Source organism: Lampetra planeri, chromosome 35, assembly GCF_965212315.1.
Source record: "Lampetra planeri chromosome 35, kcLamPlan1.2.h2, whole genome shotgun sequence".
Classification (NCBI taxonomy): domain Eukaryota; kingdom Metazoa; phylum Chordata; class Hyperoartia; order Petromyzontiformes; family Petromyzontidae; genus Lampetra; species Lampetra planeri.
In genome coordinates, this window is record NC_136141.1 from 11,515,585 (window position 1) to 11,658,618 (window position 143,034).

The following is a 143,034-nucleotide window of genomic DNA, read 5'->3' on the forward strand; positions in this document are numbered from 1 at the left end:
TGTGTAACACTGAGTAGTAGTAGTGGGTCTGTGTGTGTAACACTGAGCAGTAGAAGTGGGTCTGTGTGTGTAACACTGAGTAGTAGTAGTGGGTCTGTGTGTGTAACACTGAGTAGTAGTAGTGGGTCTGTGTGTGTAACACTGAGTAGTAGTAGTGGGTATGTGTGTGTAACACTGAGTAGTAGTAGTGGGTCTGTGTGTGTAACACTGAGTAGTAGTAGTGGGTCTGTGTGTGTAACACTGAGTAGTAGTAGTGGGTCTGTGTGTGTAACACTGAGTAGTAGTAGTGGGTCTGTGTGTGTAACACTGAGTAGTAATAGTGGGTCTGTGTGTGTAACACTGAGTAGTAGTAGTAGTAGTGGGTCTGTGTGTGTAACACTGCGTAGTAGTAGTAGTGGGTCTGTGTGTGTAACACTGAGTAGTAGTAGTGGGTCTGTGTGTGTAACACTGAGTAGTAGTAATGGGTCTGTGTGTGTAACACTGAGTAGTAGTAGTGGGTCTGTGTGTGTAACACTGAGTAGTAGTATTGGGTCTGTGTGTGTAACGCTGAGTCGTAGTAGTGGGTCTGTGTGTGAAATACTGAGCAGTAGTAGTGGGTCTGTGTGTATAACATTGCGTAGTAGTGGGTCTGTGTGTGTAACACTGAGTAGTAGTAGTGGGTATGTGTGTGTAACACTGAGTAGTAGAAGTGGGTCTGTGTGTGTAACACTGAGTAGTAGTAGTGGGACTGTGTGTGTAACACTGAGTAGTAGTAGTGGGTCTGTATGTGTAACACTGAGTAGTAGTAGTGGGTATGTGTGTGTAACACTGAGTAGTAGTAGTGGGTCTGTGTGTGTAACACTGAGTAGTAGTAGTGGGTCTGTGTGTGTAACACTGAGTAGTAATAGTGGGTCTGTGTGTGTAACACTGAGTAGAAGTAGTAGTAGTGGGTCTGTGTGTGTAACACTGAGTAGTAGTAATGGGTCTGTGTGTGTAACACTGAGTAGTAGTAGTGGGTCTGTGTGTGTAACACTGAGCAGTAGAAGTGGGTCTGTGTGTGTAACACTGAGTAGTAGTAGTGGGTCTGTGTGTGTAACACTGAGTAGTAGTAGTGGGTCTGTGTGTGTAACACTGAGCAGTAGAAGTGGGTCTGTGTGTGTAACACTGAGTAGTAGTAGTGGGTCTGTGTGTGTAACACTGAGTAGTAGTAGTAGTAGTGGGTCTGTGTGTGTAACACTGAGTAGTAGTAGTGGGCCTCGGTTGGCGAGACTTTGAACGGCACCAAGAGGCCTACGCTAGTGAACAGCAGCGCTGTTCAGAAAGCCCCTAATTGTGGGAGGACCAGGTCTACAGGCTCGTGCATTACAATCAGTGAATTGCAATATTGGTAATAGAAATTAAAAAGGCTTTAAAAATTAACAAAAGTCATAACAATTCACTGCTGCATCTATAAACTCAAACCCAGTTTAGCCCCAAAACTTCAAGCGTATGCACCGAGGCGAGTGGGGGTGAAATGGACGTTATATGGTGATAGGTTGTTGTGGTTGACGGTTTTAGAGCATTACTGGGCACGTCTAATGCATCAGACCCGATATGCACCGTCCGCCAAATACACTCAACGACGACTGGTTGGCTATCTGTGGTCACCTCGTAACCGGTGGGCAGAGGCTTGATGGGGGAAGGAGGCAATCTTCTAAGCGTCGAGCTGTGGTCGGGCGAGTCTTCCACTCCGTGCGCTGTTCAAACACAGAAGCGCTGGATAATTAGAACCGAACGCTTGTGACTGCTTTCCGAGAGAAATGTTGGCTCTGGCAAAACCACGTTTTTTCCCAGCTGGTTTTCTGTTGGGCACGCCTGGCAGGTCGCTTACTTTGGCAGATGCCGCTGCATCTGCCAGTCAGTTAGCACAATTGTTTGGCGGGTTTGGCTGCAGTGTAGATACAAATATAACATACTGTCACATATGAAGCAAATTATAGTATTGACTGGTAGAGCCCAGTGGATATACACCAAAGCAATCTACAATATTCCCAAGCCAATAAATAAGATCGTAACGAGGAATTGATTAATTTATCAACGTGATTTGCAACATGCACATGCATTAGCAAGTACTGTAATGATTAATATACCTCTTCAAAGGATTATTTTTCAACCTTTTCCCAAGTAGCGTAATCAAGTTTTTGACATTCAAAAGAATTAAGCTACAGTTAGCAAACGTGCTTTTGCCAGAAAAAACAGTCACATTCCAGTTCCCAAACACAACAGCTATCATTCCTTATATTATTTAAATCTGCCAAATTATTTTGATATAATTGAAATACTCAAAATGCATATCGCATAAAATATATTATTATTTACTCATATCTTTTAATGCAGTAATGCACTATATATTAAGGCATAGCCACTGCACCAAGGTGCCTTTTCAAGAGGTCTTTTCACAAATCAACTAACTGGTCACCGAAGGTCACTGGAATGATACAAAAATAAGAAACCAATAACACGGCTACCACACACACAAGCAGCGGCTCTGTCACTAGCTACACTGAGCTGGGCTTCAACACAAGGCGTACGGGCGGGATAGACTTATAAACGGGTACCTCTGGAATACCTGCACAGAGAGTATCTTGTTAACATTGCGGGCTGCTCACATCGACGCGAGCGATGCACAAGGCTTGCTGCTCGTGGTGGGGGGGCCAAGCAAATTATTCATTTACCGGGGTGACTACAGTTGCCAGGCCGAGTCGTAAAGAAAATCAAAACGCATTTGAGCAGGACACACAGCTGCATCAGGATCATCATTAGCATCATCATCAACAACAATGTCTCAGTGGTGACACACAGTGTTGGTGAGCAACTGCTCCCCTAGCAGTGGAAAATTGTTCACAAACGGGTCATTCAGGGCAAGACAAATGGCGCCGGGTCAGGAGTTGAAAATCATAACTGACAAAAGACTGCCACTGGGGAGTAATGCAGAAGTGTTCACAGCTAGGTGAATAAAATTGAACCTTGGATTGGTCACTGCTATAGGAATAAGGCACTTCCACCACTGATTGAATACTTGACCATTATCCAACTGAGTGGTGCTGTTGGTAAAGTGATCAAAAATTTGAAGGTCGTGATTTCTGTCATGTCGATTTAGCTCATTATTTTTCCAGAATCAGTCAAATAAGTACTACTTTGTGGGAAGTCAACAGGAGGTGCCCTATAATGAGAATGGCCACTGCCATGATGTGGAAATTCTAATGCTGGCCAAGGGCTGCCAAGAGAGAACAGTGCCCCGCAATACTCACTTGAGCATGTAGACACATTGACTCTATACTATAACCAAGCAGGGAGTGTGAGCCAAGCACACCACAAATGTATGCAAAATCTATGCCAGGAAATGAGCAGCACGCCATGAAAACATGTCAGGCCTGAATGATGCTACGTTTGTTCACAATAACATCAACTGCTGTAAGGATTAAAACAAACGCACACAACGTAACAGTTAGCAATGTTGTGTAAAACACAACTTCTTCATCGTGCAATCACTTGAGATGCCTCATCACTACAATGCTGACTTTTTGTGAAGTTAAATTAAAATACATGGGTCGACACTGAGGATGGCCAGATATGCAAGTATGTTCACTTGCATGGAATTTCTAAAGAGTATTTTCAAGATTTAAATGGAAATTGCAACAGATGTGAACATCACTGTCTTGACGGCTTGGGTGATGGGATTTCTTATTTGCACGAATTACATATTAACCTAAGAGTTAAAAGTGGCGTTTTGACTTTTATACTTAAGAGTAAAATGTGTCAACCTCAACATTTTGAGAACTTGGGTTAAAATACAGCCAAGATGGCCACATTTAAATTACGTGAATCACAATCACAAGATCCTGAATTCAAATGCCGGTCAAGGGTTGACTCGAGCCATCTTCCCCCCTACGGTTGATCAAATTCGTACTTTGCATAAAGTCAATACTAGTCATGCCATGGTGACATATGGCAATGTGGCGTTCCCACTGCTGGCGAAGTGCCACCAATACAATTAAGCATCACCACATACTCGCTTTCCTTTTGAGTTGTGATTAAGTGTCCTGCTGCTCATAATTACCCGGGGTCTTCATGTCTGATTTCCAGCAGATGGTAACATTTAAAAAGAGATCTCATGGGTGTCCTAAAATATCTGACCCACCAAAAACCCTTGCTGTGAGATACCTCAGTGGTCAATCCATTAACTGCCAGAAACAATCAGAATCAGGTGTATAAAAACTAAATTATATATGTTGAATTAATTTCAGCATTGCAGGACTCAACTGTAGACCCCCCAAGACTCACTCTCAAGTGGAAGACAGTGTTCTCTGGTGGCTCGAGCCTTTAGCTCTTCAGCATCCATGCTGAACGTGGCATGTAATGTAACAGTAAAACGGGTTGTGATGCAACCGGACAAGAGTCAGTGTTGGGTGACTTAATTATTTTCCAGTTTCTGATAACCAATTATTCGGAGTTTCAGACAGAATGTAATGATATACAACAAAAGCTATGTTATTCAGCACTTTGCCAATCGGAATGCTCTATTAAACGGCGTCTGTCATAGAAGGCAATACAAATCTTCCTTCACGTATCTGGAAAAATCCTGACAGCCAACTGGCATCTTGCCGTGCACTTATCGTAGATCTGTCGTTTACAGAAGCTTCATGTGGCTGCCAAGTGGTGGCGCTAGTGGAGCGGCAGTCTGTACAGACAGTACTGTACCATGGTATACTGTACTCTAAACGGCCCCACTGCTTCTCTACAATCAACGTAGAATAAATTCTAGATTTGAAGCTTTCGTGACTGCAAGGATTCATACTCTTAGTTTTTTCGGTAAAGTCACGTAGGTAAAAAATGAAATAAAAATTTAACAAAACGTAGAATGCTCTACAACTGACTGGCGTGTACATCTGTAAAATAGTATTTTCTTATATCATGGTTAAAATGTAGGCTTAGTTTTTTTATTTAAAAGTTGCATGTGCTTGGAAAATGTGAACCATAAATATAACTCTTCTTGGTTTTTTCGGTAAAGTCACGTAGAAGGGAAAAAAATAAATTAAAAAAATACAACATTATTAAATCATTCTCACGCAGCCGTCCCCCTCAGGTGAAGAACAGGTCTGTCGGAAAGACAGCGTCTGAATGAACCTCGTCATGAGAATTATTTTATGTTTTATTTTTATTATTTTATTATTTCCCTTCTACGTGACTTTACCGAAATAACCAAGATGAATCCCTGCAGTCATGATAGCTTTAAATCGAAACATAAATATAACTGTCAGATAACTGGCAAAAATGTTATTAACTGGCACCCTCCATTCCCCCATGGATGTCAGATAACAGAGCTTTTGCTGTACTTTGCAATAAAACATAATAATGTAGTTTATTTTATGATAAAACCATGCAAATAGAATTATGAATGTGGCTATATTGTGTAATCTTGATGTTGTCTGATCTTGTCCTCGCATCAACTCAAGCTGCTGATAAGATAATTTCACCTAATATAATTTTTGGAATTATTTCCTAGTATTCAATAAATGAAATCATAGAAAATAATCAAGAGGTACATGCAAAATTATTGAAAACCGAATACACACCGAAAACAAAGCAATGTGGGATTACTCGTACCTTTGGTGATCTGATTACAGTAAAGGTTCTAGCCGTGATGCTGGTAAGTTCACCTAACTAGGCAGAGTTACCTGGGTTCATTGCCATCGTTAAAGTCAGGGGGGACTGATAAGAGAAAATAGACAAAGCCATTGTCGGCAAATTTTTACATGTGTGCTATTACAAATCGTTATTTCAAACATTTTAAGATTTCAATGATAATTTTAAATTATGTTGGGCCAACAAAGCAACAAGATAGTGTAATGCTCTGTAGCTGGCAGTGTGCAAACAAAACTGCACTGTAAACATTTTGGTGGTTACAGAAATGTGCAACATACTGCAACGTTACTGGACAGAAACAAATAAGAGCAAGAAGAAAATATAAAAAACAAACACTGATGCAAACACACACAACACTCAACACTGATTGGGGAGTGCAGAAGGGAGGCAATGCTTTGAGTGATGTGTTTTTTTAGAAATGGATGACACAGGAGGGGCATGACAGGTACCTAGAATCTTCAAACCCTCTAGACAAGTCTAGCTTGTGCCACGGCAGGCCTGATACGCTCCCTTCTGTGCTTCACCTTCAGGAGAGACCACAGGCAGAAAGTTGGCTTCCCACACAGGTAGTCATCACTGGCATGTAAGCAGCAGCTGGACCATCAATTGCTCGCTGTCAAATCTTCCGGCGCACAAAAAAAATCAGAGGCAGGGTGCATTGAAGCCAGGACCTTTGTAAATATGAATGGCTCAGTGGAATAAATCGCACCCAAGTTTAAATGTTTACTTGGTCAAAACGCTGATTAACGCTTCGGTTACACTTTGCAAAGCCAGTCGTTTCTTTATTAAAAAAAAAAGTGTCACCAATTTTTATTTTCCTTTTTCCCCATTCTTAAGAAACTGCGTGGAAAAAATACAAATTAAGCAAAAATAAACACGAGTGATAACGGTAAAGCAAAAAGATGAAAAGCACTCACCCTGCCGGCGGTCTGGGAGAGCTACTCAGACCACTGTCTAATTGGGGTGAGTGTCACCTTCAGGGGCGGCCTCCGTCTCCTCCTCACTCCCGTTAACACACACTCTCTTGGCGTCGGACGGAACGTCGCTGTTGCTTGGCACACCGGCACTCTCGCTGTGGGGCCTCTTCTTGCCCACGTCCCTGAGCTCCCCCCCAGAGTTCTCCGTCTCTGCGAGATGCAAACAAAACACAAACCTCCATCAGTCGACGTCATGCATCCACACGCTTCTGCTAAGGGGAGCGTGTAATGGTCGCTCAACGGGGAGCGTTGTCCTGCTCAAAATAAGGCATTTGGGGTTTCGTGGATCATGCAGAAACCGAAAACTGTGTGGCTTGTGAAGTGGGCGGTAAACAGGGGTAAGGCAAGTAGGCTAATGACCCATCTGTATAAAAGGGACTCTGATGTACTTGGTTTCCTCCCACGTATAACAATATTAATTAATTCTTATGCTGATGATCCATGCATCATCTTTGTGCATGGAAGAACTAAAGTTCAAATTTACTTATTTAACCAGGTGAAAGGGATCTGGATATTCTATTTACAGCGTTGTATACACTATACATGCAACAAGCAAGAACAAACATTGATTCGTGAAATGTAATTTAAACTTGTAACTGAACCGTGGAAGGGGTGTATAATGACACCTCCACAAATTACTTTTGAAATTTGCCAAACATCCAATTGAAGGTACCTTCTGCAACAGATGTAATACTTCGTGAGCCTTTCCTGAATAATAAAATGTAATAGCATGTGGTCCACTAACCATGTAGAGGTGACAAACCCAAGTGGAGTAGGCATACATGCTGTAAGATACAAGTATCACCATGATAACATAGTCCACGAGTGTATACAATAACTATTTGGCGATGCAGAAGTGGAAACTTGTGAGCTCAAATAAACGAATGGGGGTTGTTCAATTGAGCCCATCACCCATATGAGGTGATTCAAATTAATATCACTTTGTTGGAAGTCAACAGTAAACTTTCCATGGGGGTTACGGCCACCAATAAGGGAATTAGGAATTTCCTGATAATTGGTTCCATATGCTTATTAAGAGCAAGGAGTGTAATTTACAACAAATGAGTGCTTCTGTCTCCATCATATAATTCTGAAGGTGTAGTCCAGTCTCATTGCCTCCCTCATTCAGCAATATGGGAGTGCTCATCTCCACTGACAAGGGGTAGACCAAGTTCCAGGCACTATTCACCTGTCACCAAGTTTGGCACCCGGCATTCATGACACTTATGATAAGCGAATGTAAAAGCACCTTTATCCTTGGAGCTCTCCTCCTTTTCTTTCTCCGTGGGTTCTTCTGTCAGCAGGTTCTCACTCCCCTTCTGTTGCTCCGGCTCGCTCTCTTTGCTCTCCTCTTTGATGCTGCTGCCGCCACCGCCTTCCTTCATGCTGGCACTCTCCTCCTTGACACTGCCCTCCTTACTACTGTGCTCCTTACTGCTGCCATCCTTGCCCCTCTCGCTGCCACTGCCTCGCTCCCTACTGTGCTCGTGTTCCTCCTCCCTGCTGCTGCGATCACGATCCTTGTCCTTGCTCCCGTGATCTTCTTCCCTGCTGCTGCGCTCTTTGTCCCTGCTGCTGCGCTCCTTGTCCTTGCTGCTGCGCTCCTTGTCCCTGCTGCTGCGCTCCTTGTCCCTGCTGCGCTCGTGATCTTTTTCCCTGCTGCTGTGCTCGCGATCCTTGTCCTTGCTGCGCAAGTCGATGTCGCGCGACGACCGTTCCCGGCTACGCGAGCGCCGCTTGCGGTCACGGCTACGCGAGCGCTTCTTGTCATCATTGCGGCTGCTCCGCCGGTCCTTGCTCCTGCAGGACGTGCACGCACACAATCACACACACGTTCCCCTGTTTAGTCTACAGGCTGCGTGTTGTTCGTTAGCACCTATTAAGATGAGTACTGCACGAGGGGATGTTCTAGCTAGAAACACATTACCCAAATCAGACTTTTGGCGAGCCATCGAACAGAGACGGTCACTGTATCGCGTGTTTTCAGATGCGCTTCTGTGGCCGTCTGGAACGCTCTTCCTTCCGATATTAGAAAGCCACTGGAGCCATGCACTTTTAAATCTAAAACTGCTTTTTGTGTTCCGTTTGTTGTCCTTCCCCCCCATACCTCCAATTAGCATGGTTGGCTATGTACGGTGCAAAATAATTTAAACATACACACTTATATTAGACTTAAAACACGCCCGTATGTACGAGTCACCGATAGTGCACTTGAAAATTATCTTGAATTTAGCAGACTTTTTTTATAAACTAACCAAACAAATTCAGATTTTATAATTGGGATCAGCACCTCCTGAAACAAACTTTTAGTCAATAAAACCAAAAAACGTATTTATTTTCAGAAACGTTACAGGTCACACAACCTAAGATTATGATTTTCAGATTTTTTTTTATTTTATCCATTTCGAGTTAGCCATTAAAAAGTTCTAAATGAACACCTGCACCAACATTTTGGGGGGGGGGGCAAACAAAAACCGAGAAACTTATGATTGTTCTCAATCTTCTCCAGATAAATGCAAGATTTGGTTTCATCTAGTCTCAATCGGTCTTGTTCATCTGAATGATCTTTCTATTTCGAGTCGGTCTATGTGAATGAAGAGCAGCGGCCGTCACCTGCTGCGCCGGCGGTCGCGGTCGCGGCTACGTGAACGCCGATTTTCCCCGGAGCGTGCAGATCGCTTGTCACGCGAGCGGCTGCGGCGGCCCCGCGACCGACTCCGCCGCCGCCGGTCCTTGTCCCTCTGCAATGGAGGCGGTGTTGTGGCGGACAACACGAGCGAAAGATGAGGAACGTGACGAGATCAGCACGTGAGCCGTGAAGAACGCTCTTCAAACATGCTGCATGGAAGCCTAGGTTCCACTCGGCAGCTTTGTTAACGCCGCTTTGCAACACAGATACACATTATTGAACCATTACGGTCAAAGCACATGAATACGACACTGGCAAACAAATCTCCAGCCTCCCTTCATGTCTGGGCAGCCCGGTCCATGACGCTCCCCTAAATGCAACAGATTATTTGGCGATACTGCATTGGCAGTGTTGTAAAAAACACAAATAACAAAAAAAAACTCAATGCATATGTCAATTAAGCAGGCGAACTAGGTAAGAATTTGCAACCAGCTTAGGGGACATGGAACACAAAATCAAGCACCTTACAAAAATAAAGGTTTACAAAAAAACGTTAAAATCTAAGGTGTTCTTTATCTTCATAACAACGTATTTTATTTATATTAAAAAGTAGGAACTGTAACTTCGTTTGGATGCGACTCTCCGTCTCTCGCATCCAGAAAAACTTTTATATGACCATCTCTCTCTACCTTTCTCTTACCTTCTCTACAATGTATATCCAAATTTATCTCGATTTCTCGCTTTGTCCGTTTCTCTATTCCCATGTTCCCACTTCTAGCTCTCCCTCCCTCTTTATTCTTATCGTCCCTCGACTCTATCTCATCCAATTGAACCCCCCCACCCCATCTCTCTCCCCGTTTCTCTCACCTCTCACTCTCCTCATTCCCACCTCTCCCTTTCCCGTTTCAATCTCACTTGCCTCTTCCCAATCCTCCCACTGTCACATTTCCTCGCTCTCATCTTTCCTCTGTTTCCCACCCTTTCACTCTCTGCCTGTACCTCCTTTCCATCTCTCCCTCTGACTACCTCTCTCACCTCCCTCGTTCACCTCCCTCTCTCCTCTCTGGTATGTGCACGGGATACACATCTGAGGTGGAAGGTGGGTGAGGTTAGCGTGATGTCAGCATGCAGGAACCCGGCTCAACCGTGTGGGATGTGCGCGACATCACCATGCAGATGAGCACGGTGACATCACCATCGTGCACAAATACTTGGGCACGTGATGAATCCAACCATGGATTCAGACATAAAACTTTTTCTAACATGGTTCATTATTTCCAACTTTTAATACTATATTAGAAAAAGTTTTGCTGGCTAGGTTCCTGCCTGGATTTCTGGCTCGCACATGACCAAATGCGCATGCGGTGGTGACATCACCGCGCACATCCGCATGATGATGTCACCCACATCCCACAGTGATGGGTCCAGTCATATGCACTGACATCAGGCCTCCTCCCCAACCCACCTTCCACCAAGGCCATGTATACCATGCAAATGCGAAAAAGGACAGAGCGAGAGAGAAGTGAGGGATGGAGATAAGAGGGATGTGAGGGAGGGAGATAGAGAAGGGAGGGATATATAAGGAAGAATCAGAATATGTATTTATACTGGAGAAATCCAATGGGTTATAAAGCTCTTTTTCACAGATATCCAGTATTTTCAAAGATGTCCAGAAGATACCGAGAGGAACGGAGAGAGGGGCAGGGAGAGAGTCAAAGGGTGTGAAACAAAAATGGAAGAGCAATATGTAAAAAAGTAGAGCGAGGGAAAGCGACAGTGGGATTATTAGGGAGAAGATATATTTAGATGGGAATGGGAGTGGTAGGAATAATGAGAGCAAGGGTGAGAGAAACAGGGAGAGAGATAGGGGGAGGGAAGTAGGTGAGATACAGTGAAGGGAGAAGAATACAGAGGGAGAGTAATAGGGGACAGAGGAATAGAGAAACAAGTGACAAAGTGAGACATTGGGATATATTTGGATATACAGCACCGATAATGCAAGAAAAAGGTGGATAGGGTTAATTTTATTCAGCTGGGAGAGACAGATGGTCATGTCCCTTAAATAGCCTCTTATTAACCACTATGTAGTGTCCACACATGACCTGAGGAAAGTGTTTGTCACGTGGAAATAAACTAAATACTTAGTCCACAGGACCTGAAACAAGGTAACTTCAGCAGAAAATCAAGTTTAACAGGATGGTCAATTGTGCAGTCATTGATGACCAGATGAGACCAATCAGATCATTACCATTGCAAACCCTCAGGATATCTGTGGTGCTGGTTCAGTGCTCAGACAAGGCCATTTCGAGACTCCAAAACGACCTGACCACCATGTCCCAAGCCACCATGTCTCACCTCACGCTCCTTCTCACGCTCCTTCTCCTTCTTCTCCTCCTCCTCGCGCCTTCGCTTCTCCCTCTCCTCACGTTCCTTCTCCCGCTTCTCCTTCTCCTCGCGCTCCTTCTCGCGCTCCTTCTCGCGTTCCTTCTCACGCTCTTTCTCGCGCTCCTCACGCTCCTTTTTCAGCTTCTCCTCGCGCTCCTTTTCTGGCTCTTCATACTTCTTGCGGAGCTTCTCCTGCATTTAGGAGAGAAGCGTGCGAGTGTGTCCATACAGGTGTGATACCTTGGCTCATGCTAACGCACAACTGATTTATGCTTGTTTATCCAGGAAAGCTTCACCGATTCTCAACATCCTTCAAGTTTTCACAGTAGGGAGTGTTGCTATACGTACTCCCAATTGAGTACTTTGCAGGTAATCCTTTAGCATTGGGATGTTTGGCCAACACCAGTTACATTGTGTGTTTTAGAGGAGGGGAAACTCAAGACCCTGAAGCAAACCCAAAGAACAGTGGGAACATAAACTGACAAGCACACAACGGAACCTGAATTCGGAATTAAACCCAGGTTCTTCTTGCAATGCACACATGTTACCACTGTGCCAACCTGCTGCTCAAAATGTGGGGGTGGATGTCATTCATAAAGGGGCCCCAATAATAGACCATAAAAAAGGAGTCGATATATATTTCAGTCAATGAACAGACTTAATTGATGAATCATCAACTAAAAACAAATCTCCCCCCCAATGTTAGAACAAATTTAACAACATATGGTGCATTTGTTTCCAAAACATATGGCATACAAACTACGGAGAGATGTTTTTATCGCCCTTTGTGTGTTGTGTACAACCATTTGAGTTATGTCTGCATTGGCATATTTGTTTTGTAGGGTGCAAACAAGAAAGGGCTGCATACCCGCATCTCCTCGATAGTGCTTTTGATCTTGGCATAGCCCATGTGTTGCTTGCCCATGAGGTGGTCGTCGATACGCGACTGTGGGTCGCCTACGATGAGGAATGCGCCGCACACCTCGCACACCTCCATCTGCTTCTCCTGCGCCGCAAATGTCTCGATCGTCTGTGTGGAAACCAAACCCAGGTGTGCCCATCAGCTCCGAACGCTTCTGCGAGCCTCAACGACTCGTGTAGGCAGGGTCCTAATGTGGACATTTGTTGCGGATTGGCAGGCCAAAACTCATGAATATGTGTGAAGAACACTTAAACTCAACAGGTAACCTGTAGCATTAGCTCTATATTTGAGATGGGCCAACCCTATGAAGGATCATGGCTCACAACCGTCGGGGACACATACCGTGGCACTGATTGTACAATGAAACTGGGCCATTCCTAGGCCTAGTCTGAATGCCAGAGGGTTTTCCACCTCCCTCCAGGCTGGCAAAGGGCCTCGCCAGGAAGGGAGTCTGGGTCTGAAGGCAAGAGGGTCACTCACAGAGGCGGTGGCACGTAGTTGGTCACGCTCATCCTTGATTTGCTCCACAAGTTTCATCATGCCCTGGGCCTCCTCCACGCGTCCCTCACAGCCCATCTGCTCTATCTATAAACAACACAGACACAAGTTGGAGGAAGAGGCATTTGTCAGTCGTTGAGTTCCTAGAATTAAGTATTTGTCATTGCGTTAAAGGTCCTTAATCGGTGTGTTTCAAAACTGTCGGCCAAACTGTTTTCCCGGTCATGTTACATGGCCCCATTTTTCCTTCTTCATGCTATTTATTGCCATAGAGCAATTAAATGTACATATTGTGTAATCTAAAAGATTTGTCTCAGCCTTATCTAGATAAAGACAATGTTCAATGTATGTAGTCTGTTCTGCTATAACACAATAGTTGTGTTCCTGAAAAACACTGTTATTGAATGATTGTGTTGTAATAAATAATATAGGGTAAAGGACAATCCGCGATAACATGCGAGGTGTGCATTCAGGCTGAACAAACGTTGAGACGCGTGGCTACCATCTAGAAGCATCCAGCAGCATCCGAATGCCTTGAGTGATGCTACACCGAGGCAGCCGTACAACTGCTGGTTCCTATTTTCGAGGCGTAGTTCTGTTCACTCAATCGCGTTTTATTCAATTTTTATTATGAAAACACGTGGTATTATAGAACAGACTGTAAATATGTATCAGTTTAACACGTAGGCTTTGGTGACCAATATTATTCATAATAAAGGTTTTTGGGTTAGATCGCGTTAGTTCTAAATGTCGCAACCCTCCGCCTAACGTGCACATAACACAGTACTTTATAAATGTATGCAGCAGCTGAATTAAGCATGCCAAGGTCAAATATGTATCACACTTAAAATAACCATGCCAAGTACAGCTGTCTATCTCACAGTTTTACTGTTACATGAACCACATAGCTCACACAGGTCAATTAGCCGTCACAGTCAACTGTTTATCACATTGTCACCCTTCAACTTTACTCGGCAGAGACAAATGAATTGTCACTTTCAAATGTGCATCTCTAGACAGTTAAATCAATTGCCACATGCAACTGTCCCATTTGACGTTAAACTGTAAACACAAAGCAAAATGTAGAACGACAATACTGCTACGTTGCAGCTTACGTCGTCCAGCAGCTCCTCAATGCGCTCCGTCAGGACTTTGATCTTCTCGTCATTCTTGGTCATGGAGGCTCCTCCGGGCTGAGATAAGAAACATGTAAGGTTGTTAAAATCGGTTTTGTCCGTGACCGGTAACCCGCAAGAGAAAATCCACAATAAAGATATTTAGGGTGAGATCACGTAAATATAAATGCGTCGTTAAACCTGCCACCACAAACAGATACCAGTTTACAATCTAGCAACCCAAAAACAAAAGTCATCATGAGAAGTCAACCTGAGTCTGTAAGATCCCACTAACAAAACCTTTTTCGCACACAGGTTATAAATTAACATAACGCTGAACGTTCATCAATAATACTGCCTTAAAAAGAACCATGAATATTTGTTGTGCTTGTGCACCACTGCCAACAAACACTGCAACCCCATATATTACCAAAGAGCTATCAATTGAAATTGATAGCTCTTTGGTAATTCAATGCTTGGTAAGTTAAGGTAATAAAACCCATAAACACTCTGTGGATATAACGAGTTTTCACATTTGTAAGAAGAAAATAGTAGTTTACTTGGAATGAGGAGTTTCCCCAATGGCTAAGGGACTACCAGAACAAAAGCATTTGAACTCTCAACCTCCGGATTGAAATCTGCTGGATCTATCGCCGAGCCACATGGCAGGGGTGTTCAGTGCTTATTTGTAATGTGTGTATGTGTACATCTGGCTGTGTTTGCTGTCTGTAGTATGTGTGTGTGTGAGGGAGCAGCCCCTTACATTGCTAACCATCGGCCCCCCGGTCTGCGCAAGTGCCAGCCGCGCGTGACCCCTTCGTATGCGGCGCTCCACGTCGGCCATGATGCTTTGCAGGTAGCGCAGGAAGTCCTGCTCATAGCCCATGCGCATGAAGCGAGAGCTCTTCTCGTACCTGCATGCACACACAACACATGCATTCCCCTCTTAACCTCGTAGACCACAAGAATAAAGTGATGTTCATATGAACATTGCGCACAAGGTGAATTTTGTGGCTAGCACTGTGTCTAACCACATGTCTCCCATTTGCTATTTGCATGTCTATTTAAAGCTGAAAACCTATGGTTAAGCCAAGGAAAGGTTCAGATACTATGTGGCTAGAAAAAAACCAAGTCTTCATGAATGTAACAGTGCATAAGCAATGACTGCTCAGTGTATGTGCAAAATCACGCACACACACAACTGCACATGTCAATGCATGCAGACTACATTTGTTCTGGCATATTCTTTTATTTTGCTTTTGAATCCCAAAATCTGGTCAAAGGCTTTTGCTCCTTTTCCACTCTTTTAGAATTAATTATCATTATCAGGCATGTCATCATTTTCACTCAAATGACATCCCACTAAATGGTCATTGCTCTATAGACTCCAGGCTAAAGATAATGAACTCACTCATGACCAGGATTGAGTTGGATGTACTGCCTGGCCATATACATCTGTCACACTCTTATGAAGTCAGGGACGTATAGATCAGTTGAACTAGCAGTAAAGATCCAAGAATGACATATTAAAAACTCAGCTGGAGTAAACAAACATTCTGCTGAAGCAGGTAAGATGACGGAGGGAAGTTACATTGTGGGAAGTCAACAATGGATGTAACTTAAGGATAGAGATGAGTGCCACAACAACATGGAATTTCAATCAGTGACTGGAAGGATAATGGAGATGTGCAATGCCAAATATTCCTGATAAATTAAAACTTGGTACATATTTCTTCACGTTTTTATGATTATGCATGTCATCACACAAAAGTGGGAACATTTTAAAATTATACTTATTAATATATACTGTGCAACTTTGGCTGCAAACATTAATATTTAAAGCACAAAACTATAAATTGACACTTTCTAAGCCTAAAATTTGATACACAGAAGAACTGCGATATATAAATCCGTGCATTCTATATTTTGCCAGTTTATGTTGCCCAATGTGATGCTCGCTGACCCACTTTCCAAGCGAAGGCTGCCAATACTGTGAGAATTACAACAGCAGGCCATTGGCGGTTGCCTAGTGCTGGCCATGGAACCATCAACACACCGCAAAAACAGCGATATGTTGTTGGTAGAATAGCATGTGTGCATGCGAAACTCACAATTTTTTTAGATTCTCATCATGGATTTTGTCACATGGACCTGCAACACAAGCATAACAACTATTACAAACACCGGTATTGCACCATGTGACATTTCACAGCATCAGACTTATAACTTTTTAAACAGTGCAATATTCGTACTTTTTAAACATTGCAATATTCGTTTTTAACAGCCTTAAAATGAAGATGAAGTATATCCATGCTCAGATGAGCATTTGGGTAGCACTTATCAGGTAAATTTACATTCACAGCAAGGATTTGGAAAGCTTCAATGTGGTGACTTTCATATGTAAAAAATATCTAAATATCTCTCGACTCTAAACAATTGTGATGTCCTTAATTCAAATGGAAACCCTGTAGCAGCAATTGAACATAGTCAAACAGTGGAGGCAACTACCTCCACAGGATGAGCAAATCTTGACTTCCCACAAAGCAGTACTCAGCCAGATATGATCGTGATCCAAAGGATTATTCAAGTGTTATTTTACAAAACAAAGAGAGCACCAAATGGGTTCAGGTTTTACCTTGTTTAAACAAACAATGGGTTACATTGATCAAGAAGGTTCACCGATGAGACAGTTTAAATATTCTTTCCACGTAATTTTGCAATTTATTTTTTAAATAAAACATCAACATCTCATTTTAGCTGGAAACCACCGGGTTGTGTGCATTTCATCTCCCTGCAAGGTAGGTTTTAACTCTTGAACTTACCTAAATCAGCTCGAGTGTTCACGAAGAGCTCTGCTGGGCAGTACTCAACCAGATAGTGCTTGCAAACCTGAAAACAATCCAAGTGTAACAATTACAATAAACATGGGTGTCTATACGCAACCATATCTCAAGACTGTAAAAAACAATGGTACCATAAGGCAGTCATTGGCAAATGAGAAAAGATCATTATGAGCTTGGATTTCCATCAGGAACAGGGTATCGATAGCTATTAAGAGTGTCTATATTAAACTGTACTAGGCCTAGTAACGCATGTGTGCAACATATGAACCTTATGGCGTGACCCCGGGCTCCCGAATAAATGGTAGTCAAAATCGTAATTATTTAATGGCGACTCCGTCCCCCCGCAAACATAAACGCCGCAACCCACCTGGTGCGGATCATTCTGTTGTCATGTCGTCCAAGCGCAGCGAGGACGAATGCGCAGAAAGAAACACAACTTTGAAACTTGAGATTAGCGCATCGTGTTGAGCTCATCGAGAGGAATAGATTGCCGTATCGTTTGCCTTCAAGACATAAAATGACGTCGCAACGCAGTTTATGCGAGAGCCGGGGGCTTATGGGACCCCGGGGTCCCGCCATAAGGTTCATATACAGCCAGGGTGGAGGTAGGCCTCGGCAAGGTAAGGTAATTTACCCTTTTTACCGGCTAAAAGGTAAAGATGTCGACATGCCAAGGGGTAAGGTAAAGGGTAGGATAAAGGTAGCTTGGAAGAATTACCCGGTAGGGTAAAGGAAGCGCGAAGTATTACCCGGTAAATACGGTGCCTTGTTTACCGCTAAAAGCTCCGTGGCGCAGTCCGTGGCCTCCATTTAATAAGTAAAATTAACCAAAAACTTTTTTTTAAACACGCTTTTATGAAATGTACGAGTAATGCAAAACTCCACGACTCCAGGAAGTGGCTTGCCATGAAGGGGCCGTGGCCAATTACAGCCAACGTCAGTTGAGCGTGGACAATTAGACCCAAGCCGAAACATAACATATAAAAAAGATTGTTTAAAAATATATATTTTTAATGATAGAATATAGTGTTGTCATCAGTATGACATAAGTATACCAAGTTTGCAGTCGATACCACATTGGGAAGTGGGTTAAAATTTAGTTACAAGATTTGAGGATACGACAATGACAACAAGCGTGTATAATTGGAATCATGGAGAGTATTCTATATGAATAAAGCGCTCTACCTAGCATTTACCGTTTTAAACCTTTGTCATGTGTAGTACCCCAGGAAGTACCCTGTAATCGGGTAATTTGTATGGGGTAAGGGTAAAAGGTAGGGTAAAGGTAGGCTCATTGCTTTTTACCTGTTATCTTACCTGCTAAAGGGTAAAAGGTAAGGGTAGAGTGATTGTATTGTGGTAAGGTAAAAGGTAGGGTAAAGGTAGGCTCGTTGTTTTTACCTTTTAACTTTTACCTTACTAGGTAAAAGTTAGGTAAGTGGGGGATATGCGTAACGTCGCCATGCACAAACCCTGACCAACAGCGGGATGTAGGTGACATCACGCAAATGTGCGCTATACCCTGATCTGCGCACATGTGTTCTAATCCTGTATACGGTGGTATGGAACATTTGTAATTGCCCCCCACTATTGGTGTGGGAGAGCTGGTGGAGAGTTTAAGCTGCTTTAATAACACACGGCAACTATGCACTTCGGGTATCCGAGTTCGATTCCCGGCTATGGCTAAGAGCAGTGGCGAATGAGATTTGGACCGGGTTAGGGCTGCCACCTTTTTACCACTGCAGTGACCAACACAATTAATCATGATCGAATAACCTACATGACGTACACGGGGAAGGAGACTTTCAATACAGTTAGGGATCGACAGAGATAATGTTAAATTACAAGTTCGAACTTGTTGTTAGACTTTTATTTAACTTGACATGTTTCACGCTTAATATCTTCGGACCGACGAAGCCTAACGATCTGAAATGTTCTACTCATCTCACGTGACAATTCAAGATTTCATTCAAAAACCGGTCCAGATTCCAATCGTGGCATCATTCGTGTTTTTTACTTAATTTTAATAATACTCGTATCCCCCTTTTTTAAATCATGAACGGTCGCGCCTCGCTACGAGGGCAAACGTCCTTTTCATATATTGAATTTGTTCATTGAAGCAACCCACTTTTATTCACACATCACATTTTATTAGCTGCATCTGATTCTGCAATATAAAAAACATCCAATGCTCATTTTGAAGCCAGGCCGCTAGTCCAGTTGTTGTCTGACGATTTTGATGGTGCAGACTTGGAAGTAACGCCAAATCATGAACATCGGGAAAAAAAATATTTTAGATGTTGTGTCTGCAAAAATAGAGGGGTTACAGTTTATTTGGTTATCTGCAAAAATGACCATTTAGGATTGTGAATGTCGCGAGTCACGTAAACCCATCCCAATAGATGAGGACACACAACGAAAAACGTTGACATATTGAACGCACTATGAAGCTAGATAATCGACATCAGTGAATCGTTACACTGACAACACGTATAAGCTTACATACATAAATACTTTCACAGTATACGCATGCCCTGCAAGTTTACAGGCACGCGCAGTCATACAAATTCCATGTTATATACATATTTACTTTTAATACGTGCGCACACGTTCACAGACGACCATAGTATATTAACATATTTCCCAGTGTACCTCATCTCTTCTATCGCTACTACCATGGTAACTGTTCTCGCAAACGTCAACGATTCCACTCCAAATGTTGAGGACTACTCGGTCTACCCGTTTCGTCATCCAGTGGTTGAACCACTAAACTGCCGCAACGCACCTTTCTTCTGTCTCTTCCCTCGCACCGCTACACTCTTTGGATTCCATCCTAATCGCCTGTTCCCCGAGCTATTAAAACTTTGCTCAATTAAAAAAACCGCATCGACCCTGAGTATACCCGCTAATGGTGCCGTTTGGCGTCACATTCCCCACTGATGGAAGCGTCACAGCCGCCGACGCGCAGCTCGGGAGCTCCTCGGCACTTCGCCACGCGAAGCCGCGTGGCGACTCGAGGCGCCCCCCAGCCGCTCGACACCAACAACCACCCCGCCGCCACGGCTCTACCACGCGCAGGAGACACGGCGCGTCCGCCAGGAGCGACTCCGCAGCGGGGCGCGAGGACCACGCCGACCTCTCTCCGCGAGCTCCCTCGGCGGCGGGGCGAGGCCTGGCCCAGGCCTGGCCACCGCCGCACGCATGCAGCAGCGAACAAACACGCTGGAATCTCAAGCGCCGCATTGCTCCTCACCCTCTCGTCGTCCCAGTGGACATCGCAGCGCTTCTCGTTGGGGGCGAGGTTTCTGTCTCGCCCCATCAGCTCATCCAAGAGCTGCGCGTTGGACAGCATCGCGAAGACGGCAGCGGCGGCGAGGCCCAGGCGATAGCGAAATGGCGGCTGCGAGGATCCGGTTCCCCTAGCGGGTGAGAAGGATCCGGTTCCCCATGCGGCTCCGTAAATCTGCAGGATCCGGTCCCCCCCACCGTGGGCGTAACTGGCGACGTTTTGGGCCATTGCCCTTTCACAGCACACAGAGTCCCAGAGAGCTCAATTGACGGGTTCCAGAGCTAAACCCGCACACACAAACTGCCTCCGGGGTCTGACTTCAGAATGAAATCCGGAAACTATTTTTGCGCGCTTTTTAAGGAGCCCAAAACGCAATAATGTGACGTTTTCTGATTTTAAACAACGACCCAGGACGTGAATCACGCCCCTGCCGATGCTCCCTACGAGTCGTCAGTACGCGGCAGGGGGAGGCGTCAGCCACTGTGACTATTTCAGCAGCGAAAAATCCACGCAAAACCACAGCGGGGCGTCGTTACAACGACCACCGGCGCCACCCACGGGCTTGCTGGAGGCTGGAGCGGTGGTCACTGAGCGCCTCCTGCATGACCCGACTGGGATTCCTCCTGGGGGGAGGGGGATGCCGACGAGGTGGAGCGCTCCCCGTATCGATGCGATCTTCCGTTAGAGCAGTGGTTCTTAACCTTGTTGGAGGTACTGAACCCCACCAGTTTCATATGCGCATTCACCGAACCCTTCTTAATTGGAAAAATAAAATATGATTTTTTCAAATTCAAAACATAGGTATATGTTTTACTGGTGCACAAAATGAACCGTGCATCAACATCACTGTGTTTAAAGAACAAAACCAGCAAAACATGATTTTCACATTCTTAGGTTTTTTCGGTAAAGTCACGTCGGTAAAAAACATTAAGAAGTAAAATAAAATAAAAATCACGACGTTTCGGAGGCAACACAAGCTTCCGTCTTCAGGTGGTACCGTCACAGCCACGACAGCTGTATCACACAAAAACATAATAATGAATACTTACTGCAAATCAGTGTGACTTCTGCTGTTGCCTTTCAGAGACCAGTTCAGAAATGCGCGGCTTCACCTTGGCAAGTGCCACTCTCATGTCATTTTCGCAACAAAGTCTGTTCCATTTCTTCGTTTTTATGTCCAGCATCCTCGAAAAGGATTGCTCGCAAAGATATGTTGTAACAAACGGTATGAAAATCTCCAGGGCTTTCTTAGCAATAACAGGGTATGTTACCTTTCGATTTAAAGCTTTCGTGACTGCAGGGATTCATCTTCTTGGTTCTTTCGGTAAAGTCACGTAGAAGGGAAGTAAGAAAATAATAAAAATAAAACAAAATATTATTTTATTATGTTTTATATTATTTTATTATGTTTTCTTTTTATTATTTTATTACTTCCCTTCTACGTGACTTTACCGAAAGAACCAAGAAGAGGGTACGTTACCATTTGTTGACACCAAAACGTTGAGAGCGTTGTTGTTCTGAAGAGTTGCTGTTGAACCTGGCTCTGCTAAATTTTAATGATTTCGTCGAGGTATTCATCATTGACATCTGCTGTCTCAACACTAAACGTGAACGGCTGTCTCACCCATGCTGGATATGACTCTCTTGTAGGGAAGTATCCGTCGAAAGACTTTGCAAGCTCATCTAAGTGCGTGGCAATTGCTTGCTTCAGTTCCGCGAGTACAGAAATGTCTCCGATTCCAGATACATCTTCGATCTTACTTACATAGTCGTCCAGCAGGGGAAAGTTTGCGAAGTTATCGTTCTCTGTTCGTCGTTTCCATAACGGTAGCTTTTTTTGAAAAGCCTTCAGGTTTTCTTCCGCTTCAATGATGTTAACTCCAACGCCCTGCATCTGCTGATTGAGATGATTGAGAGCTGCGAAGATATCAACCATGTACGCTAAAATGAGAATGAACTCAGAATTTTTGAAGCAATCTGCATGACAATGTTGGTGCTCTTGCAAAAACAGGGCTAATTCCACACGCATGGCAAAAACACGATTCAGCACCTGCCCCCGGGATAACCACCGAACGTTAGAATGGTACAGAAGTACCTCGAATTCAGAGCCCATTTCTTTACACAGCTCACTGAAGATGTGGTGCCTCAGAGCACTATTTCGCACATAGTTCACGCATTCCACTACAATTTTTAATAGTTGGAGGCAAGGTTTTTGTTGCCAACGCATGCCTGTGCAGAATACAATGCGTAACAATGATGTGTGGTGCATCGGCTTTCACTAGCGCACCAAAACCAGACTTTATTCCCAGCATGACTGGAGCTCCGTCCGAACAAACTGCAGAAACCATATCCCACGAAAGATTGTTGTCTTTGAAGAAGTCATCCACAAGTTTCTTCACATCAGCTGCCTTAGTTGTTGTTGTAAGAGGCTTACAAAATAAAAAAATCTTCCTTTATCACGTCGTCTTTCACATAGCGCACGAATACAGCAAGCTGGCTTAGATTGGAAACGTCTGTGGTCTCGTCGAGTTGCAGGCTGAATTTTGCCGGGCTTGAAATCAGATCTGCAATTACTTGAGCCAAGATGTCTTTGCTCATGTCCTCTATTCTGTCGCTGATGGTGTCATTTGAAAGAGGAATTTGGGATAACTTAACTTCAGCCGCTTTTCCCAGCATGATATTCGCCATCTTCAACACAGCTGGTTTTATGAGTGTTTCACCAATGGTGTGTGGTTTGCCCTGCTTTGCGATCAGGTAAGCAACTTCGTACGATGCTGTGAGGATCGGTTTGTTGATTGGTACAAAGCCGAGAACAGGCAGGGTAGCCTTCATCGAATCTGGCTCTCTTCACCTTGAATTCAGCGAGCGTTGTGTTCTTGTATTCCCCATCTCCATGCAGCTTAAGGAAGTGCTCCCTTAGTTTTGCCGGTGCTAGACTAGAATTGCTCAACTTGGCATTGCAAATCATGCAGTTAGGACGGTGACTCCCATCACGTTCCGTTATACATGTGAATCCTTATTGTACATATTCGTCCGACCACTTTCTTTTTTTGCTCGACATAGTATGAAGGGATTAAAATATTAAGAAAGAAATCACACGACGTACCATCACGACAGTCACAAGTCGACTACCGAGCGCACCAAATTCCCTGCAGCACAGATAGGCCAAGCGATGTAGCGTGATCACTTGCAGCTAATGATGGCCAAGCCGGACGTGTCATCACGAATCATATGAGTCGGGTGTGTGTCTTAACCTCCGCCGAACCCCTGAGACTGACTCACCGAACCCCTGGGGTTCGATCGAATCCAGGTTAAGAACTACTGATCTAGCGTATATACGGGAAAGGCGCCCAACCACCATCTTAGGTAGGGAAGGCGGCCACCCGCTATTATTGCGTGTGGAAGGCGCCCAACTGCCATCTTATGTAGGAAAGGCGCACAAACGCCCTCTTAGGTAGGGAAAACAGCAAACCGCCATTTTGCGTGGGGAAGGCGCCCAACCACCATCTTACGTAGGGAAGGCGCCCAACTGCCATTTTTACATAGGAACGGTGCCCAACCGCCATCTTATGTAGGGAAGGTGCCCAACTGCCATATTATGTGGGGATGGCGCCCAACCGCCATTTTACGTAGGGAAGGCGCCCAACCACCATTTTACGATGGGAAGGTGGCCAACCGCCATCTTAGGTAGGGACTTTGCCCCACCACCATCTTGTGTGGGGAAGCCGCACAACTGCCATTTTAGGTAGGGACGTTGCCCTACCACCATCTTACGTGGGGAAGGTGCCCAACCACCATGATGCCCACCCTACCTGGGCATTATGAACCCACCCTTCCTAGCCATTATAACCCCACCTACCTGACCATTATGAACACACCCTACCTGGCCATTATAACCCCACCCTACCTGGCCATTATAACCCCACCCTACCTGGCCATTATAACCCCACCCTACCTGGCCATTATAACCCCACCCTACCTGGCCATTATAACCCCACCCTACCTGGCCATTATAACCCCACCCTACCTGGCCATTATGAACACACCCTACCTGGCCATTACAACCCCACCCTACCTGGCCATTATAACCCACCCTACCTGGACATTATGAACCCAGACCCACACGGCACTGACAATCGAAGGCACCAAACCCCACAAAAAAATCGTCTGCAACGTTTTTTCACATCCTGGTGACTTCATATATAATGATAACAATCATATTTACAATAATAACATACAAAACAACTACACACATACAATTCTATTTTAACACACACCACGTGGAAGGGTTGTAGCATGAGATAAGGGGGGTCCTGGGTAAGCTACTGGGCTTAGTCCCGTGTGGTGAGTGTGTGGTGGGGTTAGCGTGTGGTGAGTGCAGTGAGTGGCTGTGTCCAGTCCATGTCTGGCGGCCGCTCTTCAGTCGTCTTCCACAGCTGGTCCCCACGATAGTGAGTGTGGTAAGTGGGTGTGTGTGTGGGGTGAGTGAGTGTGTGTGTGGGGTGAGTGTGGGGTGAGAGTGTGGGGTGAGTGTGTGTGTGTGGCTGGGTGGGTGGTGCGGTGCTGCTGCTCGTGATCGTGGTGGTTGGCACCGACTCCACCACCACACCGCTACTCTGCCGTGGGCCGCCCACCACACAGCAGCAGGTGGAAGATCGAGGAGAGTGAGCGGAGCGCCCTGCCCATTTGGGCCAGGCCACCTCGCTTCTTTTTCCTCTTCTCCTGCTGCTGTTGAACTTCCTCCTCTTCCATCTGCTCCTCCTCTTCTGTCTTCTCCTCCACTTGCATCTTCTCCTCTTCCTCCGTCTCATCCTCCTCCTCTTCCTCCTCCTCAGTCTGATCCTCTTCCTCCTCCTCCTCAGTCTGATCCTCCTCCACCTCCTCCTCCACCTCCTCTTCCACCTCCTCCTCCACCTCCACCTCCTCCACCACCTTTTCCTTATCCTCCACCTCCTCTGTCTCATCCTCCTCCAGTGATGATGATGATGGGGGCTTCTTCTCCGACTCAGCTCTGTGGAGAGAGAGGCAGCAGCACCACAGCGGCGCATCATCATCGTCACACTGCTACTACAACCAGAGGTCGCAGTCGGTCGCAGTCGGTCCCCACGGCCAGAAGTGGACCTGGCCATCACAAATGAAAGCAGCTCAACCAAGTGGCCGATATCATCATCATCGTCACGTGGGGATTCATAGCGGCAGCCAAAATACTCTAAATGCATATAGATGCATAGAAACCCATACTCATAGAGACCCATACAGACCCACAGAGACCCATACTCAGAGACCCTGCACTGAGCATACAGAGGGCGTCTCACCGTGGATCCATAGCTCCAAAGGCCTCGCTGGTGGTGGGGGTGGCCTCGATGGTGGTGGGGGTGGCCTCGTTGGTGGTGGTTGTGGCCTCGCTGGTGATGGGGGTGGCCTCGCTGGGGGTGGGGGTGGCCTCGCTGGTGGTGGGGGTGGCCTCGCTGGTGGTGGCCTCGATGGTGGTGGGGGTGGCCTCGCTGGTGATGGAGGTGGCCTCGCTGGTGGTGGGGGTGGCCTCGATGCTGATGGGGGTGACCTCGCTGATGGTGGGGGTGGCCTCGCTGGTGGTGGCCTCGATGGTGATGGTGAAGGGGGCGACCTCGCTGGTGGTGGGGGTGACCTCGCTGGTGGTGGGGGTGGCCTCGCTGGTGGTGGGGGTGGCCTCGATGGTGATGGGGGTGGCCTCGCTGGTGGTGGGGGTGGCCTCGCTGGTGGTGGGGGTGGCCTCGCTGGTGGTGGGGGTGGCCTCGATGCTGACAGGGGTGGCCTCACTGATGGTGGGGGTGGCCTCGCTGGTGGTGGCCTCGATGATGATGGGAGTGGCCTCGATGGTCGTGAGGATAGATTCGATGGTGGTGGGGGTGGCCTCGATGGTGGTGGCATCGATGTCGGTTGGGGTGGCCTCGATAGTGGTGGGGGTGGCCTGGATGGTGGTGGGGGTGGCCTGGATGGTGGTGGGGGTGGCCTCGCTGGTGGTGGCCGTGGCCTCGCTGGTGGTGGCCTCGATGGTGATGGGGGTGGCCTCGATGGTGGTTGGGGTGGCCTCGATGGTGGTGGGGGTGGCCTCGATGGTGGTGGGGGTGGCCTCGATGGTGGTGGGGGTGGCCTGGATGGTGGTGGGGGTGGCCTCGATGGTGGTGGGGGTGGCCTCGCTGGTGGTGGCCTCGATGGTGGTTGGGGTGGCCTCGATGGTGGTGGGGGTGGCCTCGCTGGTGGTGGGGGTGGCCTCGCTGGTGGTGGGGGTGGCCTCGCTGGTGGTGGGGGTGGCCTCGCTGGTGGTGGGGGTGGCCTCGCTGGTGGTGGGGGTGGCCTCGCTGGTGGTGGGGGTGGCCTCGCTGGTGGTGGGGGTGGCCTCGATGCTGATGGGGGTGGCCTCGCTGATGGTGGGGGTGGCCTCGCTGGTGGTGGCCTCGATGGTGATGGGGGTGGCCTCGATGGTGGTGGGGATAGACTCGATGGTGGTGAGGGTGGCCTCGATGGTGGTTGGGGTGGCCTCGATGGTGGTGGGGGTGGCCTGGATGGTGGTGGGAGTGGCCTGGATGGTGGTGGGGGTGACCTCGCTGGTGGTGGGGGTGGCCTCGCTGGTGGTGGCCTCGATGGTGATGGGAGTGGCCTCGATGGTGGTGGGGGTGGCCTCGATGGTGGTGGGGGTGGCCTCGATGGTGGTGGGGGTGGCCTCGCTGGTGATGGGGGTGGCCTCGCTGGTGGTGGGGGTGGCCTCGCTGGTGGTGGGGGTGGCCTCGCTGGTGGTGGGGGTGGCCTCGATGCTGATGGGGGTGGCCTCGCTGATGGTGGGGGTGGCCTCGCTGGTGGTGGGGGTGGCCTCGATGCTGATGGGGGTGGCCTCGCTGATGGTGGGGGTGGCCTCGCTGGTGGTGGCCTCGATGGTGATGGGGGTGGCCTCGATGGTGGTGGGGGTGGCCTCGATGGTGGTTGGGGTGGCCTCGATGGTGGTGGGGGTGGCCTGGATGGTGGTGGGAGTGGCCTGGATGGTGGTGGGGGTGGCCTCGATGGTGGTGGGGGTGGCCTCGATGGTGGTGGGGGTAGCCTCAATAGTGGTGGGGGTGGCCTCGATGGTGGTGGGGGTGGCCTCGATGGTGTTGGGGGTGGCCTGGATGGTGGTGGGGGTGGCCTCGATGGTGGTGGCCTGGATGGTGGTGGGGGTGGCCTGGATGGTGGTGGGGGTGGCCTGGATGGTGGTGGGGGTGGCCTGGATGGTGGTGGTGGTGGCATGGATGGTGGTGGGGGTGGCCTCGATGGTGGTGGGGGTGGCTTCGATGGTGGTTGGGGTGGCCTCGATGGTAGTGGGGGTGGCCTCGCTGGTGGTGGGGGTGGCCTCGATGGTGGTGGGGGTGGCCTCGCTGGTGGTGGGGGTGGCCTCGATGCTGATGGGGGTGGCCTCGCTGATGGTGGGGGTGGCCTCGCTGGTGGTGGCCTCGATGGTGATGGGGGTGGCCTCGATGGTGGTGGCCTCGATGGTGGTTGGGGTGGCCTCGATGGTGGTGGGGGTGGCCTCGATGGTGGTGGGAGTGGCCTCGATGGTGGTGGGGGTGGCCTCGATGGTGGTGGGGGTGGCCTCGATGGTGGTGGGGGTGGCCTCGATGGTGGTGGGGGTGGCCTCGATGGTGGTGGGGGTGGCCTCGATGGTGGTGGCCTCGATGGTGGTGGGGGTGGCCTGGATGGTGGTGGGGGTGGCCTCGATGGTCATGGGGGTGGCCTGTATGGTGGTGGGGGTGGCCTGGATGGTGGTGGGGGTAGCATGGATGGTGGTGGGGGTGGCCTCGATGGTGGTGGGGGTGGCCTCGATGGTGGTGGGGGTGGCATGGATGGTGGTGGGGGTGGCCTCGATGGTGGTGGGGGTGGCATGGATGGTGGTGGCCTCGATGGTGGTGGGGGTGGCCTGGATGGTGGTGGGGGTGGCCTGGATGGTGGTGGGGGTGGCATGGATGGTGGTGGGGGTGGCCTCGATGGTGGTGGGGGTGGCCTCGATGGTGGTGGGGGTGGCATGGATGGTGGTGGGGGTGGCCTCGATGGTGGTGGGGGTGGCCTCGATGGTGGTGGGGGTGGCCTCGATGGTGGTGGGGGTGGCCTGGATGGTGGTGGGGGTGGCCTCGATGGTGGTGGGGGTGGCCTCGATGGTGGTGGGCGTGGCCTCGATGGTGGTGGGGGTGGCCTCGATGGTGGTGGGGGTGGCCTCGATGGTGGTGGGGGTGGCCTCGATGGTGGTGGGGGTGGCATGGATGGTGGTGGGGGTGACCTCGATGGTGGTGGGGCTGGCTTCCATGGTGGTTGGGGTGGCCTCGATGGTGGTTGGGGTGGCCTCGATGGTGGTGCGGGTGGCCTGGATGGTGGTCTGGGTGGCCTGGATGGTGGTGGGGGTGGCCTGGATGGTGGTGGGTATGGCCTCGATGGTGGTGGGGGTGGCCTCGATTGTGGTGGGGGTGGTCTGGATGGTGGTGGGGGTGGTCTGGATGGTGGTGGGGGTGGCCTCGATGGTGGTGGGGGTGGCCTCGTTCTGGAGCCAGCTGTGACTCAGTGCCTGCTCCGGTGTCATGCGGAGTTCTGGATCCCACCTGGGGGGGCGGGGGGATGGTGAGAGGGGAGGTGAGGATTTGATGTTCCCATCTGTGCGTGCGTGTGCGTGCGTGTGCGTGCGTGTGCGTGCGTGTGCGTGCGTGTGCGTGCGTGTGCGTGCGTGTGCGTGCGTGTGCGTGCGTGTACGTGCGTGTGTGTAATGGAGAGCGGTGGTGCTATGAACCTGGCAGAAACCCGAGTTAGATTCCTGCTCACGGCCAACACCATTGACAGCGATTCTATTATTTGAAACGGTCCTGGGCCTCCCCTAGGTCGACACAGCCTCAAATGAGTACCTGGTTTAGCGGTCTGTAAACATCGCTACTGGCGAGACAAAGGTGGCCGGGCGTGGTGGTGCTGGCCACCCACCTCCTCTGTGTGTGCCACAGTGCCAGTAGCCTTCATAGGCGGTGCTGCTACTCGCTACTGATAACATCACTTGCCCCTACAGCCTGTTAGAGGCAACACGGGGATCTTTGTGTATAGATGCTGCTACTCGCTACTACTAACAGCACTTGCCCCTACAGTCTGCTTGAGGCTACATCGGGGGTCTTTGTCTAGGTTCTTACTGCAGGCAGCTGCTAATGAAGGCCACCAGCTGAGCTCCACATCCCCGCAGCACCAAATGCAGGGGGACACTTGCCGGGAGTCGTTTCCTGGCCGGGCAGTGAGGCTGGCCGGCCTCGTCTGTAGGACAAAGACAGAGATAGATATACATACACACAGAGAGAGAAAGAGACAGAGAGATAAACAAAGATACAGAGAAAGAGCAAGAGAGACAGAGACACATACACACAGAGACAGAGAGATGGAAATAGAGACAGAGAGACGGAAAGAGAGACACACAGAGAGAGCCACGCAGTGTCACCAACCACCACATCACCCACCCACTCACCCACCCACATACCCACCCACATACCCACCAACTCACTCACCCACCTACCCACTCACCCACCCACATACCCACCCACATACCCACCAACTTACTCACCCACCTACCCACTCACCCACCTACCCACCCACTCACCCCCCTACCCACCTACCCACCTACCCATCCACTCACCCACCCACCTACCCACCCACCTACCCACCCACTCACCCACCTACCCACCTACTCACCCACCTACCCACCCACTCACCCACCTACCCACCCACTCACCCACCTACCCACCCACTCACCCACCTACCCACCCACTCACCAACCTACCCACCCACACACTCACCCACCTACCCACCTACCCATCCACTCACCCACCTATCCACCGACCCTCTGACCCACCTACCCACCCACCCACTCACCCACCTACCCACCCACTCACCAACCTACCAACAACCTACCCACCCACGCACACACTTACCCACCTACCCATCTACCCATCTACCCACCCACACGACGGTTCTTAATCGACCCACCCAGGTCGTTACTGAGTGGGCCCAAACCCCCAGCTCTTCCCTCTCTCTCCCCCCAGGCCCCCCCACCCCATTACCAGCACCATCGCCACCACCAACACCTCACCACCATTACCTCACCACCACCCCACCACCTCACCACCAGTACCACCACCTCACCACCACACCGCTACCCCTACAACACCACCACCTCACCACTACCACCTCTACGCCACCACCAAACCACGACCACCACCTCACCACCACCACACCACCACCACCTCACCACCACACCGCTAGCCCTACACCACCACCACCTCACCGCTAGCCCTACACCACCACCTCACCACCACTTCGCCACCACCATTGTCACCTCTACACCACCACTACCACCATACCACCACACTGCTACCCCTGCAACACCACCACATCACCACCACCACTACACCACCACCTCACCACCACCACTGCCACCTCTACACCACCACCAGGACCATCACAACACCACCATCGCCACCTCACCCCCACTACCTCTCCACCACCTCACCACCACACCGCTACCCCTACAACACCACCTCACCACCACCACACTACCACCACACCATCACCACCTCACCACCACACCGCTACCCCTACAACACCACCACCTCACCACCACCACACCACCACCTCACCACCACCACACCACCACCACCATCGCCACCACCAACACCTCTCCACCACGACCTCACCACTACCTCACCACCACCACACCACCACCTCACCACTGCCACCTCTACACCACCACAACTACCACACCACCTCTACACCATCACCACACCACCATCACACCACCCTTCAACTCACCAAAGTAGGCCGCTCTTTTGCGAGCTTTCTCCACCATTTCTTTTGGAGGCATGCCCAGGATCTGTGCAACCGTTTCAAGACAGAGACACAGAGAGACACACGCATGTTACACGGATGTTACACGCGTGTTACACACGGGGACCTATAGAGAGATCCATAGAGATCCAGAGACGTATATAGAACCATTGGGACTCATAGAGACCCATACAGATTCACAGAGACCCATACAGAGACCCATACGGACACACAGAGACCCATACATAGACCCATAGAGGTCCAGAGACTCATATATAATCATTGGAATCCACAGAGACCCACACTAAAACTGAATTGTTTTTATTTCACCAGGAAAGGCCCCACTGAGCTACGTTTTTCATCGGCCGTACGACGGAAGACCTGAACGTGACATTATCGTTGTTGCTCAGCACATCTAGCATCATGGGTGAGTAGGTGGGTGGGGGGATGAGTGGGTGGGTGGGTGGGTATGGGGGGGTGGGTGAATGGGTGCGTAGGTGGGTGGGTAAGTGGGTAGGTGAGTGGGTGGGTGAGTGGGTGGGTGAGTGGATGGGTGAGTGGGTGGGTAGGTGGGTGAGTGAGTGGGTGGGTAGGTCGGTGGGTGTGTAGGTGGGTGGGTGACTGGGTGGGTAGGTGGGTGGGTCAATGAGTAGGTGGGTGGGTGGGTGAGGGGGTGGGCGAGTGGGTGGATAGGTGGATGAATGAGTGGGTGGGTAGGTAGGTGGGTGAGTGGGTGGTTACGTGGGTGTGTAGGTGGGTGGGTGGCTGGGTAAGTAGGTGGGTGAGTGGGAGGGTAAGTAGGTAGATGGGTGGGTGGGTAGGTGTGTGGGTGAGTGAGTGGATGGGTAGGTAGGTGGGTGGGTAGGTGAGTGGGAGGGTGGGTGGTTGGGTGGCTGGTTGGGTGACTGGCTGACAGGGTTGGGTGACTGAGTGACTAGCTGGGTGACTGGCTGGCTGTGGGCCAGGTCGTCGCTCGAGGCCCCCCAGGGAGGCTCTCCAGTCACCTCGATACAGCATGCCAGGTGGTCGTCGCGGCTGAACGAGAGGAAGAGGTCCCTGTCGGTGGCCAACTTGGCTACGGTGCATCCCAGCGACCATGTGTCCACAGCACAGGTCGCCGGGTAGCCGAGAAGCACCTCAGGGGCCACGTATGCGAGGGTTGCTCCCACGTGCGAGGCTGTGCAGACGACAACAACAGCAGTGGTGATGATGATGATGAATGTAGACTGGGTACGTGTGTGTAGGTGGGTAAGTGTGTGTAGGTGGGTGTAGTCCGGCAAAACAACCTCCTACCTCCTCGCGGTGCCGGACGGGCAACACTGTCGTGGGCAGTGCTGTGGGGGGAGGGCCAATGCCCATTGGCCTCTCCCCTCATGGCGTCTGTGACCACCACAGTGGCTAAACGGGGGCACTGGACGGGTGCGAGGGGCTGGTAACCCCTCCACCTTCAATTAACCACCACTAAACTACGAATTAAACATAAACCTGTAACTAATAAGCTTGTGCCGGAGGCCCCGGGGGGTCAGGCTTTTATGACGTCTCCTGGCCAAACCCCATTTGGCGGAGCCAGGAGATTGAATTTTCACCCTCGGGGCTCCTCCAGAAACAACGAAAAACCATTGCGGATGGCCACGTGCAATGTTCGAACGCTCACTGCGGAGGAGAGGCTGCCACTCCTCTGTCGGGAGCTGGACCGGTACCGCCTGGATCTCTGTGGCATTCAGGAGGTCCGGTGGACCGGTTCTGGATCCTGCCACCATGAGGGGTGGACAGTCCTCTACTCGGGGCAGGAGACTGCCAAACAACAGGGTGTGGCTCTTCTTCTGAACAAAAGAATGAAGGGGCGTGGGAGCGTGGCGGTGAGGTGTGGGAAGCTGTAAGCCCCAGGATACTTTGGGCTCGCCTTCCCATCAATCAGAGGCGAGGAGTGGTGGTCGTGGTTACTTATGCCCCCACCAAAGACGAACATCCGTGGAGGGATGCAGGCAAAGCCGATGAGTCAGACGCTTTCTATGACCTCCTGTCACAGGTGCTGGCTAAAGTGGCCACTCGGGACAGAGTCATCTTGTTGGGTGACTTCAATTCCCGAGTTGGTCATGATGGTGGCACCTGGTCTGGAGTGATTGGAAGGCATGGGCCAGATCAGCTCAATAATAACGGTAGGAGGCTGCTAGATTTTTGTGCAGCCCATGGGCTTGTAATTACCAACACGCTCTTCCGGCATCGGCGCATCCACACAACATCATGGATACATGCCGGGTCCAAGCAAGAACATCTGCTGGACTACATAGTGACGGACCAGCGGATGCGAGCCCATGTCCTTGACACCAGGACCTACCGTGGAGCTGATCTGCCCTCTGACCATCGACTAGTCATCTGTAAGATGCGCCTGCCATTCTTCCACTCCGGTGGTGGGTGTTCACCCAGGATCCCATTCCAACCAAAAGTGGCCTGGTCTCAGTTAGCTGATGAAAGTTGCAAGTGAGAATTTCATCATCGCTTGCAGCTGGGGTTGGCATCGTCCCCCACTCCACCTGATGTCGAGGGTAAATGGGCGAGGTTTAAGACTGTGACTCATGCAGCTGCAATGGCTGCTTTGGGTACGCGGTCCAGACCTCCCCAGAAACCCTGGCTGACAGAGGAGGTGTTCAGGTTAATTGAGAAAAAGCGACAGGCCCACTCTCATCGCCTACAGCATCCCACGTCAGAGAATGAGGAGGTTTACCGCAGCCTTCGCTCGGAGGTTCGGAGAGCCGTAAGGCGCTGTAAGGATGGGTGGTGGTCGCGGGTTGCTGAGGAGATGGAGTCTGCCTCAGTGGCCCGCGATCACAAATCACTATTTAACTCCATCAAAAAAGTAACCTGCAGCGCCACACCTATTACCATCATTAGAGGAAAAAACGGTGATCCAATCTCCGACCCCCAGGAACAGGTTTGCAGATTTGCTGAACATTTCTGTGAGGTCCTGGGGGAGGGAAAATCTCTCAGCCAGGAAAACATCATGGCACAAAGTGGGGATAACCCTGCTGAGGCTGCGGTGCCTCAAACATTGGAAGAGGTCACCCCCTGTGAGTGGCTGGCTGAGGTGCCAGCTGTTGAGGAAGTACTGAGGGCGATCCGGAGTCTGAGACCAGGGAAGGCACCGGGCAGAGATGATCTCCCAAGCGAAATGCTGAGGGAGGGTGGCGTTTGTGCACAGACTGCCCTATATGACATCATAACAACAGTCTGGACCACTGGACGGGTTCCGCAGGACTGGAAGGATGCCCTGGTGGTCCCCCTCTTTAAGAAGGGGGACCGTGCCGATTGTAACAACTACAGGGGCATCTCACTCCTCAGTGTGCCGGGTAAGGTCCTGGCAAGGATTATTCAACATCGCCTTGCTAGGCACGCTGAGGAGAGGCTTGCGGAGCCCCAATGCGGTTTCAGGAAAGGGCGGTCCTGCACAGATGCCATATTTTCTGTCCGTCTGCTACAGCAGAGGTGTAGGGAATTCCAAAAAGACCTACATCTCTGCTTTATTGACCTGGTCAAGGCCTATGATACCATCAGTAGGACTGGGCTCTGGGTTGTTCTTCGTGCTTTCGGAGTCCCTGACCCTCTGCTCACAATCATTAAGGACCTTCATGATGGTGAGCGGGCCCGGGTAAAACTACGTGGCCGGGAGTCGGAGCCTTTCCCTGTACACCTTGGGGTGCGACAGGGATGTCCTCTGGCTCCCACATTATTTAACATCTATTTCGACTGCGTAGTTCGTGAAGCCTTCAATAGCTGTACCGGGGGAATTTCCATTTGGTACAGATATAATGGGAGGCTGATCGACGCCCGGGTGCGATCAAGGGATGGCTCCCTATTGGTCAACCACGTTATGTATGCCGATGATTTGGTAATAGCTGCTCATTCAGAAGAGGAGTTGGAGACGCTGCTGCTGAGACTGGAGCGTGCCACTAAGAGGTGGGGCCTTACCATCAGCCCCACCAAAACTAAGCACCTGCCTGGGTATTTTGTACCATCGGACACTCCACCCCCACAACTCCCAATTGGTGATGGGGCAGTTGTGGAGAGAGTGGAGAGTTTCCCATACCTGGGCAGTGTGCTTATGACCGGCTCCAGTTTATCAGCAGAGGTCTCACTCCGAATCAGTCGAGCGGCAATATCTTTTCATCGGTTGCGTAACGCTGTGTGGAAGCTACCTGGTCTGTCGCTCCGCACGAAGCTTCAGGTCTTCTCGGCCATGGTCATTCCCTCCCTTCTCTACGCTTGCGAAACGTGGACCCCCCTAGTGGAGCATCTTCGCCGGTTGGAAACATTTAGGCTGGCCTGCCTACGATCCATCCTGGGTTTAACCAGGCTGGATTGTGTGAGGAGCTCACAAGTCCTTGAAAGATCTGGGCAAAGTCCCATCAGTGAGCTCCTCCGGCAGGCAAGGCTGCGTTGGCTGGGTCATGTAGCCCGCATGCCCAGCCACCGCATGCCTAAACAGCTTTTGTTCGGCCGGATTGATGTGGTACACATCAATCTAGCACGGGCTAGAGAAGAGATGGATTGATGTGGTACAGGAGGACGTGGAGCTGAGTGGACTTGCCGATGACTGGTACCAGCGGTGTCAAGATCGGCCTCAGTGGAGGAGGCTCGTGAAGGACGCTACTGGGCAGTTGGAGGCAGTCGCCCTCCAACAACAACGGAGGGCGGAGGAGCGACGCTCACAACAACGAGTGGAGCGCCGGGTGGCTAAAGCACAGCAAGTTGGTACAGTAGGGGGCACAGGTGGTGCATCAGCCAGTCATCTCGGTCATCTCGGTCAGTCGACCCGTGGCACCTGGGTCTGCCCCGTGACCTCCTGCCAGCGGGCGTTCGACACTCCACGTGGCCTCAAGGTGCACATGGCCTGGCACAAGCGTCATGGTGACGTCACCGCCACTTAGTGGCGAATGGCGGTTGTTGTTGTAGGTGGGTGGGTGGGTTGGGTGGCTGGGGCGGTGGCTGGGTGGGTGGGTGGATGGTTGGGTGGGTGAGTGGGTGGGTGAGTGAGTGAGTGGGTAGATGGCTGGCTGGGTGGATGGGTGGGTGGATGGCTGGGTGGGTGGATGGATAAATAGGTGGGTGGGTGAGTGGGTGAGTGGGTGGGTGGGTGAGTGGGTGGGTGGGGGGATGGGTGTGTGGGTGGCTGGATGGGCAGGTCAGTGGGTGAGTGGGTGGGTGGCTGGATGGGTCGGTGGGTGGATGGGTGGGTGGGTGCATAAATGGATGGGTGGGTGGGTGTATGGCTGGGTGGAAGTGTGGGTGGATGCCTGGATGGGTGGGTGGATGGCTGGGTGAGTGGGTGGCTGGATGGCTGGGTGGGTGGATGGATGGCTGGGTAGGTGGATGGATAGATGGATGAGTGAGTGGGTGGATGGGTGTGTGGGTGGGTGGCTGGATGGGGGGGTCGGTGGGTGGATGGGTGGGTGGGTGGGTGGATGGATGGATGGCTGGCTGGGTGGGTGGGTGAGTGAGTGGGTGGCTGGGTGGGTGGATGGCTGGGTGGGTGGGTAGATGGCTGGGTGGGTGGATAGGTGGGTGGATGAGTGGGTGGATGAGTGGGTGGGTGGATGGATGGATGGATAGATGGATGGGTGGGTGGGTGGGTGAGTGGGTTGCTGGGTCAGTGGCTGGGTGGCTGGGTCAGTGGCTGCGTGGGTGGGTGGATGGCTGGCTGGGTGGGTGAGTGGGTCGGTGAGTGGGTGGGTGAGTGGGTGGATGGCTGGGTGTGTGTGTGTGTGGGTGGATGGCCGGGTGGGTGGGTAGGTGAGTGGGTGGCTGGATGGCTGGGTGGGTGGGTGGGTGGATGGCTGGGTGGGTGGGTGGGTGGATGGCTGGGTGGGTGGGTGGATGGGTGGGTGGATGGGTTGATGGGTGAATGGATGTGTGGGTGGGTGGGTGAGCGGGTGGATGGGCGGGTTTGAGCGGGTGGATGGGTGGGTGGATGGGTGGATGGGTGGGTGGGTGGGTGGATGGGTTGATGGGTGAATGGATGTGTGGGTGGGTGGGTGAGCGGGTGGATGGGCGGGTTTGAGCGGGTGGATGGGTGGGTGGGTGGGTGGATGGGTGGATGGGTGGGTGGGTGGGTGGGTGGATGGGTGGGTGGATGGGTGGGTGGGTGGATGAGTGGGTGGATGGGTGGGTGGATAGGTGGGTGGGTGGATAGGTGGGTGGATGGATGGGTGGGTGGATGGATGGGTGGGTGGATAGATGGGTGAGTGGGTGGGTGAGTGGGTGTGTGGGTGGATGGGTGTGTGGGTGGGTGACTGGATGGGTGGGTGGATGGGTGGGTGGGTGGGTGGATGGATGGGTGGATGGATGGGTGGGTGGGTGGGTGGATGGGTGGGTGGGTGGGTGGGTGGATGGGTGGGTGGGTGGGTGGGTGGATGGGTGGGTGGGTGGGTGGATGCATGGATGGATAGATGGATGGGTGGGTGAGTGGGTGGGTGGGTAAGTGGGTGGGTGGATGGGTCAGTGGCTGGGTGGGTGGATGGCTGGGTGGGTGGGTGCATGGATGGATAGATGGATGGGTGGATGAGTGGGTGAATGGGTGGGTGGATGGGTGGGTGGGTGGCTTGATGGTGGGTCGGTGGGTGAGTTGATGGGTGGGTGGATAGATGGGTTGATGGGCAAATGGATGTGTAGGTGGGTGGATGGGTGGGTGGGTAAGCAGGTGGGTGGATGGGCCAGTAGGTGGGTGGATGGGTGGGTGGATTAGTGGGTGGATGTGCTGGGTGGATGGGTGGGTGGGTGGATGGGTGGGTGGATGGGTGGGTGGATGGGTGTGTGGGGGTGTCAGTGGGTGGATGAGTAGGTGGGTGAGTGGGTGAGTGAGTGGGTGGATGGATGGGTGGGTGTGTGTGGGTGTCTCCACCAAACCACACCCACTCACACATGTTTGTGCGTGTGGAGGGTGTCCACTCACTTTTGCCGTCCACAAAGAAGCTTGAGGCGAAGTTCCTGACCCTGACGATGCCGTCCGCGATGTTCGTCAATAGAACGTTGCTCTGGACAGGGAGCGAGCGGCAGGGAGGGGATTCACACCCAGAATGGTCATGGCGGTGAGTGTCGTCTACGACCGAGCATCTGTGCAGAGGGACTGCCTCCGCTCACAGACGTTGGACTTACGAACGTTTCAGAGATATGCGCAAAAAAAACAGTGACATCTACATCTGCAGAACGTGAAGAACCTGTGGCATCTACATCAACAGAAAACGGACAACCTGTGGCACCTCTAGAACGGGAAGAACCAGTGGCATCTACATCTACAGAACGTGAAGAACCAGTGGCATCTACATCTGCTGAACGTGAAGAACCAGTGGCATCTACATCTATAGGACGTGAAGACATAGTGGCATCTACAACTACAGAACGTGAAGAACCAGTGGCATCTACATCTACAGAACGTGACAGACCAGTGGCATCTACATCAACAGAACAGGAAAAACCTGTGGCACCTACAGAACGGGAAGAACCAGTGGCATCTACATCTACAAAACATGAAAAACCAGTGGCATCTACATCTACGGAACGTGAAAAACCAGTGGAATCTACATCTACAGAACATGGTGGACCAGTGGCATCTACATCTACAGAACATGAAGAACCAGTGGCATCTACATCAACAGAACATGAAGAACCTATGGCACCTCCAGAACGTGAAGAACCAGTGGTATCTACATCAACAAAACAGGAAAAACCTGTGGCACCTACACAACGGGAAGAACCAGTGGCATCTACATCTACAGAACATGAAAAACCAGTGGAATCGACATCAACAGAACGTGAAGAACCAGTGGCATCTACATCTACAGAACGTGACGGACAGTGGCATCTACATCAACAGAACAGGAAAACCCAGTGGCACCTACAGAACGGGAAGAACCAGTGGCATCTACATCTACAGAACGTGAAAAACCAGTAGCATCTACATCTGCAGAACGCGAACAACCAGTGGCATCGACATCTACAGAACGTGACGGACCAGTGGCATCGACAGCTACAGAACGTGAAGAACCAGTGGCATCTACATCAACAGAACATGAAGAAACTATGGCACCTCCAGAACGTGAAGAACCAGTGGTATCTACATCAACAAAACAGGAAAAACCTGTGGCACCTACAGAACGGGAAGAACCAGTGGCATCTACATCTACAGAACATGAAAAACCAGTGGAATCGACATCTACAGAACGTGAAGAACCAGTGGCATCTACAGAATGTGAAGAACCAGTGGTATCTACGTCTGCAGAACGTGAAGAACCAATGGCATCTACATCTGCAGAAAATGTAGAACCATTTGCATCTATATCTGCAGAAAATGTAGAACCATTTGCATCTACATCTACAGAACGTCAAGAACCAGTGGCATATATATCTACAGAACGTGAAGAACCAGTGGCATCTACATCTACAGAACGTGACGGACCAGTGGCATCTACATCTGCGGAACGTGAAAAACTAGTGGCATCTACATCTACAGAACGTGAAGAACCAGTGGAATCTACATCTGCAGAACGTGAAGAACCAGTGGCATCTACATCTGCAGAAAATGTAGAACCATTTGCATCCACATCTGCAAAACACGAAAAACGAGTGGCATCTACATCTGCATAACGTGAAGAACCAGTAACATATACATCTGCAGATCGTGAAGAACCAGTGGGATCTAGATCTACAGAACGTGAAGAACCAGTGGTATCTACATCGGCAGAACATGAAGAACCAGTGGCATCTACATCTGCAGAACGTGAAGAACCAGTGACATCTGCAGAATGTGAAGAACCAGTGGAATCTACATCTGCAGAACGTGAAGAACCAGTGACATCTACATCCGCAGAATATGAAGAAGCAGTGGCATCTACATCTGCAGAACAGGAAGAACCAGTGGCATCTACATCTGCAGAACATGAAGAACCAGTGACATCTACATCTGCAAAACGTGAAGAACCTGTGGTATCTACATCAACAGAACAGGAAAAACCAGTGGCACCTACAGAACGGGAAGAACCAGTGGCATCTACATCTACAAAACGTGAAGAACCAGTGGCATCTACATCTACAAAACGTGAAAAACCAGTGGTATTTACATCTACAGAACGTGAAGGACCAGTGGCATCTACATCTGCGGAACGTGAAAAACTAGTGGCATCTACATCTGCAGAAAATGTAGAACCATTTGCATCTACATCTGCAGAACGTGAAAAACCAGTGACATATACATCTGCAGATCGTGAAGAACCAGTGGGATCTAGATCTACAGAACGTGAAGAACCAGTGGTATCTACATCGGCAGAACATGAAGAACCAGTGGCATCTACATCTGCAGAACGTGAAGAACCAGTGACATCTACATCTGCAGAATGTGAAGAACCAGTGGAATCTACATCTGCAGAACGTGAAGAACCATTGACATCTACATCTGCAGAACACGAAGAACCAGTGGCATCTACATCTGCAGAACGTGAAGAACCTGTGGCATCTACATCAACAGAACAGGAAAAACCAGTGGAATCGACATCTACAGAACGTGAAGAACCAATGGCATCTACATCTACAGTACGTGAAGAACCAGTGGTATCTACATCTGCAGAACGTGAAGAACCAGTGGCATCTACATCTGCAGAAACTGTAGAACAATTTGCATCTACATCTGCAGAACATGAAGAACGAATGGCATCTACATCTACAGAACATGAAGAACCAGTGGCATCTACATCTACAGAACGTGACAGACCAGTGGCATCTACATCTACGGAACGTGAAGAACCAGTGGAATCTACATCTACAGAACGTCAAGAATCAGTGGCATCTACATATACAGGACGTGAAGACATAGTGGCATCTACATCAACAGAACGTGAAGAACCAGTGGCATCTACATGTACAAAACGTGAAGAACCAGTGGCATCTATATCTACAGAACGTGAAAAACCAGTGACATCTACATCTGCAGAACGTGAAGAACCTGTCGCATCTACATCAACAGAACAGGAAAAACCGGTGGCACCTACAGAACGGGAAGAACCAGTGGCATCTACATCTACAAAACATGAAAAACCAGTGGCATCTACATCTACAGAACGTGAAGAACCAGTGGTATCTACATCTGCAGAACATGAAGAACGAGTGGCATCTGCATCTGCAGAACATGAAGAACAATTTGCATCTACATCTGCAGAACATGAAGAATGAGTGGCATCTATATCTACAGAACATGAAGAACCAGTGGCATCTACATCTGCAGAATGTGAAGAACCAGTGGCATCTACATCTACAGAACGTGAAGAACCAGTGGCATCTACAAAACGTGAAAAATCACTGGCATCTACATCTGCAGAACGTGAAGAACCAGTGGCATCTACAGAAGGTGAAGAACCAGTGGCCTCTACAGAACGTGAAGAACCATTGGCATCTACATCCAAAGAACATGAAAAACCAGTGGCATCTACATCTGTAGAATGTGAAGAACCAGTGGTATCTACATAGCATGAAGAACCAGTGGCATCTACATATACAGAACGTGAAGAAAGAGTGGCATCTACAGAACGTGAAGAACCAGTGGCATTTACATCTAAAGAAAGTGACGGACCAGTGGCATGTACATCTACAGAACGCGAAGAACCAGTGGCATCTACATGTACAGAACGTGAAGAATGAGTGGCATCTACAGAACGTGAAGGACCAGTGGCATCTACATCTAAAGAAAGTGACGGACCAGTGGCATCTACATCTACAGAACGTGAAGAACCAGTTGCATCTACATCTACAGAACGTGAAGAACCAATGGCATCTACATCTACAAAACGTGAAGAACCAGTGGCATCTACATCTACAAAACGTGAAGAACCAGTGGTATCTACATCTACAGAACATGAATAACCAGTGACAGCTACATCCGCAGAACATGAAGAACCAGTGGCATCTACATCTGCAGAACGTAACGAACCAGTGGTATCTATACTCTTTGTTTTTTTCGGTAAAGTCACGTAGGTATAAAATAAAATAAATGAAATCACGACGTTTCCATTGCAACACAAGCAATCATCAGCTGGGAAAACCACTGCAAGAAAATGTTTTGCTGAAGTGGGAGAGAGAGTTGCTGTCGTAAGAGGTTTTCCAGGCAAGAAAGGGGGAGGAGCAAGGGAGGAGAGGGAGGTGTGGGCATGTGGGGTAGGGGAAGGGGAAGCGCTGCGTGGACGCCAGGAAAGGGACGCGAGGCAGGGGGGGGGGGAAGTGGGCGGGGCTGGGAGTGGGAGGCCGAGAGAGCTGGGGATGCGGAGGGGAACAAAACAGAGTAGAAGTATTAATCTTAATTTTGGAGCTTTCGTGACTGCAGGAATTATTCTTTGGTTCTTTCGGTAAAGTCACGTATAAAGATAAAATAATAAATTAAATAATAGCATAATACGACGTTTCGATTGCAACACAAGCAATCATCATCAGGTATAAAAGAAATAGAAACAAAAATCTAACCAGAAAACTATAGACAGACATATAAGCAGACAGATATCACAAAGATACACAGAGAGAGAACACGTATCGGCACAAAGAGAGAGGTCGTCTCTATGACGAGGCCTTAAATATAGAGAGGGGGTGGGGGCGGAGAGAGGGAGGGGGCAGAGAAAAAATTAGCATGTCAATGAGTGGACAACGACGTGGTAGCAATCTTTGAAATACGTAATCTACCAGGCTATGTGTTAATTGTGTGTTGACCGACTCTCTGTGTTGCATTACATTACATTTCGATATTTTGCTAGGTTATTTAATTTTAGTGTGTCTTTCTCCTAATTTTAAGCTTATCTTTTTTCTCTCTCTCCGGTTGTTTGTTTTCTCTCTCTGCCTTTGTCCTCTCTTTGGAATTTTCACACTTAAATCTAACTTAGCAAACTTTGAAATACGTAATCAACCAGGCTATGCGTTAATTGTGTGTTGATCGACTCTCTGTGTTGCATTACATTACATTTCGATATTTTGCTGGGTTATTTAATTTTAGTGTGTCTTTCTCCTAATTTTCAAGCTTGTGTACCGTACCACGTCGTTGTCCACTCATTGACATGCTAATTTTTTCTCTGCCCCCTCCCTCTCTCCGCCCCCGCCCCCTCTCTATATTTAAGGCCTCGTCATAGAGACGACCTCTCTCTTTGTGCCGATACGTGTTCTCTCTCTGTGTATCTTTGTGATATCTGTCTGCTTATATGTCTGTCTATAGTTTTCTGGTTAGATTTTTGTTTCTATTTCTTTTATACCTGATGATGATTGCTTGTGTTGCAATCGAAACGTCGTATTATGCTATTATTTAATTTATTATTTTATCTTTATACGTGACTTTACCGAAAGAACCAAAGAAGAGTAGTAGTACCCGGCAGATATGATAGACGACAACCACTACAGAGCAGTTAGGGTTTTACGTAGTTAATAATATCCTTCCAATGATTGCTCAATTTGTATCCATCTTCTCGGTTGAAGTTATGTCTATGTTTATATATCTGGATGGCTTCATGAACAAACCTTTGATAGTAGCCCGAAGGTTTGTACAGTACCTTGGTCTCGGAAAAAAACAATATCACAAGAGCCCACAGCGTTATAACAATGGTCAGCTACGGCAGAGATATTGGTTCTGCCGTGTTTCAGATCTGCCTTGTGTTCGCGAACACGGTCCGAGATGTGTCGTTTCGTTTCCCCAATGTAACAGCCATACACCCATCCATATAATTCACCATGGAAGTGGAGAAGGATGTTAAGCTACCATTTCTGGATGTTTTGTTTGAGAAGAGGCCTGACGGCTCGTTGGGACACTGTCTACAGGAAAGCCACCCACACAGATTCCTATCTGAAACCTGATTCCCACCCCCACCTGGCACAGACTAATTCCCTCGTCAAAACACTACACTATAGGGCCCACTGCATTTCTGACCAACACCACCTAGCCAGTGAACTGGAACACGGACACCAGGCCCTCAAGATGAATGGGTACTCGGACCACATTATTCGCAAAGCTGTTTCTCCAACCATGGAGAAACAACCCCCTGAGATGCCAATCAAAACCATCAAGTTACCATACATAGCAGGTGTTACCAAAAAGATTTCCAAAATCTTAAACAAACACAAGATCCAGGTCCGATTCAATACAGTACACAAAATCTGTTATCTAATCCCATCTGTGAAGGATGTCATTGCTGACATGCAATATCATGGAGTCTACAAACTAAGTTGCACCTGTGGTGGCTGTTACATTGGGGAAACGAAACGACATATCTCGGACCGTGTTCGCGAACACAATGCAGATCTGAAACCCGGCAGAACCAATACCTCTGCCATAGCTGACCATTGTTATAACGCTGTGGGCTCACATAATATTGTTTTTTTCCGAGACCAAGGTACTCTGCAAACCTTCGGGCTACTATCAAAGGTTTGTTCATGAAGCCATCCAGATATATAAACATAGACATAACTTCAACCGAGAAGTTGGATACAAATTGAGCAATTATTGGAAGGATGTTATTAACCAGGTAAAACCCTAACTGCTTTGTAGTGGTTATCGTCTATCATATCTGTCGGGTACTACTACTCTATTTTGTTCCCCTCCGCGTCCCCAGCTCTCACGGCCTCCCACTCCTAGCCCCGCCCACTTCCCTCCCCCCCAGCCTCGCATCCCTCTCCTGGTGTCCACGCAGAGCTTCCCCTCCCCCTACCACAAACCCCCACCCCTACCTCTCCCCCCTTGCTCCTCCCCCAATCTTGCCTGTGTAGTAGGTTCAAAGAGACTTGGATGACGTAGTCGGAGGCACACTTATTTATTAACCATTCCACTCTATACAGGCCAAGGTATACAACACTCAAAGGGGTATCGGCTCCTTCACCTGTCTAACAGGGAGATCCCACAATCTATCCCGGCTAGCCTACTCCCAGGTCCTCCACTACAGAGCTAGGGGAGGCTAGCTGACCCAGCTCTGGCCAAGCTGGGATTACGGCACCCTGAGTCCCCAGACCGGCTCTTACAAGAACATCGGCTCTGGGCTCTCGGGGCCACGCCACTGGCTTGCTCTGGTTGGTCCTTAGAAGGACGGCGATCCAGGGGAGTCCCACGGCCTATCTAGCCGGTCTTCCTTCTTCACTGGTTTAAGCTAAACACTGAACCCCGAGCCCACCGGCTCACCGCCTTATATAGCAACTCCCCCACCGAGAGGTGGGGCCGTGGGGGATCACAGCGCCGTTTCAGCCCCACAGGCTAAACGATGCGGACGTGGATGTAAGCATCCTTCCGCGTGCGGGCATAACCACCCCTGGTGTGTTTGTTCGCCCTCCCGTAACACCTCTACACCTGTATAACCTCTTACCACGGCAACTCTCTCTCCCACTTTAGCAAAAAAAATTATTGCTGTGGTTTTCCCACCTGATGATTGCTTGTGTTGCAATCGAAACGTCATGAATTAATTTATTTTATTTTATATCTACGTGACTTTACCAAAAGAACCAAAGAGTATCGAACCCTGCAGTCACAAAAACTTCAAATCTAGATCAGTGGTATCTACATCTACAGAACGTGAAAAACCAGTGACATCTACATCTGCAGAACGTGAAGAACCGTCTCACATTGACATGCTAATCTCTAATCTCGAGCAAAACAATGGCTTCTTCAGCACCGTAACCGTGGGGTTACATTAACAGATTGACATGCTAATCTCTAGCAATGCAATGGCCGAGGTTTACCTAGCTCTGCGATCTTACATTTATTTGCAAATTCCATCTCTAGCCCCGCCCACTTACCCTTGGGTAGTACCGATCTCAAACCTTTATAACCTATGGCTGCAATAGCTCTCTCGCTATATTTCTTCCTGCTTCAGCAGTCCGCCGGCTGTATTTTTTCACCTGAAGACGATTGCTTGTGTTGCGATCGAAGCGTCGTGATTTTTTAATATTTGATTTTTTCTATCTACGTGACTTTACCGAAAGACCCAAATAGTATGAAAAACCAGTGGCATTTACATCTGCAGAACATGAAGAACCAGTGACATCTACATCTGCAGAACTTGAATAATCAGTGGCATTTACATTGGCAGAACATTAAGAACCAGTGGAATCTACATCTGCAGAACGTGAAGAACCAGTGGCATTTAAATCTGCAGAGCAAGCATCAGCGCCCCAGCGTGTACTCACCCACACACACAGACACCCACATACACACACTCACACACAGACACCCACACACAGACACCCACACACAGACACCCACACACATAGACACCCATACACACAGACACCCATACACAGCGAGCACTCCACTCACGGGCTTGATGTCCCCGTGTACGATGCCCCGGGACTTGGTGTGGGCCAAGAAGTGGAGGATTGACCTAGTGTACGACCTCACCGCGTCCTCGTAACTTTGCCACAGCGTCATCTCTCTGAGCACGCAATGGAGTTTCGCCCTGCCATGTGGAGAGACAGCGACAACGTCAGTGACGTCAGCGACGACGTCAGCGACGACATCAGTGACAGCATCGGTTAGCGTCCTGCGCTGCAAACCTGGCGAACCGGGCTCGATTCCTGCTCATGGCCAACACCCAGTGATGATTATCTGAACAGGTCCTGGGCCTACCCTAGGTCGACTCAGCCTCAAATGAGTACCTGGTGCGATGTGTAAACATCGCCACTGGGGAGACAAAGGCGGCCACGCGTGGTGTTGACCACCCACCTCCTCGTGTGCCGTTCCAGCCTTTATAGGTGCTCACTAACAGCACTTGCCGCTACAGTCTGTTAAGGCTATATGGGGGATCTTTGATCTTTGTGTGCGTATGTTGAAATTCATTCACACCGTACGTAGCCAAGCGTGCTAATGTGTGGGTCTCTATGGGTGTCTGTGTGGGTGTCTCTGTGGGTCTCTATGGGTCTCTGTGGGTCTGGGTGTCTGTGTGTCTCTGTGTGTGTGCATATGTTGAACTTCTGTCGCACCATATGTAGCCAACCGTGCTAATGTGTGGGTCTCTATTGATGTCTGGGTGGGTGTCTATGTGGGTCTCAATGGGTCTCTGTGTCTAGTTGTCTGTGGATCTCTGTGTGTAAACGTATGCAGAACTTATTTTGCACCATACGTAGCCAACCGTACTAATGTATGGGTCTCTATGGGTGTCTCTGTGGTTTTATGGGTCTCTGTTAGTGTCTGTGGGTCTCTGGGTCTGGGTGTCTGTGGGTCTCTATGTTCGAATTTTGAACTTATTTTGCACCATTTGTAGCCAACTGTGCTAATGTATGGGCATGGGTGTCTATGGGTCTGTATGGGTGGTGGTGGTGTTGTGGTGGTGGTGGTGTTGTGGTGGTGGTGTTTGGTGGTGTTTGGTGGTGGGTGGTGGTGGATGGGTGGTGGGGGGTGGGTGTGGATGTGGTGATGGTGGGTGGTTGGGTGGGTAGTGTGGTGGGTGGGTGGTGGAGGGTGAGTGGGTGACTGAGTGGGTGGGTTGATGGGTGAGTGGTGGTGGTGAGTGAGTCAGTGAGTGGTGGTGAGTGGCGGTGAGTGAGTGGGTGAGTGGTGGTGAGTGGTGGTGAGTGAGTGAGTGGGTGGAGGTGGGGATGGTGAGTAAGTCGGTGGTGGTGGTGAATGAGTGGGTGATGATGAGTGAGTGAATTAGTGAGTGGGAGAGTGAGTGAGTGTTGGTGGCGAGTGAATGAGTGAGTGAGTGGTAGTAGCGGTACTGGTGGTGTGCGTACTTCAATAGCTCCATGACAAGGCATTTGTGTCCTCGAAAGTAGAAAGTCTCCAGGACCCTGGCTACGTTATAGTCCACGTTGCTACGGTCGCTCTGGAGCTCCATGGACATCTGCAGCTCCGTTCTCTGGTGCTTTTCTTCCCTGGAGCTGCGAGCGAGTGAGCGAGTGCACAGAACGAGAGAGAGACAGAGAAACAAAGAGAGAAAGAGCGACAGAGAAAGAGACAGAGACATGAAGAAACAGAGATCAAGACGGAGAGACAGAGAAAGACACAGAGAGAGAGAGAGAGACAGACAGACAGACACAGAGAGTTTAGACTTTAATATACAAATGGCCACAATTATGCGGGCACTGGGTCTGTGTGTCAAACACTGAGCAGTAGTAGTGGGTCTGTGTGTGTAACACTGAGTAGTAGTAGTGGGACTGTGTGTGAAACACTGCGTAGTAGTAGTAGTAATAGGTCTGTGTGTGTAACACTGAGTAGTTAGTAGTGGGTCTGTGTGTGTAACACTGAGTAGTAGTAGTGGGTATGTGTGTGTAACACTGAGTAGTAGTAGTGGGTCTGTGTGTGTAACACCGAGTAGTAGTAGTGGGTCTGTGTGTGTAACACTGAGTAGTAGTAGTGGGTCTGTGTGTGTAACACTGAGTAGTAGTAGTGGGTCTGTGTGTGTAACACTGAGTAGTAGTAGTAGTGGTAGATTTGAAGCTTTCGTGACTGCAAGGATTCATATTCTTAGGTTTTTTCGGTAAAGTCACGTAGGTAAAAAAAATTAAATGATACAGCTGTCGGGCTGTGACAGTTCCACCTGAAGACGTCATTGATTTTTATTTTTATTTCACTTTGATTAATTTTAATTTTTTACCTACGTGACTTTACCGAAAAAACCTAAGAATAGTAGTAGTGGGTCTGTGTGTGTAACACTGAGTAGTAGTAGTGGGTATGTGTGTGTAACACTGAGTAGTAGTAGTGGGTCTGTGTGTGTAACGCTGAGTAGTAGTAGTGGGTCTGTGTGTGTGAAATACTGAGTAGTAGTAGTGGGTCTGTGTGTGTAACACTGAGTAGTCATAGTGGGTCTGTGTGTGTGACACTGAGTAGTAGTAGTGGGTCTGTGTGTGTAACACTGAGCAGTAGTAGTGGGTCTATGCGTGTGAAGTATTGGAAAATGACGGCAGGAAACTCCTTGACGGGAACACACTTCTTTTATTAAATCTTGACTTGTAACAATACAACGCGTGGCCTCTCTTCTTCACAATGCGGTCACCATACAACGGTACAACTCGTGACCTCTTCTCTCCGCCTTACGCTTCTCTTGACTCTCTTAGATTCTGTGCTGCTGGCTCTCTGTGCCTCGTGTAGACTCCGCGCCTCGGCTACACTCTTCTCTCGTCTCGTGTAGACTCTGCGCCTCTGCTACACTCTCCACTCGCCTCGTGTAGACTTTGCATCTCTCTCTGGCTACACCGTATGCATACTCGGCTCGTGTAGACCTTTCTCTCTCTCTGGCTACACCGTATGCATACTCGGCTCGTGTAGACCTTCCTCTCTCTCTGGCTACACACTATACATCACTCAGCTCGTGTAGACCGTTCTCTCTCTCTGGCTACACACTATACATTACTCAGCTCGTGTAGACCGTTCTCTCTCTCTGGCTACACACTATACATTACTCAGCTCGTGTAGACCGTTCTCTCTCTCTGGCTACACACTATACATTACTCAGCTCGTGTAGACCGTTCTCTCTCTCTGGCTACACACTTATACCTTACTCTCCTCTACTCTCCATTACTCTCCTCTCCGGGCTCTATCTCTACACCTTCGTCTTCATTCTTAGATGGTTCCACTTCTGCCCCCTGCTCCTCTGTGCATCACCTTATATACCTCTTCTTCCCGGGAGACGGAGCGGATGCGGACCTCAACGTCGGCACCGCTCCTCAGTTACCCAATCCCCACGCGCTATCCCTACGATCCGGTTCCGCTCAGCGCGTGTTTCCACTCCCCGACCAATCACACCGCGCTGCTACCCGATCACTCCCTCTGGGCGCGTCACCGGCACACAGCCAATCAGCAGCACTACCCCCACCCGCGCACTGACGCCTGCTCCTCCCCGTCAGCGCGCGTCACCACACACACACCCGTACATACGCGCTGGCACACGACATATACACCCAGCGCGTATCACCACTACACGTGTAACACTGAGTAGTAGTAGTGTGTCTGTGTGTGTAACACTGAGTAGTAGTAGTGGGTCTGTGTGTGTAACACTGAGTAGTAGTAGTGGGTCTGTGTGTGTAACACTGAGGAGTAGTAGTGGGTCTGTGTGTGTAACACTGAGTAGTAATAGTGGGTCTGTGTGTGTAACACTGAGTAGTAGTAGTGGGTCTGTGTGTGTAACACTGAGGAGTAGTAGTGGGTCTGTGTGTGTAACACTGAGTAGTAGTAGTGGGTCTGTGTGTGAAACACTGAGGAGTAGTAGTGGGTCTGTGTGTGTAACACTGAGTAGTAGTAGTAGTAGTAGTGGGTCTGTGTGTGTAACACTGAGTAGTAGTAGTGGGTCTGTGTGTGTAAAACTGAGCAGTAGTAGTGGGTCTGTGTGTGTAACACTGAGTAGTAGTAGTGGGTCTGTGTGTGTAACACTGAGTAGTAGTCATGGGTCTGTGTGTGCAACACTGAGTAGTAGTAGTGGGTCTGAGTGTGTAACACTGAGCAGTAGTAGTGGGTCTGAGTGTGTAACACTGTGTAGTAGTGGGTCTGTGTGTGTAACACTGAGTAGTAGTAGTGGGAATGTGTGTGTAACACTGAGGAGTAGTAGTGGGTCTGTGTGTGTAACACTGAGTAGTAATAGTGGGTATGTGTGTGTAACACTGAGTAGTAGTAGTGTGTCTGTGTGTGTAACACTGAGTAGTAGTAGTGGGTCTGTGTGTGTAACACTGAGTAGTAGTAGTGGGTCTGTGTGTGTAACACTGAGGAGTAGTAGTGGGTCTGTGTGTGTAACACTGAGTAGTAATAGTGGGTCTGTGTGTGTAACACTGAGTAGTAGTAGTGGGTCTGTGTGTGTAACACTGAGGAGTAGTAGTGGGTCTGTGTGTGTAACACTGAGTAGTAGTAGTGGGTCTGTGTGTGAAACACTGAGGAGTAGTAGTGGGTCTGTGTGTGTAACACTGAGTAGTAGTAGTAGTAGTGGGTCTGTGTGTGTAACACTGAGTAGTAGTAGTGGGTCTGTGTGTGTAAAACTGAGCAGTAGTAGTGGGTCTGTGTGTGTAACACTGAGTAGTAGTAGTGGGTCTGTGTGTGTAACACTGAGTAGTAGTCATGGGTCTGTGTGTGCAACACTGAGTAGTAGTAGTGGGTCTGAGTGTGTAACACTGAGCAGTAGTAGTGGGTCTGAGTGTGTAACACTGTGTAGTAGTGGGTCTGTGTCTGTAACACTGAGTAGTAGTAGTGGGAATGTGTGTGTAACACTGAGTAGTAGTAGTGGGTCTGTGTGTGTAACACTGAGTAGTAGTAGTGGGTCTGTGTGTGTAACACTGAGTAGTAGTCATAGGTCTGTGTGTGTAACACTGAGTAGTAGTAGTGGGTCTGAGTGTGTAACACTGAGCAGTAGTAGTGGGTCTGAGTGTGTAACACTGTGTAGTAGTGGGTCTGTGTGTGTAACACTGAGTAGTAGTAGTGGGAATGTGTGTGTAACACTGAGGAGTAGTAGTGGGTCTGTGTGTGTAACACTGAGTAGTAATAGTGGGTATGTGTGTGTAACACTGAGTAGTAGTAGTGGGTCTGTGTGTGTAACACTGAGGAGTAGTAGTGGGTCTGTGTGTGTAACACTGAGTAGTAGTAGTAGTGGGTCTGTGTGTGAAACACTGAGGAGTAGTAGTGGGTCTGTGTGTGTAACACTGAGTAGTAGTAGTGGGTCTGTGTGTGTAACACTGAGTAGTAGTAGTGGGTCTGTGTGTGTAACACTGAGCAGTAGTAGTGGGTCTGTGTGTGTAACACTGAGTAGTAGTAGTGGGTCTGTGTGTGTAACACTGAGTAGAAGTCATGGGTCTGTGTGTGCAACACTGAGTAGTAGTAGTGGGTCTGAGTGTGTAACACTGAGCAGTAGTAGTGGGTCTGAGTGTGTAACACTGTGTAGTAGTGGGTCTGTGTGTGTAACACTGAGTAGTAGTAGTGGGAATGTGTGTGTAACACTGAGTAGTAGTAGTAGTAGGTCTGTGTGTGTAACACTGAGTAGTAGTAGTGGGTCTGTGTGTGTAACACTGAGTAGTAGTCATGGGTCTGTGTGTGTAACACTGAGTAGTAGTAGTGGGTCTGAGTGTGTAACACTGAGCAGTAGTAGTGGGTCTGAGTGTGTAACACTGTGTAGTAGTGGGTCTGTGTGTGTAACACTGAGTAGTAGTAGTGGGAATGTGTGTGTAACACTGAGTAGTAGTAGTGGGTCTGTGTGTGTAACACTGAGTAGTAGTAGTGGGTCTGTGTGTGTAACACTGAGTAGTAGGAGTGGGTCTGTGTGTGTAACACTGTGTAGTAGTGGGTCTGTGTGTGTAACACTGAGTAGTAGTAGTGGGAATGTGTGTGTAACACTGAGTAGTAGTAGTGGGTCTGTGTGTGTAACACTGAGTAGTAGTGGGTCTGTGTGTGTAACACTGAGCAGTAGTAGTGGGTCTGTGTGTGTAACACTGAGTAGTAGTAGTGGGTCTGTGTGTGTAACACTGAGCAGTAGTAGTAGTGGGTCTGTGTGTGTAACACTGAGCAGTAGTAGTAGTGGGTCTGTGTGTGTAACACTGAGTAGTAGTAGTGGGTCTGTGTGTGTAACACTGAGTAGTAGTAGTGGGTCTGTGTGTGTAACACTGAGTAGTAGAAGTGGGTCTGTGTGTGTAACACTGAGCAGTAGTAGTGGGTCTGTGTGTGTAACACTGAGTAGTAGTAGTGGGTCTGTGTGTGTAACACTGTGTAGTAGTGGGTCTGTGTGTGTAACACTGAGTAGTAGTAGTGGGTCTGTGTGTGTAACACTGAGTAGTAGTAGTGGGTCTGTGTGTGTAACACTGAGCAGTAGTAGTAGTGGGTCTGTGTGTGTAACACTGAGCAGTAGTAGTAGTGGGTCTGTGTGTGTAACACTGAGTAGTAGTAGTGGGTCTGTGTGTGTAACACTGAGCAGTAAAAGTGGGTCTGTGTGTGTAACACTGAGCAGTAGTAGTGGGTCTGTGTGTGTAACACTGAGCAGTAGTAGTGGGTCTGTGTGTGTAACACTGAGTAGTAGTAGTGGGTCTGTGTGTGTAACACTGAGTAGCAGTAGTGGGTCTGTGTGTGTAACACTGAGTAGTAGTCATGGGTCTGTGTGTGCAACACTGAGTAGTAGTGGGTCTAAGTGTGTAACACTGAGCAGTAGTAGTGGGTCTGTGTGTGTAACACTGAGCAGTAGTAGTAGTGGGTCTGTGTGTGTAACACTGAGCAGTAGTAGTAGTGGGTCTGTGTGTGTAACACTGAGCAGTAGTAGTGGGTCTGTGTGTGTAACACTGAATAGTAGTAGTGGGTCTGTGTGTGTAACACTGAGTAGTAGAAGTGGGTCTGTGTGTGTAACATTGAGTAGTAGTAGTGGGTCTGTGTGTGTAACACTGAGTAGTAGTAGTGGGTCTGTGTGTGTAACACTGTGTAGTAGTGGGTCTGTGTGTGTAACATTGAGTAGTAGTAGTGGGTCTGTGTATGTAACACTGAGTAGTAGTAGTGGGTCTGTGTGTGTAACACTGTGTAGTAGTGGGTCTGTGTGTGTAACACTGAGTAGTAGTAGTGGGTCTGTGTGTGTAACACTGAGTAGTAGCAGTGGGTCTGTGTGTGTAACACTGAGCAGTAGTAGTAGTGGGTCTGTGTGTGTAACACTGAGCAGTAGTAGTAGTGGGTCTGTGTGTGTAACACTGAGTAGTAGTAGTGGGTCTGTGTGTGTAACACTGAGTAGTAGTAGTCGGTCTGTGTGTGTAACACTGAGTAGTAGTAGTGGGTCTGTGTGTGTAACACTGAGCAGTAGAAGTGGGTCTGTGTGTGTAACACTGAGCAGTAGTAGTGGGTCTGTGTGTGTAACACTGAGCAGTAGTAGTGGGTCTGTGTGTGTAACACTGAATAGTAGTAGTGGGTCTGTGTGTGTAACACTGAGCAGTAGTAGTGGGTCTGTGTGTGTAACACTGAATAGTAGTAGTGGGTCTGTGTGTGTAACACTGAGTAGTAGTAGTGGGTCTGTGTGTGTAACACTGAGCAGTAGTAGTGGGTCTGTGTGTGTAACACTGAGTAGTAGAAGTGGGTCTGTGTGTGTAACACTGAGCAGTAGTAGTGGGTCTGTGTGTGTAACACTGAGTAGTAGTGGGTCTGTGTGTGTAACATTGAGTAGTAGTAGTGGGTCTGTGTGTGTAACACTGAGTAGTAGTAGTGGGTCTGTGTGTGTAACACTGTGTAGTAGTGGGTCTGTGTGTGTAACACTGAGTAGTAGTAGTGGGTCTGTGTGTGTAACACTGAGTAGTAGTAGTGGGTCTGTGTGTGTAACACTGAGCAGTAGTAGTAGTGGGTCTGTGTGTGTAACACTGAGTAGTATTAGAGTGTCTGTGTGTGTAACACTGAGTAGTAGTAGTCGGTCTGTGTGTGTAACACTGAGTAGTAGTAGTGGGTCTGTGTGTGTAACACTGAGCAGTAGAAGTGGGTCTGTGTGTGTAACACTGAGCAGTAGTAGTGGGTCTGTGTGTGTAACACTGAGCAGTAGTAGTGGGTCTGTGTGTGTAACACTGAGCAGTAGTAGTGGGTCTGTGTGTGTAACACTGAGTAGTAGTAGTGGGTCTGTGTGTGTAACACTGAGTAGCAGTAGTGGGTCTGTGTGTGTAACACTGAGTAGTAGTCATGGGTCTGTGTGTGCAACACTGAGTAGTAGTGGGTCTGAGTGTGTAACACTGAGCAGTAGTAGTGGGTCTGTGTGTGTAACACTGAGTAGTAGTAGTGGGTCTGTGTGTGTAACACTGAATAGTAGTAGTGGGTCTGTGTGTGTAACACTGAGCAGTAGTAGTGGGTCTGTGTGTGTAACACTGAATAGTAGTAGTGGGTCTGTGTGTGTAACACTGAGTAGTAGAAGTGGGTCTGTGTGTGTAACATTGAGTAGTAGTAGTGGGTCTGTGTGTGTAACACTGAGTAGTAGTAGTGGGTCTGTGTGTGTAACACTGTGTAGTAGTGGGTCTGTGTGTGTAACATTGAGTAGTAGTAGTGGGTCTGTGTATGTAACACTGAGTAGTAGTAGTGGGTCTGTGTGTGTAACACTGTGTAGTAGTGGGTCTGTGTGTGTAACACTGAGTAGTAGTAGTGGGTCTGTGTGTGTAACACTGAGTAGTAATAGTGGGACTGTGTGTGTAACACTGAGTAGTAGTAGTAGAAGTGGGTCTGTGTGTGTAACACTGAGCAGTAGTAGTGGGTCTGTGTGTGTAACACTGAGCAGTAGTAGTGGGTCTGTGTGTGTAACACTGAGTAGTAGTAGTGGGTCTGTGTGTGTAACACTGAGTAGCAGTAGTGGGTCTGTGTGTGTAACACTGAGTAGTAGTCATGGGTCTGTGTGTGCAACACTGAGTAGTAGTGGGTCTGAGTGTGTAACACTGAGCAGTAGTAGTGGGTCTGTGTGTGTAACACTGAGTAGTAGTAGTGGGTCTGTGTGTGTAACACTGAATAGTAGTAGTGGGTCTGTGTGTGTAACACTGAGCAGTAGTAGTGGGTCTGTGTGTGTAACACTGAATAGTAGTAGTGGGTCTGTGTGTGTAACACTGAGTAGTAGAAGTGGGTCTGTGTGTGTAACATTGAGTAGTAGTAGTGGGTCTGTGTGTGTAACACTGAGTAGTAGTAGTGGGTCTGTGTGTGTAACACTGTGTAGTAGTGGGTCTGTGTGTGTAACATTGAGTAGTAGTAGTGGGTCTGTGTATGTAACACTGAGTAGTAGTAGTGGGTCTGTGTGTGTAACACTGTGTAGTAGTGGGTCTGTGTGTGTAACACTGAGTAGTAGTAGTGGGTCTGTGTGTGTAACACTGAGTAGTAGCAGTGGGTCTGTGTGTGTAACACTGAGCAGTAGTAGTAGTGGGTCTGTGTGTGTAACACTGAGCAGTAGTAGTAGTTGGTCTGTGTGTGTAACACTGAGTAGTAGTAGTGGGTCTGTGTGTGTAACACTGAGTAGTAGTAGTCGGTCTGTGTGTGTAACACTGAGTAGTAGTAGTGGGTCTGTGTGTGTAACACTGAGCAGTAGAAGTGGGTCTGTGTGTGTAACACTGAGCAGTAGTAGTGGGTCTGTGTGTGTAACACTGAGTAGTAGTAGTGGGTCTGTGTGTGTAACACTGAGTAGCAGTAGTGGGTCTGTGTGTGTAACACTGAGTAGTAGTCATGGGTCTGTGTGTGCAACACTGAGTAGTAGTGGGTCTGAGTGTGTAACACTGAGCAGTAGTAGTGGGTCTGTGTGTGTAACACTGAGTAGTAGTAGTGGGTCTGTGTGTGTAACACTGAATAGTAGTAGTGGGTCTGTGTGTGTAACACTGAGCAGTAGTAGTGGGTCTGTGTGTGTAACACTGAATAGTAGTAGTGGGTCTGTGTGTGTAACACTGAGTAGTAGAAGTGGGTCTGTGTGTGTAACATTGAGTAGTAGTAGTGGGTCTGTGTGTGTAACACTGAGTAGTAGTAGTGGGTCTGTGTGTGTAACACTGTGTAGTAGTGGGTCTGTGTGTGTAACATTGAGTAGTAGTAGTGGGTCTGTGTATGTAACACTGAGTAGTAGTAGTGGGTCTGTGTGTGTAACACTGTGTAGTAGTGGGTCTGTGTGTGTAACACTGAGTAGTAGTAGTGGGTCTGTGTGTGTAACACTGAGTAGTAGCAGTGGGTCTGTGTGTGTAACACTGAGCAGTAGTAGTAGTGGGTCTGTGTGTGTAACACTGAGTAGTAGTAGTAGTAGTGGGTCTGTGTGTGTAACACTGAGTAGTAGTAGTGGGTCTGTGTGTGTAAAACTGAGCAGTAGTAGTGGGTCTGTGTGTGTAACACTGAGTAGTAGTAGTGGGTCTGTGTGTGTAACACTGAGTAGTAGTCATGGGTCTGTGTGTGCAACACTGAGTAGTAGTAGTGGGTCTGAGTGTGTAACACTGAGCAGTAGTAGTGGGTCTGAGTGTGTAACACTGTGTAGTAGTGGGTCTGTGTCTGTAACACTGAGTAGTAGTAGTGGGAATGTGTGTGTAACACTGAGTAGTAGTAGTGGGTCTGTGTGTGTAACACTGAGTAGTAGTAGTGGGTCTGTGTGTGTAACACTGAGTAGTAGTCATAGGTCTGTGTGTGTAACACTGAGTAGTAGTAGTGGGTCTGAGTGTGTAACACTGAGCAGTAGTAGTGGGTCTGAGTGTGTAACACTGTGTAGTAGTGGGTCTGTGTGTGTAACACTGAGTAGTAGTAGTGGGAATGTGTGTGTAACACTGAGGAGTAGTAGTGGGTCTGTGTGTGTAACACTGAGTAGTAATAGTGGGTATGTGTGTGTAACACTGAGTAGTAGTAGTGGGTCTGTGTGTGTAACACTGAGGAGTAGTAGTGGGTCTGTGTGTGTAACACTGAGTAGTAGTAGTAGTGGGTCTGTGTGTGAAACACTGAGGAGTAGTAGTGGGTCTGTGTGTGTAACACTGAGTAGTAGTAGTGGGTCTGTGTGTGTAACACTGAGTAGTAGTAGTGGGTCTGTGTGTGTAACACTGAGCAGTAGTAGTGGGTCTGTGTGTGTAACACTGAGTAGTAGTAGTGGGTCTGTGTGTGTAACACTGAGTAGAAGTCATGGGTCTGTGTGTGCAACACTGAGTAGTAGTAGTGGGTCTGAGTGTGTAACACTGAGCAGTAGTAGTGGGTCTGAGTGTGTAACACTGTGTAGTAGTGGGTCTGTGTGTGTAACACTGAGTAGTAGTAGTGGGAATGTGTGTGTAACACTGAGTAGTAGTAGTAGTAGGTCTGTGTGTGTAACACTGAGTAGTAGTAGTGGGTCTGTGTGTGTAACACTGAGTAGTAGTCATGGGTCTGTGTGTGTAACACTGAGTAGTAGTAGTGGGTCTGAGTGTGTAACACTGAGCAGTAGTAGTGGGTCTGAGTGTGTAACACTGTGTAGTAGTGGGTCTGTGTGTGTAACACTGAGTAGTAGTAGTGGGAATGTGTGTGTAACACTGAGTAGTAGTAGTGGGTCTGTGTGTGTAACACTGAGTAGTAGTAGTGGGTCTGTGTGTGTAACACTGAGTAGTAGGAGTGGGTCTGTGTGTGTAACACTGTGTAGTAGTGGGTCTGTGTGTGTAACACTGAGTAGTAGTAGTGGGAATGTGTGTGTAACACTGAGTAGTAGTAGTGGGTCTGTGTGTGTAACACTGAGTAGTAGTGGGTCTGTGTGTGTAACACTGAGCAGTAGTAGTGGGTCTGTGTGTGTAACACTGAGTAGTAGTAGTGGGTCTGTGTGTGTAACACTGAGCAGTAGTAGTAGTGGGTCTGTGTGTGTAACACTGAGCAGTAGTAGTAGTGGGTCTGTGTGTGTAACACTGAGTAGTAGTAGTGGGTCTGTGTGTGTAACACTGAGTAGTAGTAGTGGGTCTGTGTGTGTAACACTGAGTAGTAGAAGTGGGTCTGTGTGTGTAACACTGAGCAGTAGTAGTGGGTCTGTGTGTGTAACACTGAGTAGTAGTAGTGGGTCTGTGTGTGTAACACTGTGTAGTAGTGGGTCTGTGTGTGTAACACTGAGTAGTAGTAGTGGGTCTGTGTGTGTAACACTGAGTAGTAGTAGTGGGTCTGTGTGTGTAACACTGAGCAGTAGTAGTAGTGGGTCTGTGTGTGTAACACTGAGCAGTAGTAGTAGTGGGTCTGTGTGTGTAACACTGAGTAGTAGTAGTGGGTCTGTGTGTGTAACACTGAGCAGTAAAAGTGGGTCTGTGTGTGTAACACTGAGCAGTAGTAGTGGGTCTGTGTGTGTAACACTGAGCAGTAGTAGTGGGTCTGTGTGTGTAACACTGAGTAGTAGTAGTGGGTCTGTGTGTGTAACACTGAGTAGCAGTAGTGGGTCTGTGTGTGTAACACTGAGTAGTAGTCATGGGTCTGTGTGTGCAACACTGAGTAGTAGTGGGTCTAAGTGTGTAACACTGAGCAGTAGTAGTGGGTCTGTGTGTGTAACACTGAGTAGTAGTAGTGGGTCTGTGTGTGTAACACTGAATAGTAGTAGTGGGTCTGTGTGTGTAACACTGAGCAGTAGTAGTGGGTCTGTGTGTGTAACACTGAATAGTAGTAGTGGGTCTGTGTGTGTAACACTGAGTAGTAGAAGTGGGTCTGTGTGTGTAACATTGAGTAGTAGTAGTGGGTCTGTGTGTGTAACACTGAGTAGTAGTAGTGGGTCTGTGTGTGTAACACTGTGTAGTAGTGGGTCTGTGTGTGTAACATTGAGTAGTAGTAGTGGGTCTGTGTATGTAACACTGAGTAGTAGTAGTGGGTCTGTGTGTGTAACACTGTGTAGTAGTGGGTCTGTGTGTGTAACACTGAGTAGTAGTAGTGGGTCTGTGTGTGTAACACTGAGTAGTAGCAGTGGGTCTGTGTGTGTAACACTGAGCAGTAGTAGTAGTGGGTCTGTGTGTGTAACACTGAGCAGTAGTAGTAGTGGGTCTGTGTGTGTAACACTGAGTAGTAGTAGTGGGTCTGTGTGTGTAACACTGAGTAGTAGTAGTCGGTCTGTGTGTGTAACACTGAGTAGTAGTAGTGGGTCTGTGTGTGTAACACTGAGCAGTAGAAGTGGGTCTGTGTGTGTAACACTGAGCAGTAGTAGTGGGTCTGTGTGTGTAACACTGAGCAGTAGTAGTGGGTCTGTGTGTGTAACACTGAATAGTAGTAGTGGGTCTGTGTGTGTAACACTGAGCAGTAGTAGTGGGTCTGTGTGTGTAACACTGAATAGTAGTAGTGGGTCTGTGTGTGTAACACTGAGTAGTAGTAGTGGGTCTGTGTGTGTAACACTGAGCAGTAGTAGTGGGTCTGTGTGTGTAACACTGAGTAGTAGAAGTGGGTCTGTGTGTGTAACACTGAGCAGTAGTAGTGGGTCTGTGTGTGTAACACTGAGTAGTAGTGGGTCTGTGTGTGTAACATTGAGTAGTAGTAGTGGGTCTGTGTGTGTAACACTGAGTAGTAGTAGTGGGTCTGTGTGTGTAACACTGTGTAGTAGTGGGTCTGTGTGTGTAACACTGAGTAGTAGTAGTGGGTCTGTGTGTGTAACACTGAGTAGTAGTAGTGGGTCTGTGTGTGTAACACTGAGCAGTAGTAGTAGTGGGTCTGTGTGTGTAACACTGAGTAGTAGTAGAGTGTCTGTGTGTGTAACACTGAGTAGTAGTAGTCGGTCTGTGTGTGTAACACTGAGTAGTAGTAGTGGGTCTGTGTGTGTAACACTGAGCAGTAGAAGTGGGTCTGTGTGTGTAACACTGAGCAGTAGTAGTGGGTCTGTGTGTGTAACACTGAGCAGTAGTAGTGGGTCTGTGTGTGTAACACTGAGTAGTAGTAGTGGGTCTGTGTGTGTAACACTGAGTAGCAGTAGTGGGTCTGTGTGTGTAACACTGAGTAGTAGTCATGGGTCTGTGTGTGCAACACTGAGTAGTAGTGGGTCTGAGTGTGTAACACTGAGCAGTAGTAGTGGGTCTGTGTGTGTAACACTGAGTAGTAGTAGTGGGTCTGTGTGTGTAACACTGAATAGTAGTAGTGGGTCTGTGTGTGTAACACTGAGCAGTAGTAGTGGGTCTGTGTGTGTAACACTGAATAGTAGTAGTGGGTCTGTGTGTGTAACACTGAGTAGTAGAAGTGGGTCTGTGTGTGTAACATTGAGTAGTAGTAGTGGGTCTGTGTGTGTAACACTGAGTAGTAGTAGTGGGTCTGTGTGTGTAACACTGTGTAGTAGTGGGTCTGTGTGTGTAACATTGAGTAGTAGTAGTGGGTCTGTGTATGTAACACTGAGTAGTAGTAGTGGGTCTGTGTGTGTAACACTGTGTAGTAGTGGGTCTGTGTGTGTAACACTGAGTAGTAGTAGTGGGTCTGTGTGTGTAACACTGAGTAGTAATAGTGGGACTGTGTGTGTAACACTGAGTAGTAGTAGTAGAAGTGGGTCTGTGTGTGTAACACTGAGCAGTAGTAGTGGGTCTGTGTGTGTAACACTGAGCAGTAGTAGTGGGTCTGTGTGTGTAACACTGAGTAGTAGTAGTGGGTCTGTGTGTGTAACACTGAGTAGCAGTAGTGGGTCTGTGTGTGTAACACTGAGTAGTAGTCATGGGTCTGTGTGTGCAACACTGAGTAGTAGTGGGTCTGAGTGTGTAACACTGAGCAGTAGTAGTGGGTCTGTGTGTGTAACACTGAGTAGTAGTAGTGGGTCTGTGTGTGTAACACTGAATAGTAGTAGTGGGTCTGTGTGTGTAACACTGAGCAGTAGTAGTGGGTCTGTGTGTGTAACACTGAATAGTAGTAGTGGGTCTGTGTGTGTAACACTGAGTAGTAGAAGTGGGTCTGTGTGTGTAACATTGAGTAGTAGTAGTGGGTCTGTGTGTGTAACACTGAGTAGTAGTAGTGGGTCTGTGTGTGTAACACTGTGTAGTAGTGGGTCTGTGTGTGTAACATTGAGTAGTAGTAGTGGGTCTGTGTATGTAACACTGAGTAGTAGTAGTGGGTCTGTGTGTGTAACACTGTGTAGTAGTGGGTCTGTGTGTGTAACACTGAGTAGTAGTAGTGGGTCTGTGTGTGTAACACTGAGTAGTAGCAGTGGGTCTGTGTGTGTAACACTGAGCAGTAGTAGTAGTGGGTCTGTGTGTGTAACACTGAGCAGTAGTAGTAGTTGGTCTGTGTGTGTAACACTGAGTAGTAGTAGTGGGTCTGTGTGTGTAACACTGAGTAGTAGTAGTCGGTCTGTGTGTGTAACACTGAGTAGTAGTAGTGGGTCTGTGTGTGTAACACTGAGCAGTAGAAGTGGGTCTGTGTGTGTAACACTGAGCAGTAGTAGTGGGTCTGTGTGTGTAACACTGAGTAGTAGTAGTGGGTCTGTGTGTGTAACACTGAGTAGCAGTAGTGGGTCTGTGTGTGTAACACTGAGTAGTAGTCATGGGTCTGTGTGTGCAACACTGAGTAGTAGTGGGTCTGAGTGTGTAACACTGAGCAGTAGTAGTGGGTCTGTGTGTGTAACACTGAGTAGTAGTAGTGGGTCTGTGTGTGTAACACTGAATAGTAGTAGTGGGTCTGTGTGTGTAACACTGAGCAGTAGTAGTGGGTCTGTGTGTGTAACACTGAATAGTAGTAGTGGGTCTGTGTGTGTAACACTGAGTAGTAGAAGTGGGTCTGTGTGTGTAACATTGAGTAGTAGTAGTGGGTCTGTGTGTGTAACACTGAGTAGTAGTAGTGGGTCTGTGTGTGTAACACTGTGTAGTAGTGGGTCTGTGTGTGTAACATTGAGTAGTAGTAGTGGGTCTGTGTATGTAACACTGAGTAGTAGTAGTGGGTCTGTGTGTGTAACACTGTGTAGTAGTGGGTCTGTGTGTGTAACACTGAGTAGTAGTAGTGGGTCTGTGTGTGTAACACTGAGTAGTAGCAGTGGGTCTGTGTGTGTAACACTGAGCAGTAGTAGTAGTGGGTCTGTGTGTGTAACACTGAGCAGTAGTAGTAGTTGGTCTGTGTGTGTAACACTGAGTAGTAGTAGTGGGTCTGTGTGTGTAACACTGAGTAGTAGTAGTCGGTCTGTGTGTGTAACACTGAGTAGTAGTAGTGGGTCTGTGTGTGTAACACTGAGCAGTAGAAGTGGGTCTGTGTGTGTAACACTGAGCAGTAGTAGTGGGTCTGTGTGTGTAACACTGAGCAGTAGTAGTGGGTCTGTGTGTGTAACACTGAGTAGTAGTGGGTCTGTGTGTGTAACACTGAGCAGTAGTAGTGGGTCTGTGTGTGTAACACTGAGTAGTAGTGGGTCTGTGTGTGTAACACTGAGTAGTAGTAGTGGGTCTGTGTGTGTAACACTGAGTAGTAGTAGTGGGTCTGTGTGTGTAACACTGAGCAGTAGTAGTAGTGGGTCTGTGTGTGTAACACTGAGTAGTAGTAGAGTGTCTGTGTGTGTAACACTGAGTAGTAGTAGTCGGTCTGTGTGTGTAACACTGAGTAGTAGTCATGGGTCTGTGTGTGCAACACTGAGTAGTAGTGGGTCTGTGTGTGTAACACTGAGTAGTAGTAGTGGGTCTGTGTGTGTAACACTGAGTAGTAATAGTGGGTCTGTGTGTGTAACACTGAGTAGTAGTAGTGGGTCTGTGTGTGTAACACTGAGTAGTAGTCATGGGTCTGTGTGTGTAACACTGAGTAGTAGTAGTGGGTCTGTGTGTGTAACACTGTGTAGTAGTGGGTCTGTTGGTGTAACACTGAGTAGTAGTAGTGGGTCTGTGTGTGTAACACTAAGTAGTAGTAGTGGGTCTGTGTGTGTAACACTGAGTAGTAGTAGTGGGTCTGTGTGTGTAACACTGAGTAGTAGTAGTAGTGGTAGATTTGAAGCTTTCGTGACTGCAATGATTCATATTCTTAGGTTTTTTCGGTAAAGTCACGTAGGTAAAAAAAATTTAATGAAACAGCTGTCGGGCTGTGACAGTTCCACCTGAAGACGTCATGATTTTTATTTTTATTTCACTTTGATTAATTTTAATTTTTTACCTACGTGACTTTACCGAAAAAACCTAAGAATAGTAGTAGTGGATCTGTGTGTGTAACACTGAGTAGTAGTAGTGGGTCTGTGTGTGTAACACTGAGTAGTAGTAGTGGGTCTGTGTGTGTAACGCTGAGTAGTAGTAGTGGGTCTGTGTGTGTGAAATACTGAGTAGTAGTAGTGGGTCTGTGTGTGAAACACTGAGTAGTAGTAGTGGGTGTGTGTGTGTAACACTGAGTAGTAGTAGTGTGTCTGTGTGTGTAACACTGAGTAGTAGTAGTGGGTCTGTGTGTGTAACACTGAGTAGTAGTAGTGGGTCTGTGTGTGTAACACTGAGGAGTAGTAGTGGGTCTGTGTGTGTAACACTGAGTAGTAATAGTGGGTCTGTGTGTGTAACACGGAGTAGTATTAGTAGGTCTGTGTGTGTAACACTGAGGAGTAGTAGTGGGTCTGTGTGTGTAACACTGAGTAGTAGTAGTCGGTCTGTGTGTGTAACACTGAGTAGTAGTAGTGGGTCTGTGTGTGTAACACTGAGCAGTAGAAGTGGGTCTGTGTGTGTAACACTGAGCAGTAGTAGTGGGTCTGTGTGTGTAACACTGAGTAGTAGTAGTGGGTCTGTGTGTGTAACACTGAGTAGCAGTAGTGGGTCTGTGTGTGTAACACTGAGTAGTAGTCATGGGTCTGTGTGTGCAACACTGAGTAGTAGTGGGTCTGAGTGTGTAACACTGAGCAGTAGTAGTGGGTCTGTGTGTGTAACACTGAGTAGTAGTAGTGGGTCTGTGTGTGTAACACTGAATAGTAGTAGTGGGTCTGTGTGTGTAACACTGAGCAGTAGTAGTGGGTCTGTGTGTGTAACACTGAATAGTAGTAGTGGGTCTGTGTGTGTAACACTGAGTAGTAGAAGTGGGTCTGTGTGTGTAACATTGAGTAGTAGTAGTGGGTCTGTGTGTGTAACACTGAGTAGTAGTAGTGGGTCTGTGTGTGTAACACTGTGTAGTAGTGGGTCTGTGTGTGTAACATTGAGTAGTAGTAGTGGGTCTGTGTATGTAACACTGAGTAGTAGTAGTGGGTCTGTGTGTGTAACACTGTGTAGTAGTGGGTCTGTGTGTGTAACACTGAGTAGTAGTAGTGGGTCTGTGTGTGTAACACTGAGTAGTAGCAGTGGGTCTGTGTGTGTAACACTGAGCAGTAGTAGTAGTGGGTCTGTGTGTGTAACACTGAGCAGTAGTAGTAGTTGGTCTGTGTGTGTAACACTGAGTAGTAGTAGTGGGTCTGTGTGTGTAACACTGAGTAGTAGTAGTCGGTCTGTGTGTGTAACACTGAGTAGTAGTAGTGGGTCTGTGTGTGTAACACTGAGCAGTAGAAGTGGGTCTGTGTGTGTAACACTGAGCAGTAGTAGTGGGTCTGTGTGTGTAACACTGAGCAGTAGTAGTGGGTCTGTGTGTGTAACACTGAGTAGTAGTGGGTCTGTGTGTGTAACACTGAGCAGTAGTAGTGGGTCTGTGTGTGTAACACTGAGTAGTAGTGGGTCTGTGTGTGTAACACTGAGTAGTAGTAGTGGGTCTGTGTGTGTAACACTGAGTAGTAGTAGTGGGTCTGTGTGTGTAACACTGAGCAGTAGTAGTAGTGGGTCTGTGTGTGTAACACTGAGTAGTAGTAGAGTGTCTGTGTGTGTAACACTGAGTAGTAGTAGTCGGTCTGTGTGTGTAACACTGAGTAGTAGTCATGGGTCTGTGTGTGCAACACTGAGTAGTAGTGGGTCTGTGTGTGTAACACTGAGTAGTAGTAGTGGGTCTGTGTGTGTAACACTGAGTAGTAATAGTGGGTCTGTGTGTGTAACACTGAGTAGTAGTAGTGGGTCTGTGTGTGTAACACTGAGTAGTAGTCATGGGTCTGTGTGTGTAACACTGAGTAGTAGTAGTGGGTCTGTGTGTGTAACACTGTGTAGTAGTGGGTCTGTTGGTGTAACACTGAGTAGTAGTAGTGGGTCTGTGTGTGTAACACTAAGTAGTAGTAGTGGGTCTGTGTGTGTAACACTGAGTAGTAGTAGTGGGTCTGTGTGTGTAACACTGAGTAGTAGTAGTAGTGGTAGATTTGAAGCTTTCGTGACTGCAATGATTCATATTCTTAGGTTTTTTCGGTAAAGTCACGTAGGTAAAAAAAATTTAATGAAACAGCTGTCGGGCTGTGACAGTTCCACCTGAAGACGTCATGATTTTTATTTTTATTTCACTTTGATTAATTTTAATTTTTTACCTACGTGACTTTACCGAAAAAACCTAAGAATAGTAGTAGTGGATCTGTGTGTGTAACACTGAGTAGTAGTAGTGGGTCTGTGTGTGTAACACTGAGTAGTAGTAGTGGGTCTGTGTGTGTAACGCTGAGTAGTAGTAGTGGGTCTGTGTGTGTGAAATACTGAGTAGTAGTAGTGGGTCTGTGTGTGAAACACTGAGTAGTAGTAGTGGGTGTGTGTGTGTAACACTGAGTAGTAGTAGTGTGTCTGTGTGTGTAACACTGAGTAGTAGTAGTGGGTCTGTGTGTGTAACACTGAGTAGTAGTAGTGGGTCTGTGTGTGTAACACTGAGGAGTAGTAGTGGGTCTGTGTGTGTAACACTGAGTAGTAATAGTGGGTCTGTGTGTGTAACACGGAGTAGTATTAGTAGGTCTGTGTGTGTAACACTGAGGAGTAGTAGTGGGTCTGTGTGTGTAACACTGAGTAGTAGTGTGAAACACTGAGGAGTAGTAGTGGGTCTGTGTGTGTAACACTGAGTAGTAGTAGTAGTGGGTCTGTGTGTGTAACACTGAGTAGTAGTAGTGGGTCTGTGTGTGTAACACTGAGCAGTAGTAGTGGGTCTGTGTGTGTAACACTGAGTAGTAGTAGTGGGTCTGTGTGTGTAACACTGAGTAGTAGTCATGGGTCTGTGTGTGCAACACTGAGAAGTAGTAGTGGGTCTGAGTGTGTAACACTGAGCAGTAGTAGTGGGTCTGAGTGTGTAACACTGTGTAGTAGTGGGTCTGTGTCTGTAACACTGAGTAGTAGTAGTGGGAATGTGTGTGTAACACTGAGTAGTAGTAGTGGGTCTGTGTGTGTAACACTGAGTAGTAGTAGTGGGTCTGTGTGTGTAACACTGAGTAGTAGTAGTGGGTCTGTGTGTGTAACACTGAGTAGTAGTCATAGGTCTGTGTGTGTAACACTGAGAAGTAGTAGTGGGTCTGAGTGTGTAACACTGAGGAGTAGTAGTGGGTCTGAGTGTGTAACACTGTGTAGTAGTGGGTCTCTGTGTGTAACACTGAGTAGTAGTAGTGGGAATGTGTGTGTAACACTGAGGAGTAGTAGTGGGTCTGTGTGTGTAACACTGAGTAGTAACAGTGGGTATGTGTGTGTAACACTGAGTAGTAGAAGTGGGTCTGTGTGTGTAACACTGAGGGGTAGTAGTGGGTCTGTGTGTGTAACACTGAGTAGTAGTAGTGGGTCTGTGTGTGAAACACTGAGGAGTAGTAGTGGGTCTGTGTGTGTAACACTGAGTAGTAGTAGTGGGTCTGTGTGTGTAACACTGAGTAGCAGTAGTGGGTCTGTGTGTGTAACACTGAGCAGTAGTAGTGGGTCTGTGTGTGTAACACTGAGTAGTAGTAGTGGGTCTGTGTGTGTAACACTGAGTAGTAGTAGTGGGTCTGTGTGTGTAACGCTGAGTAGTAGTAGTGGGTCTGTGTGTGTAACACTGAGTAGTAGTAGTGGGTCTGTGTGTGTAACGCTGAGTAGTAGTAGTGGGTCTGTGTGTGTGAAATACTGAGTAGTAGTAGTGGGTCTGTGTGTGAAACACTGAGTAGTAGTAGTGGGTCTGTGTGTGTAACACTGAGTAGTAGTAGTGTGTCTGTGTGTGTAACACTGAGTAGTAGTAGTGGGTCTGTGTGTGTAACACTGAGTAGTAGTAGTGGGTCGGTGTGTGTAACACTGAGTAGTAGTAGTGGGTCTGTGTGTGTAACACTGAGGAGTAGTAGTGGGTCTGTGTGTGTAACACTGAGTAGTAATAGTGGGTCTGTGTGTGTAACACTGAGTAGTAGTAGTAGGTCTGTGTGTGTAACACTGAGGAGTAGTAGTGGGTCTGTGTGTGTAACACTGAGTAGTAGTGTGAAACACTGAGGAGTAGTAGTGGGTCTGTGTGTGTAACACTGAGTAGTAGTCATGGGTCTGTGTGTGCAACACTGAGAAGTAGTAGTGGGTCTGAGTGTGTAACACTGAGCAGTAGTAGTGGGTCTGAGTGTGTAACACTGTGTAGTAGTGGGTCTGTGTCTGTAACACTGAGTAGTAGTAGTGGGAATGTGTGTGTAACACTGAGTAGTAGTAGTGGGTCTGTGTGTGTAACACTGAGTAGTAGTAGTGGGTCTGTGTGTGTAACACTGAGTAGTAGTAGTGGGTCTGTGTGTGTAACACTGAGTAGTAGTAGTGGGTCTGTGTGTGTAACACTGAGTAGTAGTCATAGGTCTGTGTGTGTAACACTGAGAAGTAGTAGTGGGTCTGAGTGTGTAACACTGAGCAGTAGTAGTGGGTCTGAGTGTGTAACACTGTGTAGTAGTGGGTCTCTGTGTGTAACACTGAGTAGTAGTAGTGGGAATGTGTGTGTAACACTGAGGAGTAGTAGTGGGTCTGTGTGTGTAACACTGAGTAATAATAGTGGGTATGTGTGTGTAACACTGAGTAGTAGTAGTGGGTCTGTGTGTGTAACACTGAGGGGTAGTAGTGGGTCTGTGTGTGTAACACTGAGTAGTAGTAGTGGGTCTGTGTGTGTAACACTGAGTAGTAGTAGTGGGTCTGTGTGTGTAACACTGAGCAGTAGTAGTGGGTCTGTGTGTGTAACACTGAGTAGTAGTAGTGGGTCTGTGTGTGTAACACTGAGTAGTAGTCATGGGTCTGTGTGTGCAACACTGATTAGTAGTAGTGGGTCTGAGTGTGTAACACTGAGGAGTAGTAGTGGGTCTGTGTGTGTAACACTGAGTAGTAGTAGTGGGAATGTGTGTGTAACACTGAGTAGTAGTCATAGGTCTGTGTGTGTAACACTGAGTAGTAGTAGTGGGTCTGAGTGTGTAACACTGAGCAGTAGTAGTGGGTCTGAGTGTGTAACACTGTGTAGTAGTGGGTCTGTGTGTGTAACACTGAGTAGTAGTAGTGGGAATGTGTGTGTAACACTGAGGAGTAGTAGTGGGTCTGTGTGTGTAACACTGAGTAGTAATAGTGGGTATGTGTGTGTAACACTGAGTAGTAGTAGTGGGTCTGTGTGTGTAACACTGAGGAGTAGTAGTGGGTCTGTGTGTGTAACACTGAGTAGTAGTAGTGGGTCTGTGTGTGAAACACTGAGGAGTAGTAGTGGGTCTGTGTGTGTAACACTGAGTAGTAGTAGTGGGTCTGTGTGTGTAACACTGAGTAGTAGTAGTGGGTCTGTGTGTGTAACACTGAGCAGTAGTAGTGGGTCTGTGTGTGTAACACTGAGTAGTAGTAGTGGGTCTGTGTGTGTAACACTGAGTAGTAGTCATGGGTCTGTGTGTGCAACACTGATTAGTAGTAGTGGGTCTGAGTGTGTAACACTGAGCAGTAGTAGTGGGTCTGAGTGTGTAACACTGTGTAGTAGTGGGTCTGTGTGTGTAACACTGAGTAGTAGTAGTGGGAATGTGTGTGTAACACTGAGTAGTAGTAGTGGGTCTGTGTGTGTAACACTGAGTAGTAGTAGTGGGTCTGTGTGTGAAACACTGAGGAGTAGTAGTGGGTCTGTGTGTGTAACACTGAGTAGTAGTAGTGGGTCTGTGTGTGTAACACTGAGTAGTAGTAGTGGGTCTGTGTGTGTAACACTGAGTAGTAGTAGTGGGTCTGTGTGTGTAACACTGAGTAGTAGTAGTGGGTCTGTGTGTGTAACACTGAGGAGTAGTAATGGGTCTGTGTGTGAAACACTGAGCAGTAGTAGTGGGTCTGTGTGTGTAACACTGAGCAGTAGTTGTGGGTCTGTGCGTGTAACACTGAGTAGTAGTAGTGGGTATGTGTGTGTAACACTGAGTAGTAGTAGTGGGTCTGTGTGTGTAACACTGAGAAGTAGTAGTGGGTCCGTGTGTGTAACACTGAGTAGTAGTAGTGAGACTGTGCGTATAACACTGAGTAGTAGTAGTGGCTCTGTGTGTGTAACACTGAGTAGTAGTAGTGGGTCTGTGTGTGTAACACTGAGGAGTAGTAGTGGGTCTGTGTGTGAAACACTGAGCAGTAGAAGTGGGTCTGTGTGTGTAACACTGAGTAGTAGTAGTGGGTCTGTGTGTGTAACGCTGAGTAGTAGTAGTGGGTCTGTGTGTGTGAAATACTGAGTAGTAGTAGTGGGTCTGTGTGTAACACTGAGTCATAGTGGATCTGTGTGTGTAACACTGAGTAGTAGTAGTAGTAGTGGGTCTGTGTGTGTAACACTGCGTAGTAGTAGTAGTGGATCTGTGTGTGTAACACTGAGTAGTAGTAGTGGGTCTGTGTGTGTAACACTGAGTAGTAGTAATGGGTCTGTGTGTGTAACACTGAGTAGTAGTAGTGGGTCTGTGTGTGTAACACTGAGTAGTAGTATTGGGTCTGTGTGTGTAACGCTGAGTCGTAGTAGTGGGTCTGTGTGTGTAACACTGAGTAGTAGTAGTGGGACTGTGTGTGTAACACTGAGTAGTAGTAGTGGGTCTGTGTGTGTAACACTGAGTAGTAGTAGTGGGTATGTGTGTGTAACACTGAGTAGTAGTAGTGGGTCTGTGTGTGTAACACTGAGTAGTAGTAGTGGGTCTGTGTGTGTAACACTGAGGAGTAGTAGTGGGTCTGTGTGTGTAACACTGAGTAGTAACAGTGGGTATGTGTGTGTAACACTGAGTAGTAGAAGTGGGTCTGTGTGTGTAACACTGAGGGGTAGTAGTGGGTCTGTGTGTGTAACACTGAGTAGTAGTAGTGGGTCTGTGTGTGAAACACTGAGGAGTAGTAGTGGGTCTGTGTGTGTAACACTGAGTAGTAGTAGTGGGTCTGTGTGTGTAACACTGAGTAGCAGTAGTGGGTCTGTGTGTGTAACACTGAGCAGTAGTAGTGGGTCTGTGTGTGTAACACTGAGTAGTAGTAGTGGGTCTGTGTGTGTAACACTGAGTAGTAGTAGTGGGTCTGTGTGTGTAACGCTGAGTAGTAGTAGTGGGTCTGTGTGTGTAACACTGAGTAGTAGTAGTGGGTCTGTGTGTGTAACGCTGAGTAGTAGTAGTGGGTCTGTGTGTGTGAAATACTGAGTAGTAGTAGTGGGTCTGTGTGTGAAACACTGAGTAGTAGTAGTGGGTCTGTGTGTGTAACACTGAGTAGTAGTAGTGTGTCTGTGTGTGTAACACTGAGTAGTAGTAGTGGGTCTGTGTGTGTAACACTGAGTAGTAGTAGTGGGTCGGTGTGTGTAACACTGAGTAGTAGTAGTGGGTCTGTGTGTGTAACACTGAGGAGTAGTAGTGGGTCTGTGTGTGTAACACTGAGTAGTAATAGTGGGTCTGTGTGTGTAACACTGAGTAGTAGTAGTAGGTCTGTGTGTGTAACACTGAGGAGTAGTAGTGGGTCTGTGTGTGTAACACTGAGTAGTAGTGTGAAACACTGAGGAGTAGTAGTGGGTCTGTGTGTGTAACACTGAGTAGTAGTCATGGGTCTGTGTGTGCAACACTGAGAAGTAGTAGTGGGTCTGAGTGTGTAACACTGAGCAGTAGTAGTGGGTCTGAGTGTGTAACACTGTGTAGTAGTGGGTCTGTGTCTGTAACACTGAGTAGTAGTAGTGGGAATGTGTGTGTAACACTGAGTAGTAGTAGTGGGTCTGTGTGTGTAACACTGAGTAGTAGTAGTGGGTCTGTGTGTGTAACACTGAGTAGTAGTAGTGGGTCTGTGTGTGTAACACTGAGTAGTAGTAGTGGGTCTGTGTGTGTAACACTGAGTAGTAGTCATAGGTCTGTGTGTGTAACACTGAGAAGTAGTAGTGGGTCTGAGTGTGTAACACTGAGCAGTAGTAGTGGGTCTGAGTGTGTAACACTGTGTAGTAGTGGGTCTCTGTGTGTAACACTGAGTAGTAGTAGTGGGAATGTGTGTGTAACACTGAGGAGTAGTAGTGGGTCTGTGTGTGTAACACTGAGTAATAATAGTGGGTATGTGTGTGTAACACTGAGTAGTAGTAGTGGGTCTGTGTGTGTAACACTGAGGAGTAGTAGTGGGTCTGAGTGTGTAACACTGTGTAGTAGTGGGTCTCTGTGTGTAACACTGAGTAGTAGTAGTGGGAATGTGTGTGTAACACTGAGGAGTAGTAGTGGGTCTGTGTGTGTAACACTGAGTAGTAACAGTGGGTATGTGTGTGTAACACTGAGTAGTAGAAGTGGGTCTGTGTGTGTAACACTGAGGGGTAGTAGTGGGTCTGTGTGTGTAACACTGAGTAGTAGTAGTGGGTCTGTGTGTGAAACACTGAGGAGTAGTAGTGGGTCTGTGTGTGTAACACTGAGTAGTAGTAGTGGGTCTGTGTGTGTAACACTGAGTAGCAGTAGTGGGTCTGTGTGTGTAACACTGAGCAGTAGTAGTGGGTCTGTGTGTGTAACACTGAGTAGTAGTAGTGGGTCTGTGTGTGTAACACTGAGTAGTAGTAGTGGGTCTGTGTGTGTAACGCTGAGTAGTAGTAGTGGGTCTGTGTGTGTAACACTGAGTAGTAGTAGTGGGTCTGTGTGTGTAACGCTGAGTAGTAGTAGTGGGTCTGTGTGTGTGAAATACTGAGTAGTAGTAGTGGGTCTGTGTGTGAAACACTGAGTAGTAGTAGTGGGTCTGTGTGTGTAACACTGAGTAGTAGTAGTGTGTCTGTGTGTGTAACACTGAGTAGTAGTAGTGGGTCTGTGTGTGTAACACTGAGTAGTAGTAGTGGGTCGGTGTGTGTAACACTGAGTAGTAGTAGTGGGTCTGTGTGTGTAACACTGAGGAGTAGTAGTGGGTCTGTGTGTGTAACACTGAGTAGTAATAGTGGGTCTGTGTGTGTAACACTGAGTAGTAGTAGTAGGTCTGTGTGTGTAACACTGAGGAGTAGTAGTGGGTCTGTGTGTGTAACACTGAGTAGTAGTGTGAAACACTGAGGAGTAGTAGTGGGTCTGTGTGTGTAACACTGAGTAGTAGTCATGGGTCTGTGTGTGCAACACTGAGAAGTAGTAGTGGGTCTGAGTGTGTAACACTGAGCAGTAGTAGTGGGTCTGAGTGTGTAACACTGTGTAGTAGTGGGTCTGTGTCTGTAACACTGAGTAGTAGTAGTGGGAATGTGTGTGTAACACTGAGTAGTAGTAGTGGGTCTGTGTGTGTAACACTGAGTAGTAGTAGTGGGTCTGTGTGTGTAACACTGAGTAGTAGTAGTGGGTCTGTGTGTGTAACACTGAGTAGTAGTAGTGGGTCTGTGTGTGTAACACTGAGTAGTAGTCATAGGTCTGTGTGTGTAACACTGAGAAGTAGTAGTGGGTCTGAGTGTGTAACACTGAGCAGTAGTAGTGGGTCTGAGTGTGTAACACTGTGTAGTAGTGGGTCTCTGTGTGTAACACTGAGTAGTAGTAGTGGGAATGTGTGTGTAACACTGAGGAGTAGTAGTGGGTCTGTGTGTGTAACACTGAGTAATAATAGTGGGTATGTGTGTGTAACACTGAGTAGTAGTAGTGGGTCTGTGTGTGTAACACTGAGGGGTAGTAGTGGGTCTGTGTGTGTAACACTGAGTAGTAGTAGTGGGTCTGTGTGTGTAACACTGAGTAGTAGTAGTGGGTCTGTGTGTGTAACACTGAGCAGTAGTAGTGGGTCTGTGTGTGTAACACTGAGTAGTAGTAGTGGGTCTGTGTGTGTAACACTGAGTAGTAGTCATGGGTCTGTGTGTGCAACACTGATTAGTAGTAGTGGGTCTGAGTGTGTAACACTGAGGAGTAGTAGTGGGTCTGTGTGTGTAACACTGAGTAGTAGTAGTGGGAATGTGTGTGTAACACTGAGTAGTAGTCATAGGTCTGTGTGTGTAACACTGAGTAGTAGTAGTGGGTCTGAGTGTGTAACACTGAGCAGTAGTAGTGGGTCTGAGTGTGTAACACTGTGTAGTAGTGGGTCTGTGTGTGTAACACTGAGTAGTAGTAGTGGGAATGTGTGTGTAACACTGAGGAGTAGTAGTGGGTCTGTGTGTGTAACACTGAGTAGTAATAGTGGGTATGTGTGTGTAACACTGAGTAGTAGTAGTGGGTCTGTGTGTGTAACACTGAGGAGTAGTAGTGGGTCTGTGTGTGTAACACTGAGTAGTAGTAGTGGGTCTGTGTGTGAAACACTGAGGAGTAGTAGTGGGTCTGTGTGTGTAACACTGAGTAGTAGTAGTGGGTCTGTGTGTGTAACACTGAGTAGTAGTAGTGGGTCTGTGTGTGTAACACTGAGCAGTAGTAGTGGGTCTGTGTGTGTAACACTGAGTAGTAGTAGTGGGTCTGTGTGTGTAACACTGAGTAGTAGTCATGGGTCTGTGTGTGCAACACTGATTAGTAGTAGTGGGTCTGAGTGTGTAACACTGAGCAGTAGTAGTGGGTCTGAGTGTGTAACACTGTGTAGTAGTGGGTCTGTGTGTGTAACACTGAGTAGTAGTAGTGGGAATGTGTGTGTAACACTGAGTAGTAGTAGTGGGTCTGTGTGTGTAACACTGAGTAGTAGTAGTGGGTCTGTGTGTGAAACACTGAGGAGTAGTAGTGGGTCTGTGTGTGTAACACTGAGTAGTAGTAGTGGGTCTGTGTGTGTAACACTGAGTAGTAGTAGTGGGTCTGTGTGTGTAACACTGAGTAGTAGTAGTGGGTCTGTGTGTGTAACACTGAGTAGTAGTAGTGGGTCTGTGTGTGTAACACTGAGGAGTAGTAATGGGTCTGTGTGTGAAACACTGAGCAGTAGTAGTGGGTCTGTGTGTGTAACACTGAGCAGTAGTTGTGGGTCTGTGCGTGTAACACTGAGTAGTAGTAGTGGGTATGTGTGTGTAACACTGAGTAGTAGTAGTGGGTCTGTGTGTGTAACACTGAGAAGTAGTAGTGGGTCCGTGTGTGTAACACTGAGTAGTAGTAGTGAGACTGTGCGTATAACACTGAGTAGTAGTAGTGGCTCTGTGTGTGTAACACTGAGTAGTAGTAGTGGGTCTGTGTGTGTAACACTGAGGAGTAGTAGTGGGTCTGTGTGTGAAACACTGAGCAGTAGAAGTGGGTCTGTGTGTGTAACACTGAGTAGTAGTAGTGGGTCTGTGTGTGTAACGCTGAGTAGTAGTAGTGGGTCTGTGTGTGTGAAATACTGAGTAGTAGTAGTGGGTCTGTGTGTAACACTGAGTCATAGTGGATCTGTGTGTGTAACACTGAGTAGTAGTAGTAGTAGTGGGTCTGTGTGTGTAACACTGCGTAGTAGTAGTAGTGGATCTGTGTGTGTAACACTGAGTAGTAGTAGTGGGTCTGTGTGTGTAACACTGAGTAGTAGTAATGGGTCTGTGTGTGTAACACTGAGTAGTAGTAGTGGGTCTGTGTGTGTAACACTGAGTAGTAGTATTGGGTCTGTGTGTGTAACGCTGAGTCGTAGTAGTGGGTCTGTGTGTGTAACACTGAGTAGTAGTAGTGGGACTGTGTGTGTAACACTGAGTAGTAGTAGTGGGTCTGTGTGTGTAACACTGAGTAGTAGTAGTGGGTATGTGTGTGTAACACTGAGTAGTAGTAGTGGGTCTGTGTGTGTAACACTGAGTAGTAGTAGTGGGTCTGTGTGTGTAACACTGAGTAGTAGTAGTGGGTCTGTGTGTGTAACACTGAGTAGTAGTAGTGGGTCTGTGTGTGTAACACTGAGTAGTAATAGTGGGTCTGTGTGTGTAACACTGAGTAGTAGTAGTGGGTCTGTGTGTGTAACACTGCGTAGTAGTAGTAGTGGGTCTGTGTGTGTAACACTGAGTAGTAGTAGTGGGTCTGTGTGTGTAACACTGAGTAGTAGTAATGGGTCTGTGTGTGTAACACTGAGTAGTAGTAGTGGGTCTGTGTGTGTAACACTGAGTAGTAGTATTGGGTCTGTGTGTGTAACGCTGAGTCGTAGTAGTGGGTCTGTGTGTGAAATACTGAGCAGTAGTAGTGGGTCTGTGTGTATAACATTGCGTAGTAGTGGGTCTGTGTGTGTAACACTGAGCAGTAGTAGTGGGTATGTGTGTGTAACACTGAGTAGTAGTAGTGGGTCTGTGTGTGTAACACTGAGTAGTAGTAGTGGGTATGTGTGTGTAACACTGAGTAGTAGTAGTGGGTCTGTGTGTGTAACACTGAGTAGTAGTAGTGGGTCTGTGTGTGTAACACTGAGTAGTAATAGTGGGTCTGTGTGTGTAACACTGAGTAGTAGTAGTAGTGGGTCTGTGTGTGTAACACTGAGTAGTAGAAGTGGGTCTGTGTGTGTAACACTGAGTAGTAGTAATGGGTCTGTGTGTGTAACACTGAGTAGTAGTAGTGGGTCTGTGTGTGTAACACTGAGCAGTAGAAGTGGGTCTGTGTGTGTAACACTGAGTAGTAGTAGTGGGTCTGTGTGTGTAACGCTGATTAGTAGTAGTGGGTCTGTGTGTGAAATCCTGAGCAGTAGTAGTGGGTCTGTGTGTATAACATTGCGTAGTAGTGGGTCTGTGTGTGTAACACTGAGTAGTAGTAGTGGGTCTGTGTGTGTAACGCTGATTAGTAGTAGTGGGTCTGTGTGTGAAATCCTGAGCAGTAGTAGTGGGTCTGTGTGTATAACATTGCGTAGTAGTGGGTCTGTGTGTGTAACACTGAGTAGTAGTAGTGGGTATGTGTGTGTAACACTGAGTAGTAGTAGTGGGTCTGTGTGTGTAACACTGAGTAGTAGTAGTGGGTCTGTGTGTGTAACACTGAGTAGTAGTAGTGGGTCTGTGTGTGTAACACTGAGTGGTAGTAGTGGGTTTGTGTGTGTAACACTGAGTAGTAATAGTGGGTCTGTGTGTGCAACACTGAGTAGTAGTAGTAGTGGGTCTGTGTGTGTAACACTGAGTAGTAGTAGTGGGTCTGTGTGTGTAACACTGAGTAGTAGTATTGGGTCTGTGTGTGTAACGCTGAGTCGTAGTAGTGGGTCTGTGTGTGAAATACTGAGCAGTAGTAGTGGGTATGTGTGTGTAACACTGAGTAGTAGTAGTGGGTCTGTGTGTGTAACACTGAGTAGTAGTAGTGGGTCTGTGTGTGTAACACTGAGTAGTAGTAGTGGGTCTGTGTGTGTAACACTGAGTAGTAATAGTGGGTCTGTGTGTGTAACACTGAGTAGTAGTAGTAGTAGTGGGTCTGTGTGTGTAACACTGAGTAGTATTAGTGGGTCTGTGTGTGTAACACTGAGTAGTAGTAATGGGTCTGTGTGTGTAACACTGAGTAGTAGTAGTGGGTCTGTGTGTGTAACACTGAGCAGTAGAAGTGGGTCTGTGTGTGTAACACTGAGTAGTAGTAGTGGGTCTGTGTGTGTAACACTGAGTAGTAGTAGTGGGTCTGTGTGTGTAACACTGAGCAGTAGAAGTGGGTCTGTGTGTGTAACACTGAGTAGTAGTAGTGGGTCTGTGTGTGTAACACTGAGTAGTAGTAGTGGGTCTGTGTGTGTAACACTGAGTAGTAGTCGTGGATCTGTGTGTGTAACACTGAGTAGTAGTAGTGGGACTGTGTGTGTAACACTGAGTAGTAGTAGTGGGTCTGTGTGTGTAACACTGAGTAGTAGTAGTGGGTCTGTGTGTGTAACACTGAGTAGTAGTAGTGGGTCTGTGTGTGTAACACTGAGTAGTAATAGTGGGTCTGTGTGTGTAACACTGAGTAGTAGTAGTGGGTCTGTGTGTGTAACACTGAGTAGTAATAGTGGGTCTGTGTGTGTAACACTGAGTAGTAGTAGTAGTAGTGGGTCTGTGTGTGTAACACTGCGTAGTAGTAGTGGGTCTGTGTGTGTAACACTGAGTAGTAGTAGTGGGTCTGTGTGTGTAACACTGAGTAGTAGTATTGGGTCTGTGTGTGTAACGCTGAGTCGTAGTAGTGGGTCTGTGTGTGAAATACTGAGCAGTAGTAGTGGGTCTGTGTGTATAACATTGCGTAGTAGTGGGTCTGTGTGTGTAACACTGAGTAGTAGTAGTGGGTATGTGTGTGTAACACTGCGTAGTAGTAGTGGGTCTGTGTGTGTAACACTGAGTAGAAGTAGTGGGTATGTGTGTGTAACACTGAGTAGTAGTAGTGGGTCTGTGTGTGTAACACTGAGTAGTAGTAGTAGTAGTGGGTCTGTGTGTGTAACACTGAGTAGTAGAAGTGGGTCTGTGTGTGTAACACTGAGTAGTAGTAATGGGTCTGTGTGTGTAACACTGAGTAGTAGTAGTGGGTCTGTGTGTGTAACACTGAGCAGTAGAAGTGGGTCTGTGTGTGTAACACTGAGTAGTAGTAGTGGGTCTGTGTGTGTAACGCTGATTAGTAGTAGTGGGTCTGTGTGTGAAATCCTGAGCAATAGTAGTGGGTCTGTGTGTATAACATTGCGTAGTAGTGGGTCTGTGTGTGTAACACTGAGTAGTAGTAGTGGGTATGTGTGTGTAACACTGAGTAGTAGTAGTGGGTCTGTGTGTGTAACACTGAGTAGTAGTAGTGGGTCTGTGTGTGTAACACTGAGTAGTAGTAGTGGGTCTGTGTGTGTAACACTGAGTAGTAGTAGTGGGTTTGTGTGTGTAACACTGAGTAGTAATAGTGGGTCTGTGTGTGTAACACTGAGTAGTAGTAGTAGTGGGTCTGTGTGTGTAACACTGAGTAGTAGTAGTGGGTCTGTGTGTGTAACACTGAGTAGTAGTATTGGGTCTGTGTGTGTAACGCTGAGTCGTAGTAGTGGGTCTGTGTGTGAAATACTGAGCAGAAGTAGTGGGTATGTGTGTGTAACACTGAGTAGTAGTAGTGGGTCTGTGTGTGTAACACTGAGTAGTAGTAGTGGGTCTGTGTGTGTAACACTGAGTAGTAGTAGTGGGTCTGTGTGTGTAACACTGAGTAGTAATAGTGGGTCTGTGTGTGTAACACTGAGTAGTAGTAGTAGTAGTGGGTCTGTGTGTGTAACACTGAGTAGTAGTAGTGGGTCTGTGTGTGTAACACTGAGTAGTAGTAATGGGTCTGTGTGTGTAACACTGAGTAGTAGTAGTGGGTCTGTGTGTGTAACACTGAGCAGTAGAAGTGGGTCTGTGTGTGTAACACTGAGTAGTAGTAGTGGGTCTGTGTGTGTAACACTGAGTAGTAGTAGTGGGTCTGTGTGTGTAACACTGAGCAGTAGAAGTGGGTCTGTGTGTGTAACACTGAGTAGTAGTAGTGGGTCTGTGTGTGTAACACTGAGTAGTAGTAGTGGGTCTGTGTGTGTAACACTGAGTAGTAGTCGTGGATCTGTGTGTGTAACACTGAGTAGTAGTAGTGGGACTGTGTGTGTAACACTGAGTAGTAGTAGTGGGTCTGTGTGTGTAACACTGAGTAGTAGTATTGGGTCTGTGTGTGTAACGCTGAGTCGTAGTAGTGGGTCTGTGTGTGAAATACTGAGCAGTAGTAGTGGGTATGTGTGTGTAACACTGAGTAGTAGTAGTGGGTCTGTGTGTGTAACACTGAGTAGTAGTAGTGGGTCTGTGTGTGTAACACTGAGTAGTAGTAGTGGGTCTGTGTGTGTAACACTGAGTAGTAATAGTGGGTCTGTGTGTGTAACACTGAGTAGTAGTAGTAGTAGTGGGTCTGTGTGTGTAACACTGAGTAGTAGTAGTGGGTCTGTGTGTGTAACACTGAGTAGTAGTAATGGGTCTGTGTGTGTAACACTGAGTAGTAGTAGTGGGTCTGTGTGTGTAACACTGAGCAGTAGAAGTGGGTCTGTGTGTGTAACACTGAGTAGTAGTAGTGGGTCTGTGTGTGTAACACTGAGTAGTAGTAGTGGGTCTGTGTGTGTAACACTGAGCAGTAGAAGTGGGTCTGTGTGTGTAACACTGAGTAGTAGTAGTGGGTCTGTGTGTGTAACACTGAGTAGTAGTAGTGGGTCTGTGTGTGTAACACTGAGTAGTAGTCGTGGATCTGTGTGTGTAACACTGAGTAGTAGTAGTGGGACTGTGTGTGTAACACTGAGTAGTAGTAGTGGGTCTGTGTGTGTAACACTGAGTAGTAGTAGTGGGTCTGTGTGTGTAACACTGAGTAGTAGTAGTGGGTCTGTGTGTGTAACACTGAGTAGTAGTAGTGGGTCTGTGTGTGTAACACTGAGTAGTAATAGTGGGTCTGTGTGTGTAACACTGAGTAGTAGTAGTAGTAGTGGGTCTGTGTGTGTAACACTGCGTAGTAGTAGTAGTGGGTCTGTGTGTGTAACACTGAGTAGTAGTAGTGGGTCTGTGTGTGTAACACTGAGTAGTAGTAATGGGTCTGTGTGTGTAACACTGAGTAGTAGTAGTGGGTCTGTGTGTGTAACACTGAGTAGTAGTAGTGGGTCTGTGTGTGAAATACTGAGCAGTAGTAGTGGGTCTGTGTGTATAACATTGCGTAGTAGTGGGTCTGTGTGTGTAACACTGAGTAGTAGTAGTGGGTATGTGTGTGTAACACTGAGTAGTAGTAGTGGGTCTGTGTGTGTAACACTGAGTAGTAGTAGTGGGTATGTGTGTGTAACACTGATTAGTAGTAGTGGGTCTGTGTGTGTAACACTGAGTAGTAGTAGTGGGTCTGTGTGTGTAACACTGAGTAGTAGTAGTGGGTCTGTGTGTGTAACACTGAGTAGTAATAGTGGGTCTGTGTGTGTAACACTGAGTAGTAGTAGTAGTAGTGGGTCTGTGTGTGTAACACTGAGTAGTAGTAGTGGGTCTGTGTGTGTAACACTGAGTAGTAGTAATGGGTCTGTGTGTGTAACACTGAGTAGTAGTAGTGGGTCTGTGTGTGTAACACTGAGCAGTAGAAGTGGGTCTGTGTGTGTAACACTGAGTAGTAGTAGTGGGTCTGTGTGTGTAACGCTGATTAGTAGTAGTGGGTCTGTGTGTGAAATCCTGAGCAGTAGTAGTGGGTCTGTGTGTATAACATTGCGTAGTAGTGGGTCTGTGTGTGTAACACTGAGTAGTAGTAGTGGGTCTGTGTGTGTAACACTGAGTAGTAGTAGTGGGTCTGTGTGTGTAACACTGAGTAGTAGTAGTGGGTTTGTGTGTGTAACACTGAGTAGTAATAGTGGGTCTGTGTGTGTAACACTGAGTAGTAGTAGTGGGTCTGTGTGTGTAACACTGAGTAGTAGTAGTGGGTCTGTGTGTGTAACACTGAGTAGTAGTAATGGGTCTGTGTGTGTAACACTGAGTAGTAGTAGTGGGTTTGTGTGTGTAACACTGAGTAGTAATAGTGGGTCTGTGTGTGTAACACTGAGTAGTAGTAGTAGTAGTGGGTCTGTGTGTGTAACACTGAGTAGTAGTAGTGGGTCTGTGTGTGTAACACTGAGTAGTAGTAATGGGTCTGTGTGTGTAACACTGAGTAGTAGTAGTGGGTCTGTGTGTGTAACACTGAGTAGTAGTATTGGGTCTGTGTGTGTAACGCTGAGTCGTAGTAGTGGGTCTGTGTGTGAAATACTGAGCAGTAGTAGTGGGTCTGTGTGTATAACATTGAGTAGTAGTGGGTCTGTGTGTGTAACACTGAGTAGTAGTAGTGGGTCTGTGTGTGTAACACTGAGTAGTAGTAGTGGGTATGTGTGTGTAACACTGAGTAGTAGTAGTGGGTCTGTGTGTGTAACACTGAGTAGTAGTAGTGGGTCTGTGTGTGTAACACTGAGTAGTAGTAGTGGGTCTGTGTGTGTAACACTGAGTAGTAATAGTGGGACTGTGTGTGTAACACTGAGTAGTAGTAGTAGTAGTGGGTCTGTGTGTGTAACACTGAGTAGTAGTAGTGGGTCTGTGTGTGTAACACTGAGCAGTAGAAGTGGGTCTGTGTGTGTAACACTGAGTAGTAGTAGTGGGTCTGTGTGTGTAACACTGAGTAGTAGTAGTGGGTCTGTGTGTGTAACACTGAGCAGTAGAAGTGGGTCTGTGTGTGTAACACTGAGTAGTAGTAGTGGGTCTGTGTGTGTAACACTGAGTAGTAGTAGTGGGTCTGTGTGTGTAACACTGAGTAGTAGTAGTGGGTATGTGTGTGTAACACTGAGTAGTAGTAGTGGGTCTGTGTGTGTAACACTGAGTAGTAGTAGTGGGTCTGTGTGTGTAACACTGAGTAGTAGTAGTGGGTCTGTGTGTGTAACACTGAGTAGTAGTAGTGGGTCTGTGTGTGTAACACTGAGTAGTAATAGTGGGTCTGTGTGTGTAACACTGAGTAGTAGTAGTAGTAGTGGGTCTGTGTGTGTAACACTGCGTAGTAGTAGTAGTGGGTCTGTGTGTGTAACACTGAGTAGTAGTAGTGGGTCTGTGTGTGTAACACTGAGTAGTAGTAATGGGTCTGTGTGTGTAACACTGAGTAGTAGTAGTGGGTCTGTGTGTGTAACACTGAGTAGTAGTATTGGGTCTGTGTGTGTAACGCTGAGTCGTAGTAGTGGGTCTGTGTGTGAAATACTGAGCAGTAGTAGTGGGTCTGTGTGTATAACATTGCGTAGTAGTGGGTCTGTGTGTGTAACACTGAGTAGTAGTAGTGGGTATGTGTGTGTAACACTGAGTAGTAGAAGTGGGTCTGTGTGTGTAACACTGAGTAGTAGTAGTGGGACTGTGTGTGTAACACTGAGTAGTAGTAGTGGGTCTGTATGTGTAACACTGAGTAGTAGTAGTGGGTATGTGTGTGTAACACTGAGTAGTAGTAGTGGGTCTGTGTGTGTAACACTGAGTAGTAGTAGTGGGTCTGTGTGTGTAACACTGAGTAGTAATAGTGGGTCTGTGTGTGTAACACTGAGTAGAAGTAGTAGTAGTGGGTCTGTGTGTGTAACACTGAGTAGTAGTAATGGGTCTGTGTGTGTAACACTGAGTAGTAGTAGTGGGTCTGTGTGTGTAACACTGAGCAGTAGAAGTGGGTCTGTGTGTGTAACACTGAGTAGTAGTAGTGGGTCTGTGTGTGTAACACTGAGTAGTAGTAGTGGGTCTGTGTGTGTAACACTGAGCAGTAGAAGTGGGTCTGTGTGTGTAACACTGAGTAGTAGTAGTGGGTCTGTGTGTGTAACACTGAGTAGTAGTAGTGGGTCTGTGTGTGTAACACTGAGTAGTAGTCGTGGATCTGTGTGTGTAACACTGAGTAGTAGTAGTGGGACTGTGTGTGTAACACTGAGTAGTAGTAGTGGGTCTGTGTGTGTAACACTGAGTAGTAGTAGTGGGTCTGTGTGTGTAACACTGAGTAGTAGTAGTGGGTCTGTGTGTGTAACACTGAGTAGTAGTAGTGGGTCTGTGTGTGTAACACTGAGTAGTAGTAGTAGTAGTGGGTCTGTGTGTGTAACACTGCGTAGTAGTAGTAGTGGGTCTGTGTGTGTAACACTGAGTAGTAGTAGTGGGTCTGTGTGTGTAACACTGAGTAGTAGTAATGGGTCTGTGTGTGTAACACTGAGTAGTAGTAGTGGGTCTGTGTGTGTAACACTGAGTAGTAGTATTGGGTCTGTGTGTGTAACGCTGAGTCGTAGTAGTGGGTCTGTGTGTGAAATACTGAGCAGTAGTAGTGGGTCTGTGTGTATAACATTGCGTAGTAGTGGGTCTGTGTGTGTAACACTGAGTAGTAGTAGTGGGTATGTGTGTGTAACACTGAGTAGTAGTAGTGGGTCTGTGTGTGTAACACTGAGTAGTAGTAGTGGGTATGTGTGTGTAACACTGATTAGTAGTAGTGGGTCTGTGTGTGTAACACTGAGTAGTAGTAGTGGGTCTGTGTGTGTAACACTGAGTAGTAGTAGTGGGTCTGTGTGTGTAACACTGAGTAGTAATAGTGGGTCTGTGTGTGTAACACTGAGTAGTAGTAGTAGTAGTGGGTCTGTGTGTGTAACACTGAGTAGTAGTAGTGGGTCTGTGTGTGTAACACTGAGTAGTAGTAATGGGTCTGTGTGTGTAACACTGAGTAGTAGTAGTGGGTCTGTGTGTGTAACACTGAGCAGTAGAAGTGGGTCTGTGTGTGTAACACTGAGTAGTAGTAGTGGGTCTGTGTGTGTAACGCTGATTAGTAGTAGTGGGTCTGTGTGTGAAATCCTGAGCAGTAGTAGTGGGTCTGTGTGTATAACATTGCGTAGTAGTGGGTCTGTGTGTGTAACACTGAGTAGTAGTAGTGGGTATGTGTGTGTAACACTGAGTAGTAGTAGTGGGTCTGTGTGTGTAACACTGAGTAGTAGTAGTGGGTCTGTGTGTGTAACACTGAGTAGTAGTAGTGGGTTTGTGTGTGTAACACTGAGTAGTAATAGTGGGTCTGTGTGTGTAACACTGAGTAGCAGTAGTGGGTCTGTGTGTGTAACGCTGAGTCGTAGTAGTGGGTCTGTGTGTGAAATACTGAGCAGTAGTAGTGGGTCTGTGTGTATAACATTGCGTAGTAGTGGGTCTGTGTGTGTAACACTGAGTAGTAGTAGTGGGTATGTGTGTGTAACACTGAGTAGTAGAAGTGGGTCTGTGTGTGTAACACTGAGTAGTAGTAGTGGGACTGTGTGTGTAACACTGAGTAGTAGTAGTGGGTCTGTATGTGTAACACTGAGTAGTAGTAGTGGGTATGTGTGTGTAACACTGAGTAGTAGTAGTGGGTCTGTGTGTGTAACACTGAGTAGTAGTAGTGGGTCTGTGTGTGTAACACTGAGTAGTAATAGTGGGTCTGTGTGTGTAACACTGAGTAGAAGTAGTAGTAGTGGGTCTGTGTGTGTAACACTGAGTAGTAGTAATGGGTCTGTGTGTGTAACACTGAGTAGTAGTAGTGGGTCTGTGTGTGTAACACTGAGTAGTAGTAGTGGGTCTGTGTGTGTAACACTGAGTAGTAGTAATGGGTCTGTGTGTGTAACACTGAGTAGTAGTAGTGGGTTTGTGTGTGTAACACTGAGTAGTAATAGTGGGTCTGTGTGTGTAACACTGAGTAGTAGTAGTAGTAGTGGGTCTGTGTGTGTAACACTGAGTAGTAGTAGTGGGTCTGTGTGTGTAACACTGAGTAGTAGTAATGGGTCTGTGTGTGTAACACTGAGTAGTAGTAGTGGGTCTGTGTGTGTAACACTGAGTAGTAGTATTGGGTCTGTGTGTGTAACGCTGAGTCGTAGTAGTGGGTCTGTGTGTGAAATACTGAGCAGTAGTAGTGGGTCTGTGTGTATAACATTGAGTAGTAGTGGGTCTGTGTGTGTAACACTGAGTAGTAGTAGTGGGTCTGTGTGTGTAACACTGAGTAGTAGTAGTGGGTATGTGTGTGTAACACTGAGTAGTAGTAGTGGGTCTGTGTGTGTAACACTGAGTAGTAGTAGTGGGTCTGTGTGTGTAACACTGAGTAGTAGTAGTGGGTCTGTGTGTGTAACACTGAGTAGTAATAGTGGGACTGTGTGTGTAACACTGAGTAGTAGTAGTAGTAGTGGGTCTGTGTGTGTAACACTGAGTAGTAGTAGTGGGTCTGTGTGTGTAACACTGAGCAGTAGAAGTGGGTCTGTGTGTGTAACACTGAGCAGTAGAAGTGGGTCTGTGTGTGTAACACTGAGTAGTAGTAGTGGGTCTGTGTGTGTAACACTGAGTAGTAGTAGTGGGTCTGTGTGTGTAACACTGAGCAGTAGAAGTGGGTCTGTGTGTGTAACACTGAGTAGTAGTAGTGGGTCTGTGTGTGTAACACTGAGTAGTAGTAGTGGGTCTGTGTGTGTAACACTGAGTAGTAGTAGTGGGTATGTGTGTGTAACACTGAGTAGTAGTAGTGGGTCTGTGTGTGTAACACTGAGTAGTAGTAGTGGGTCTGTGTGTGTAACACTGAGTAGTAGTAGTGGGTCTGTGTGTGTAACACTGAGTAGTAGTAGTGGGTCTGTGTGTGTAACACTGAGTAGTAATAGTGGGTCTGTGTGTGTAACACTGAGTAGTAGTAGTAGTAGTGGGTCTGTGTGTGTAACACTGCGTAGTAGTAGTAGTGGGTCTGTGTGTGTAACACTGAGTAGTAGTAGTGGGTCTGTGTGTGTAACACTGAGTAGTAGTAATGGGTCTGTGTGTGTAACACTGAGTAGTAGTAGTGGGTCTGTGTGTGTAACACTGAGTAGTAGTATTGGGTCTGTGTGTGTAACGCTGAGTCGTAGTAGTGGGTCTGTGTGTGAAATACTGAGCAGTAGTAGTGGGTCTGTGTGTATAACATTGCGTAGTAGTGGGTCTGTGTGTAACACTGAGTAGTAGTAGTGGGTATGTGTGTGTAACACTGAGTAGTAGAAGTGGGTCTGTGTGTGTAACACTGAGTAGTAGTAGTGGGACTGTGTGTGTAACACTGAGTAGTAGTAGTGGGTCTGTATGTGTAACACTGAGTAGTAGTAGTGGGTATGTGTGTGTAACACTGAGTAGTAGTAGTGGGTCTGTGTGTGTAACACTGAGTAGTAGTATTGGGTCTGTGTGTGTAACACTGAGTAGTAGTAGTGGGTCTGTGTGTGTAACACTGAGTAGTAGTAGTGGGTCTGTGTGTGTAACACTGAGTAGTAATAGTGGGTCTGTGTGTGTAACACTGAGTAGTAGTAGTAGTAGTGGGTCTGTGTATGTAACACTGCGTAGTAGTAGTAGTGGGTCTGTGTGTGTAACACTGAGTAGTAGTAGTGGGTCTGTGTGTGTAACACTGAGTAGTAGTAATGGGTCTGTGTGTGTAACACTGAGTAGTAGTAGTGGGTCTGTGTGTGTAACACTGAGTAGTAGTATTGGGTCTGTGTGTGTAACGCTGAGTCGTAGTAGTGGGTCTGTGTGTGAAATACTGAGCAGTAGTAGTGGGTCTGTGTGTATAACATTGCGTAGTAGTGGGTCTGTGTGTGTAACACTGAGTAGTAGTAGTGGGTATGTGTGTGTAACACTGAGTAGTAGTAGTGGGTCTGTGTGTGTAACACTGAGTAGTAGTAGTGGGTATGTGTGTGTAACACTGAGTAGTAGTAGTGGGTCTGTGTGTGTAACACTGAGTAGTAGTAGTGGGTCTGTGTGTGTAACACTGAGTAGTAGTAGTGGGTCTGTGTGTGTAACACTGAGTACTAATAGTGGGTCTGTGTGTGTAACACTGAGTAGTAGTAGTAGTGGGTCTGTGTGTGTAACACTGAGTAGTAGTAGTGGGTCTGTGTGTGTAACACTGAGTAGTAGTAATGGGTCTGTGTGTGTAACACTGAGTAGTAGTAGTGGGTCTGTGTGTGTAACACTGAGCAGTAGAAGTGGGTCTGTGTGTGTAACACTGAGTAGTAGTAGTGGGTCTGTGTGTGTAACACTGAGTAGTAGTAGTGGGTCTGTGTGTGTAACACTGAGCAGTAGAAGTGGGTCTGTGTGTGTAACACTGAGTAGTAGTAGTGGGTCTGTGTGTGTAACACTGAGTAGTAGTAGTTGGTCTGTGTGTGTAACACTGAGTAGTAGTAGTGGGTCTGTGTGCGTAATACTGAGAAGTAGTAGTGGGTCTGTGTGTGTAACACTGAGTAGTAGTAGTGGGTCTGTGTGTGTAACACTGAGTAGTAGTAGTGGGTATGTGTGTGTAACACTGAGTAGTAGTAGTGGGTATGTGTGTGTAACACTGAGTAGTAGTAGTGGGTCTGTGTGTGTAACACTGAGTAGTAGTAGTGGGTCTGTGTGTGTAACACTGAGTAGTAACAGTGGGTCTGTGTGTGTAACACTGAGTAGTAATAGTGGGTCTGTGTGTCAAACACTGAGTAGTAGTAGTGGGTCTGTGTGTGTAACACTGAGTAGTAATAGTGGGTCTGTCTGTGTAACACTGAGTAGTAGTAGTGGGTCTGTGTGTGTGAAATACTGAGTAGTAGTAGTGGGTCTGTGTGAGTAACACTTAGTAGTAGTAGTGGGTCTGTGTGTGTGACACTGAGTAGTAGTAGTGGGTCTGTGTGTGAAATACTGAGTAGTAGTCGTGGATCTGTGTGTGTAACACTGAGTAGTAGTAGTGGGTCTGTGTGTGTAACGCTGAGTAGTAGTAGTGGGTCTGTGTGTGAAATACTGAGCAGTAGTAGTGGGTCTGTGTGTATAACATTGAGTAGTAGTGGGTCTGTGTGTGTAACACTGAGTAGTAGTAGTGGGTATGTGTGTGTAACACTGAGCAGTAGTAGTGGGTCTGTGTGTGTAACACTGAGCAGTAGTAGTGGGTCTGTGTGTGTAACACTGAGTAGTAGTAGTGGGTCTGTGTGTGTAACACTGAGTAGTAGTAGTGGGTATGTGTGTGTAACACTGCGTAGTAGTAGTAGTGGGTCTGTGTGTGTAACACTGCGTAGTAGTAGTAGTGGGTCTGTGTGTGTAACACTGAGTAGTAGTAATGGGTCTGTGTGTGTAACACTGAGTAGTAGTAGTGGGTCTGTGTGTGTAACACTGAGCAGTAGAAGTGGGTCTGTGTGTGTAACACTGAGTAGTAGTAGTGGGTCTGTGTGTGTAACACTGAGTAGTAGTAGTGGGTCTGTGTGTGTAACACTGAGCAGTAGAAGTGGGTCTGTGTGTGTAACACTGAGTAGTAGTAGTGGGTCTGTGTGTGTAACACTGAGTAGTAGTAGTGGGTCTGTGTGTGTAACACTGAGCAGTAGAAGTGGGTCTGTGTGTGTAACACTGAGTAGTAGTAGTGGGTCTGTGTGTGTAACACTGAGTAGTAGTAGTGGGTCTGTGTGTGTAACACTGAGCAGTAGTAGTGGGTCTGTGTGTGTAACACTGAGTAGTAGTAGTGGGTCTGTGTGTGTAACACTGAGCAGTAGAAGTGGGTCTGTGTGTGTAACACTGAGTAGTAGTAGTGGGTCTGTGTGTGTAACACTGAGTAGTAGTAGTGGGTCTGTGTGTGTAACACTGAGCAGTAGTAGTGGGTCTGTGTAACACTGAGTAGTAGTAGTGGGTCTGTGTGTGTAACACTGAGTAGTAGTAGTGGGTCTGTGTGTGTAACACTGAGTAGTAGTAGTGGGTCTGTGTGTGTAACACTGAGTAGTAGTAGCGGGTCTGCGTGCGTAATACTGAGTAGTAGTAGTGGGTCTGTGTGTGTAACACTGAGTAGTAATAGTGGGTCTGTGTGTGTGACACTGAGTAGTAGTAGTGGGTCTGTGTGTGAAATACTGAGTAGTAGTCGTGGATCTGTGTGTGTAACACTGAGTAGTAGTAGTGGGTCTGTGTGTATAACGCTGAGTAGTAGTAGTGGGTCTGTGTGTGTAACACTGAGTAGTAGTAGTAGTGGTAGATTTGAAGCTTTCGTGACTGCAAGGATTCAGATTCTTAGGTTTTTTCGGTAAAGTCACGTAGGTAAAAAAAAATTAAATGATACAGCTGTCGGGCTGTGACAGTTCCACCTGAAGACGGAAGCTTGTGTTGCCTCCGAAATGTCATGATTTTTTACTTTTATTAATTTTTATTTTTTACCTACGTGACTTTACCGAAAAAACCTAAGAATAGTAGTAGTGGGTCTGTGTGTGTAACACTGAGGAGTAGTAGTGGGTATGTGTGTGTAACACTGAGTAGTAGTAGTGGGTCTGTGTGTGTAACACTGAGTAGTAGTAGTGGGTCTGTGTGTGTAACACTGAGTAGTAGTAGTGGGTCTGTGTGTGTAACACTGAGTAGTAGTAGTGGGTCTGTGTGTGTGACACTGAGTAGTAGTAGTGGGTCTGTGTGTAACACTGAGTCATAGTGGGTCTGTGTGTGAAATACTGAGTAGTAGTCGTGGATCTGTGTGTGTAACACTGAGTAGTAGTAGTGGGACTGTGTGTGTAACACTGAGTAGTAGTAGTGGGTCTGTGTGTGTAACACTGCGTAGTAGTAGTGGGTCTGTGTGTGTAACACTCAGTAGTAGTAGTGGGTATGTGTGTGTAACACTGAGTAGTAGTAGTGGATATGTGTGTGTAACACTGAGTAGTAGTAGTGGGTCTGTGTGTGTAACACTGAGTAGTAGTAGTGGGTTTGTGTGTGTAACACTGAGTAGTAGTAGTGGGTCTGTGTGTGTAACGCTGAGTAGTAGTAGTGGGTCTGTGTGTGAAATACTGAGCAGTAGTAGTGGGTCTGTGTGTGTAACACTGAGTAGTAGTAGTGGGTCTGTGTGTGTGACACTGAGTAGTAGTAGTGGGTCTGTGTGTAACACTGAGTCATAGTGGGTCTGTGTGTGTAACACTGAGTAGTAGTAGTGGGTCTGTGTGTGAAATACTGAGTAGTAGTCGTGGATCTGTGTGTGTAACACTGAGTAGTAGTAGTGGGTATGTGTGTGTTACACTGAGTAGTAGTAGTGGGTCTGCGTGTGTAACACTGAGTAGTAGTAGTGGGTCTGTGTGTGTAACACTGAGTAGTAGTAGTGGGTCTGTGTGTGTGACACTGAGTAGTAGTAGTGGGTCTGTGTGTAACACTGAGTCATAGTGGGTCTGTGTGTGTAACACTGAGTAGTAGTAGTGGGTCTGTGTGTGTGACACTGAGTAGTAGTAGTGGGTCTGTGTGTAACACTGAGTCATAGTGGGTCTGTGTGTGTAACACTGAGTAGTAGTAGTGGGTCTGTGTGTGAAATACTGAGTAGTAGTCGTGGATCTGTGTGTGTAACACTGAGGAGTAGTAGTGGGTCTGTGTGTGTAACACTGAGTAGTAGTAGTGGGTCTGTGTGTGTAACACTGAGTAGTAGTAGTAGTGGTAGATTTGAAGCTTTCGTGACTGCAAGGATTAATATTTTTAGGTTTTTTCGGTAAAGTCACGCAGGTAAAAAATTAAAATTAAATGATACAGCTGTCGGGCTGTGACGGTTCCACCTGAAGACAGAAGCTTGTGTTGCCTCCGAAACGTCATGATTTTTATTTTTATTTAACTTTTATTAATTTTAATTTTTTACCTACCTGACTTTACCGAAAAAACCTAAGAATAGTAGTAGTGGGTCTGTGTGTGTAATACTGAGTAGTATTAGTGGGTCTGTGTGTGTAACACTGAGTAGTAGTAGTGGGTTTGTGTGTGTAACACTGAGTAGTAGTAGTGGGTCTGTGTGTGTAACACTGAGTAGTAATAGTGGGTCTGTGTGTGTAACACTGAGTAGTAGTAGTGGGTCTGTGTGTGTAACGCTGAGTAGTAGTAGTGGGTCTGTGTGTGAAATACTGAGCAGTAGTAGTGGGTCTGTGTGTGTAACACTGAGTAGTAGTAGTGGGTCTGTGTGTGTGACACTGAGTAGTAGTAGTGGGTCTGTGTGTAACACTGAGTCATAGTGGGTCTGTGTGTGTAACACTGAGTAGTAGTAGTGGGTCTGTGTGTGAAATACTGAGTAGTAGTCGTGGATCTGTGTGTGTAACACTGAGTAGTAGTAGTGGGTATGTGTGTGTTACACTGAGTAGTAGTAGTGGGTCTGCGTGTGTAACACTGAGTAGTAGTAGTGGGTCTGTGTGTGTAACACTGAGTAGTAGTAGTGGGTCTGTGTGTGTGACACTGAGTAGTAGTAGTGGGTCTGTGTGTGTAACACTGAGTAGTAGTAGTGGGTCTGTGTGTGTGACACTGAGTAGTAGTAGTGGGTCTGTGTGTAACACTGAGTCATAGTGGGTCTGTGTGTGTAACACTGAGTAGTAGTAGTGGGTCTGTGTGTGAAATACTGAGTAGTAGTCGTGGATCTGTGTGTGAAACACTGAGGAGTAGTAGTGGGTCTGTGTGTAACACTGAGTCATAGTGGGTCTGTGTGTGTAACACTGAGTAGTAGTAGTGGATCTGTGTGTGAAATACTGAGTAGTAGTCGTGGATCTGTGTGTGTAACACTGAGTCGTAGTAGTGGGTATGTGTGTGTAACACTGAGTAGTAGTAGTGGGTATGTGTGTGTAACACTGAGTAGTAGTAGTGGGTCTGTGTGTGTAACACTGAGTAGTAGTAGTGGGTCTGTGTGTGTAACACTGAGTAGTAGTAGTAGTGGTAGATTTGAAGCTTTCGTGACTGCAAGGATTAATATTTTTAGGTTTTTTCGGTAAAGTCACGCAGGTAAAAAATTAAAATTAAATGATACAGCTGTCGGGCTGTGACGGTTCCACCTGAAGACGGAAGCTTGTGTTGCCTCCGAAACGTCATGATTTTTATTTTTATTTAACTTTTATTAATTTTAATTTTTTACCTACCTGACTTTACCGAAAAAACCTAAGAATAGTAGTAGTGGGTCTGTGTGTGTAATACTGAGTAGTATTAGTGGGTCTGTGTGTGTAACACTGAGTAGTAGTAGTGGGTTTGTGTGTGTAACACTGAGTAGTAGTAGTGGGTCTGTGTGTGTAACACTGAGTAGTAGTAGTGGGTCTGTGTGTGTAACACTGAGTAGTAGTAGTAGTGGTAGATTTGAAGCTTTCGTGACTGCAAGGATTAATATTTTTAGGTTTTTTCGGTAAAGTCACGCAGGTAAAAAATTAAAATTAAATGATACAGCTGTTGGGCTGTGACGGTTCCACCTGAAGACGGAAGCTTGTGTTGCCTCCGAAACGTCATGATTTTTATTTTTATTTAACTTTTATTAATTTTAATTTTTTACCTACCTGACTTTACCGAAAAAACCTAAGAATAGGTGTAGTGGGTCTGTGTGTGTAATACTGAGTAGTATTAGTGGGTCTGTGTGTGTAACACTGAGTAGTAGTAGTGGGTTTGTGTGTGTAACACTGAGTAGTAGTAGTGGGTCTGTGTGTGTAACACTGAGTAGTAGTAGTGGGTCTGTGTGTGTAACACTGAGTAGTAGTAGTGGGTCTGTGTGTGTAACACTGAGTAGTAGTAGTGGGTCTGTGTGTGTAACACTGAGTCGTAGTGGGTCTGTGTGTGTAACACTGAGTAGTAGTAGTGGGTCTGTGTGTGAAATACTGAGTAGTAGTCGTGGGTCTGTGTGTGTAACACTGAGTAGTAGTAGTGGGACTGTGTGTGTAACACTGAGTAGTAGTAGTGGGTCTGTGTGTGTAACACTGAGAAGTAGTAGTGGGTCTGTGTGTGTAACACTGAGTAGTAGTCGTGGGTCTGTGTGTGTAACACTGAGTAGTCGTCGTGGGTCTGTGTGTGAAACACTGAGCAGTAGTAGTGGGTCTGTGTGTGTAAAACTGAGTAGTAGTAGTGGATCTGTGTGTATAACACTGAGTAGTCGTCGTGGGTCTGTCGTGACCAATAGTATCCACAATAGAGGTGAGTTTGGGTTGGATGATGTAAATATAAATGTTGTGTTGTTAAACCCGCCACCTGACACACGCCCAATTGGTTGAGGTGGTTTGTCACCTAAACAAAAAATGCTTGGCCAGCTCGCTACTTGCTCAGCACTTAACCGATTGTTGTGTTGGAAAATGTCAAAGTCAATTGTCAGTGTTGTGGTGGGGTTAGTCTCCAACACACAACCAGTGGTGGCGGTGAGGGTGGTGGGGAGGTGGAGGTGGTGGTGGGGAGGTGGTGGAGAGTCAAGTAAAGGATGTTCAGTCATTGTTTGTTGTTGTGGTTCACAGCCAGCAGCAGTCCCATAGTGTGTGTTTGTTTATTGTTCTTGTTGTTGGTGGTGTTATTGTTGTTGTTGACTACACTGCTGCGCCAGGGCCCACTCACGTGGAGGGTGAGGCGAGGATCTTGAGAGCCACCATCGTCCGAGTCTTGTGGTCCAGACACCTTACCACCACGCTCTGCCCACCCTGCCCAATCTTCCTGTCCAGCTGGAAGCGGTAATAGAAGTGCTCGTTCTGGACCTGCAGGGGTCACGGGAAGGTCACGGGAGGTCAGGGTGGGGGTCACGGGGAGGTCACACGTAGCCAACAGTGCTAATCTGTGGATCACTGTGAGTGTCTGTGGGTGTCTCTATGTGTCTGGGTGTCTCTGTATGTGTGTATGTTCAACTTATTTCGCACCGTACGTAGCCAATCTGTGGTGCTTTATGGGTATCAGTGTCTCTGTGTGGGCAACTGTGGGTCTCTGTGCATCTGTGGGTCTGGGTCTCTGTGGGTCTTTGTGGGTGTCTCTGTGGGTCTCAATGGGTATGAGTGTGGGTATGAGTGTGGGTATGAGTGTGTTATTTATTATTATTATATTTTTATTTTTCACCTACGTGACTTTACCGAAAGAACTAAAGAGTATGGATTCTTGCAGTCACGAAAATTTCAAATCTAGAATGAGTGTGGTTGTGTCTGTGTGTGTCTGAGTGCCTCTGTGTGCCTCTGTGTCTGTGTGTGTGTCTGTGTGAGTGTGTTGGCTGACTTCAATGTCTGGAGTGATTGGAAGGCATGGGCCAGATCAGCTCAATAACAACGGTAGGAGGCTAATAGATTTTTGTGCAGCCCATGGGCTTGTAATTACCAACACGCTGTTCTGGCATCGGCGCATCAACACAACATCATGGATGCATGCCGGATCCAAGCAAGAACATCTGCTGGACTACATATTGACGGACCAGTGGATGCGAGCCCATGTCCTTGACACCAGGACCTAACGTGGAGCTGATCTGCCCTCTGACCATCGACTTGTTATCTGTAAGATGCGCCTGCCATTCTTCCACTCCGGTGGTGGGTGTACACCCAGGACCCCATTCCAACCTAAGGTGGCCTGGTCTCAGCTAGCTGATGGAAGTTGCAAGCGAGAATTACATCATCGCTTGTGGCTGGGGTTGCCATCGTCCCCCACTCCTCCTGATGTCGAGGGTAAATGGGCGAGGTTTAGGACTGTGACTCATGCAGCTGCAATGGCTGCTTTGGGTACGCGGTCCAGACCTCCCCAGAGACCCTGGCTGACAGAGGAGGTGTTCCGGATGGTTGAGAAAAAGCGATAGGCCCACTCTAATCGTCTAAAGCATTCCACGTCAGAGAATGAGGAGGCTTACCGCAGCCTTCGCTCGGAGGTTCGGAGAGCCGTGAGGCGCTGCAAGGATGGGTGGTGTCGCGGGTTGCTGAGGAGATAGAGTCAGCCTCAATGGCCCGCGATCACAAATCCCTATTTAACTCCCATCAAAAAAGCAACCTGCAGTGCCACACCTATTACCATCATTAGGGGAAAGAATGGTGATCCAATCTGTGACCCCCAGGAACAGGTTTGCAGATTTGCTGAGCATTACCGTGAGGTCCTGGGGGAGAGGGAATCCCTCAGTCTGGAAAACATCATGGGACAAAGTGGGGATGACCCTGCTGAGGCTGCGGTGCCTCAAATATTGAAGGAGGAAGTCACCCCCTGTGAGTGGCTGGCTGAGGTGTCATCCGTTGAGGAAGTACTGAAGGCGATCCAGAGTCTGAGATCAGGAAAGGCACCGGGCAGAGATGATCTCCCAAGCGAAATGCTGAGGGAGGGTGGCGTTTATGCGCAGACTGCCCTACATGACATCATCACAACAGTCTGGGCCACTGGATGGGTTCCGCAGGATTGGAAGGATGCCCTGGTGGTCCCCCTCTTCAAGAAGGGGGACTACAGGGGCATCTCAATCCTAAGTGTGCCGGGAAAGTTCCTGGCAAGGATTATTCAACATCACCTTGCTAGGCACGCTGAGGAGAGGCTTGCAGAGCCCCATTGCGGTTTCAGGAAAGGGCAGTCCTGCACAGATGCCATATTTTCTGTCCGTCTGCTACAGCAGAGGTGTAGGGAATTCCAACAAGACTTACATCTCTGCTTTATTGACCTGGTCAAGGCCTATGATACCATCAGTAGGCCTGGGCTCTGGGTTGTTCTTCGCGCTTTCGGAGTCCCTGACCCTCTGCTCACGCTCATTAAGGACCTTCATGATGGTGAGCAGGCCTGGGTAAAACTACGTGGCCGGGAGTCAGAGCCATTCCCTGTACACCTTGGGTGCGACAGGGATGTCCTCTGGCTCCACATTATTTAACATCTATTTCGACCACGTAGTTCGTAAAGCCTTCAGTAGCTGTACTGGAGGAATTTCCATCTGGTACAGATACAATGGGAGGCTCATCGATGCCCGGATGCGGTCAAGGGATGGCTCCCTATTGGTCAACCACGTTATGTATGCCGACGACCTGGTAATTGCGGCTCACTCAGAGGAGGAGTTGGAGGTGCTGCTGCTGAAACTGGAGTGTGCCACTAAGAGGTGGGGTCTTACCATCAGCCCCACCAAAACGAAGCACCTGCCTGGATATTTTGTAACATCGGGCACTCCACCCCCACAACTCCCAATCGGTGATAGGGCAGTTGTGGAAAGAGTGGAGGGTTTCCCATACCTGGGCAGTGTGCTCATGACCGACTCCGGTTTAACAGTAGAGGTCTCACTCCGAATCAGTCGAGCGGCATTATCTTTTTATCGGTTGCTTAACGCTGTGTGGAAACTACCTGGTCTATCGCTCTGTACGAAGCTTCAGGTTTTCTCGGCCACAGTCATTCCCTCCCTTCTCTACGCTTGCGAAACGTAGACCCCCCTAATGGAACATCTCTGCCGGTTAGAAACATTTAGGCTGGCCTACCTACAATCAATCCTGGGTTTAACCAGGCTGCATTGTGTGAGGAGCTCACAATTCCTCGAAAGATCTGGACAAAGTCCCATCGGTGAGCTTCTCCGGCAGGCAAGGCTGCGTTGGCTGGGCCATGTAGCCCGCATGCCCAATCACCGCATGCCCAAACAGCTTTTGTTTGGCCGGATCGAGGGGGCTAAACGGGCGCGGCACGGGCTAGAAAAGAGATGGAGTGATGTGGTACAGGAGGACGTGGAACTGAGTGGACTTGCCAATGACTGGTACCAGCGGTGTCAAGATCGGGCTCTGTGGAGGAGGCTCGTGGAGGAGGCTCGTGAAGGATGCTACTGGGCAGTTGGACGCAGTTGCCCTCTAACAACAACAGAGGGCGGAGGAGCGACGCTCACAACAACGAGCGGAGCGCCGGGTGGCTAAAGCACAGCAAGTTGGCACAGTAGGGGGCACAGGTGGTACATCAATCAGTCGTCTCAGTCAGTCAACCCGTGGCACCTGGGTCTGTCCCGTGACCTCCTGCCAGCGGGCGTTCGACACTTCACGTGGCCTCAAGGTGCACATGGCCTGGCACAAGCGTCGTGGTGACATCATCGCCACTTAGTGGCGAATGGCGGTTGTTGTTGTTGTCTGTGTCTGTATCTTTGTGTGTGTCTGTGTGTGAGTCTCACAAGGATGTAGTTGTTGTCGTCGTAATCAAATTCTCCGTTCTTCACTCCCCCTCGTGAGCTTCTTTCCCCATCCAGAGTAAAGAACCAAACTTCCTGCATGGCGGCCAGCTCCAGCTTCTGGCGCTCAGTCAGGTGAGGCTTGAAGAGACTAAGGATCGCTGCACACGTGACAACAACAACAACTTAAACTTTAAACTAATTTTGTTTACGCACACACCAGGTTAAGCCCCCCACCGAAGTGGCTGGTATAATCATCGTAATCATCATCGTCGTCGTCGTCATCATCATTATCGTCGTCATCATCATCATTGTCATCATCATTGTCAATATTGTCATCATTGTCATCATCGTCGTCATGATCATCGTTATCATCATTGTTGTCATCATCGTCATCATCGTCATCATCGTCATCATCGTCGTCATCGTCGTCGTCGTTATCATCATTGTCATCATCATTATCATCGTCATCAACGTCATCGTCGTCGTCATCATCATCACCATCATCATCATCATCGTCATCATCATCATCATCATCGTCGTCGTCAGCATCATCGTCGTCGTCATCATCGTCATCCCCATGTGGCAGCCATATGCTCTAAGTGCACATTGATACAGACTCGTAGAGACTCAGAGAACCACAAAGATCCTCAGAGACCCACTGAGACCCATATTCAGGGACCCACAGAGACCCATATTCATATAAAACCATATAGACCCACAGAGACTGATACTCAGAGACCCACGGAGCGGTACAGGGTGCATGTACGGATAATGAACTTCGTTCGCACTGCACATAGCTAGTTCTTTGTGGGGTGTCTCTGTGTGTTTATGGGTCTCTTAGGGTGTCTCTATGTGTCTTTGGGGTCTCCTTGGGTATCTCTGTGTGTCTATGGGTCTCTATGGGTGTCTCTGTATCTATGGGTATATCTGTGGGTCTCGATGTGTCTATAGGTGTCTCTGTGGGTCTAAGGGTCTCTATGGGTGTCTCTGTGGGTGTCTGGGTGTCTGTGGGTCTCTGTATATATGGGTGTCTCTGTGGGTCTCTGTGGTGGTCACTGCGTGGATTTGTTCCCCTTCACATTTTGAGGGATCACCATCGCCACGCTTTATTCAAAGTGTTTTTTCGCTTTAAAGCTTTCGTGACTGCAGGGATTCATATTCTTGGTTCTTTCGGTTAAGTCACGTAGAAGGGAAATAATAAAATAATGAAAATAAAACATAATAAAATTTAATTCTCACGAAGTTTCGGCCACGAAGCAAGCAGCCGTCCTCAGGTGAAGAACCGAGCTGTTGGAAAGACAGCATCCTAATGAACACTGCTAAGCTTGGCAGCGTATTTTAAGTTGGGTGGGAGGAGGAGAGCGCCTTGACAAAGGAATTTACATATCAACAGAGTAATATAGCATATTGATGACAAATGCAGATATGGGGTTAGTCACCTCTTGTAGAATGTGTAGGCAGTGGGGGGTCTCAAAGTCATATTATGCTTGTGTATTATGTAGGATTAGCAGTAATAAAGGGGAGGGAAATTTTAATAATAAATAACTGCAACAGCCAAAACCACCGCGTATCAAGCTAGTGCATTATGTGGAAAACAAAAAAGGAGTTTCTAAAGAACTGCAAATACCCTACTACCATACAATACACCGATGTGAAAAAACTAAATATAAACTACATCAATATAATCAATGTACTCAATATATCTTCTTGGTTCTTTCGGTAAAGTCACGTAGAAGGGAAGTAATAAAATAATAAAAATAAAACATAATAAAACAATTCTCACGACGTTTCGGCCACAACGCAAGCAGCCGTCCTCTGGCGAAGAATGAGACATTATCAAGCTAGGAGCTTATATAGGTGTAGCGAGAAGGAGCGCCTTAACAAAAGAATGTGCATATGAAGAGGAATTTTAGCATACCAATGGGCAATGCGTAGGAGGGGGGGCGGAGGGGTTTCAAAGTCCCATTATGCCCATGCATTATGCAGGATCAACAGCACCACGGGGGGGCGCAAGGAACAACGTTAATAAAGGAAAGGAATGTTAATGATATGTAGCTGCATTTACCAAACAACCACGTAGAAAACCAAAGTAAAAACTACATAAAAAACTAAAATATAAACTGATACTTACTATACTCTACAATAAGCTGAGTTACTAACAACAAATAATAAATTACAATTCTACGTCGTAAGAAGTATATAATATACTTCCATCTAAACTTTATTCTCTTAGCATATACAGTACTATATACTGCCATAGATAAACCCAACATTAAATTATATACTGTATTGCTGTAAACAACCCTATACTTTATACATTTTAATATAACACTATGTATTATTCAACTCACCCTAATGTGTATCGAAATGGTTTATTACGTCCTTCCAATGATTGCTAAGCCTGAATCCATCTTCTCGGTTAAAATTGTCTCTGTGTTTGTATATGTGGATCGCCTCATGAACGAATCTCTCATGATAGCCAGATGGCTTGCAGAGAACCTCCGTCTTGGAGAAGTCAATGTCATGTGAGCCCACTGAGTTGTAACAGTGGTCTGCCACGGCTGAGGTGTTTGTCCTACCGTGTTTTAGATCAGCTTTATGTTCACGAATGCGGTCTGAGACGTGTCGTTTGGTTTCCCCAATGTAACTGCTACCACAGAGGCAACTTAGTTTGTAGACGCCAGGGTACTGTATGTCTGGAATCACATCTTTTACAGACGGTACCAGATCACGGATTTTATGTACTGTGTTGAATCGGACCTGGATCTTGTGTTTAATCAGGATTTTGGAGATCTTTTTTGTGACCCCAGCAATGTAGGGTAAGGTGATGGTCTTGAAAGGCTCCTCAACAGGATCCTTCTTAATGGTTGGAGTGATGGCTTTGCGGATTGTGTAGTCGGAGTAACCATTAGCCTTAAGAGCTTGGCGTACGTGTTTGAGTTCACTGGAAATGTGTTCATGGTCGGAGATGCATTGGGCTCTATGATATAGAGTCTTGATGAGGGAATTCTTCTGGGATGGATGGTGGTGGGAATCCGGTTTTAGATAAGCATTCGTGTGGGTGGCTTTCCTGTAGACAGAGTGGCTCATTGAACCATCAGGTCTCCTTTTGATTAGGACATCCAAAAAGGGTAGCTTGCCATCATTTTCGACTTCCATGGTGAATCTGATGGCTGGGTGTATGGAATTGATGTGGTCGAGAAATTGGTCTAGAGCAGGCCGGCCATGTGGCCAGATACTTTTGTCATCTGGCCACATGGCCGGCCTGCTCTAGACCAATTTCTCGACCACATCAATTCCATACACCCAGCCATCAGATTCACCATGGAAGTCGAAAATGATGGCAAGCTACCCTTTTTGGATGTCCTAATCAAAAGGAGACCTGATGGTTCAATGAGCCACTCTGTCTACAGGAAAGCCACCCACACGAATGCTTATCTAAAACCGGATTCCCACCACCATCCATCCCAGAAGAATTCCCTCATCAAGACTCTATATCATAGAGCCCAATGCATCTCCGACCATGAACACATTTCCAGTGAACTCAAACACGTACGCCAAGCTCTTAAGGCTAATGGTTACTCCGACTACACAATCCGCAAAGCCATCACTCCAACCATTAAGAAGGATCCTGTTGAGGAGCCTTTCAAGACCATCACCTTACCCTACATTGCTGGGGTCACAAAAAAGATCTCCAAAATCCTGATTAAACACAAGATCCAGGTCCGATTCAACACAGTACATAAAATCCGTGATCTGGTACCGTCTGTAAAAGATGTGATTCCAGACATACAGTACCCTGGCGTCTACAAACTAAGTTGCCTCTGTGGTAGCAGTTACATTGGGGAAACCAAACGACACGTCTCAGACCGCATTCGTGAACATAAAGCTGATCTAAAACACGGTGGGACAAACACCTCAGCCGTGGCAGACCACTGTTACAACTCAGTGGGCTCACATGACATTGACTTCTCCAAGACGGAGGTTCTCTGCAAGCCATCTGGCTATCATGAGAGATTCGTTCATGAGGCGATCCACATATACAAACACAGAGACAATTTTAACCGAGAAGATGGATTCAGGCTTAGCAATCATTGGAAGGACGTAATAAACCATTTCGATACACATTAGGGTGAGTTGAATAATACATAGTGTTATATTAAAATGTATAAAGTATAGGGTTGTTTACAGCAATACAGTATATAATTTAATGTTGGGTTTATCTATGGCAGTATATAGTACTGTATATGCTAAGAGAATAAAGTTTAGATGGAAGTATATCATATACTTCTTACGACGTAGAATTGTAATTTATTATTTGTTGTTAGTAACTCAGCTTATTGTAGAGTATAGTAAGTATCAGTTTATATTTTAGTTTTTTATGTAGTTTTTACTTTGGTTTTCTACGTGGTTGTTTGGTAAATGCAGCTACATATCATTAACATTCCTTTCCTTTATTAACGTTGTTCCTTGCGCCCCCCCGTGGTGCTGTTGATCCTGCATAATGCATGGGCATAATGGGACTTTGAAACCCCTCCGCCCCCCCTCCTACGCATTGCCCATTGGTATGCTAAAATTCCTCTTCATATGCACATTCTTTTGTTAAGGCGCTCCTCCTCGCTACACCTATATAAGCTCCTAGCTTGATAATGTCTCATTCTTCGCCTGAGGACGGCTGCTTGCGTTGTGGCCGAAACGTCGTGAGAATTGTTTTATTATGTTTTATTTTTATTATTTTATTACTTCCCTTCTACGTGACTTTACCGAAAGAACCAAGAAGATGAATCCCTGCAGTCACGAAAGCTTTAAATCGTACTCAATATACTCTCCAATAAGCTGAGCTATCAACATTAAGTAACTGGGTATACACTACACTATATAATGACTACCATATAGTAAACTGATAAAAAAAAACTAAAATATAAATTACATCAATATAATCAATAAACTCAATATACTCTCCAATAAGCTGAGCTACTAACAATAAGTAATTATACATTACACTTCTATGTAGAAAAAAGTGGCGTTTTTTTCCTTAACGTTAGCACCACGGAAAGCAGCGAGCGTTGTTCAGACGGACGAGTCCATCTATGCTCGAAACGGAGGAAGGGGGAGAGAGAGAGAAACAACCACGGTGTTGTGCTACTCTGTCCTGTGCTGCGTTACAACTATACTATAAACTAGACTACTATACAGTGGCGGCTCCTGCAAAATCTCTCAGGGGGGGCAAATGTCTGGATGATTGATAAGGATGAGGTCCACCCATGCAATGGATAAATTAACAGCTTAAGCATGTAAAGGAAACTTCACTTCTTTAATATTAATGAAAAATAAAATGACTTACAATACATCTTGTTTGTTTCTATACTCACTATTAATATACAATCCACTCAAGTTTCTTTTATTAAAGATTCCACTAGGTGGCGACAAATTATATTGTTGGATGAAACGTGCTTACGTATGATGACGTAAGCACGTTAGGGCGAGCCCTCCCGGAAGCCATAGAGAATGCATTGTAGCGCCCCCGTTCGAAAAAAAACATCTTTGAATGTAAGTCTATGGGGCCACTCGGGGCGATTCTCAGCCGGAGTGAAATCGCCCAAAAAGAGGCGGTACTCCACAGAACGTGACATGACGCTGATTGGACTATATCCAGAGGCACAGTGACGGCTAGCGTGACTCTGTGGTTGAATGACATTGGTGGTGCGTCGCCCAATCGCCCTAATGAAGAAACCGCCCCTGCTACTATACATTACAATATTATACCTTCCAATCTAAACTACACTGTATAATATCGTATACGCAGCCCAATATACGCTCTAACATTATGCATTATATTGATATGCCTCCAACTAAACTTTTTTCTACATCACACGACTATACACCGTACTATACACTGCCATAGACAAACCCCAACATTGAATTATACACTGCGTTACTATACACTACCCTATAACTTAGACTATACATTGTAATATTACACTATGTATTATTCTACAAACCCTACTGTATACCACACTGCTGTCTATTCACGATACATTACGATACTATATATTACCTTATACAGTGAGGGAAAAAGTATTTGATCCCCTGCTGATTTTGTATGTTTGCCCACTGACAAAGATATGATCAGTCTATAATTATAATGGTAGGTTTATTTGAACAGTGAGAGACAGAATAACAACAAAATCCAGAAAAACGCATGTCAAAAATGTTATAAATTGATTTGCATTTTAATGAGGGAAATAAGTATTTGACCCCCTCTCAATCAGAAAGATTTCTGGCTGCCAGGTGTCTTTTATACAGGTAACGAGCTGAGATCAGGAGCACAATCTTAAAGGGAGTGCTCCTAATCTCAGCTTGTTACCTGTATAAAAGACACCTGTTCACAGAAGCAATCAATCAATCAGATTCCAAACTCTCCACCATGGCCAAGACCAAAGAGCTCTCCAAGGATGTCAGGGACAAGATTGTAGACCTACACAAAGCGCCCGCAAGGTTCCCCTGCTCAAGAAAGCACATATACATGCCCGTCTGAAGTTTGCCAATGAACATCTGAATGATTCAGAGGACAACTGGGTGAAAGTGTTGTGGTCAGATGAGACCAAAATGGAGCTCTTTGGCATCAACTCAACTCACCGTGTTTGGAGGAGGAAGAATGCTGCCTATGACCCCAAGAACACCATCCCCACCGTCAAACATGGAGGTGGAAACATTATGCTTTGGGGGTGTTTTTCTGCGAAGGGGACAGGACAACTTCACCGCATCAAAGGGACAATGGACGGGGCCATGTACTCAAAGACAATGTAAATAAGTATAACCCGTAAAAACAAAGTTTTTCACTATAAATCCTTTATATGCGTGGCAGCGAACTTAATATAAAGGATTTAAAAATATATTCGCCTGTGGAGGACGCGGGGATCGATCCCGCGACCTTTGGCATGGGAAGCGAGGGCGCTACCAACTGCGCTACTCCGCCACGGCCTGTGGAGGGGTTACGCTCTGGGCTCTTACACTCTGACGTTCAGCCAAAGCCATGAATGCGTTCTATTTGAATATATGTAAAATACATTTTCTTTGCCTAAAAAGTGTAAAATTTTGGGAATTTTTTTTTCACGAACAATAATTGTCTGGCACAACGAGTCTGTGTGGAAAATGTCAGCTCGATTGGATCACGGGAAGTGGGTTAAAAAACGACCGAAAGATTTGCACGGTCCTAAGCAAGCAAGCAAGCACGCAAGCAAGCAAGCACGCGAACTTAATATAAAGGATTTAAAAAGGTGTCAGTTTTGTTGCCAGATAGAAGGGTAAAAAGCCAATTATCATATTTTTACTGGCAAATGAGGCTCCAATGGTGTAAATGCTTACCCCGAGCTCTCATACTCTGATGGTGCATTGTCTTTGAGTTGTGCGCCTTTTGGCGTCATCTGGTCCAAACCATGTGAGACTAGGCTCTAAGGAAAGCTGTCTCGGGTGTGGACCAATCAACTTCAAGGACAGTACACATTATCAGAGTTATGTTTTTTGTTTGCATTATGACTGCAGGTATTGTGGTCTATGTAAACATGACTCCTTGTAAAAAAGGTGTCAGTTTTGTTGCCAGATAGATGGGTAAAAAAACAATTATCATATTTTTACTGGCAAATGAGGTTCCAATGGTGTAAATGCTTACCCCGAGCTCTCATACTCTGATGGTGCATTGTCTTTGAGTTGTGCGCCTTTTGGCGTCATCTGGTCCAACCCATGTGAGACTAGGCTCTAAGGAAAGCTGTCTCGGGTGTGGACCAATCAACTTCAAGGACAGTACACATTATCAGAGTTATGTTTTTTGTTTGCATTATGACTGCAGGTATTGTGGACTATGTAAACATGACTCCTTGTAAAAAAAGGTGTCAGTTTTGTTGCCAGATAGAAGGGTAAAAAACCAATTATCATAATTTTACTGGCAAATGAGGTTCCAATGGTGCAAACAGTTCTCGTTGAAACCTTCTGCGGCCAGGCTACCAAGATTATATGGCTTACCAAAGATACATAAAGAAGATACACCCCTTCGTCCCATCGTCTCTATCAACTCCCCAACTACGAACTGGCTCGTATTTTATTTCGATTTAAAGCTTTCGTGACTGCAGGGATTCATCTTCTTGGTTCATAACAAAATAATTTTGAGAATTATTTTGTTATGTTTTATTTTTATTATTTTATTACTTCCCTTCTACGTGACTTTACCAAAAGAACCAAGAAGATGGCTCGTATTTTGTCTGAAATCCTGCGGCCTTTCACTGGAAAAAACACCTCTGCGGTACTAAACTCTACTCACCTGGCATCGACAATCAATGGTATTTACCTGTCCCCAGACAACCTGCTTGTCAGTTTTTATGTGGTTTCGTTATTCACCAAAGTTCCTGTACCTGACACCATCGCAATCATTGAAGACTTGGTTCATCAAGGACTGAAAACTGAGGTACCCCCCCCCCTGGTGAGACACTGCTTAACCAATACATACTTCACCTGGAATGGAACTTTCTACAAACAAACTGAGGGCACCCCAATGGGCCCCCCCCTATCTTCGGTAGTAGCCAACGTTTTCATGGAGAAATTTGAGACTGACACCATCCAGATTGTCACTCTACGCCCAACCTTATGGGAGAGGTACGTGGGTGACACTTGTGTCATCTGGCCACATGGCTGGCCTGCTCTAGACCAATTCCTTGACCACATCAATTCCATACACCCAGCCATCAGATTCACCATGTAAGTCGAAAAAGATGGCAAGCTACCCTTTTTGGATGTCCTCATAAAAAAGAGACCTGATGGTTCAATAAGCCACTCTGTCTACAGGAAAGCTACCCATACGGATGCTTACCTAAAACCGGATTCCCACCACCATCCATCCCAGAAGAATTCCCTCATCAAGACTCTACACCATAGAGCCCAATGCATCTCCGACCAGGAACAGATTGCCAGTGAACTCAAGCACGTACACCAAGCTCTCAAGGCGAATGGTTACTTCGACTACACAATCCGCAAAGCCATCACTCCAACTATGAAGAAGGACCATCTTGATGAGCCATTCAAAACCATCACCTTACCCTACATTGCGGGGGTCACAAAAAATATCTCCAAAATTCTGAATAAACACAAGATCCCGGTCCGATTCACCACAGTACATAAAATCCGTGATCTGGTCCCGTCTGTAAAATATGTGATTCCAGACATACCCTGGTGTCTACAAACTAAGTTGCCTCTGTCATAGCAGTTACATTGGGGAAACCAAACGACATGTCTCGGACCGCATCTGTGAACACAAAGCAGACCTGAAACACGGTAGGACCAACACCTCAGCCGTGGCAGACCATTGTTATAATTCAGTGGGCTCATATGACATTGACTTCTCCAAGATGGAGGTTCTCTTCAAGTCATCCGGCTACCATGAGAGATTCGTTCATGAGGCCATCCACATATACAAACACAGAGACAATTTCAACCGAGAAGATGGATTCTGGCTCAGCAATCATTGGAAGGATGTGATGAACCATTTCGGGTCTTGATTGATTGTGTTCACGTTTACGGTGACTTTCAGACCGCATTCAATTCGCTGGCATTGACTATATAGCTTTTGTATTCTCTTCACGGATCGGAGTCTTTGCTCCGCTGCAAGTTTCCTGCTACCACTCTCCCACTTACATATTTCTTTGCCTCCTCTTAGTACCTTTCACGCGACGGTCAATGGTATGGTGTATAGTAGGTTGTATATTAATAAATAGTACAATAGTGTAATGTTTAATAGAATGTATAAGGTAATATATAGTATCGTAATGTATCGTGAATAGACAGCAGTGTGGTATACAGTAGGGTTTGTAGAATAATACATAGTGTAATATTACAATGTATAGTCTAAGTTATAGGGTAGTGTATAGTAACGCAGTGTATAATTCAATGTTGGGGTTTGTCTATGGCAGTGTATAGTACGGTGTATAGTCGTGTGATGTAGAAAAAAGTTTAGTTGGAGGCATATCAATATAATGCATAATGTTAGAGCGTATATTGGGCTGCGTATACGATATTATACAGTGTAGTTTAGATTGGAAGGTATAATATTGTAATGTATAGAAGTCTAGTTTATAGCATTGTTGTAACGCAGCACAGGACAGAGTAGCACAACACCGTGGTTGTTTCTCTCTCTCTCCCCCCTCCTCCATTCCGAGCATAGATGGACTCGTCCGTCTGAACAACGCTCTCTGCTTTCCATGGTGCTAACGTTAAGGAAAAAACGCTACTTTTTTCGACATAGAAGTGTAATGTATAATGACTTATTGTTAGTAGCTCAGCTTATTGGAGAGTATATTGAGCTTATTGATTATATTGATGTAGTTTATATTTTAGTTTTTTATCAGTTTACTATATGGTAATCTTTTAGTGTAGTATATACCCAGTTACTTAATGTTAATAGCTCAGCTTATTGGAGAGTATATTGAGTACATTGATTATATTGATGTAGTTTATATTTAGTTTTTTCACATCGGTTTATTGTATGGTAGTAGGGTATTTGCAGTTATTTAGAAACTCCTTTTTTGTTTTCCACGTAATGCACTAGCTTGATACGCGGTGGTTTGGGCTGTTGCAGTTATTTATTATTAAAATTTCCCTCCCCTTTATTACTGCTCATCCTACATAATACACAAGCATTAATATGACTTTGAGACCCCCCACCGCCTACACATTCCACAAGGAGTGACTAACCCCATATCGGCATTTGTCATCTATATGCTAAATTCCTCCGTTGATATGTAAACTCCTTTGTCAAGGCGCTCTCCTCCTCCCACCCAGCTTAAAATACGCTGCCAAGCTTAGCAGTGTTCATCTTCTTGGTTCTTTCGGTAAAATCACGTAGAAGGAAAATAATAAAATAATAAAAATTAAACATAATAAAATAATTCTCACAACGTTTCGGCCACAACACAAGCAGCCGTTTTCAGACTCTGTCTACTTGACAGACCTGTTCTCCACCTGAAGACGGCTGCTTGCGTTGTGGCCGAAACGTCGTGAGAATAATTTTGTTTTCTTTTTATTATTTTATTATTTTCCTTCTATGTGACTTTACCGAAAGAACCAAGAAGATGAATCCCTGCAGTCATGAAAGCTTTAAATCGAAACTTAGCAGTGTTCATTAGGACGCTGTCTTTCCAACAGCTCTGTTCTTCACCTGAGGATGGCTGCTTGCTTTGTGGCCGAAACTTCGTGAGAATTTCATTTGATTAATGTTTAATTTTCATTATTTTATTATTTCCATTCTACGTGACTTTACCGAAAGAACCAAGAATATGTTTTTCGCTGCTGCTGTGCATTTCCAAGCGATTACAATGATGATGATTTGATATCAGGCCACTTGGTTGAGCTGCTGCTATTTGAGCTGCTATCATTTTTAGACTTTGATGATGTTCCTGCTCCTCTCTCTCTCTCACCTTTGGGTGATTTGCTGCGGATTAATCCGGTCCCGGAGGTGAACGCACTCCACGTGGTGATAGACGGAGGCTGCCTCCCACTCGCTCCAGCTCGACTCGTCTACACACATACATATACACACACATACATACACACACACGTACAAACACATACACACATACAAAGACAAAGATCCCCCGTATAGCCTGTAACAGACTGTTGGGGCAAGTGCTGTTAGCGAGCACCTATGAAGGCCAGCACGGCACACTAGGGGGTGGGTGGGCAGCACCTTTATCTCCACAGTGGCGATGTTTACACACCACACCAGGTACTCATTTGAGGCTGAGTCGACCTAGGGGAGGCCCAGGACCGGTTCAAATAATCGTCACTGGTGTTGGCCGTGAGCGGGAATCGAACCCGGGTCGCCAGGTTCGTGGCAGAGTGCGCAAACGGCTACACTACCGCTCCCCACATACACACATACACACACATAGACAAATGTGCAGTAGACTCGTCAACACACACACAAAGACAACGGTCCCCTTGAGGCTGTAACAAAAATGTGTTCATAGGTGTGGGTGTTTGTAAGTGTGGGTGTTCATAAGTGTGGGTAGTGTTCGTAATTGTGGGTGTTCGTAGGTGTGGGTAGTGTTCGTAAGTGTGGGTAGTGTTCGTAAGTGTGGGTGGTGTTCGTTAGTGTTGGTGTTCGTAAGTGTGGGTGGTGTTTGTAGGTGTGGGTGGTGTTTGTAAGTCCTGGTGTGGTTCATATATTGAGTGAAGGGGGTCACGCATACCATGGCGCTAATTCTGAGAGTAGCGTTGTTGTGCTCCGTAAATCTCTCAGCGTCTCTGCGTGGAGAGTGGAGAGGGGGACGGAGGAGAGAGTCAGTGGAGGGCGATGTCACCGCTATCACAAGTGGACTCACATCGTCAACACGAACTCACATTCACCACAAACTCACATCCTCACCACCAACCCACATCCTCACTACGGACCCACATTCTCACTACGGACCCACACACTCACTATGAACCCACATCCTCATCACGAACTTGTAACCTTACCACGAACCCGCATCCTCACTACGGACTCACACCCTCACCAAGAATCCACAACACAGACCCACACACTCACCACGAACCCGCAACACGGATCCACACACTCACCACGAACCCACAACACGGACCCACACACTCACCACGAACCCGCAACACGGACCCACATACTCACCACGAACCCACACAGCTCACCTCGTAAAGATTTTCGATTGGATGGCTTCGGCAGAAGCCGTTCGAAAGTTGATGATGAGGATGATGAAGTCATATGAAGCTGCTTGAAGATTCAGAAGCAGCCGTCTCCTTCACACCCACTCAAATTCTGAAGTGACGTCACAGGTGACGTAATAGCGTAAATGACGTGACCACGCCCCCTATAGCCACGCCCCGTCGAGTGACGTCATACAACGCGACCACGCCCAACCGACAGCTCCTCCCCTGGGCATCCACCCACCACCCCGCTTCTACTTCCGGGTCGGGGCGATTGGAGGCAGTGGCGGGAAAATCTGAACCCTATTTGGCCTTCCTCTAGGTCGACGCAGCCTGAAGGTACCTACACGGGACTCTGTGTGTGGTGAGTCTGTGGGTCTCTCTGTGTGGTGTGTTTGTGGGTCTCTGTGTGGTGAGTCTCTGTGTGGTAATTCTAGATTTGAAGCTTTCGTGACTGCAATGATTCATATTCTCAGGTTTTTTCGGTAAAGTCACGTAGGTAAAACATTAAAAGTAATGAAAGTAAAATAAAACAAAACAAAAATAAAATTCACGACGTTTCGGAGGCAACACAAGTCTCCGTCATCAGGTGGGACCGTCACAGCCAGATTAGCTGCATCAAGTGAAGCAATGATTCAAGATGTAATCCCTTATAAGCAAGTTGAAGGGGGGGAGGAGAGGGGGGGGGAGTTCATCAGAATGTGGTAGCCAATGAATGGAAACGTATCGGGAGGGAGGGGGGTGGGAGGGGGAGGGAGCCAACAAAAAATTTGGCGACGGCTTGGACGCGGCTGCTGCGCACGCCAACACAATGGACAGAGAGGGGGGAGGGGAGGTCTGATACACATGATAGAACAAAGGAACGAAAATGCCCATGTTATACATGTGGCGAGTCGGTGGGTCTCTGAGAGTCTCGGTCTCTGTGTGAGAGTCTGGGCCTGGTGCAAGAAACAAGACTGAAACCTGTCAATGTCCCCCTCTGCTCACGTGGCATGGCACCGCAGCAACTCCCCACCCGTGTTGGCCCGTGCAGTTGCACCGCCTGCACACGCGGCAGGAGACGGTCCACTGGTGGTGTGCCGCGTGCTCGTAGTTTTAGTGGACTGTATCGTCCTTGCCCGGACAGGAAATCAAAGGTAATTGTTTATAGCACGGCCTCCATGCGCGCGCGTTTTGTGTTTTAGTGTTTTTGCTCCGCACATCGGATTAGCACCGTTGGCTACGTACGGTGCGAAAGAAGTTCAAGTTTCTACATCCGTTAAAGGAGTCGATGATGTAAAATGTAAAATTAAAGTCTCGCGTAAGGCAGTGTGGCGATTACAGAAAGACACGCCTTTAGCTCGTGCATTTACAGTCGTCTCATGGAGACGCCACATGAAGATGCGTGAAGGGAATTTAATTTCTGACGGGGAGAAACAGCGGCAAATCGAATATTAACCATTCTTGGGAGCCTCCCTTAGGTCAGCTCGACCTTAAATGAGTGCTCGGTTCATTGCGAGTGTAGATATGGGAGACAAAGACGGATGTGTTGCTGCTTACACGACCACTAACAGCACGCTGCTGGCCTTCATAGAGGCTCACTCACTACGCTTGATGTTCAGAGCTAAAAGTAGCGAATTGAGTCCCCGAAAGAAGATCTGAGCAGGCCATAAAATAAGCGGACAATAAACTCAGAATAGTTTTTTTACACTTCTCATCGTCAAATCCTGCTATTGTATCATTTCAAGCAGCATTGGTTCAACACAAGCAGGTAAGAATTGTTTCAATACCACCGGGTAAATTAGTTGCTAGATGTACTATTAATGTATGAAGTTTATAGTTCAAATGTTTTAATCTAATGTCCGCGATTTTGAATTATCCGCGGCTGTCCTCCCCGTCATTAGCACGGATAATTGATAATCTACTGTACTTTATTAGCTGACGTCCAAAGAAAATCCTAAATGAATGAAAATCAGGTCTACGATTGTCATTCAATCGTAGACCTGATTGAATGAAAATAAGGTCTATCGTCATAAGTACAACCCCTTAATCTGTGATGATGACGAGGAGTCGTCGCTTTCAAATGGGAAAAGTCGACGCTGTCTTTGCGCGTCAGGTGCTGCCTTAGCACTTGTTCTGATCCCATGCCTTGGTTGGGATTTTAAATTTGTCTGTTTCCCAGTGGAGCCTGGGACGTTACACAGCCGCCCCTACCTGCTGGTGTGCGGACACGCGTCTTGTGTGGAGCATGCCTGCAGGACAAAGGCACACGCGCGGGCTGCGAGTTTGTGTGCCCGACCTGCAAGGTACAGCTACGACAACCGTATGGCCACGTTGTGTGCACACGCGCGTACGAGTGTATTTGTAGTGACATGGGAGGGGAGGGGCTGCTGGGGGGCTCTGGGACCTTGGGCGGCCCAGGCACTTGGGCCCCTTGGCGCCGGGCGCTGGGTTCCCAGGCGGCCCAGACGCTTAAGCCCCTTGGCGCCAGGCGTTGGGTTCCCAGGCGGCCCAGGCGCTTAAGCCCCTTGGCGCCACCAACGGGGGGGGGGGGGGGGCTGTGTGTGCTCTGTGGGATATCTGGGGGCGCACACGGCCCCACCCCTCGTTGGGGACTAGGCATAAAAGGGGAGCTCCCTGGATGATCAGGGCCAGTTGTAGCTCAAGACCCAAGACCAGCCATCTGAGGACCCTGGGACGCTGTGAGGGCCAGTGGTGGGACTCTGGAACTCCTGGCTCTACGTCCTTGTGAGGGCGAGTTCTAGAGCGTAGCCAGAGTAGTGTATCTAGGCTGTGTACCTAGGCTGTGTACCTAGGCTGTTACAGAGTATCAGGACTGTTGGAGTGTTGGATTGTAATAAAGAAGTTACCTCTACAAGTGTCTCCGGAACCCGTTACATTTGGAGTCAGAAGTGGCCATGGAGACAAGAAGTAAGCCACATACCTTCAGTCCTGACGGCGATGTCGAGGAGCAAGCAGCGATGGGGCGGCCAACGCCGGCCGACAACGACGCCGCACCGCCGGCCGACAGCGACGCCGCACCGCCGGCCGACAGCGACGCCGCACCGCCGGCCGACGGCAACGCTGCACCGCCGGCCAACGGCGACGCCGCACCGCCGGCTGAGCAGCTGTCTGCTCCGCCGACCGTCCCCTCTCCAGCGTCGGGAGCAGGGATGTAGGAGGCGCTGCTTCGCCTCGCAGAGCTGCTCTGCGCCACCGCCTCCCTCCTGGGCGAGATGCGGCGCTCACAGGCGATGGCGGGAGGGAGAGAAGAGGAGCAGCGCTCGCCCGAGCCGGCCGCCGCCGCCGCCACAAACATGGTGGACGCCACCGGCATTCCCGCCACAAATGTGGGGGATACTTCCGGGTGTGTCGTCACTTCCGCCGGGGGAGCAATGACCGCTGGGAGCAACGTCACTTCCGGGCCCAGCGTGGTCCAACCAAACAAAGCCGCGTCATCAGCGCTGCGACCTTCACCGCTGGACGACAGCTGGCTTCAACCTAGCATACCGCGTCATCAGCGCTGCGACCGGACAGTGAGAGCGCCATTCTTACTGTAACCGGCGCCGGGGCCGGGACATCGACCAACACGCTGGTCGTCGCCTTTGCTCTGGCCAAAGGTTGGAGGTCGGGAGACCAGGCCCCTGACACTTCGTCCATTTACGCGCTCCGAATTAATGATTTTTGTTGACATTTTCTTCGTTGTCGTCGGAGAGTCGTGATTGTTGTTGGGTATTAATTCTAGATTTGAAGCTTTCGTGACTGCAAGGAATCATCTTCTTAGGTTTTTTCGGTAAAGTCACGTAGAAAGTAAAATAAAAACAAAAATCACGACGTTTCGGAGGCAACACAAGTCTTCGTCATCAGGTGGGACCGTCACAGCCAGATTAGCTGTATCAAGTGAGGCAATGATTCAAGATGTAATCCCTTAAAAGCGAGTTGAGGGGGGAGGGAGAGGGAGGGGGGAGCTCATCAGACTATGGTAGCCAATGAAAGGAACGTATCGGGAGGGAGGGGGGGCGAGGCCAAAAGGGTGGGCGATGGACGTGGAAGCGCTTGTGCGCAAGCGGCCAATTACTGCACACGCCAACACAATGGAGCGATTGTGCGCAAGCGGCCAGCCACTGCACCCGCCAACACAATGGGCACAGAGGAGGAGGGGAGGTCTAATACACATGATAGACAAAAGAACGAAAATGATGATGGGTACAAACTTAGGGGGAGCTCATCAGACTATGGTAGCAATGAATGGAACGTATCGGGAGGGAGGGGGGGGCGGGGGGGGGGCGAGGCCAAAAGGGTGGGCGACGGACGTGGAAGCGCTTGTGCGCAAGCGGCCAATTACTGCACACGCCAACACAATGGAGAGAGAGGGGGAGGGGGGTCTGATACACATGATAGACAAAAGAACGAAAATGCCCATGTTTATGTAGTGGTGGTGTTGACGTGCGCCGACTGTGACAGTGATGGATCACGGGGCGGCGCGGGGTGCGGGGTTGGGCACGCGTTGTGGGCGTGGTGTGGACGCGCGCGCCGGGAGTGACAGATGACGGGGCGGCGCGGCGTGGGTGGTGAGGCACGCTGAGATGTGGGAAAACAGGATCGTAGCCAGCGCCCAGTGATTGGTCGAATAGGATGGGTGCTCGCAGCGACGTCCGCAGGTGGGGTATAAAGGAGGACGCGCGAGAGCACTCGGGGAGAGTTACCCAGTTGAAGACCAGAAGACGGAGCTGAAGACCTAGTGCCCCGAGACCCCTAGTCCCGCCGTCCTTGTGGGGCCCTGTGTGGCTCGGAGGCGAGACTGTGGGACCCGGGGTCCGACGCCCACGTGGGTCGGGCTGGGGACCCACAGTCAAGACGGACACCCCGGGCAGGGAGTGTCCCGAGTAGCTCAGTGGGCGTTAGTCGCCAGGATAGCTAAGTGGGTGTTTGTCACCCGAGTAGCTCAGTGGGCGTTAGTCGCCAGAATAGCTCAGTGGGCGTTAGTCGCCAGGGTAGCTAAGAGGGCGTTAGTCGCCAGGGTAGCTAAGAGGGTGTTAGTCACCCGAGTAGCTCAGTGGGCGTTAGTCGCCAGAATAGCTCAGTGGGCGTTAGTCGCCAGGGTAGCTAAGAGGGCGTTAGTCGCCAGGGTAGCTAAGAGGGTGTTAGTCACCCGAGTAGCTCAGTGGGCGTTAGTCGCCAGAATAGCTCAGTGGGCGTTAGTCGCCAGGGTAGCTAAGAGGGCGTTAGTCGCCAGGGTAGCTAAGAGGGTGTTAGTCACCCGAGTAGCTCAGTGGGCGTTAGTCGCCAGAATAGCTCAGTGGGCGTTAGTCGCCAGGGTAGCTAAGAGGGCGTTAGTCGCCAGGGTAGCTAAGTGGGTGTTTGTCACCCGAGATACTAAGTGGGTGTTTGTCACCCGAGATACTAAGTGGGTGTTTGTCACCCGAGATACTAAGTGGGTGTTAGTCACCTGTGAACGAGTTTGGTAAAATAAAGAGTGTGCTCCCCGTGAAGTCGTCTCCCGCCGAGTTACTACATTACAACTGGCGTCAGAAGTGAACCTGTCTTCAAGAAGAATGGACACGAGGAAGACTACCCGTACCCACGAGCGAGGTCGGGAAGACGACGGCGTACCGGGGACACCAACATCGGGAGGAGAGGACGAGGAGTTGCCGCCGATGCAGCACTTCGCGGTGATGGCCGACGCTCCGCTCGCCTCCGACACCAGCCTCCAAGACGCACACTCCAGGTTGGCGGAGTTGCTACTCGCCGCCGCCGCTGTCTTGGCGGACATCTCCGTTCCGGCGAGCGAAAAAACGGCTGCGGGGTTGGTGGAGAAAGCGAGGTTGGAGGGATCCCGCCAAAAGGCGCTTCGCGCCAAAAGTCTGGAAGTTGCCGCCGTTTTTGAGGGACCGCCATCGATTGGCGGGAAGCACGGACACCACGTGGCCGGAGACCTCCGCTCAGCGCGGCCCACGTCATCAGAGCGCGCCGGAGCTCTCCATTTTGCGCCTGACGACCGAGCCGACATTTTACACAACTACAGCGGAGCGCGGGAAAATCTCTCCGACGTCGACGACGATCGGGTCCTCCAGCAAAGATTGCCCGCGCTGTCGGCGTTCAAGGCGGATGGGGGCGATTGGGGAGCCTTCCAACGAAGGTTCCTCGCTCATCAGGAGATGTCGGGGTGGTCCGACACCACTGCCCTGCATGCGTTGCCAGCGATGCTCGACGACGACGCGCTTGCAGCCTTCACATCTGCTGCAAGGTCGTCCCGCTCTACGCTCCAGGCCGCACTACACCTGATGGCGAAGGTGTTCGGACCGCCCTCCACCTGTCGCCACCAGTTCTACGATCGGCGAAAGGTGGCTGGAGAAACGACGCTCGCCTATCGCACGGCGCTGCTCGCCTTGGCGGACGCAGCTTTTCCCCGCATGGACAAGGAGGGGAAGGACGCCATGGTGACGGAGCAGCTGCTGGCGTTGGCCCACGAGTTGGGGGTCCCCATCAATGTGGCGGACGAAATGGATATCTGCTCCCTGGTGATCGCCACGAGCATTCACGCGTACGAGGTCCTCAAACGCAAGCCGGGGGTCGTCTGCAAATTGGCGGGGAACGCGGCACTGGCCGCCACGATCGCCGAACCTCAGCCAGCTGCGGATCAGGAGCAGGCCTTCGCTGCATCGCGTCCGGGGGAGTGGAGAACGGGAGGTCGTTCGCCCACACGTTCATCCCGCAAGCTGGAGCAACCGAAACCTACGACGTCCCTCGTCGTCTGCTACAACTGCGGCCTTCGGGGTCACGTCGCAGCCGGGTGCCGGGCCCCGCGTCAGCGCGCCACAGGACCACGTCGGGACGACGACCAGGCCCACAAGTCATCCCAACAAAACCTGGCAAGTCGCGGCACCTCACACGCTCGGTCCACAAACACGGCACACTCGGGTCGCCGCTTGGCGGTGGGGGGTTCGCGGCTGGGTGCCGGGGGTTCATTTCGGCGAGGGGGGTCCGTACACGGCCCGCAAGCAGTCGAATGGTCCGAATTGGCCCACAGGATAGTGGCTGCGTCGGCCGGGTCGTCCGTGGTAACGGGGTTTATTGACGGGGTTGAGGTCCGGGTGCTTGTGGACACGGGTGCGTCGGCCACTATCATTTCGGACCTTATTTATAACATTCTTCCCGTCAAAAGCAGACCCCTTCTGCCAGTGGACGTGCCATTTTATGCGGCGAATGGGGGATCCCTGGGGATCATCGGCCAGATTCGGGCGACTATTTGCATTGGTGACGTCAAATTGGCGGGCCCTATTTTTGTATCATCGCTGGCCGTTCCCTGTTTGCTAGGTACGGACTTTTTGTCCAAAATGCCCATCAAAATTCTCATAGATCAGGCCTGCATTGAGCTTCCGTCAGGTCGGCGGGTTGCGTTCTTGACGAGCCCTACCAAAATACGCACGGTTTGTGCGACGGTGCAGGCGCTGGCAACTCAGACTTTACGGGTGCCCCCGGGATCGCAAATGTTGGTACCCCTTCGGTTGAGGAAACCACTCGAGGTGGGTGCGGAGGCACAGGGGGTGCTGTTGGGGCCGTCTAACAGGGCCAGAAGGGGCCTCGACTTAGCGGTTGCTCAAACCATGGTGAGAGGGGACAGTGAGCCGTTCGTAATGGTCCTGAATACGGGGTCGCGGCCGGCCCTAATTGCGCAGGGAACGGTGCTGGCTCACGCCGCGCCGCTACCCGTTGAGGAACGGCTCGTGGCTCAAGCAGATTTCACTGTCGAGTCGCATCCTCCAAGTGACGAGGGGACAGAGTGGTTGGACTCGTTGTGTGCCGGTTCTGCTAACTTGTCCAAAGTGCAATTGGGAGTCGACGCTCCCACGGGGAGGGATTCGCTGTTGTCGTTGCCCCTCATTGAGTGGGGCCGTCTCCAAATGTCTGACAGCTCCCTACTTACGCTACGTCGAAAAGTTGGCGCTCCCGAGGTAGGGGATGCGCGGGTCGGTTCCTGGGTGTGCAGACAGGGCCTTTTGATGAAGTGGGACAACATGTCCCGGCGTCACGTGCTCGTTGTGCCTGTTGCTATGCGGGGTAGGGTCGTTCTGGCAGCTCATGAACGGCTCATGCATCTGGGTTTTCACAAAACGCTCGCCCTAATCCAGCGAGACTATTATTGGCCGGGGATGGGTAACGACGTGGCGAACATTCTTAAGGGATGCGTAGGGTGCGCCAAAAGAAAACCGCCACCATTGGCAGCTAATCCACCGCTGCAATCCATTCAAGTTTCGCGCACAAACGAATTGGTTGCGTTGGACATCTTGGGGCCCTTTCCTGCTACACCGAGGGGAAATAGGTTCCTGCTGGTTGGCGTAGAATACTTCACCCGATGGCCCATGGCATGGCCACTCGCCAACCAGTCGGCTGCAGCGGTGGCGGACGCCTTCGTCCAGGGTTATGTTTTGGACAAGGGCGCCCCCGAACGCTTGCTGACGGATCAAGGAAAGAATTTTTCGAGCGTTTTGTTGCGCGAGGTGTGCGACCTGTTGGGTACAATGAAAGTGCGTACTTCCCCCTTCCACCCGCAGACTGACGGGATGGTTGGGCGTCTGAACAGGACGATTACGTCTATGCTGTGCCAACAGGTCTGCGACGATCAGGTTGATTGGGACTTACAGGTGCCGGGGGTACTCGCGGCCTATCGAATGGCCCCTCATGCGGCGACGGGGTTTTCCCCATTTTTTCTTATGTATGGGCGGGAGGCCGATCCGGCCATGGACGTCCAACTGGGGATTTCCCAGCCACGTGCAAAATCAAAATTGGCAGACCACATCAAATTTAATATCGCCAAATTGACTGAAGCGCGGGAGGCGGCGAGGTTGAATTCGCGGTCTCGGCAAATCGCGAACGAGAGATTGCATGGGCGGAGGGTGCATACGCATGATTGGAAACCAGGCGATAAGGCCTGGCTGCATTGTCCACATGCACCGTTGGCTACGTCCCCCAAATTGTTGAGACCTTGGAGGGGACCGGTGGAAATTGTGCGGGTTGCACGACCCCAGAGTATACAGATTAAATGGGAAAAACGCCGTTGGTACGTGCACCCCTCCCGACTGAAGCCCTATGCGGCACCGTGTGACCCCGTTCTGTGCCGTAACGACCGGGCGTGTGATGTGACCGTCGACTTGGGGAGGGAGGTGTCGCAGGCTGCTCCTCACGTGTCTCCACCTGACCCACCCCCAGGTGCCTCGGGCTTGACGGCTGCTGACCGTCGGGAGCCTGAACCCCGCGGCACGCACGGGTCCTCGATGCCTGGCCGATGTCTTCCTGAACCGCCGGCACCACCGGACGTTCAACCGCGTCTGGTGCCGTACGACGGACCGGCAAGGCGGACTCGGGCTAGGGCACAACAATTTTCATGAAGACGTTTTTTTCGACACCGAGCTCGCCCGGTGTTCCCCTCTGCCGGGGTAATGTCCCGTTGTAGGGACGCTCGGAAAGAATGGGACGCTGCACGAGTCGAGAGAGAAAAAAAAAAAAAAAAAATTCCATTTATTTTTCTTGCTGCATACACATTGCTATTGTCACTCGCCGGATTGTATATATTGTTCTGTTGTCGCGGTGGCATTGGTTGATGGTTGCGGATGGTAGTGTTCGCGTCGTGTTGTGTTGTTACGTTAGTTGTTGTTCTTGTTGTTGTGTTGTGTTACGGGGCACACAGGGGGGTTTGTATATTTTTATAGCAGCCGGGTCGGCTGCGAGCTATGTGGTAGGGGGTGATGTAGTGGTGGTGTTGACGTGCGCCGACTGTGACAGTGATGGATCACGGGGCGGCGCGGGGTGCGGGGTTGGGCACGCGTTGTGGGCGTGGTGTGGACGCGCGCGCCGGGAGTGACAGATGACGGGGCGGCGCGGCGTGGGTGGTGAGGCACGCTGAGATGTGGGAAAACAGGATCGTAGCCAGCGCCCAGTGATTGGTCGAATAGGATGGGTGCTCGCAGCGACGTCCGCAGGTGGGGTATAAAGGAGGACGCGCGAGAGCACTCGGGGAGAGTTACCCAGTTGAAGACCAGAAGACGGAGCTGAAGACCTAGTGCCCCGAGACCCCTAGTCCCGCCGTCCTTGTGGGGACCGGGGCCCTGTGTGGCTCGGAGGCGAGACTGTGGGACCCGGGGTCCGACGCCCACGTGGGTCGGGCTGGGGACCCACAGTCAAGACGGACACCCCGGGCAGGGAGTGTCCCGAGTAGCTCAGTGGGCGTTAGTCGCCAGGATAGCTAAGTGGGTGTTTGTCACCCGAGTAGCTCAGTGGGCGTTAGTCGCCAGAATAGCTCAGTGGGCGTTAGTCGCCAGGGTAGCTAAGAGGGCGTTAGTCGCCAGGGTAGCTAAGAGGGTGTTAGTCACCCGAGTAGCTCAGTGGGCGTTAGTCGCCAGAATAGCTCAGTGGGCGTTAGTCGCCAGGGTAGCTAAGAGGGCGTTAGTCGCCAGGGTAGCTAAGAGGGTGTTAGTCACCCGAGTAGCTCAGTGGGCGTTAGTCGCCAGAATAGCTCAGTGGGCGTTAGTCGCCAGGGTAGCTAAGAGGGCGTTAGTCGCCAGGGTAGCTAAGAGGGTGTTAGTCACCCGAGTAGCTCAGTGGGCGTTAGTCGCCAGAATAGCTCAGTGGGCGTTTGTCACCCGAGATACTAAGTGGGTGTTTGTCACCCGAGATACTAAGTGGGTGTTTGTCACCCGAGATACTAAGTGGGTGTTAGTCACCTGTGAACGAGTTTGGTAAAATAAAGAGTGTGCTCCCCGTGAAGTCGTCTCCCGCCGAGTTACTACATTACATTTATACCAATGCTGGCTGAACAATGAAGAGAGTACTGTTAATATAACTGGGGATGTTAACACTCGGTAAAGTACAGTAAAATAGTGCCTGTCAGATAAGATGGTCCAAAAAATTTGTGATTAAGTCTTTTTTGCGTGGTTGATAACATCTTTCCAATGATTACTAAGTTTGTACCCATCATCACGGTTGAAATTATGTCTGTGTTTGTATATTTGTATGGCTTCGTGTACAAACCTTTGATGGTAGCCGGGAGGTTTGCAGAGAACCTTGGTCTCGGAAAAGACAATTTCATGAGAGCCCACCGAGTTGTAGCAATGATCGGCCACGGCAGAAGAATCAGTTCTGCCGTGTTTCAGATCTGACTTGTGCTCGCGGACACGATCAGAAACATGACGTTTCGTTTCTCCAATGTAGCAATCACCACAAATGCAACTCAATTTGTAGACTCCAGGATACTGTAAGTCAGGAACGACATCCTTCACAGATGGAATCAGATCACGGATTTTATGCACTGTACTGAATCGGACTTGGATCTTATGTTTGTTTAGAATTTTGGAGATCTTTTTGGTCACGCCAGCTATGTATGGTAACGTGATGGTTTTGGTCGGAGTTTCATGTGGCTGTTTCTGTGTGGTGGGAGAGACAGCTTGGCGGATAGTACGGTCAGAGTATCCGTTCATCCTGAGGGCCCGATGTACATGTCTTAATTCACCGGTCAGGTGGTGTTTGTCAGAAATGCCATGTGCTCTGTGGTATAGCGTTTTGATGAGAGAGTTCTTTTGAGATGGGTGGTGGTGGGAATCCGGTTTCAAGTAGGAGTCTGTGTGGGTGGCTTTTCTGTAGACAGAATGTCCCAAGGAACCGTCACGATTCCTCTCAAACAGAATATCCAAGAATGGTAGTTTACCGTCTTTCTCCACTTCCATGGTGAATCTGATGGATGGGTGTCTAGAATTGATGTGGTCCAAGAAGTGGTTCAATGCTGGGAGGCCATGTGGCCAGATGACGAAAGTGTCATCCACATATCTCTTCCACAGGGAAGGACGCAGGGTGGATGTCTGGATGGCGTCTGATTCAAACTTTTCCATGAATATGTTGGCTATAACTGGTGACAAAGGGGAGCCCATAGGGGTACCCTCATTCTGTTTGTAGAAGGTGCCATTCCAGGTAAAATAGGTGTTGGTGAGGCAATGCCTAACCAGCGCAGGTGCATCAGAATTCAATCCATGTTGGACTAAGTCCTCAATTATTGTTAGGGTGTCCGGTACTGGGACTTTGGTAAACAAAGATACTACATCAAAGCTGACGAGGATGTCATCAGGAGATAGTACCATGTCCTTAACCATAGAGACTAATTGGGTTGAGTTGAGTACTGCTGAAGAGGTCTTGCCTGTGAAAGGGAGCAGAGTATCTGATAGAAAACGGGCTAGTTTGTACGTAGGAGAGTTTATCGTCGACACAATGGGTCGTAGCGGGGTGCCTTCCTTATGGATTTTGGGAAGACCATAGAGTCTGGGAGGTCTTGCCGCCGATGGTTTTAGAGAGGGACGTTTGCTTGGTTCGATTAGGGAAGTCGAACTCGTGATGATACTGTTGGTTTTCGTCGTTAGGCTTTTAGTGGGATCGTTTTTAATTTTGGAGTAACTCCCATCATTAAGAAGGTCCAGGATTTTGTTGTTGTATGAATCTTTATCCATGATGACCGTGGCATTGCCCTTGTCTGCCGAGAGATGTTAACAAGACCGTGATTAATCAGAGTAACATCCCAATTTCTGACACTCTAAAAACGGTACTGGCCAAAGGACTAAATTTCGCCGTCACCCCTAAATATATACCAGTAGAGGATATGATTTCCCAGATTGATGTAGCCCTCAGAGGCATAGGACACATCCATGCGGATGTAGCAAGAGCTGAAATAGCTACTATTCTTAAGAATGCTAAGAAACCCACTAGTAACATCAGCAAAAACGAACGCTCTGAACTCGCGGACCTAAAAAAGAGAGATGATATAGTCATCCTCTCGGCAGACAAGGGCAATGCCACGGTCATCATGGATAAAGATTCATACAACAACAAAATCCTGGACCTTCTTAATGATGGGAGTTACTCCAAAATTAAAAACGATCCCACTAAAAGCCTAACGACGAAAACCAACAGTATCATCACGAGTTCGACTTCCCTAATCGAACCAAGCAAACGTCCCTCTCTAAAACCATCGGCGGCAAGACCTCCCAGACTCTATGGTCTTCCCAAAATCCATAAGGAAGGCACCCCGCTACTACCCATTGTGTCGACGATAAACTCTCCTACGTACAAACTAGCCCGTTTTCTATCAGATACTCTGCTCCCTTTCACAGGCAAGACCTCTTCAGCAGTACTCAACTCAACCCAATTAGTCTCTATGGTTAAGGACATGGTACTATCTCCTGATGACATCCTCGTCAGCTTTGATGTAGTATCTTTGTTTACCAAAGTCCCAGTACCGGACACCCTAACAATAATTGAGGACTTAGTCCAACATGGATTGAATTCTGATGCACCTGCGCTGGTTGGGCATTGCCTCACCAACACCTATTTTACCTGGAATGGCACCTTCTACAAACAGAATGAGGGTACCCCTATGGGCTCCCCTTTGTCACCAGTTATAGCCAACATATTCATGGAAAAGTTTGAATCAGACGCCATCCAGACATCCACCCTGCGTCCTTCCCTGTGGAAGAGATATGTGGATGACACTTTCGTCATCTGGCCACATGGCCTCCCAGCATTGAACCACTTCTTGGACCACATCAATTCTAGACACCCATCCATCAGATTCACCATGGAAGTGGAGAAAGACGGTAAACTACCATTCTTGGATATTCTGTTTGAGAGGAATCGTGACGGTTCCTTGGGACATTCTGTCTACAGAAAAGCCACCCACACAGACTCCTACTTGAAACCGGATTCCCACCACCACCCATCTCAAAAGAACTCTCTCATCAAAACGCTATACCACAGAGCACATGGCATTTCTGACAAACACCACCTGACCGGTGAATTAAGACATGTACATCGGGCCCTCAGGATGAACGGATACTCTGACCGTACTATCCGCCAAGCTGTCTCTCCCACCACACAGAAACAGCCACATGAAACTCCGACCAAAACCATCACGTTACCATACATAGCTGGCGTGACCAAAAAGATCTCCAAAATTCTAAACAAACATAAGATCCAAGTCCGATTCAGTACAGTGCATACAATCCGTGATCTGATTCCATCTGTGAAGGATGTCGTTCCTGACTTACAGTATCCTGGAGTCTACAAATTGAGTTGCATTTGTGGTGATTGCTACATTGGAGAAACGAAACGTCATGTTTCTGATCGTGTCTGCGAGCACAAGTCAGATCTGAAACACGGCAGAACTGATTCTTCTGCCGTGGCCGATCATTGCTACAACTCGGTGGGCTCTTATGAAATTGTCTTTTCCGAGACCAAGGTTCTCTGCAAACCTCCCGGCTACCATCAAAGGTTTGTACACGAAGCCATACAAATATACAAACACAGACATAATTTCAACCGTGATGATGGGTACAAACTTAGTAATCATTGGAAAGATGTTATCAACCACGCAAAAAAGACTTAATCACAAATTTTTTGGACCATCTTATCTGACAGGCACTATTTTACTGTACTTTACCGAGTGTTAACATCCCCAGTTATTTTAACAGTACTCTCTTCATTGTTCAGCCAGCATTGGTATAAACATGGGCATTTTCGTTCTTTTGTCTATCATGTGTATCAGACCCCCCTCCCCCTCTCTCTCCATTGTGTTGGCGTGTGCAGTAATTGGCCGCTTGCGCACAAGCGCTTCCACGTCCGTCGCCCACCCTTTTGGCCTCGCCCCCCCCGCCCCCCCCTCCCTCCCGATACGTTCCATTCATTGCTACCATAGTCTGATGAGCTCCCCCTAAGTTTGTACCCATCATCATTTTCGTTCTTTTGTCTATCATGTGTATTAGACCTCCCCTCCTCCTCTCTGCCCATTGTGTTGGCGGGTGCAGTGGCTGGCCGCTTGCGCACAATCGCTCCATTGTGTTGGCGTGTGCAGTAATTGGCCGCTTGCGCACAAGCGCTTCCACGTCCATCGCCCACCCTTTTGGCCTCGCCCCCCCTCCCTCCCGATACGTTCCTTTCATTGGCTACCATAGTCTGATGAGCTCCCCCCTCCCTCTCCCTCCCCCCTCAACTCGCTTTTAAGGGATTACATCTTGAATCATTGCCTCACTTGATACAGCTAATCTGGCTGTGACGGTCCCACCTGATGACGGAGACTTGTGTTGCCTCCGAAACGTCGTGATTTTTGTTTTTATTTTATTTTACTTTCTACGTGACTTTACCGAAAAAACCTAAGATGATGTTGTTGGGTAAACTGTGTGGAGCTTCGCTCGTGAGTGTTGTCAATATGTGTGCGAAACTTTGCTTAGTGATTGTTAACAATGTATAGTTTGTATGCAGCTTTGTTCGTGATTGTTAATGTATAGCTTGTGCTGTCATTGTTAACGATGTATAGACTGTATGGGGCATTTATCTTGAGATGGTGACATGCTGCCAGGGATTTGGAATTGTCGTGCTGGCTCTCAAATATCTTGTGGTGCAGATCCTGACCAGGATGGCCCAGTGGGTGTTGCGTGTCTAACACGAGAGTTGTGGTCCCGTCATGCTATGGCTGACGGCTTGACCTGACAGCCCGGAGATTGAAACACTCCGTGGCATGTCTAGCCTAGTGGGCTGTGCGCTCACATGGCTCGGACAGTGTGGTCCCGTCATGCAATGGCTGACGGCTTGACCTGACGGCCCGGAGGTTGAGACCCTCCGTGGTGCGTCTGGAGCTGTAGGCTCGCCCTGACGGCCCGGAGATTGAAACACTCCGAGGCGCGTTGAAACAGTGGGCTGGAGATTCGTAGTGTTCAGGTGTAGTTGTCCCGTTACGTTGGGACTGTATCCCTCAGTTGTTAGGGTGCATGTTGTGCAGAGAGTGAACGATGGGTCGTCTCAGCTCGGTCGGTAAAGCTATATGCTGCGATGCGAGTCTTGGAGAGAGACTGGGTCTCAGCTCGGTCGGTACAGCTATATGCTGCGATGCGAGTCTTGAAGAGAGACTGGGTTGAAGACCCCCCCCGATATGGCCGACGCGTGCTAATGGTTGTGATGCCGCGTCGGAAAGGCGGTGGGGTGGTAACACGGAAATTCCCCCCCCCGATATGGCCGACGTGCGCGGTTTTAGGATGGAGACGCCACGTCGGAAAGGCGGTGGGGTGGTAACATGGAAATTCCCCCATCCGATATGGCCGACGCGTGCTACTGGTTGTGACGCCGCGTCGGAAAGGCGGTGGGGTGGTAACATGGAAATTCCCCCCCGATATGGCCGACGTGCACGGTTTTAGGATGGAGACGCCACGTTGGAAAGGCGGGGTGTGCTAACGGTTGACATGTAATGTCGGTGGTGGTCCTCATTGAGGGCTGCTGGCACGCAAGCACGGGATGCCTTGGAGATGCGGTTCGCGCGTGCGGCCACCATTTCTGGGCAGGAGCAGGCAGATTTATTTTGTCTGTGTCATGTCAATTTTATATATATATTTAAAAATGTAGATACTGGGGCAGCCCTGAAGTGCGACTTCTTTGCCCAGTACATGGGTCGGCCCTGAAGTACGACTTCTCGACCCGGGACGTAGACAGACGTCCGGATAAGTGTGTGTAGAGGGGTGCTAGACATGTTGGTCTTCGCCTTCTCACCACCTGACGGATGGGAGGGTGGCAGGGTGGTGTGGATCCCTGCCATCCATGCGGTGGTTGTGTGATTTCGGTTCGATTACCGGTGTTGGTTGTGCATCCAACGCGTCGGAATCTGTATATTTGTTGTTAATTCCCCGTTTTCTATGCGGATCCCGAGGAGGGCTAGGTGTGCTGCGGGTCGTTTGTTCACGTGTCATTGTTTCACCTTTTTTGTTGATTGACGCTTGTATATAGTGTTTGGTTGTACAGGTTGGTTAGGGTATTTATGGTTGCTTTCTTGTTCTCTTTTCTTTTCCTGTTGAGGCTCACGTATTTTTTTCTCTCCCTTTCGTTAATTTAAACTTTCTAATTATTGACAGCCGGGACGGCTGGAGGCTACATAGAGGAGGGTAATGTAGTGACATGGGAGGGGAGGGGCTGCTGGGGGGCTCTAGGACCCTGGGCGGCCCAGGCGCTTGGGCCCCTTGGCGCCGGGCGCTGGGTTCCCAGGCGGCCCAGACGCTTAAGCCCCTTGGCGCCAGGCGTTGGGTTCCCAGGTGGCCCAGGCACTTAAGCCCCTTGGCGCCACCAACGGGGGGGGGGGGGGCTGTTTGTACTCTGTGGGATATCTGGGGGCGCACACGGCCCCACCCCTTGTTGGGGACTAGGCATAAAAGGGGAGCTCCCTGGACGATCAGGGCCAGTTGTAGCTCAAGACCCAAGACCAGCCATCTGAGGACCCTGGGACGCTGTGAGGGCCAGTGGTGGGACTCTGGAACTCCCGGCTCTACGTCCTTGTGAGGGCGAGTTCTAGAGCGTAGCCAGAGTAGTGTATCTAGGCTGTGTACCTAGGCTGTGTACCTAGGCTGTTACAGAGTATCAGGACTGTTGGAGTGTTGGATTGTAAACAGGACCCTGCGGGGTGGGCTGGTAGGAATAATTCTAATACCGGTACAGGGATATCGACCGCACACACACGCAACAACAACAACCGCCATTCGCCACTAAGTGGCGGTGACGTCACCACGACGCTTGTGCCAGGCCATGTGCACCTTGAGGCCACGTGAAGTGTCGAATGCCCGCTGGCAGGAGGTCACAGGGCAGACCCAGGTGCCACGGGTCGACTGACCGAGATGACTGGCTGATGCACCACCTGTGCCCGCTACTGTACCAACTTGCTGTGTTTTAGTCACCTGGCGCTCCGCTCGTTGTTGTGCGCGTCGCTCCTCCGCCCTCCGTTGTTGTTGGAGGGCGACTGCCTCCAACTGCCCAGTAGCGTCCTTGACGAGCCTCCTCCACAGAGGCCGATCTTGACACCGCTGGTACCAGTCATCGGCAAGTCCACTCAGCTCCACGTCCTCCTGTACCACATCACTCCATTGCTTCTCTAGCCCGTACCGCACCCGTTTAGCCCCCTTGATCCGGCCGAACAAAAGCTGTTTAGACATGCGGTGGCTGGGCATGCGGGCTACATGACCCAGCCAACGCAGCCTTGCCTGCCGGAGGAGCTCACCGATGGGACTTTGCCCAGATCTTTCAAGGATTTGTGAGTTCCTCACACAATCCAGCCTGGTTAAACCCAGGATGGATCGTAGGCAGGCCAGCCTAAATGTTTCCAACCGGCGAAGATGCTCCATTAGGGGGGTCCACGTTTCGCAAGCGTAGAGAAGGGACGGAATGACTGTGGCCGAGAAGACTTGAAGCTTCGTGCGGAGCGACAGACCAGGTAGCTTCCACACAGCGTTACGCAACCGATGAAAAAAATTGGAGCCGGTCATAAGCACACTGCCCAGGTATGGGAAACTCTCCACTCGAACATGCACACATGGACTAACACACACACAGCGACTGATACGCACACTAACACACACACAGCGACTGATACGCACACAAATGGACTGATACGCACACTTGGACTGTGACACACAAACACTTAGACGTACAGTCACACACATTGGGCGTTGTTCGTTCTAAAAATACAGACACACACATGGACTTAAACACACGTATTGACCTACATGCACACACATATCGACTCAAACACACACACATCTACTCACACACACACACACACATGGACGTGCACAGCAATCCCCGATGGCACAGCTATCAGCATCGCAGTACAACGTATGAGTAAATAGCGTGACGTGAGCAATCGAAATAGAAATGCATAGAAGAAATGAGTTCAAATGAGTGTAAATTTAAGAGCAGCAGTGCGCACAGGTAAGTAGAGAAGCAGGCTACAGTCTAGATTATAGATTGCTAGTACGCCGACTCAATGACATAAGCATTGCTACAATCGGCATAAAAAGCTTGCAATACGGGCAGCAGCTGAAAAATCAGAATACAGTGGACATGAAATGTTGGCAGTACACTTAGTGAGGTAAAGAAGCGGGCAACAAATTATAGACTGGCATACACTCATAATGGGCAGTGCACTGATGTTAATTAATCAGCAGGCAGCAGGCCACATCGCAGACTGGCAGTACACCGTCGCAGCGTAAGAAAAACACAGGTAAAAAAGAAGAAATTTAGGAACCTAATCATGAAATATTCGTTTTCTGCACACAAACATAATTATTGTAACATCTGTCAACTTGTTTCATAATAGTAAACAATGAACCTGAGTTGTTATCTGCACACAAACATAATTATTGTAACATCTGTCAACTTGTTTCATAATAGTAAACAATGAACCTGAGTTGTTATCTGCACACAAACATAATTATTGTAACATCTGTCAACTTCTTTCATAATAGTGTAGAGAGTAAAATAGGGATGTGACGTCAGGTGTGCCTTTCAGTGCGATGACGTCACGTCTCCTAGGGTACTTAAGGGATACCCCGTGATGTAAGCGGGGTCACTGTGGGAACGGGTAAAGTAAGCAGGGTGAAGAAGGAACCAAGGGTAGAGAGAGGGATCGAATAGGGAGTCTGGGGAGAAGCCGGTGGTAGCCGTAGAGGTGCTTCTCTCTCCGGTCGGTGGAGTCGGCAGAGTCTACGATCCGACACGAGAGAGAGAAACCGGAGCTAGCCGGCAGGGACCCGGACTCAGAGTAGGACCCCTAGACCCTGGGAGTTGTGTACCCTGTGTATTATTGATAAGCTTTAATAAACCCTGGAGGAAGCCCTTAACTTACCTCCGTCTCCGAGTACGTCCGTCGGGACTTCTCTACAATAGTAAACAATGAACCTGAGTTATTATCTGCACACTAACATTATAGTAAGATTTGCCAACTGATTAGTTTAATAATAGTGTAGTGAGTTCAAGGAGACGTAGACGACAGTCGGAGGCACACTTATTTATTCAACCAAAGGGCAGAACACAATACTTGAAGGGGTAACGGCCCCTTCACCCGTCTAACAGGGAGACACCCTTAGCGCTAGCCCGGCTAGTCTGCTCCCAGGTCCTCCACTAGAGAGCTAGGGGAGGCTAACTGATCCAGCTCTGGCCAAGCTAGGATCTCGGCACCCTTAGCCAACCAGACCGGCTCTTACAAGAGCATCGGCTCTAGGCTCTCAGGGCCACGCCGCTGGCTTGCCCTGGTCGGTCCTTAAAAGGACAGCGAGCCAGGGGAGTCCCAGGGCCTATCCTGCTGGTCTTCATTCTTCGCTGGTTAAGCTGTAATACTAGACCCCGAGCCCACCGGCTCCCCGCCTTATATAGCAACTCCCCCCTGAGGGGTGGGGCCGTGGGGGATCACAGCGCCGTTACAGCCCCCCAGGGCTAACCGTTGCGGACGTGGATGTAGGCACCCTTACGCGTGCGGGCGCAAACATCACTTGTGTGTTTGTTTGCCCTCGCGTAACACCCCTACATCACCCCCCCCCCCTCCTGTCCGGCTGCAACAAAATTCAACAATAAAAGATGAAACCCCCCAAAACCGTGTGTGCCTCGCATTAATAACAGCAACAACAATAACAACAGCAAGAACAACAACACCGAAACAAAACCGACGTACCCCCAATAAATACCCCATCCCATAAAGAAACTAACATATATACAATACAAGTCTTCCCACCCCGAACGGATTTCTCCCGTGACCGCAGCAAGGGCCACACAAGAGGCCGGCCTCATAAAAGTCGGCGCGTTTTGGCACGCATTCTTGCAGCGGGACCGTCACAAGGGGCAACCCCGGTCGGCCCAGCGGTGCGTGTCCACAGTTCGGGTGCGAGAGCGTCTGGCTTCGGACGAGTGATGAGCGATCCCCGACCCCCCCCGGGAGGGGTTGGCAGTTGCGAGCGCGTCAGTCCCGGTGCACCTGGAAGTGGAAGAGTCAATGGTAAATCAGGCGCATGCAGCGAAGTCGGACTCCGGGAGTCAGTGGACACCTCACATGTTCGGCCATGTGTGTGTGGAGTAGGAACATGGGGCGCAACGAACGGTTTCAACCGCGAGGGGTGCACGAACCAACGACGCTTCCCCCACTGAATACGGACACATTGTGGCCGCAAGACCTACACCACTTCCACGGGCCCCCTCCATGGCAGCAACAGTTTCGACGAGGTTGCCAGCGGAACTTGGGGACAATGCAACCACGCTTTGTCGCCCGGCTTCCACCGGTGCACATGTACCCGGCCCAGCTTGAGCATTTCATTCGCCTTTTGGCGGAGGTCTGAATTTTGGATGGCCGCCTCCCGCACCTCTGCCAATTTAGAGATGTTGAACTTGACATGGTCGGCCAATTTGGATTTAGCATGCGGCGCAGCTGGGTCGCGACAGGCGGTTCAGCCTCACTACCATACATTAAGAAGAAGGGCGAAAATCCGGTCGCCGCATGAGGAGCCATCCTGTAGGCTGCCAAAACCCCCGGGATATGAAGGTCCCAATCGGTCTGGGATTCAGATACCTGGTGAGACAGCATGGACGTGATAGTCCAATGTAGACGCTCCACCATCCCATCAGTTTGCGGGTGATATGCGGAGGTACGAATCTTTTTCGTACCCAGGAGCTCGCACACCTCGTGGAGAAGTTTACCGGATACATTTTTCCCTTGGTCGGTCAGCAGCCGCTCCGGAGTACCCTTGTCGAGGACGTAGCCCTAGACAAAGGCCTCAGCGATGGCTGCTGCCGACTGGTTGATGAGGGGCCAGGCCATAGGCCATCGCGTAAAATATTCAACGCCAACCAATAAACTCACAAAGACAATATACTTGTGTAATAAAATATGTTTGTCACACACTGCTGGTCTCCGTTGCTCTTTTATTTAGCTTCTTTCTCGCACCCCCCTGGTCCTGACAGCGGACCAGCGTCTCCTCGCGCACGCCCCGCACGCGCTCCCTCGTCAGCTCTTCCGCTCCCCCACTCCGCACACCGCTGGCCGACGGTGTGCCAAAGCTCCTCCAGCCACGTGGCTGATGGCGCGGATCCCCTCCGGCCACCCAACGTGGTTCAGCTTCTTCACTCCAGCAACTGACCCGGAGCCCTTCTGGGCTCTCACCTATATCCCCTTCACCACGTGATCCTGACTCCTCCCCTTCCGGATCGTCAGATCCAGCCTTCCCATAGCGCCCTGCTGGCTCCACCCCCATTCACCTCGCTTCTGATTGGACCCGAGGTGAACGGCGGGCTCTCCCATATGCCCCCCATACTGGGCTCTGCCCCCCAATACCCCAGGCCGTATGATTGGGCCAGAGCCCAGCAGCGAACCCCGTTTACGCTCGCATTACATGAAACCCCCCCCCTGATGTAAAAGACCAGCCGTCCTGGCTGAACCAGGATAAAATAATGCGAGCCACGGCAACACATTAATGAATCACAACCGACACAAGGGAGAGCACAATAACGACGAACACAATCAACGAAAGGGAAGGGATCTGGAACGAGTGCGGGTCGCCGGCCTGTCCTTCACGAGAAGCGGCGCCCTCGGAGATCGCAGTCCCGACAGGGTTTGAGGAGCGGCGGAAACGGAATCATCTGCCACTGGTGGAGGCCTGTCCTTCCTCGACGGCGTTGGAGGGGCAGCGGGAGCAGGTGCCCCCGTCGCCGTGGTAGGCCCACCCAGTGCAGAAATCCTTTTATCCGGCTGGATCACCGCTGGCCCGTTTACAGGAGGCACGACAGGCGCGCTCGCAGGTTGAACAGGCAAGGGCAGTGGAGCGTCAGACGCGACAGACACCAGCAAGGCAACGTTAGGAGATGACGCATCGACACGCTGGACAATGTAGGGTTTCAATCGGGACGTGTGAACTTACCAACGTCGCGACCCGACCCGAACGCGTGCGGACTGTGGGCTAGGGACCTCAATCAGCACCACCGGCCCTTGCCAGGGTTTGTGCAACTTAGGGGAGGTCCCCACCGGCACCTGTGGGCAGTGGAGCCAGGCCATGTCCCCCACTCGCCAAGGGGACCCACGATGAGAGCGCCGGGCGCACCGTTCGTTCCTGGCCTGGGTCTTGGCCGTAGCCAATCGGGCCGCGTCCCGCGCCTCCGCCACGCGCCGAACGGATTCGCGAATATACTCGGGGAGGGGTTTAACAGGACCCTTCGCCCGCGTGTCAAGTTGCACCTCCACAGGCGGCACATTCTCGCGACCGTACATCAAAAAGAAAGGTGAATACCCCGCCGACGCATGTGGTGCCATCCGGTAAGCGGAGAGCACTCTCGGGATATGCAAATCCCAATCGGCCTGCTTCTCGCTAACCGTATGGCAGAGCATGGCCGACAGGGTCCGGTTCAACCGTTCAACCATCCCATCAGTTTGTGGATGGTAGGGTGAGGTCCGAACTTTCTTAGTTCCCAGTGCGTCGCACACATCCCGCAATAGGTGTGAAGAAAAACTTCGCCCTTGGTCCGTAAGCAGCCTTTCCGACGCCCTTTTGTCCATGACGTACCCGAACAGGAATGCCTCCGTGATAGACGACGCCAACTGGTCGGGCAAAGGCCAAGCCATTGGCCATCGTGAAAGATATTCGACCCCAACCAGCAAAAATTTGTTCCCCCGAGCGGATGGGGGAAAGGGGCCCAGAATGTCCAACGCCACCAATTCGTTTACCCGCGTTACTTTAATCGACTGCACCGGGGGAACATACGGTTGTTTGGGCGGCTTCTGCCGGGCCCAGTCGGAGCACGCCCGAATGTGCCCGACGACGTCAGTCGTCATGCCGTGCCAAAAATAATGACGTTGCAACGTCAACAAGGTTTTCTGCACCCCGAGATGTAACAACTTCTCGGCGTGCAGAATCCGAATCAACTCGTATCGCAACGACGACGGCACAACAAGACGCCAGCGACCCTGCAAGCCCTCTCTCCACATCAACAACCCGTCACGGAGAACTGCACCCGGCATCCCATCAGATGACGGATAACCCCTTCGACTTCGCAGCCTGACTCGGCAAGGCCCCAAGCAAGTCATCGAGAAATTGTTCACGAACCCACACGGAACGCGGAAAATTCAAAACCCCGTCAGCCGGTTCCGGACACGTGGAAGCCACGGGCATCTCCACAGGGGACACGACAGGCTGCGGGGGCTGTGGCACCCACGTGCACTTTTTTCGAGCCAGAGGCAACACGCGCAGGTGGACCCCTGTGGCAGTCGGGAGAGCGCGTCCGCATTAGCGTGACGCGAGCCCTTACGGTATTGAACATCAAACGAGAACTCCTGCAAAGTTTCCAGCCATCGTGCCAGCTGGCCAGATGGCTAGTCAACTTTCAGGGAGTATTGCAAGGCCGCATGGTCCGTGTGCACAATGAATTTCCGGCCATACAAATACGGGCGGTATTGTCGGACAAAATGCACAATAGCTAACAATTCCCACCGGGTGACGCAATAGCGGGTCTCCGCCGGAGAGAGAACGCGGCTCCCGTAAACCACAACGCGCTCGACGCCACCTTTACACTGCGATAGGACGGCGCCAATACCCGTGTCACTAGCGTCGGTATCCAAAATAAAAGGCAGAGCAAAATCAGGGTAATCCAGCGTCGGCGCTGACGCCAAGTGATCGCGTAGGCCGTGAAACGCCGCCTCCTCCGCCGGCCCCCATCTGAACCTCTGGTTCTTTGCCGTAAGGAGGTGCAGCGGCCTAGCGATCGTAGCAAAATTTGGAACAAATCACCGTGGCTTGAGTCGGCCAGTCCCGAACGCACGCCGTTTTGTCTGGGTTCGTGGCCACACCATCAGGGCTAACAATGTGACCCAAATAGCGCACGGAGTGCTGCAAAAGGTGACACTTCTTGGGCTTAAATTTCAAATTGGCGGAACGTACCCTAGCAAAAACAACATCCAATCTCTGAAGATGCTCCTCAAACGTGCGGCTGAAAACAATAACGTTGTCCAAATATATCAGGCACGTGTCTCACTGCAGGCCGGTCAACACGAGTTCCATCAACCTCTGGAACGTAGCGGGGGCGGCGTTCAAACCCATGGGGAGACTATTAAACTGAAACAGGCCCTGCGGCGTACGGAAAGCCGTCTTTTCCCTCGACGATTCGTCCAGGGGGAGCTGCCAGAACCCCAAAGAGAGGTCAAGAGTCGAAAACAATTCGCCCCAGACAAGGCATCGAGGGAATCATCCATACGCGGCAGGGGGTAAGCGTCTGCAACCGACACTTTGTTTAACCTCCGAAAATCAACACAAAATTGCAGGCTATCATCCAGGACCACCGGAGCGCCCCCATGGGTTGTTGGACGGAGAGATAATGTCGGCGGCCAGCATATCATCTACTGCGCGCGGACATGATCCCTCTCCGCTGGGCTCAACCGATGCGGATTCATCCGAATAGGACTAGCATCCCCGGTATCAATGTGATGGGAGAGCAGCGAGGTGCGTCCCAGATCGAAATCATCTTTGCTAAAGACGTCGGAATATTTGGACAGCAGCGCGTGATCCATCGATCGTCCTGCGACGTAGAGGCCGAAACCCCCGCCACGAGACCCTGGCGATCTGGATCATCGTGGGCCGTGAAAGCGGTCGTGGCATGGGCCAGGACCGTACCGGCCGGCACCACAACATTGTCCGCGCCTCCGTTTAACACTTGCAAAAACAGAGGCTGACCCAGCCGAACAATCGTCCGGGCTGCGACCAGCGCCAGGCCGCCCGTAACAGCGTTGGACGGCGACAACAACACACCCTGCTGCCCCTTCAACCCCAGGCACGGTCTTCCGATAGCGCAGCGGAATGAGCATCTGCGAGCCCGGCGGAATGTCGACCAAAACGTCGGACAGCGCCTGCACCTGGAGGTCCGGGGTGGACCGGCCCCACGGCGATGGCAAAAAGAAAATCTTACGGCCCGCCGGTAACTCAATGCAACTCAGATCGACCCTTTTCTGAATCGGCATCTTCGCCAGGAAATCGGTTCCCAATAAGCAAGGCACATCGAGGGACCTGGAGATCAACACCGTCCCCGAAGCCGACACATCCTTAACGGAAATGCGTACTTCCACCTGACCCACGATGCCCATACTCCCCCCGTTAGCAGCAACACACAAATCGAAAACCGGACGTACCCGTGACGGCGGAATGGATAGGAGATGGAATATAACGTCCGAGATGATAGTGGCGGATGCGCCTGAATCGACTAAAATCCGCACGTCAATCCCTTGTATAGAGCCCGGCACGGTCGAAGACCCAGTGGCGGCTGCAACGACCCTGCGAGCTAGTTTCGCCACTGTGTCATCGTCTGACGCGGATCCCTTAGAGTCCCCCCATTAGAACAGGCCCCGGAACGTACTCCGACAACGATGAATGAGGTGACAGGCCTTGGCGGGTGTCTGATGCGTGCCGACTTGCCTGACACGGGTCACCGTCCGATGTCGATGGCGCGTCCTTGGTCGGGGACTCCGGGCAAAGAGGTGGATGAGGGCGACTCCGGCAGTCATGCGCGAAATGTCCGAGAGGTCCGCAGCGGTAACACGGCAAGTCGGCCCACCGCCCGGCTCCCCCGGCGTCCCGGCGATCCACCGACGAGGGCCCCGAGTGCGACACCGCTCCCCCCCGTGGAACCCACTGGGCCGCCGCCGCAGTGAGATCGCCAGGCCCCGCCTCGTCTGGGACGAATACGGCCTTCGATGGTGTCCAACCCACGGCCTTCTCCGTGGTCGGACCCCCCATCCAGGTGGCCATCTGCACCCAACGGCGCAAGTTAAACTGCGCGTCGAGGCACTTGGCAGCCAACCGGGAGGTCAGCTGCTCGTGGCCGCACACGGGCAGTGGAATGCCCAGGTCCTTGGACAGTTCCAACATTATCCCCAGTATCAAGGGCTCCAACAAGTCGGGCTCGGTCTCGGGATACGCGGCCATGGCCAGCGCAACCACAGCGCCACGGAAGGCCACAGGTGATTCCTCCGGTGCCCGTTGTCTTTGGACAAATCGACGGTGTGCGTCGTCCGGAGGCTCGTATGCTTCCACCATCTCGTCGAAAGCCCCTTTCAGCATCGCCTTCTACGCGGCCGTGATGGAGCGGAAAAATTTTAAGGACTTGTTATCGAGGAGTGTTGGCAGAACTTCCAAGGCCTCCGCATCCGTCCACTTGGCGGAGCGGACAGCCGATTCAAAGCGCCAAGCGAATGCGCTCCAATCCCCGCCGACGGGAAATTCTTTAATAGTCGTCAGTCGGTGGCTGCGAGTCACCCGAAGCGGGCGCCCCACGTGGCGGTGACAAGATGGCAGCTTCCCGCCAGTCAGTCATGGCCGCGCCCAAGATGGCGGCGTCTTTCCGCGTGTCGGGGAAGGCGGGAAGCCTCGCAGAGGTCGCAATGGCGGATGTCTCGGCCCCACCCGAAGTTTCTCCCCGGAGAGGCCTGACCCGTGGCTGTCCCGGCATCGTCGCTGGTGCGACCAGGGTGACCAAGTTCATCAAAACGGCCCGCAGCGAATCAATTTGCTCCGCCACGAGCCACCAGCCGTCCTCGCCACCCGAAGACGTAGACGGCCCGGCTCCCGCGACGACATCTTGTACCCCTGTCGTGTCGCTCGCCGCCGACCCGCCCGCGCCCTCAGGGTTCGGGACCGCCACCGCTGGAGGGGAAGGTCCTCCTCGTCCTCTGAAGAAGGCGTAGGTAGATTTTTCTTCTTGAGATGTTTTGACATTTCGAAGCACTTCTGACCCCAATGTAATAAAAGACTTCGTCACACACTGCTGGTCTCCGTTGCTCTTTTATTTAGCTTCTTTCTCGCACCCCGCTGGTCCTGACAGCATACCAGCGTCTCCTCGTGCGCGCCCCGAACGCGCTCCCTCGTCGGCTCTTCCGCTCTCCCACTCTGCACACCGCTGGCCGACGGTGTGCCGAAGCTCCTCCAGCCACGTGGCTGATGGCGCGGATCCCCTCCGGCCACCCAACGTGGTTCAGCTTCTTCACTCCAGCAACTGACGCGGAGCCCTTTCGGGCTCCCACCTATATCCCCTTCACCATGTGATCCTGACCTCTCCCCTTCCGGATTGTCAGATCCGGCCTTCCCATAGCGCCCTGCTGGCTCCACCCCCTGCTGGCTCCACCCCCACTCACCTCGCTTCCGATTGGACCCGAGGTGAACGGCGGGCCCTCCCATATACCCCGGGCCGTATGATTGGGCCAGAGCCCAGTGGCGAACCCAGTTTACGCTCGCATTACACTTGTACAATGACCTATATGATCATACAGAGATCCAAAGACACACACAGAGACACGTACTCGCACAGATACCCATAGACACCCATAGACATACTGTACACAGAGACCCATAAACTCACACAGAAAAATATACTTTCACAAAAAAACATTGCATAACACAGAGACACATACACACACACACAGACCTATGGACTCACACAGGGACAATGTACTTACAAAAAGACCCATAGAATCGCATAGAGACAGATTGACTCGCACAGAAACCCAAAGACTCACGCAGAAACAATATACTTGCACAAAGACCCATGGACACACATAGACCCAAAGATACACACAGAGACAATAGACTCACAAAGGGACAATATACTTGCACAAAGACCGATAGACTCACACAGAAACCCATAGACTCACACAGAGACCCATAGACTGACACAGAGACCCATAGACTCACAGAGACCCAAAGACTCACACAGGGACAATATACTTGCTCAAAGACCCATAGACACACAGACCCAAAGACACACACAGACAATAGACTCACACAGGGACAATATACTTGCACGAATACCCATAGACACAGATACACAGAGACCCAATGACACACATAGATTTAAAAATCCCACAGAGACCCATAGACTCGAACAGAGACTAATACACTCACACAGAGACCCATAGACTCAAACAAATACCCATAGACATACACAGAGACCCATAGACTCACACAGGGACAATTTACTTGCACGTCCCATAAAATCACACAGACACATTCACTCACAGAGACCCATAGACACTCACACAGACAATTTACTTGCACTTTTGCTAATATACTGCCACCACCTCCTCTTGGTTGCCCGTCTCATCAACATATATTCCATCCTTAAATTTCTATTAGGCTAGGGAATTATACGTGAGGTAAGCCATGTTTTAGACAGACAGAATATATCTGGATAAAGATGATTGAATTAAATCTTGAGTTGCTCAAATTTTGCTTTCTGGCCTCTAATATTGATGTGAGCAATGCCAAGACCCTGTCGGTATTTGAAATCTATTAAGTTACATGGTGAGTGATGGGGATGGTGTGTCACTAATGCGACCAGGATTGGTTTCAACTCCCAACATAATCAAGAATGTAAACATTTAATGTTTTAGAATGTATTTCTACTAGAGTGCCGTCCTAAATGGCGTTTTTCGGCATGTAGAGAGGCATGTTTGTGATTTATATTTAAGCTTCATGTAACAGGAGGTTACGTATGAAACGAATATCATGAATTGTAGAATATTGTAGACTGCAAGAACAAAATGAGCATAATATAGGAGATGCATTGTTTGAGAAAGTACATGGGTTTTTTTGTGTCTGATGAATGAGGTCACATTGTCAGAGAGTTTGCTGGGTTGGCTGACAATGGGGTAAAAAGACAGCTGATTTACTGGGTGGAAGACAAGCAGCAGTCTGCTCTACCGATTCTAAATAGCCCAGTAGCAGCACATACAGCAGCCAGGGGAGGACCTCTTTCGAGTGGGAACTCATCCCAGGGTCTTGACCGCGATCTGACAGCTGAGCTCTTGTGGGTTGAAGATGCGCATGAGGTCCCCAAGGTGGTGGAGCGGCACGCCGCCCATGCAGTTGCTGCTGGAGAAGGGGACGCGCACCTTGGCCGCCAGCTGCTCGGCCTCACCGCGCGTGCGGCGCAACAGCGCCTCCATGCTGAAGCCATTGTTGAGCAGCAGTGACACGAGCAGCCGGGCCGTGAGCCCCATGTTGAACACTCCCCACATTGGGCAGCCTGGCTCCCTCGCTCGCTCTCTCCCAGCTCCTTATCCTGGTCCCAAGCTTGAGTCTCGCCAGGGGGCACGCAGCTGCCACGGGTCCCAGCTCGCCGCCCTCCCCTCCAGGATGTCGTTGCAGTGGTGCGACAGGCTGTGCCATGCGGGTGCGAGGTCCGACAGTGGTGACTCGTGGGGGTGGTCCAACCCATTGCACCTCCTCCACCGATCCCCCGCAAGATCGGGTGCAGGATGCCCACCTCCCCCACAGGCGGTGCAGGAAGACGTACTTCTCCGAGTAGTTCAGTGCTAATGCATCTCAGCCTGGTTGCCATCCGGTGGTGCTGCTGACTGGTGGTGATGGTGATGACTGGGGGTGATTGGTAGTGAAGGTGACTGGTGGTGATAGTGACTTCGTGGTGACTGATGGTTAATATTGATGGTGGTGGCTGATGGTTGTGCTAGCGGTAGTATAGAGGTTAACACGCTGTACTACAAATGTATCGATCCGAATTCGATTTATGCTCACGGCCAACAACAGTGACGATTATCTGAACTGTTCCTGGGCCTCCCCGACGTCGACTCAGTCTCCAATGAGTACGTGGTGTGGTGTGTAAACATTTCCACTGGGGAGAAAAATGCGGTCAAGGCGTGTTGCTTGCCACCAAACGTCGTGTACCGTGCCGGCATTAATAGGTGATCACGAACAGCACTTGCCTCAACAGTCTGTTAGTTAAGTATATACGGGGTATCTTTTTTCTTTATATGATGATGAGCATGATGGTGATGTCTAATAGTGCTCCAGTGTGATGATGGTGATGACTAACATCATACAGTGATTGAGATGACGCAATGGTGGTGGTGGTTGGTGGTGACTGATGAATGTTGCTGTTGTGATGGGCCTGTCTCTGTCACACTCACCTCTCTACTCAAACTTACTCACCTGGGTCTGTCTCCTTATCACACTCACCTCTACTTACACACCTGTCTCTACCCATACTCATCTGGATCTGTCTCTATCAAACTCACCTCTCTACCACACGCACTCACCTGGGTCTGTCTCACTGTCACACTCACCTCTCTACCTACACTCACTCAGCTGGGTCTGTCTCACTGTCACATTCACTTCTACCCACACTTATCCGGGTCTGTCTCACTGTTGATGCTCATCCTCCCGTCATCAACACTGAAGTATTGCCGAACAACACGCGGTTCAACCCGCAAGCACTTCAGAACGCAACACGGCTCAGACTCCAGGCCCTACACAGTCCTGTGATGCGTCTTATTTTCATTATCCATAATATGTGTGGCAAAGGCATGTGACAGACTGAAAAATAAAACACAAGGCCGTCCATACAGGCTGTGAGGCCTAGGGCAAATCACAGTGTGGGCCCCCCGACGCCTTCAAACTCGACCGGAAGTATTGCATCTGACTCCTCCATGATATTGAAGCGCAGGGCCCCCCAATGCTCGCGTACACATTGCAGACCTGGTAAATCCATTGTTTGACGTGGACCTCCCCACGCCGTGCAGGTCGAGGTTAGTTGACTGAATGTTGCCATGTCACTCTTTGCGGGATGGTGAGGGAAGCTGCTGACTCAGGACCAGTTTAGACATCGCTCATCTCTGATGTTGATCTTGGCCAAGAATCCAACGTTGATTTGCTGGGTTCATAAGGCGGTGTGCTAACTGCTGTACAGGAGCTAAATGGTTCTGTGTTGCATCACAGGACCAATGAGAGATGGTGATGACTCGGAGGCCTTTATTCAGCAGATGATGGTTGATGAAGATGATGATGGCAAAGTTGACTTATTTTACCAGCTACTGAACATTAACCCCCTGTGTGTTTGTAACAAAGCCCTAGGTCCTCTGCCACTCCATCCCAAATCGCACATTGGCACAGCTGGTGGTGGTGGTGGTGGCGGAGCATCGCGTGACGCCGGCGCCGCGAGTCTCGGCCCCACAGGGCGCTGGATGGGCCGGGCGGAGGAGCCGCGTCATGAAGCGTGTCACCCCCTGTACCCAGGCATGGTGAGCATGCAAGCAGCAGTTCTGAGTTGGCAAGTGCTGTTAGCGAGCACCATGAAGGCCGGCATGGTGCATTAGAGCTGTGGCCAGCACTACGCCAGATTTTCTTTATCTTGAAGGTGCGTATGTTTACGCACCGCATCGGGTACTTGTTTTACTCCGAGTCGGGTTGGACCCACCAACCCGGTTGTCTGCGTGAAGAGCGGTAGTGCAGTGGTAGGGTGCTGTGCTACAAACCTGGGAGCCCAAGTTTGATTGCTGGCCACTGCTCACGTTTAATTTCGGTGGTGATTTATGTGAACTGGGCTTAGGCTTATCATACGTGTGGTGTGTAACAATCAGCACTCCGGCGACAATGGCAGTGGGGCGTGGTGCTGTCCACCCACCCCTTCGTGTGCTGTCTCAGCTTTCATAGGTGTTGCTCACTAAAGGCACTTGCCTCAACAGTTTGTTAAAGCTATAAAGGGGATCTTTGTGTTTGTGGGTGTCTATGTAGGGAGTGGTGGCATAGCGGTTACTGCTCTGGGCTACGAACCCGTTGACCCGATTTTGGATCCCACCCATGGCTAAGCGCAGTGACGATTATTTGATTTGGTCTTGGGTCTCCCCTAGGTCGATTCAGCCTTAAAGGAGTACATCGCGTGCTGTGTAAACATCGCCACTAGTGATTGAAAGGTGGTCGAACGTTGTGCTGGCCACCCGCTTCGTAGTTGTGCTTGCTAACAACACTTTCCCTAAAAGTCTCGTGAGGGCTATATAAGGGGTCTTTGTATGTGTACAGACATGTTTCTGGGATGAGTGTCTATGTCAGAGACACTGATCTATAATAATGTTGTTACATTTTACAGTTGGAATTTATCAATTTCATGGAGAACCACATTACAGCCAGGTGATGGTTTATTTTGTGCAGTCAATGACGACCAGGCTGAGACCATTAACTCGCTAGACTTGAAAATCCGCTTTCTCTTTAATCCACCACACACATCTTGCCGCACGATTGTGGCACACCCATTTTCACTGCTTGGTGGACAGGCAGGGGGATTTAAGATACTCAATAATTTGTTTCAACTGCTGTGCCAGATGGTGGAGCAGTGGGGCAGTGGAGCAGAAGGGCAATGAAGCAGAGGGGCCGTGGGGCAATGGGAGAGTGAAGTAATGGGGCAGTGGAGCAGTGGAACAGTTGATTCATGGGGCAGAGGAGGGGTGGATTTGTCGTTAAGAAGGCAAATCACCTGAATGTGTTCCCATCACCGCTTGTATGTGCTCTGAAGAAGGACCATTTCCCAAAACGTCTCATTATATATGTGTCCTTGTACCGCCGCACACACAGCCGGGACACTGCACACACAAGCCAAGGCCCATTTAACCAACCCAGGAAGCACTCACAAGCAATGCAACGTTATGCTGTGTCCTCAAAGGTTGATTTCACAAAGTTTATAGTAACAGCAATAGTATTTATCCTAATTCTTAACAGGGTGGCCTTGAAACTTGGCACGTGCAGGTTTTGTTCATTGTCTGCATCTGACCCCTCCAGCTCTCTCACCCTGGATCAGCTGCTCCTTCCATGTCCTGGAAACCATGGCAAGGTCATCCCATGAGGACTGCCTGGATGAAAACCAGCATGGAAGGGGCCCAGTGTGGGGTTGGCTGTGCTATTGGGATAGTCCCGTGTGTGTGTGTAATGTGAGGTGTCCTGGTAGCAGTCATTCTCCCCTGTAATCCTGGCTGCTCAGCTTCATTTCCCAGCTGTGG

General features: G+C 48.7%; 2 protein-coding genes across 4 annotated transcripts; both read right to left on the reverse strand.

Moving 5' to 3' along the window:
• Positions 1–1,238: 1,238 nt before the first annotated feature.
• Positions 1,239–21,623, reverse strand: LOC144730413 (uncharacterized). 3 transcript variants are annotated; one of them, XM_078611239.1, is made up of 13 exons: positions 21,372–21,623; positions 20,287–20,452; positions 17,013–17,079; positions 16,302–16,341; positions 14,954–15,104; positions 14,191–14,268; positions 13,058–13,162; positions 12,524–12,685; positions 11,626–11,847; positions 9,255–9,382; positions 7,891–8,441; positions 6,639–6,791; positions 1,239–1,715 (listed from the first exon to the last, which is right to left on the reverse strand). In XM_078611239.1, exons 2-13 carry the CDS (start codon positions 20,383–20,385, stop codon positions 1,435–1,437), a joined length of 2,037 nt encoding a protein of 678 aa, XP_078467365.1. In that variant the 5' UTR covers positions 20,386–20,452; positions 21,372–21,623; the 3' UTR covers positions 1,239–1,434. The 3 variants fall into 3 exon arrangements, with proteins under 3 accessions (XP_078467365.1, XP_078467364.1, XP_078467367.1); XM_078611238.1 differs by lacking the exon at positions 21,372–21,623 and having other exon boundaries at positions 20,287–20,554; XM_078611241.1 differs by lacking the exon at positions 21,372–21,623 and having other exon boundaries at positions 1,618–1,715; positions 6,582–6,791; positions 20,287–20,554.
• A 2,862-nt stretch (positions 21,624–24,485) lies between these two features.
• Positions 24,486–109,523, reverse strand: LOC144730220 (dual specificity tyrosine-phosphorylation-regulated kinase 2-like). The gene is made up of 12 exons (XM_078610834.1): positions 109,398–109,523; positions 108,941–108,995; positions 108,167–108,266; positions 96,705–96,862; positions 93,191–93,327; positions 47,899–48,045; positions 46,484–46,622; positions 38,120–38,201; positions 32,178–32,350; positions 31,159–31,219; positions 29,493–29,610; positions 24,486–25,333 (listed from the first exon to the last, which is right to left on the reverse strand). The coding sequence occupies exons 2-12, from the start codon at positions 108,941–108,943 to the stop codon at positions 24,934–24,936; spliced, it is 1,518 nt and encodes a 505-aa protein (XP_078466960.1). The 5' UTR covers positions 108,944–108,995; positions 109,398–109,523; the 3' UTR covers positions 24,486–24,933.
• Positions 109,524–143,034: the final 33,511 nt, after the last annotated feature.

Excerpts from the sequence above, each read along its gene's own strand:
- LOC144730413 (XM_078611238.1), bottom strand. The coding sequence starts at position 20,550 with ATGGCCCAAAACGTCGCCAGTTACGCCCACGGTGGGGGGGACCGGATC. Across the intron at positions 9,383-11,625 it reads AGCGTGAGAAGGAGCGTGAG|AGGGACAAGGACCGGCGGCG; the intron begins GTGAGACATGGT and ends CCTCCATTGCAG. Across the intron at positions 1,716-6,638 it reads GACGGAGGCCGCCCCTGAAG|CGCACGGAGTGGAAGACTCG; the intron begins GTGACACTCACC and ends GTGTTTGAACAG.
- LOC144730220 (XM_078610834.1), bottom strand. Across the intron at positions 93,328-96,704 it reads ACGACAACAACTACATCCTT|GTCCAGAACGAGCACTTCTA; the intron begins GTGAGACTCACA and ends TGACCCCTGCAG. Across the intron at positions 32,351-38,119 it reads CTTCTTTGTGGACGGCAAAA|CCTCGCACGTGGGAGCAACC; the intron begins GTGAGTGGACAC and ends TCGTCTGCACAG.